This window comes from Ornithodoros turicata, chromosome 2, assembly GCF_037126465.1.
Source record: "Ornithodoros turicata isolate Travis chromosome 2, ASM3712646v1, whole genome shotgun sequence".
Taxonomy (NCBI): domain Eukaryota; kingdom Metazoa; phylum Arthropoda; class Arachnida; order Ixodida; family Argasidae; genus Ornithodoros; species Ornithodoros turicata.
In genome coordinates, this window is record NC_088202.1 from 106488899 (window position 1) to 106615394 (window position 126496).

Sequence of the window (126496 nt, forward strand, 5' to 3'; positions counted from 1 at the left end):
ACAGTCAGTTTGAGTAACTGAGCCCGATTTCTGCCCGAATTTAGCGAATTTTGTTGTTTATTCACCCGATTTTTACCTCCCGAATTTAGAAAAAAATACTTCCCAAAAAGTTCATGCTCTACATATGATTCATTGTATCTCAAACAAAATCATGCAGTGTAGAAGTATGTGAGTGCTGACTGCTTGAAGCATATACAGGGTGTCCCAGAAAACGTGTCATTGAATTATAATAAAAAAACTACGCCACCTAGAATCATGCGGTCAACGGCATTTGTTCTTGTTAGGTTTTTGCCACCTTGTAAAGGTAATGTCATGTACCCCAAGTTTAATTATGCAAATATTTGCGAACTGAACTCGGAAATTTGCCAAGGGGAGGTCACTTTTTTACCCCACCAATATGAAGATCGTGCCCAATTCACTCAAATTCATGATAATTGGCAGTGATATTCACGAGCTATCCCATCGGAAAAAATAGCCGAATATCATGCTTTTCGGAGCACCGGACCATAACGCGCGATGTCTTTCTGAGCGCAATCGCTCGCAGTGCGACGAAAGGAGGTTCCGAAGCCAGCCCACAGAGTGATAGTAGAAAAAGTAACTGTTCCTAAAATTGCGAGAGGGAAAGCATTATCCTAGCGAAAGTCGAACGTGATAAGCCATGCCTATTTTACCTCTTTCTGCGATGTCGGGGTGGGCTGGATTTCCAACCTCCTTTCGTCGGACTGACACAGATTGCGCTGAAAAATTCATCGTGCGCTATTCTGTGCGACCTCCGTAGAGCATGATGTTCGGCTATTTTTTCCGATGGGATAGCTCCTGAATATCCCTGTCAATTATTATTAATTTGAGTAAACTAGACACGCTCTTCACATTGGTGGAGTAAAAAAGTGACCTTTACTAGGCAAATTTCCGACTTAAGCTCGCAAAAATTTACATAATTAAACTTACGTCACACGACATTCACATGAGGAGGTGGCAAAAACCCAGTAAGAACAAATACCGTTGACCGCATGACTCTAGGTGGTGTAGTTTTTTTATTATAATTCAGTGACACGTTTTCTGGGACACCCTGTACATGGTGTCCCAGAAAACGTGTCATTGAATTATAATAAAAAATCTACGCCAACGAGAATCATGCGGTCAACGGCATTTCTTCTTACTAGGTTTTTGCCACCTCTTGATGTGGCTGTCATGTAACGTAAGTTTAATTATGTAAATATTTGCGAACTGAACGCGGAAATTTGCCAAGGAAATGTCACTTTTTTAGCCCACTAATATGAAGAGCTTGCCGAATGTACTCAAATTCATGATAATTTGCAGTGATATTCAGGAGCTATCCCATCGGAAAAAATAGCCGAACATCGTGGTTTTCGGAGCACCCGAGCATAACTTTTTGAGGGCAATCGCTGTCAGTCCGACCAAGGGACCGTGGTCCGACGAAAGGAGGTTGCAAACCCAGCCCACAGAGTGATAGAAAAAGGGTCATTCCATGCCAAACGTCCCAGGCATTGCGCTCAACCATCCCCGATTTCTTTCCAATAAATTGTGGTTGATTGTTCCCATGCAGCCAATGTGCTCTCGGCTTATTTTTGCCGCAAAAAAATTTTTCGCGCCATGGCCGCCTCTTGAAGATTGCGATTTGACATGTAACCTACCTGTCGAAAAAAAATTCTAGCAAAATAGCTTTTGCGCGAATTCCAACCAAATCTCTTCTGAGTGAAGGCAAAGCATAATACTTTCGTGCCCAGACCAGTTGAAGGTTGATGGACACTTTTTATCGAGAGTTTATGCCCCGAGAAAACTGAAAAATTTCGGGAACTTTTGGAATTTTTTACGGAACTCTGCAATGTTTTCAGAGCTATTTAAACTGTTTAGCTCTGCTGTGTAGGAGGCATAGAACGTGTTAAAAATATTTTGAGGCGCACAGACTTGGAAGCGCGGACTCTGCGAGTGACTTGGATGCGTAGGCAACGACCCGCATACTTTTGTCCTCTTGTCGCTGCATGAGGACTGCTCCAAGGCCATAACTTGAAGCATCGGTTGATAGTATTGTTTCTTTCGTTGGACAGTACAGTGCCAGGACTGGTGGTGACATGAGCCAGTTTTTTACTTCTTCAAATCCACGTTGCTGAGCACAGTCCCAAGTAAATGAGACATCCTTGCGAAGCAGTTACCGGGGCAGTCTTGGCTGCCAGGTTTGGTATGAAACGTGCGATGAAGTTAACCATTCCGAGGAACCTCTTGAGTTCAGTGACATTTGTAGGTGCTGGCATGTCCCCGATGGCAGCTATCCCAGTAAACCACAAACGTCAATTAGATATATCAGAAAGATCCAAACATCTAAGACATTTGGGATGTCTAGTAAACATCCGGATATGTCCAGCTAACGTGGAATGGACGTACTATGGATCGTCGGAAGCTCATCCATAACTGTATAAATGGATATCCTCTGGATGTAACAGCTGGACATTCGTCACATTCGGTGGACATGCCTGTGGGGCACTGCGACGTCTAATATACGTCCAGTCGATGTTCCTACCGGATTAACATACGATAATATAGACGTATGTTTACGAAACGTTGTTTCGACTATCAATTCAATAGTAATCTTTACGTATAGCGCTAGAAGAAAGCGAATCTATCTTGCGAGAACGTGAGAACTTGGAGAACGAGTAAAAGCAAGTTTTTCCATTTGTTCGCGTCCTGCTCTCTGCAAAGTATCTACGTAGCACTCTTCCAACAACACAGGAAATCTGTCGGTTTGACAGGTCCACTCAATAGGTAACCTCATCATAGACAATAGCCTGAATTCCAAAGACAATATTTGTTAGCAAGGAATATCAGAAATGTTAGCGGGCAGTTTGACTCATTGCAGACGTACAAATTAATTGCAGAAACACATCCTCGTCACCGTTACAAACGTTTTCGGTCCCACTACACTTAACAAACATCCCGCAACTATTGGTATTTTAGCATATGTTCCATCCAGTACGCCAACAGAGGCTACTGAGAAATGCCCAAGCCGTGTCGGATGGGGTACGACCACGCGGCTACGGCATTTGCGCTGTTCATGCACACAAAATAGCTGAAAAAGTAGATTTGCAATCTGGTCTATATATTGTCGTATGTTAATCCGGTAGGAACATCGATAGGACATATATTAGACGTCGCAATGCCTCACAAGCACGTACATTGGATGTGCAAATGTCCAGCTGTTACATCCAGAAGATATCCATCTATACAGTTATGGATGAGCTTCCGACGATCCATAGTACATCCATTCCACGTTAGCTGGACATATCCGTATGTCTACTAGGTATCCAAAATATCCACGGTGTACCATCCTCTAGATGTCCAGTAGACGTTCGTGGTTTACTGGGATCTTACTCTGGTCTGGTGTGACCCTGTCTCTGTTAATCACATGCCCCAAAAAAGTGATTGTTTCTTGTGCAAACATACATTCTTTGCGATTGAGTGTGAGCCCTTTCTCTTTTAGTCTCTTCAAGACTTCGTGTAGGTGATTATCATGTTCCTCCCTGGTTTTGCCCCAGACTAGAATATCGTCAATGTGCCATACAATGCTATCTAGTCCTCCTCTCAGCTGGTGAATCATTCTCTGGAAGTGCTCTGGAGCACAGGAGATACCAAAGGGCACTCTGTTGAACTTGAATCGGCCAAACGGGGTGATGAATGTGGTAAGAAGAGTTGACTCTGGATGCAGCCTGACTTGATAAAACCCTGAATATGAATCCAAGCGAGAAAAGTACTTGGCTTGTCCCAGTGTAGCGAGGAGTGGTTCCACTGCGCAGCTGTTGTAGCGGAAAAAAATTACGAATGAAGTCGGCCCAGGGTGAAAATGGCGAACGAAGTCGACCCAGGTGTGACGGCACCAACTGTTGGTGGGGTTGCCGGTGTGCATGTTCCTACTTGTATGCAAACCGACCACCGTGTAACTGTTGTAGCGGAAAAAATGTGAATGAATTCGGCCCAGGTGTTGTCAGTGTGCATGCCCCTACTTGCGTGTAAACCACCTACCGCACCGCCTGAAAAAAATTATGAAAGTAGTCGGCCCAGGCGGAAAAATTGGCAAAGAAGTCGGCCCAGGTGAAAAAAATGGAGAACGATAAGGGCACGCGCAGCCTTCCGGCTCGCTGGTATGCACTCGGACAGCTGCTCACCCGCGTGTACCTACTTGCATGTAAACCACTCACGCACCACCTGGAAAAATTGCGAACGAAGTCGGCCCAGGGTGAGGGTGAAAAATGTGAATGAATTCGGCCCAGGTGTTGTCAGTGTGCATGCGCCTACTTACATGTAAACCACTCACGCACCACCTGAAAAAAATTGCGAACGAAGTCGGCCCGGGCGGAAAAAGTTGCAGAGAAGTCAGCCCAGGGTGAAAAATACACAACGATAAGGGCACACTCAGCCCTTCGGACGGCTGGTAAGCTCCCGGACAGCCCCTCACCCGCGCACCACCCACCGCGCGCTGGAAAAAAAATCGTGGGAGAAGTCGGCCCAGGTTGAAAAGTACATGAAGCTAAACGATGGCCCTCCGCCAACTCTACCGATCACTTCATAAGAATCTGATTAATTGTGCCATATTGGAATATTAGCTGTTGTGCTTGAAGTTACGTACATCTATCAGGACTTTGTAAGTAAAACTCCACTATGGTGCTCATGTATAATAATGTGACTTTTTGTAATTAAACTTGTAATTTTGAATGTAACCATATTGATTAAAAATATTTTTTATTAAAATGTGCTATCCCTTCTGCTTAATTGAAAACTTGTGTGATTATCACTAATAAAAAATATTGTGTATGATATGTGATACCCCTTCAATGCTATCGCATCATACCTGTAATAAGTATAACCTTTGTTACGTGTACCGTATTGTGTTTCTTCTGCGTCAGGTTTTTTTTTAGCTGGGTTTTTTCTCCTTCACACAGAGTCATAACATAATTCTTGACACTTTTATTCTTTTTTTTTACTTTAGTGTTAGGACCGCGAAGCAACTGTGGCTATGAGCGGCGTACAGATGGAGACGAGGAAAGCAGGAAGGAGTGGGGTGACAGGGGGGTTAGTATGCTTAGTTAGTATGCTGAAGTCGGCCCAGGACGGCCGACTTCAGGGCGAACTGTGCCGACATTCGTCTGGAAAGTCTTCGGAAAACCTCAGACAGCACAGCCGGTAGGATTCGAACCCACCACCTCCCAGTCAGCACGACACTAACGAGCGAGACGCCTTAACCCACTCGGCCATGCCGCAGGTTTTTTTTTTTTTTTTTTTTTTCACCGTTTATTATGGTTCATGACGCTACGTACAAAAATGACATGAGTGAATGAATAACAATATTTACATTATGTACAACTCATTGAAAACTGCTGCACATTAACATAATACGGCAATACAAAAGCAAACTCCACAACTACCCAAACGTCGCGAAACGTTACAAACACAAAACCTCGCATGAACAAGGAAAGGTAAGCTTAGTATAATAAGGACACGTAGAAGAAGTAGGAGCATGAAGACATGAATGACTGACTGGTAAGAAAAAATTAGTAGTCTACGGGGCCCGTTCGTAAGAGATTAATGATGTTCAGCCAGGTGTGCGCAGTTTCGTCAGAGGATGTGAACACTAAAAAGTGCGCTAACGAAAACACCATGCGACGGAATATGGGCCAGGAGCCGACCGGTGGCTCATTTGCGTCATATATTCGTCGAGCTACCCACAGTGCGTACAACCCCAACAGGAGTAGGATGTCCAGAGGCAAATCGCATCCAGGCCTGACAGGAAGGAAGCGTATAGCACGGGAATTTAAGTAGATGTCCCTTTTGAATGCGCGCTGGAAAACGTCCCAAAAGAACCCAGTCAGAAAATTCTGTCCTACGGATCTCCATCGGATATACTTTCACGGAGATACGGATATCCGCAGAATAATGAAATTCCTCCAGTGGAGATACTACGGAGATCCACTTGGCCGGGCTTCGAACTTCCTACGGACGTGCACTTTGCGGACGTAACCAGGAGATACGGACAGAAACAGGAGCTCTCTGGGACGTAGCGTGTATCTCGGGCGCGTGTTACTTTATTTTTCAGAAGTCAGTATACGCTTTGTAGTAAAATATAAAGCGTGTTTCCACCATTTTTTTATCATCTGCCACCGTCGCCGCTGGTTTCACTTTCTGTTGCTCCGCTTTGCATCCCATGAGGGAAAATCAGCGCGGCGTTTCAAAAAAAAATAAAATAAAATAAATAAAAATAAAAAGAAAAGAAAGAAGAAACAGCAACAAGAGATTGGGCCACTCAGCCGAAATGCTTTGGAAATGAAGTTGCATTCACTTCCAAACAGGGAACAGACACTGTACATTGGTGTTCTCGCGAGCTTCTACACATTCGAGAGCCCTGTTCGCCCGTGAGTCGAAATGAAGGGTGAGCTGTTAAAGTTTAATTCGATTGCGTGCACAAACAACGGCGAAATGAGAAATTGTTTGGCGTATTAAGTCGGCGTAGAGGTAATGTCTCTGTTTCTTACTCATGTAGCTTGAGAAAGTGAGTTGGTTCATGGAAAGTCGAATTTCTGCAGTGCTACATCGTCCCGCGTTTCTCTCTCTCTTCAAATACATGATCCGTACAGCATCCCATCACGGAGCTGATTCGGACAATCCGTGAAACGGCCGCAACAGGACCTCCTGCGGATATACTGCTACGTATATACTTCGACAAATATCCGAGGAGAGTCCCACGGAGGTCAGTTTTCGGATATGGACATTGGGATCTATTTCGGACGTCCGTAGGAGATAGTGTTCTGTCTGGGAAGATGGCGTCTCGACAATAGAGAAAAGCGTGCTCAATGTTTTCCTCTTCCGGACAAAGGCGGCAATTGAAATTATTCCATGGCACCCAAAACCCTCTGTCGCGCAGCCACGCACGAAGCGGTAGCGTTCCAGTGTGTAACCGATAGAAGAAAGTCTTCACCTTTGGACGCACTGGCATGCGCCGTACACGCAAGAGAACATCACCACCAGGCTGGGGTGCAAACATCGTACGGTACATTGGAGGCGGAAGAAGCGAATCCAGAAGAGCGTGATAGAGGCGTTTCCGAGTCGTTTCAAAGATGAACTCTCTAGAGAACCTTGCCAGGAGGAATCTGAACGAGGCTGCTACCTCTTTGTAGAAGCCCCAAACAACCATAGGCGTGTCATATACTGTCGACAGTAACAGTTCCGGTAGCTCATCACGAAGGATGGCAGCAGTGCAGTGCTGGAGGAAAGGGTGTAGCTGGTCGCGTACAAAGCACACGCGCCAAACCAACTGACGAACGAAAAGGCAGGACAATCCCAACCCCCCGAGTTTGACGGGCCGGAACAGATTTCCACGTCTCATTGGTTCATACGACGAACCCCATATAAAGGTGCAAATGACCCGCTGGACTCGATTAATATGTGTTCTTGCGCACGGGAGTACTTGCAGGTAATAACTTATGCGAGAAGCAAAAAATGTATTTGCCACATATGCACGACCGAAAATGGAAAAGTCCAAAGGTTTCCAGGTTGCCACCAGGTAACGCAGGCGACTCAAGAAAGAAGTCCAAAAGGACCGTGAGCGTCTTGAACAGTTGAGGTCAATTCCCAAGTATTTGGGAGCTTGCGTAGACCATGACAAGCTTGCCATAAAGCTCGGCGTGGAATCCCACCGCCCTAGCCAGGATCCACTGCATTTAGGCCAGCTAATGCGAGCGCCACTAGCATCACAAAACCTTCGCACATGACATATCGCACGATGGATGCTGCCAACTGTTCCGCAGAACAACGTTACATCATCTGCATCTTTATTCCCGATACTAATGACTTTAATAAATATACTTTCACTTCTTGGTTGGTGGGTGTAAGTTGGTGGCTTGTACTTTTGTGTATGGCTATCCTTTGCATGTAAACTGCCTACTGCACACCTGTTGTAGCGGGGGGAAAAATACGATGGAAAAATGCACAAATGGAAAAATGAAGAAAGAAGTCGGCCCAGGCTGAAAAAATGTGCGAGGGTGAGCGCGCATGCAGCCCTCCGGCCACGCGCCCACCGGTAAGCACACGGACAACCCTTGCGCCGGGCGCGGGAAAAAATACGCGAACGAACCAGACACGACGGTGGCGCTGCCCTGGCGGGGGTGCCGGCGTTTCTCATTGCTTTTCCCTCCCAACCTAATTGTACTACTGTCGTCGCCTTCAATTTTACCGGGAGATATTCTAATGCGGGCATTGCAAAGCACCGTGTCGCAACCCTTGCTTCATTTCAGGACGTGACAGAGTTAAGGACCACTAAGGACACTGATTCCAGAAGTTGTTAAACATCTTCGAATTGTACTCACAATAGCTCTGTGTGACATCCTGCACGTCAGAAAGGTCTTCCTCATGCCTCCGACGAGTCAAAACTAACTTATGCAATGAAGCTGGCTATAGACTAAACCATACCGCCTTACGTCGTTGCCGCGAAGAATTTGCTCGCGAAGTGGATCTAAATGCTGTAGCTCATCAGCCGAACAACTTTCAACAACTCAATACGAGTTTCAGAGGCATAGCACCTCCATTTTCCCGGGGGGGGGGGGGGGGTGATAAGGCTGTAACGCATCCAAGGAGGACGTGTAACCGCACCATATGAAGAGTGAGACAGAGACTAAATAAATCAGTAGAGCTTGAGCGAATCGAAACATTTATTTCCGCATGGTTGGTGCACTTGTGGTTGGTACACACATGGTAAAGAAAGCAGATGCAAGCGATGCAAAGACAACTGTGCAGCTGAAGTGGCTATCTGTTCAAGACGGTGCCTGCTCGTCGCATTCTAGATCTACCCGAGGGAGTCGCTTCGCGATGTGCAGTACCAGAGTAGTGCTAGCGGAGATGAGAATACAGTAGTGAGTGGTAGTACCATATAAAGAACTGCATAGCATTCCTATGCAGTTCTTCCTATCGTACTACCCAGCAGCGGACTGGGAGAAGGGTGGACAAGACTTCTTTCCTCTTCCCGGGGGTGGAGAGGTTGTACCGGGGCGGCCCAAAGGGAACTTTTCCTGTACGGTCAGTACGCCGTCAGTACAGTCAGTCCCAGTTCGCCGGCCCCAGCATCGGCTAGATAATCACTTCCTAGCCGCGGAAGACCGCCACCACATGCCCGTGGTGCTCGCTGGCGATTTCAACCTTAACGTGTCCAGAAGCGGGGACGCTGCCTTCCTTGACTTCATGCGCGACACGTTAGGTTTGAGGCCCGTCTCGACAACAGCGCCTACGACACTGGGCGGGTCATGTACCCACATGGTCTTCGTAAAAGAATTGCCTGCTTGCGATACAGTCGCCACATATATGCACCCTATGCTTGCCGTGTATGATTCTATCGCATCTGTAGAGAGCCATGATTTATCGCCCGATAAATGATGATTGTGTACATAACCTCCTTTCATTTATCGCACGATCCATACCTAGTTCTGCGTAACGATAAGCGGCATAGTAAAGATATGCTCCTGTTTGTTTTTGTTTTGTTTTTTCCTTTGTTATCACGAACATGAACTGTGTAGCGTAAAAGGGGTTGTTGTACTGCCTTAAATAAAGTTGTTGCTGTTGTCATACTGCCCGAGTTCGACATCATGACTGAATAACCGTCATGGTAAAATCACAGAACTACATTCCATTGGCTATGTTTCCACATGACGATTCGTATATCAGTTTGCAGTTTGTATCCATGTCTGAAATGACTGCCTAATTGGATAATGTGGGCACTGGGCAGTGAGCGAACAAAGGTGTCGTGGTTATGATTCCCACAAAAAAAGCTGCGGGTGTGGCCATTATACCATCTGACATTTTGTACCCTCGCACATACTACACACTGTACTTCTGTTTCACTGCCGTTTAACCTGTCCGTTTAACTAGTAAGTACACATATACTCAACATCCTCAACGGTCAGAATTAGCACGCGTAGTTATTTCCCATCCCCGGTCAATATCTCTTGGTGGATCAAGACCAGAAAGTGTGAGGAAGAAGAAGTCCGGGGACAACAGTATGGCGGTGTGATGACGGAGGAGACATAGGGACGCCTAGCTTCTGCAATGAACTATCCACCTCTCTGACACCATGTAGAAGTGTAAGTTTTCCTTTCTGTTTTCTAAAATTATCCAGAAGACGGTGAAAATCAGAGCGTGAAAATCTGTTGTCAAGTGTCATAGCAATACACACATGGTAAAAAAGTACACATGAGCTACGCTTCTGCTGCATACTGAATGCTGCCCTTCTTTCTTTTGTATATTCATGCATCATTTCATACATCAACAAGTCCCGCCATGCAATTATAATAAACTCGGACAGGGAGGAAGAAATATGATAAATCGGAGGGCACTAGATTAGTTACGGACCCTGAAGCCCGATCACGCTGTTTACGACACAGCCATGTCTACAATGTAACCACGCAAACTACCTGTCTCATCACGTTCACATTGGTCTTTTTCCTTCGTAAATTACTTTCCACACGGAGATTCAGAAAAGGATACGAAACTGAACACTTGTCGTCACAGTAGCCGAGAACATTGTTTCATCCCTTGTTTCCCCATCGAGGAAGTGTCCATGGGAAACATTTGCTTGCGAATGAGGACTAGGACAACGGCACATTATGACTCAAGACCAGCACATCTTTGTGGTTAATCTCGGTTTGCTAGTTCTTAGCCGTTGTGTGAGCACTATAGCCCCATTCTCTGCCAAGTTCAGACCAGCTCGCTTGCGTTATCCTTCTTTCCACGTTACCGTATCCATGAAGTCCCACGCATAGAATGCCCGATGTAGGCGAGCTTGGCAGGCCGTGCTGAACGGACATATGAGGAAGCTGGCCCCCGGCAATGCTGCTTCCCTATACGGATTGACGTTGGACATCAAACAGTTGCCTTCGTCGCCTCCCCATCCCGTTTTAGTTCTTTTTGTTTGTTTTCTGAATTTTTTCATAAACTCATTGGAAGGCTGAATATAACAACAGAAAATGGGTTCAGTAGTCCACGCCAACTGGGTTTCAGGAAACGCTATTGCAGGTCATTTATTGTCCTTCTTTTGCCGCGCTTGTGAACTGATAAATGCAAGGGCGGAGTACACATTTACGCCCGGGTATCTTCTAGTTGCCTGGCTAGGGCTTTCTGTTTCAGATTATCGCAATGTGGATGTACCAGAATGGAGTGGCAGACACAGTCACTCTCCCCTGAAGTACAAGTGATGCACGAGATTTGCGGGAGAAAGAGCAAGTGCTCTGTGTCCTCAATGCTAATTGTCTCCGTTCTGTCTCGCGTAAAGTCAAGACCACACAAACAAAGGGGCACAGCACGAAGAGCCATTCACTCATCTCTCATGCACGTAACCCCCCGAAATTATCTTACAGAGGGGGCGTCGTGGAAGGGGAATATAGTGTACATATGTCTTTTTTTGTTGGCGCCAACAGGTCTCATGTGTACTGCATAACAGAGGCGGATGCAACTTCAGATGCCTTACAAACGATGAGCGACTCTAGCTCGTCGTCTACTGCATCTTTCGACGCCGGACTGGAGTCTATGACGACGACGACAACCACGACCTCGACGTCGTCCTCCGATGACTCCAATATGCCTGACGGCATACGGGTGCGACTAGGAGTCTTTCGACGAAGAGAACGAGAGCGGGCTAGGCGGACTTGGGCCGATTTTCCCGAGCCCACCATTGAGCTGCCTGACGACGAGACCATCAGGATGCCTGAAGTGGGTACCGAGAAATATAGATGACTTGGAAAACTTGCTAAGTACTAAGTAGGCAACTGGGCTTTGTAAGGCTTGTCTTATTGTGTTTGTCCTTCTATGTTTAATTGCCTTCATCCACTACAACGCTAAACATTGTAGCGCTATATATGTTGTGCATATTACGAAAGCCTGTGGTAATCATGGGAAATAAGTTTTTTTCGCGCATGATGCAAAGTGGTATCGTCCGTGAGTTCAACCCTTTCGTATACTTAAAATGGCAGATTGGGCCAGTTGGTACATGATTTAGGTTTGGAACTAGGAGCAAAATACAAGGGTTAAATAACATAAAACGATGGCGTATATATATATATATATATATATATATATATATGTTTATAAGTCCCAAACGTCGCCACACCAGCATTGGACAGCTGTTTCGGCCTTATTGGGCCTTCATCAGCAATGCGTAGGTGGGCGACGTTTGAGCGAGTGGCGTCGGAAGGTCACGTGGAACGTGATATATATATATATATATATATACAGATACTCATTGAACGATGCGACAGCACCAGAGGACACGTGTTTCGCCGTGTTTGCGGCTCGTCGGCCCTGGGTAGCTGCGCATCGTTCGGGATTGGCAAACCAGGGGTCACTCAGCGAGCGATATACACCTGGGAGGGTGACCGAGCACTCCTCAATGCCACATTGCAAGCCAGTGAATTATAAAGAGGGGGGAAAGCCATTAAAAAAATAGGTAAATGATGCTAGACGTGTTTGAAATTCAAACTTACAGTTCAAGTTCAAGCAACTGTAAGTTTGAATTTCAAACACGTCTAGCATCATTTACCTATTTTTTAATGGCTTTTTCCCCCTCTTTATATATATATACATATATACATATATATGTGTGTGTGTGTGTGTGTAGTGTAACTCTCGCGTGGTGATGGCTTGGTGTGGAAGGGGTGAGATGATGAGTGATTGGACGAGAGGGCACTACAGGTATATTTACATTACTACTTACAATTAACGGATATGTGCGCAATACAAAGTAGTAAACTGGTTGTGACGATGACTGAGACTGGACTGCCTGGGACAGTCGAAGCGTCCCTCCCAAACTGTTCGTGGAAGAAGTCCTCTCCCCCATTTCTTGGAACTGAGGGGTCGCCCCTTCGTGTGACACAGCTGTGGAGAGGATATGATGAGGTCTTGGGGATGGCTCCGTTACATATACAGGGTGTCCACGCTAACTGTGAACATATTTTAAAAAAATATATATAACATTTTTTCCAAGATGAAATCAATTGCAATATGGCATGTGCTGAAGGGCACTCCCTAGCAGGGCATTAGCAAAGTCCAAAGGCAATGTCTTAATTAACTTTCATTAATGAACTTGTTAGTTATAAAAGCGACAAAGTTGTCCCAATGAGAACATCTGTTCCTTTCGGTCACCTGATATCGTAGCCGTTTTCAGAACAAAAATCCGTTCGATAAATCGCCCGCAAAAAATTAGTGAAGGAACGCCATTTTTTTCTTTATTTTGTTCATTGCGCATCTTCGCAGACGCGTATTTCCTTCATCCCCAACGTGGGAGGGGAAAGGAGTACAGGGCCGCCTCATGCGTCGAAGATGAGCTTTAACTTGCGGAAACAAAACAAAAACAAATGTATCGGGTGACTCTATCGGAGCTGGCCTTATCTTGGGTTGCATTTTTTGTTTCCTTTTAATCTTTTTCCAGGACGCGAGAGGCGATAGTGTGCTCTTTCTTCCTCTCACATTGGGGGTGAAGGAAAGACGCGTCTTCTACGAAGCGCCAATGAACAAAATAAAGAAAAAATAGCCTTCCTTCACGAATTTTTTGCGGCGATCGATCGAACGGATTTTTGTTCTGAAAACGGCTACGATATCAGGTGACCGAAAGGAACAGATGTTCTCATTTGGACAACTTCGTAGCTTTTATCATTAAAAAGTTAATTAATGAAAGTTAATTGAGACATTGCCTTTGGACTTTGCTAATGCCCTCCTAGGGAGTGCCCTTCAGCATATGCTATATTGCAATTGATTTCATCTTGGAAAAAGTGTTATATATATTTATTAAAAATCTGTTCACACTTAGCGTGGACACCGTATATAAGAAAAAATAGCCGTAGCTCTTTGGCTGCGCGTATAACGTATGTTTGTAAGTGCTCAAACATCGCCATGCCAGGTACTGGACAGCTGTTTCGGCCTTATTGGGCCATCGTCACCAGTACGAAGGCAGGCAACGCAGGCAAGCGAACGTTGCCTGCCTGTGTACTGCTGACGATGGCCCAATAATGCCGCAACAGCTGTCCAGTACAGGCATGGCGATGTTTCAGCAGTTACAAATATATAAATATATACGCCATCGTTTTATGTTGTTTTTATTAGACTTGCCCTGTGGGACGAATTGTTGACGAATTGTGTCGAGTTGTTAGTGGAGCTGTGTGCTGTGCCGTTCTCCTGTCCTTGTGTTTTGCTCCTGTAGTTCCAAACCTAAATCTTTCGTATAATTGACGTTTGCGAATTAATAGAGAGTTTTAGTATATCGTACGCTATCAAATTTTTTGCGTACGTAAGGAGTAGCGTTGATGGTTCTGCGTACACCCATATCAGAAAGAGAGCTTCGCGCAGTGCGCAGAACCACCAACGCTATCTCTTACGTACGTTAAGGCGATAGCGTACGATATCTAAAACTTTCTAATTTCACATGCGAATTAATGTTTGGCGTAACGTGATAACAAATACGTTCTACGCGTTATTTCTTCTCTACACTATACCGCGTTCGCCAGAACTAAAAATGGCTTCGCGCATCATGGTTGTTGGCAATCGTCACCGTCACACAACAACGTGACGTGTTTTTCCTTTTGTCATATTGGGTACGCTGAATCGGGACAACGCGTTATCTGCTGTGGTAAGTCGAGACGTTATTTGCCGATAACGAGTCGTTTCGTACAGGCAAACGTGAAACCGCCCAAGCAGCACAATGTACTGCAAGTCCAGTGCAATGGGGGTTGACGGGTAGGTGGAAGGTCTTGAACGGACCCGTGAAACAAAAGCACATCGATAAGACACATACCGTCCACCCCCATTGCATTCGACTTTCAGTACATTGTGCCGCTTGGGCGAATTGTTGAGGTGTACGCGAGCTTGCCTTGTTCGGATGGCCTTATTTTTATTTTCTGGTGGGCGTTTCCGGATAGATCACGAATGACGCAACTCCCACTGTAGCCAACGCCACCTAGATACAGAAGGCCTGCTTCTTGCCTCCTCTCCCTCCTTCGCTACGTAGGCATATAAAGTCACAATTCCTCTGCTACTGCGAATCGCCGTTCTGCGAATTCAAGAACTCGCAAATGATTGCAGCTAAGTTGGCACTTGTAGACCCGAATCTGTAGACAAAAAGTGCAACACGCTTTCCAGAAAATCGGTCTTGAGATAGATATGGGACCGTTTTGCGCTTTATTTTAAAGGAGCATTAAAGTGGTATCTAACAGAGTTCGAGGTAACTCGTTACAAGTAACTCGTTACTGTAACTAAGTTCCTTTATTGGTAACTTGTAACTTAACTCGGTACTTTAGCGCCGTGGTAACTTTTAAAGGAACTCGTTCCTTTTTCAGGTAACTTTGCCAAAGTAAGTTAAGTTAAGTTCCAAGTTATTTTTAACTCGCTTTTCACTCACGCCCACATATTTTCTTGCTTTCTCTCCGGTTCCTTCATGGCATTTTTTGCCATAAAACGTGATATTCATTCTATTCATATTCTTCATTCTACTATTCATACTCTACCAACTTTGTGGCGCTGTCAAACACTATGACGTCATTTGTTTACAAACAGGAAGAGATCTATTGTTGGACATAAACGAAAACGATCTAAGCGTGTTGCACTCCTCCGCAGGCAACTCAAGGTCTAACTCAACTTCTCACGCGTGTTGCACGTGCGTAATGCTATTTTGTGTCCGAAGTAACTTGGAAGTAACTCGTTCTTTTTTTTTTTTTTCAGTAACTGCGAGTTACATTTCAGGCTGAAGAACTTCGTTATTAACGTAGTTACATTTTGCACACGGTAACTTAACTTGTAACGAGTTCTTTTTGACGGGTAACTTCTCAATCTATGGTATCTAACATGGCCAAAAACTGCTGTCATCTTGTAAAGCAGTATGTGAAAAGCATTCCCAGAAAATATTTCTGTCCAAAGTTGTTTCACCACGGTGCAATTAATTTGGAAAATCGCTGCCGCGGTGACAGGCCGGAGCGCTCCAACTGCAGACCACACCCACTCTACTGTGACGTTGGTGGTAGAGAGCCCCTCATTCGTTCGCAGGAAAAACCGTCTGCTACGAACATTGCGAGCTGTTTCTTTGGACTTCTATTCTTTATATGATTTATATCGCGTTTTCTAAAAAAAAAGCATATATGCAGCCTGAGAAAATAAGATTACAATCACAAGAGTAATATATCCGTGGCTTCTGTGCAATCTCAAAATTCACAGTAGCAGAAAGCAAGGGATGGCGGCGGTATTGTGGCGCCACCTGTTAGCCACTGAACCAACTGCGCGGTGAAAACTGTCGGACAGGCTGCATACTGTCGAGAAGCACGGGATTTTCGCTGTACAAGCGCAGTTAATTTCGGGCTGCACCACTCGTTCTTCCCGTGGTATCTGCGGTCCCAAAAAATCGTGGTTGTGTCGTGGACAGCCTTCAAACCCTCCATTTCGGACATCACGTAGCCGGAGAACGTATGGTGTCTCCGAAGCGGTAGCAGACGCTCCCGCCTGCGCGATGTTGCTCACCTCGATCATGTGATCCCTGGTCCAATGAGGAGCGTCCTCACCACTTGCGTCGCATGTGACGCGTGTGGTGGGGCTCATCACGTGCCTATCGTGAAGGCGAAGAAGGGTGTTTCGCGCACGGGAGGTTCAGGGAGCTATTTCAGGCGTGCCAATTTCGCTACGGTTGTACAAATTGTGGGAAAACTGTTTTCGGCCGCCTAACGTTCCATACTGACGAAAACCAGAAACAAAGTTGTGGGCCTCTAGACTGCTCCTTTAAGGTTTTCCCATTTAGTACGCAGGGACGTTCAATTACTACTCGCAGATGACGTTGGTTCGTCTCTATGGCCTCTGTGGCTACGACCGCTGAAAGCTCGTTCGTGATTGGCTACTGCCGTTGAAAACACGAAACTGATTGGATGACTGTTAGTCGTTACGTCACGTCGACAAGTAAGCAGGCTTTCTCTATCTAGGTGGTGTTGCTGTAGCGCTCGGTATCACGCTGGGTTTCCTGAGATTTACGTCCGTTGCGGTGGCTGTGATCTGTTTCACGGTAAGGTTTCCGAAAACATGATAAGCCAATCGCCTGATAGACCTCTCCCTGTTTTTAAACAAATGACGTCATAGTGTTCGACAGCGCGACATCTACCCGAGAAACGGCATCATGACGTTGGTAGACAGACTGATACCGAAACAAATCGAAAAAGGAGGGCTGGGTTCCACGAATGGCCACTTGTTCGGTGCCTCCTATTCAAAGAGAAGTAGGAGCGAAGGTCGCGTCCCTTTCAGGGACCATCGTAGTCCCCTCAAGACCGTGGCTTTCGGGTGCGACCTTGTTCGGCCCCAGCTTCGAGCGTAGTTCAACTCTACCAAATTGGATGCGCTGTCGAACACTATGATGTCATTTGTTTACAAACAGGGAGAGGTCTATTTGGTAGACTTGAACTGCGCTCGAAGCTAGGGGTGAACAAAGCCACGGTCTTGAGGGGATTATGATGGTCCCTGAAAGGGACGCGACCTTCGGTCCTACTTTTCTTTCAATAGACCGTTTACAGCAGCCAGTTGCTTCAGGCGCTTATAGATGGCGCCACACTAGCACCGGCATTGCTTGCCTTCTGCGAGTGCCTGTGTGCCTTCGCCTATGTGAGTGCTTCCGAGCTTTTTAGCCGCTGTGCTACAGTTCTGTGCAAAATGTGGAAAAACAGAGGGAAGACTTGTTCCGTGATTGAGTGTAGAAACTGTGACAGGAGATCTGGTCGGTGTGGGACGAAGCAGTTTGTCAAATTCACGAGCCGTCGCTACACAAAGACTGCCCGTGTTCGAGGCCTTTTGCAATGCACGGGTTCCCACAAGGAGAGAAAAACAAGCTGATCCGACAACGGTGGGTATCGAATCTTCAGAGGAAGGATTTCAAACCGGGAAAGTCAGCGAGGGTGAGTAATGCAGCCCTCAAAGTGGCGCAGCATTTCTGTGTGAGCCCCGAACTCTGCTGTAGGCGTTGACTGCTGCTTGTCAGAATAAACTTCCTCCATAGTAGCAGGGGTCACGTTCCTTGCAGCAGAACTTGCAGGGCCCGCTTGCACGAAACAAACTTAGTGTAATACTTAACGAGTTCCCCACTTAGTGTAGTGCCGGAGCCGTAAGTGGCTTGCACGAAACTTCTACAACACTAAAGTGGTGGCGCTCGCTCCGCGCAGTTTATATAGGACGCTAGCCAAGGGTCCTAGGAGCACCCTAAACTACCGCACTAGAGCTTAGGACTAACATGTCGGCCGCTATGAACCGTGTATCGAAGATTCGTCGTTGGCCCCAACTGTATCTCGCAATACAGTACGCATTTTCCTCGCAATACTATAACAACGTCTCATTTTTTTATGCCGTGGGTGCCGTACGTGTTGTGCTTTTCGTTAGCAACATCTCTCAAAATGATCGCCGCACGCGAAGTGCCTCTCACCGGCACTGCCGTTGGCGATAAGTTCCCAATCATCGAGCAATTCGAGACATACTTTGGGCCACATGCTTTATTTTATTTAACAAAAGCACGCAACAAGTGACCTAACTCGTTCTTGCAGCTACAATGATAGTACAATACCTTATTTTGGTTCTACAAACTGTTTACGTGCGACGGCAGAAGCAGACGACTTCCCAGCATCCAAACATGCCGTGACGCACGACTTCCTGGGATGAACTCCGGAAGTTCTCTTTCTACCAATGAGAGCCTCCGAAAACTGCTACTGCTCATAGCCACGATCCACTTTAGAATACTTGACTTAGGGCGGTCGTCGAAGTGTTCGTGCAAGCCACTTAACCGCAACCCTAAACTTAGTGCACTAACGCGTTAGTGCAACACTTGCCAAGTGTTACACTTAGGATTGTTTCGTGCAAGCGGGCCCAGGACTTTCTGTCTCCTGAGTGTACAAATGGCTCGCGCTACTTCTTTTTCGTAATTTTCACACGCGACAGGCCTCCGCGTTCACCACGTGGTTGTCCAAAGTTTGTGCAAAACAGAAGACACGTGCTGGACAAGATGACCCACAACGAGGTGAGCGCGCACATCGAACAGCGAATTGTCATGGAGTTTCTCGTGAATGAAGGCGTAAAGTCATCTGAAATTCACTGAAGCCTTCAGGCTCAGTATGGCCACGATACATTTAGCCGCTGCAAAGCGTTTGAGGGGTGCAAACGGTTCCGAGACGGCCGTACATCAGTGCAGGACGATCACGGCCGGGGCGTCTCAGAGCCCAGTGCAGGAGTTCCTGAGAACATCCAACTTGTGAAGCGCCTGATCCTCAAGGACCGACGGATAACATGTCTCGAACTGGCTCGAAATACGGACCTTTCTGTGGGAACGTTGAACACCATCATTCATGAACACCTCCAGTTTCGGAAAGTTAGTGCCCGTTGGGTCCCGAGGCAGCTCTCGGTGTTTGACCGGCAGAGAAGACCAATCTCCCAGAAGCTAAGGTACCGTTCGACACTGAAGGACAGCCGTTCATTGATCGGATCATCACGTGCGATGAAACGTGGGTGTACCATTTCACTCCTGAGTCTAAACGCGCACGCATCAAAACAGTGGAAGCATCCGGGCTCGCCAGCTCCCAAGAAGTTCCGAAGCACCCCGTCTGCGGGTAAGGTCATGGCCACAGTTTTCTGGGACAAGGCTGGCGTTGTTCCTGTTGATTTTCTGCCCAGTGGTACCACCATCAATAGTGCATATTACTGCCAGGTTCTCAGGGATGTGCATAAGGCGCTGAAGCAAAAGCGGCCGGGCCTCATCACCAAATGAGTCCTCCTCCTACAGGACAATGCACGCCCGCACACCGCGCATCTCACGACACGCACCTTACAGGAACTTGGCCGGGAGTTGCTGCCACATCCCCCTTACAGTCCAGACCTCGCCCCCAGCGATTTCCATCTCTTCGGGCCACTGAAGGCGTTCCTAAGAGGCCGCCACTTCAGCTGCGACGACGAGGTCAAGAATGCGGTCCGATCATGGCTGCTACGCGCCGGTAAGGATTTCTACGCTGCTGGCATCCAAGCCCTCGTGAAACGCTGGGACAAGTGCATTAGTGCAGCTGGAGATTACGTTGAAAAATAAAACTAATTTCTTGCCTGTAAGTTCATTTTACTTTTGCGAAAAATGAAAAGTCCCGGTTTGACTTGAACACCCCTCGTACGCGCCTTGTTAGTGCACGAAGCACTCGTGAGCCCCTTGTTTGTCGCTTCTACAACCTTGATGCGCAGTGCATATATATCACTGCACCTGCTGCTCAAACCCGCTTTACAGGTGCATGTTGCCGCCAAAGTGGGCCCGAAGCGAATCTCTGTACTATACGTTCTGCTCACTGTTTGTGTCGGCTTGATGTCAGCCTTTAAAGGTACTGTAAAGCAGTAGACAAGCATGATATGCCGGTGATGTGACTAGAGACTTTGTTGCTTCAAAATACCATATGCGGAACCATACGACCGACAACGCGCTATAAATATTTTTAATTTGCCGTGAAAGATGCGGCGTATTGGATCGGTGCGACGCCTGGTGTCAAACAACCCCCTGTACAGCAGGCAACACTGAAAATTGGTATTACACACTATTACATCGGAACTTCGTTATTTTAGTAACCATATTATTAGTTTTCCTGTTTACCTATGCATTCTGAAACCCCTGTTAACAGGTTAAACTTTTAACCCCTGTTTTTGCGAAGTAACCCAGTGCTGGCCGCTGTTCGATGGGGGCTCTCCCTACTTCTCTGCTGCGCCTGCGCGCTCCTTTTGTTCGCGGCCTCTTTCGAACGAACAAACTCTCTCTGTGAACCTCTGTGAACAAACAAGTCCCGACGCTGTCTGGCTTCTTGAACGTCTGACAGATTTTTTTCAACGGCTCAGCATTTCATTTCAGTTCGCTTATCCATTTATCCTCAGATGTGGATCGTTGTGTGGATTGCAGGGGCAGATTTTATGGTGGAGTGTGGTGGATCGTTATGTCGGGCCCAGTGTTATACGCATGCGATGTGGTTGCCGCCGTATGTGTCAGAAGTACGGATTCATTTCGAATACCTAGTACAGTGTTGCCCGTAATCTTTAATTGTAATTTTCTAATTAACTGCACCGTCGATTGGAATGAAACTTGCACAGTTTTCTTCCTGGTGGCTTGGACTATCGAATAGCCACACTAAATGACATCTGATCGGTGCTGCTTTACAGTACCTTTAAATTGTATACACCATCGTTGCACTGGCATAGTTCTGCACCGACATGGCCACTGGTTCGTTCCCTTTGCAAACCCTCTGTAGTTCAGCGCAGGCTTTCCGTCTCCCTCTATCTCGTTGATCATGTACTTGTATACAGCTCAAATCAACAATAAAAGTATGCTACTTCATAACGGAAACATAACAGCTCTCATACATGCATATCATCCTCAGGTAGTTGTACCACCAACTCTTGCGATATTAAGAAAGAAAAGTCACGATCTTACGATATTACATTATGAACGTATGCATAACGTAACGTATGCGCAACAAAAGAAAAAAAAAACAAAAAACCGTAATGTGTAGTAACTCTAGCATAGTGGGGTCGATCATGTAGGACGCACGAGGGCAGAAATATCACTCTACGGCCCGGTTTCACCAACGCTGGTTAACTTTGAACCGAGATTAAGGGTTGCTAAAACTTGAAGTTAACACTCAATTCTTTTTTACAAACGTTAGTTGGTGACGTGATGAATGTTTCAGTGACAGTAATTCCCGTTATTGAAGTAGAGTTAAGCGTTAAGTTCAAGTTAAGGGACCGCTAATCTTGGTTTAAATTTTAACAAGCGTTGGTGTAAGCGGGCCTACATCAAGCAAATACAACTTAAATTATATAAAAAAGCGCACTCACATTACCGTTTAAGCTTCGGCTAAAGCCTCGTGTCATCCTTCCATCCGGAATTCATTGCAAAAAGTTGAAAATCGGGGAAAGCGTCTCTAGGTTGCCGTACTGCGTGCGCCGTGCCAACAGGCGGACGAAAGGGAAGGCAAGCAATGGCGCGCAAGGTCACGTGCGCTAAGATGGCGGCGCCCAGATAACTCTGTTGTAAACGGTCTCATGAACAAGTGCCGACACCACCTAGATAGAGAAAGCCTGCTTACTCGTCGACGTGACGTAACAACTAAGAGTCAGCCAATCAGGATCGTGTTTTCAACGGCGGTAGCCAATCACGAACGTGCTTTCAGCGGTCGTGGCCATGAAAACGAACCACCGTCGTCTGCGAGTAGTGATTGAACAGCCCCGCGTACTAAATGGGAAAACTTGAAAATAAAGCGCAAAAAGGTCTCAATCTTTCTCAAAAAGAGTGTTGCACTTTTGTATACATATTCAGGCCTGCAGGATCGAAGTTAGTTGCAGTCATTTGAGAGTTCTTGAATTCGCAGAACGACGAATCGCAGTAGCAAACGAATCCTGACTTATATGTCCACGTAGCAAAGGAGGAGAAGAGGCAATAAGCAGGCCTTCTGTATCTAGGGGGCGTTGCAAGTGCCCATTCCTCGAACCCAGCCCTCCCCTTCCGATTTGTTTCGGTTTCAGTCTGTCTACCAACGTCATGATGACGTTTCTTGGGTAGAGGTATATTTCTTTGGAGTGGCTGACATCACGTTGCTGATATCTGATTGAATGACAGCGATACGGAGTTTAAATCGAAGGGCGCTTGCGATCTCCCCAAACTACTCTTTCGTCCACCATGCGTAGTCGAGTTTAACATTTTTATATACTTATTGGTTCTGCTTAAGATGCAGCAGGATTCGGGTGTTTTACAAAAACACGCTGGTCAACCGTTTGTCCCGTTCTTTGATACGCAGAAACGCTTTTGTGTGTATTATAATTACAAAATAGTTATTAAATGTGATCAGGTGGGGATTATACACCTTGCCCAGGGTGTGCCAGTGTCGCTCCGAAAGAGAGGGAGAAAAATAACATGTGCTGTAGCAACTCCTTCAGGGGGTCATGTATCTTGTCCCTAGGAACGCTCCCTTTAGAGTAAACTTTCCACCTTCCAAGAGGGAGTGCCACCTTGCTCCATTTTCCAGGAGTAACCATGACGTGAGCTACCATATAAGAGTGACGCTAGGAGCCGTGTTTGTTGTGTCTTTTGTCCTCGTCGTCGAGCTGCTTCACATGCATGCATGCGTACCGAGTACTCAGCTTCCGCACATTGAGCATCTTTCCATTTTTCCCCCTTCATAAGGGAGTTTATCTGACGGAGCAATGAGGCAACATTAAACGTGGCTCAATATCCTGTTCCATTCGTCAAGCTGTCCATAAGAAGTCACTAGACAAAATATTTTCCCTACGCGGTGTATTGTCACTGGGCAACCATATTTGCGAAAGCAATCTCAGAACGCAGCCACTGCCGGCAGGCACGATCCACTAGTGACGTCAGCAAAATCCATGGCGACGAGTAATCAGGCTTTCTCTATCTAAGTGGTGTTGGCTACACCCATCAACGTCACATGACCGCCCCTGCCCACTGCCCTGCCAGGGGGATAGTGACGTCATGACGTACCCTCCCCCTTTCCTCGTTCTCCGATACGCTCTTTCCAACAGTGGAAGACATTTTTGAAAGGTGTGAGGAACTGAGGCCTCTCGGGCGGGACGCAGGTAACCTGCGCGTTCGTCGTTCTTTCGAAAGCTCACTTTATTCGTTGCAGAGCAATCTGCAGCAACATGCGAACAAAAATAATTCGAGGTCACTTTAGCAGTGTTAGTTTAGTGTCCCAGTGAGGTGTATACAACACTCCTCTAATGTTTTAGGACTGTGCGAATAGTAACTGTAAAACCGAAGCGAATATAGCTACATTATCGATCCAAACACATATGCAGCATATGTGTACACTGATGTACACGGTATATACGTGATATATGCACACAGATTTTCATATGAAGCAGCACTGACTCTGTTTTATGCACTGTCGTCTATAGCGTTGGGTGGCTTACGAGTGCAGTTTCGGAGTTATATATTGCGTTTGGAAGGGACATGCATCGCTTCGATTCGAAGTTCGAATATAGTTTGTTTTGTTTAGTGGTGTGTGATGCAAGAAGCAGAGAAAAATTTCCATTTCGAATAGACATCCTCACGTCGTCTGCTTTCAGAGGAGCACAAAGCTGTAACGGCTTGCAAGAGACGAAAAGAAAAAAGAAAAAAAATTGAAAATAAAGAAAAGGAAACGTTACAAGCAGCAATTCCCGCATTTCTCGCGACGCAGCCTCGAACGGCGATCAGCAATATGACAATGAGACACGCGCGAAATTTGGTTCTCTAAATGCCTAGAAAATTCGTGCCTGTCGGAAATCGCGAGAAACAGATTTACGTGAGTATGAGAGACCAAGCAATTCTGTGTGAGAGAGGGGGGGGGGAGCTTTCTGAATACTATAGGACTTCGATCCTTATTGGGGGCTCATCATTCCCCGCATCACCACCAGCAATGGGGTAGAGTATCGCCCTTGGCGACGGAACTCCCCATCCATCATCTCCTAATAATGTTGTTGTTGTTGCGTATGAAAGGATCATGTGAGCAAGCTGGTGTAAGCATGTCGTAGGCAGCGTACCCCTGAGTGGGGTCTGGGGAGAAGCCGAGGGTACGAACAAAACAAACAGGGAGCACAAGAGAATAGTCATGTCGTGTGTTGTACGTTTGTTCGCTCCTTTGTCTTCACTCCATACTCAGGGATATGCCACTTACTTCAGACTTACGTGTTACCCCAATCAGATGTGTCTCTCTATATTGGACACAATGATGTGTGATGAATGTGGGGGGAAGGAACTCGAACCAACAAGCCTCTGCCATATGGTACGTGCTGACATCTTAGTGTCTGTGACACCACAATTATGTAGCACTGGCGTAGCACTGTGCCAACGCCTCCGGGTTTGAGTCAGACGCAAATGAGCGAGGTAAGAGCTCCTTCGTATGCTTCCATTGTGAGTCAATCACTTTCTCCGCAGGCAGTTGAGGAATCTGACGAGGAGGAGTTACTTCCAGGTGTTGTACGCGAGAAGTGCTGTATCTGCCTCCGCACATATAGAGAGAGCGACACACTTAGGTGGGTAAAGACTCCAGATATGTTCGGCATTCGGCAAACACGGCATTCGGTTTATTAGAAAGTGGTTATTCTTCCTGTATGTGAATAACAAAAGTGGACCACTTTAACTTTGGAATGTGCTTTGTGTCAGAGGGGTATAGTGATGGTACCGGCGAATATGTTTGCGCTCCCACCCCAAGCTAAAATAAACTTATTGAAAACAATGCATGTGGCGGGAGCATTGACTCCAAGCACTGTAAGACGTTTCGCTGGAGATCCTTGTGTTTTTGAATTACATGTATTTTGCCGGGAGAGCTTGCAGCGCGGGCGGATCCACAGGGAGGCGAAAAAACTAGAAAGGCTTCTGACGTTGCATGACGTTCACCCTGGGGCGGTCACGTGGGAACGAAGATGACAGCTGATGGGGTGCCGCGAGGCCGCTGCCGGGCTCTGGCCTGGCACGAGTGGGAACGCCCTCGTAACGTCGCAGTGCTGTGACTAGTGTTGGGATCCGGCGTATCCAGAGTCCCGGCTGTTTTTCACGTCCCAGAATCGCGGGATTTTTTCGAAGAAAATCCCGGGATTTCGGGATTTGCGGTAAATACTGCAAACCTATTGTTGACGTAGTCGCGACACAGGACAGCGTAACAATTACGAATTATTTAATTTCTAGCACGCATTTTGAGTGACAATCCTTTGTCCTTAGCTGCCTCCCAAGCAGTCCAAAAGCGTATCTTCTCGCATTCCCTACGGGGTGCCGGAAAGCAGGCTTCACTTTTGACGCTTGTGACAAACGGTAACTTCCGTTTCTGTGTCTCTGTTGCGTTCTTAAACGTGGTGCATACTAACAAACATGCTCTGCATCTCATTGCGTTCAGCGATTGAGTGTTTTTGTTTGTTTGTTTGCTCATTTCCTTTGCAAAGGGGGATCGAACTCTCGTCTAGGCAGGGCAGCGAGCATTGTTACAAGTAGAAAAAAATAAAAATGAAACGAGGTACACAGAAATATAACATAAATACAAAAAATCCACACAAACAAAAAAATCAGCACATTGTGCAAGACTGAATGCAAATACAAGATGGTGAAAGTAACCTCTACAGTGGGTTGCTACATAACAGTCGCTTTAATTCGCCCAGTGACATGCTGGTATCAATAAGGTTTTTGGAGATCGTTAAAAAAGATTGGGAATAAAAAGTTTTGGAAGTCGAATCCTTGTTTCCTATTCAGTGACCGTATGAAATAAATCGGTAGATGCTATGCGTGACAACTGCGAATAAAAACGAGCCTTGTATTTGAGGAGAACATAAAACAGGCGTTATGAATTTTTGGATAAAACGTGGTACATATTACAAACTAATGTTTTTATTAACACGCAGTGACAGCACGCAGACGAGGCAGACACGAAATGCGCACAGTAATCATACAACACAAAGGCTGTGTATGCGTGCTGTTTCTTCTTTTCATCAATACCGAAATCCCGTCCAGGGATTAGTCAGAAAAAAATTGTGGGACTGTAAAAGTGACCTGGGATTCCCTGACATGACGTCGCGCACACATCTTTATGCGCGGGAATTTCAAATATCTTGGATCCCAGTGCGCGCGATCCCGATACTAAATACCATACAACTTCAAGCAAAGTAATGCAGAACCTTGGTAAGGTACGAAGTGCACTACCCTTTCCGACACAAGTATATGATCCGGCAGGAGCGGACTATCCCTAAGTTACCTGCGGAAAGGGAACTTAACACAGATGAAAATGCAAACTCTGCAAAAATCTTCCCTATACACATGCCCATACACAACGGAAAACGACACCCTACTGTGTCTGGAGCCGCCTCTGTGCCCTCACCTTCAAACAGCCGTGATTGCCGTTTCAATTGCTTCAATCAACATTCACTACGTTCCCAAATTCGTCGGCGCTGTTTCTTCTGAGCGCTACAGAAGCTCACTGCAAAAGCAGAGGAGCTATGAACCTGTATTTGCATCACGATCCAGTGAGCATTCACCCTTTTTCCAATTTTGTCAGCGAGTCTAACTCGACCGACCGTCTTTACAGTGGCGTAGCCAAAGGGGGGCGGTTCGGAGGTTCACCACCACCCGAAGTCGTACCTTTGGTAGTGCATTTGGGAGAAGTAAAAAGATGCTAAACCCTCCCTCCCAAAGTTCCCGTAGAATGTAAAAACGACGATACCCTTGCACTTCCCGTAGAACCCCTCCCGAAACACTTTTCTGGCTACGCTACAGCCTCATTGACAGGTAAATGAACTACAAATGTGCTTTCGTCGCACATCAACACGCATCTACACTAATTTCAACTTTGTCAGCTGCGTCTGGTGTATTTTCGTCAGTGTCTGTTTCTAGCACGACCGACACCCATTGCCAAGAAGACGAACAGCGAATCCGCAGTCATCCTGGCTAGGGGCGGATCCAGGATCTTTCTGAATGGGAGGGAGGGGGTTCAGGCCTTGGACAGCAAGCTTCATGTGCTGCCCGGACACCCTGTTCCTGTCTCATACGAGCAATAGCAGTACCGTCGAGTTGCAGTCATGACTCATGAACCCGTTCAACCGCGGCCTGACTTGTTTTCTGGTCGTCACACTTTGATCAAAATCGTCGCAATTACTCGATGTCACTCACGTATCACTTCAATCTGAAAACCAGCTTCCAAAACATAGCAAAGCACTGCCTCATTCCTCACTTTGCTCGCGTGTAAACCAGAGGTATAGTCGTATAGTGTTAACATCCTATATGATGTGTTGCGGAAACAAATGCCGTGTAGCGCTTTGGGTCGGCAACATTGACACCGCACATGCGAGGTTGGTGGCGCCATCTAGTGTCAGATTTCGCAGCTAGGGCGGAATGCGCTGTGCGCATGCGCTACGCGCGCATTCCCTACGTCATGCACGTCATGCACAACCACGTGGTGACTTACGACGCGTGCATGCCGTGCAGTGAAAACAATTGATGAGAAGATGAGTCACGCCTAGTCCATTTTCGAATTCGAGATTTATGTTCTGAATTTTCAAACCAAAGAGAAATTTGGACGCAAGCTGTTTATTTCATGTTGGTAATCATGTCAAGAAAACCTAGTAGGAGAGGAATATATATTTATTGAAAACCTAGTAATCACCTCATTAACGCAAGCAACACCGTAAGATTGGTTTTTACCGTCATGTAAACTTCAAGAAATATTTGTTAGCCACTTGTACTTATTCTTCGACTCGTAAGTTGACATCATTTTTTGTTCTTCCTGTCATTCCTTCTGTGTCCTGAACAGTAGACAGTAGTAATAACCGTTACTGATAATAATTACTACTCGGCTTCGTGAGTTCTAGGTAAAACCGTGTGGAGTACCTTTGTGCGCTCGTCACTCATCAAACATGCGCAAATCGTTTCTAGCACTGCTGAATGTTTGTTAATGATTGCCGTTCCTTCGTAGGCAACTTCCCTGCGGCCATGTGTTTCACGACAGATGTGTATCGTACTGGTTGAGGAGACAACAAATTTGTCCTGTGTGTCGCATGGTTGTAATCATAGCAAGACGAAGCCATCCTCATCGCGGGACTCCATAGCTGCCACAACGTCGATTTGTGCACAAGAAAAATTAAATATTACGTGTATGAATCATTCGCGTTTTGTTTTTCTTTATTTTCTGTATTCAGCCAACACACGACAATATTTGAACACTGCGCACGACCAAGCGAGTGTGCTGAAAAGACAGCGTAGATACGATAAAAAAAAATTGACCGAAACGGGAACCTCAACCGCTAAACATGAAACACTGCTTTTCGCGCGCAAACAGAAGTACGCATAAAAAGGGATGAGAACACTTTAATTTCGGTTTCCTTCTTATTCAGGCAAGACGTGTTTTTCTCTTAAGTTATTCATTCATTCTTCGACGTAGGTACATCAACTATCCGACAGCAATCGGAAGTTATTGGTATGAGCAGGTCTTGAAACCGTGCTTTTGAACCCAACGGCTGCTACGCAATTGCGTGTGGCGCATCCTAGCGAAATGGCCGGAAGGGTGGGGAAACGTTTGAGGCGTAGTTCACAAAAGCCATGTATTACGCATTTTTATCACTCGGTCAAGTGTTCAAGATTTCTTTTTTTAGCAATGTAATGTGCTCAAGCTGCGCCCTTTCTTGTCACCGTTCAACATTTGAAGAAGCGGAAATAATACGAAGTCCAAATTAACAAACCGCGCAACCACGAGGCAACAACGCCATTCTCGCGCGCGTACTCTCACGCCTGTGCCTCGACAAATCGAAACGGTGTCAGATTTCTTTTTCGCAACAAATACTCATATAATTTATTTCTCTATCGAAGCAGAGCCTAATTTTAACGCCACTTTGCTGCAAACATTTTACGCGTTGGTCGACACAAATCGACGCACATTCGAGCTGGGAGGAACAGCAGCTAGTGGAACAGCGCTCGCTCAGCCAATCAGAAGAGCATTTCTGCAAGGAGGGGGTATGCGCATTGACGCCATCCGCCATGGAGAAATTTTTGTTGTCTGCAGCCTCGAGATGGAGGAAAATGTCCGCCATTACCAGTTTTCGTTAATGTTTGTGTTACGAAACTTCAAGTAAAAGTGCAACGCCTGTGCTGTGATACAGAAATAGTAAGGATGCGGTCTTACTCATTGTGGTGTTTGATGTAAGGTGCGGTCCACTTGAGGCGCTATCTGATGTGGTGTGCTTTGTGCTGTATGAAGTAGTTCGGATTCAGGGCTGGACGAAAACCTAACTGCGGTTAAAACGGACGTGTCTGTCACGTGGTTTGCCGCGTTTCTAGACTTTATTACACTAATTGGGGATTGGTCCAAGTTTGAATGCCTTCCTGGATATATGATTTCTCCGATGTGTGCTGAGGATTATGTGCGTCCGTTGGTCATAGAATGGAAGCGATCTGGAACGGGTGAGTCTCAAGAGGGGCAACCTCGCTGCTCAGGCGACGGCTTGCTGTGCCGGTGGAACAATATTGAAAGACAAACAAGGCGTCCTGCGATCACGTGGTGTTATTGTTAAACGCATCGCTTCACGGCCTTTGTTCTTTTCATTCAAAATTTGACCCGTTGGTCACGGGACGAACAAACGGGTTCGCGGGAAGTTTGGCTCCCTCCAAACCTCGGTCGGCGGCGCCAGGTTTCCCGAAATTGATCGCGCTGAGGTCGCAGATCCCCTGGTTGTGGCGCGCGTATCGATGGGATCGCGTGCATGTTGTCGCCGGTCTCCTTCAGGATATGTTGCATAGCAGCTATGGCCCCCGCGCTGACGGAAGCGGCTAGCCAGGCAGAAAGTTTCAGCTTGCCCCACTCCCCGGCGTCGTCGACCATCTGTAATAGCAACCCGACTTCGCCGCCCACTAACGAGCGTACCGTCTCCAACGGCAGCAGTAAGGACCTGACCCGTCGGTTTCGGGACAAGCACCGCATACTCTGGGACAGTGTAAACTTCGCGGCTCTCGCCAATGTGAAGCTCAAACAGCTCCGAGAGGGCTTTCACGACGCTGATGCTGTCCTCAAAGCCATGAACGCCAAAGACAACATGGGCCTCACTAATGGTAATGACTCGCTGCACAGTCCCCCTGCCACTCCGACCGTCGTGTCGTCACCTAGTCAACCATACAAGGAAACCGTTGTACAGTCGCCGGTGACGTTCCCGCCAGATCGGCCGCAGACACCCTGCACGGAAACCTATGAGGAACTCGTCGAACGTGCCCGAGCTCGTAAAAGCGTACTCGAGCGACGATCTGAGCGTCTGCATAGACGGATTCGGCGGCTGCAGCTCCGTCAGGCGATACAACACTGCAACACACAGTTGGGAGGCTTTTTGGAACACCAGCAGAAGTCTCTCGCGATACCATGTCTCATGCCGCAGGCCCAACGCTTATTACACCGGAAGCTACGAGACGGGGCCGACATAAAAGCAGAACTGCTGCTACAGAACGAGGATGTCAAGAACTTGTCTACAGCGGCACTCGTAAGCTTAGTGCGAAAATTAGAAGAGTCGTCGCAAGGTGCACCAAGTACACCTGCCAGATTGCCGGAGTTGGAACGGGAGGAGTGCGACCGTGTTTCCGGTACACTACGAACCACGCTGAGCCATCAAGAGCGGGTTGTTGATTCCGACGCCACGGCGAGTAGTTCGGGTGGTGAAAGTTGTGACGAAGCTGATGTGCGAGACACCGTGGATACCTTTGGAACACCTACTCCGACGACAGATTCAGCGCCGCGAAGCAAACCATCAATGTAAGTCGTTCTTTCTTTTTTTTCTCTATTTCTCTGTATGTGTCAGTTGGATGCTTGCAGTTGTAGGGAATCCCAGGCGCACACTTTCACTTGTGTTGTGTGGCACTCATCACATGACATCGTTATTTACATATCGCAGCCAGCCCACCAGTCATTATAGGCACCGAGCCAATCATTATCTTCGCCGAATTTACGATAAGATTGTGGTGCTTCTCTACTATCACATTTTTTGTTGTTCCCTTCTTTTTCCTGTATACCTTCAGTTCATGTTTGCTTCATTACGCACTTGTCTACTGATATTGCATCTTCAGTTTTTACTCTTTCAGCTTGTTGGAAGTTTTAAGGAGGAATCTGTTTCCATTAATTTGTTTCTGCAAAGGAGTTAACATTACTATTTTTACAACGGCATAGCTTTTGTCAAATTACATGAATGAGATAGCTACTGTTGTCACTGAGGTCTTTTGCAAGCAGTATGAGACATCTGCCTCCCTAGGGAGAATTTGACTGGAGGCAAAGAGCGTAAATATCGTATTGTATGAATAAATATGCCACAGAAAACAGCAGGGGTGCTGGAAGTTACTCGCTACAGAGGGGGTGAGATGAAGTTTGAACGACTGGCACACTAGGAACTTTCTCTGTACAGAAAGCTAGCATAATGAATTACACATACTATATGCAGTGTACAATGTTTTCACTTACAGAATGTCATTGATTAGGATATGCCTATTCAACAACAAATATAGACGTGTGCTTTCTGTTAGCAGGACGGTGACTGTAAAGGTGTATGTGTTCACACAAAGCAACACATTTCCTTGCTACCTAGAATGGGTTTCCTGCAGTAAGCAAAGTTTGTGCAGGATAATGTGGAAATTATGTAAAAATCTGCTTGCAAAAATACCAGACACCCTGACCGACCTCTGTGCAAGAATGCAGGGGGCAAGTTCCCCACGGAGCAGCCACCCCCATTTCCCCTACCTGCTGACACTTCTGGAAAGGAGCACGCAACAGCAAAGTTAGAGCAGCGGTGCTCTTTAGTGATTGGGTGACACCATTGCGAGACTGATGTCACAAAAGGGAATGGACCTAAAGACAATAATTGGTCTATCAGTCACCATCGCAATCAAGTTATTGTCTCTTAGTGGAAACCCACAAATAGCAAAGAAAAATGTCACATGAGTCACACATCGTCACAAATGTCAGGATGAACTGTGGATTTCAGACAAGTATATTGCAAGCAGTACATTGAGTTGTGCTTCTTTGCATTCAATGATTCTATAAAATTCTTCTAAAGTGATGTGGTGGAAGGTGTACATTTTGGTGTAAAGATTCACATAGTTGCTCACAACAAGGTGTTGTGGTGTGCAAATGTGATACATAATTTGTTTGGCAAACTTGTGCCCCTCACATTTCAACGTGTCATGGTTGGGTGACAAGAGCTTTCCATTTCATTGCTGTAGTTCCAGTGTTATAGTTTTCATGTAAATGCTGCACTTGGAAGTGTGACCCACCTTTGTTTGTTTATTTTTATCAGTGCACTACGTGACATAATGGAAAGACCGCTAATATAATTTTTTGTTTCCTTGGAGGCCTTGTTGTGGCTAGGAAACTGGGTGATCGTGAAATATTATTGTTTAATACGTTCGTTTTCTCTAGAGATGCGACGAATCCTGAATTTTTGGAATCTGAATTCGTGTCCAAAACTCAAAGAAGAGTTTAAAAAGCGAGGAAAAAAAACACTTATACTGAAAAGTGTTTTTAAGCAAAATTTGATATCTTTGTTCAATGAAAAACAAATTATATAATAGTTCACTTTCAAGAGAAAACATACCCATATGCTTCTTCTTAAATGTAATTTGTCTAACATGTTGTTCATCGACTACAGGAAATACCTAAACTGTCCAGTCTGAATTATTTCCATAAAACTAAGAAACAGTCAGAAGCAAAACTATGCTACTTTTAAACTTGTAATATGATGTTTCCTGCTTGAACTCTTTCAGTTCAGAGCCGTGTAAAAAAAAACAGCTGAAAGTTTTAAATGAATGTAGATTTTTGTTCAAAAACATCAGCATTCTCACTTGCTCAGGGTCCAGCCTACTGCATTTTTTTATCAGCCATGACACCCGATGTTTTGAAGAGTCTTTCTCACAGTACTGTCGATGGGGGTGTGGTCAGGAACTTTTTCGCCAGTTTCCTCAAATCAGGATATTTTTGGTGCCAATCAATTTGAAAGCCAATCAGGCTTTCGGCATACTCCGGAGGCACCAATCAAACATGGTTGGTACATCGAAATACAAACATCGAAAGCTTCGATTCGCCGATTTGAGCAGAGTTCGTTACTGTAACTAAGTTCTTTTTTTTGGTAACTTGTAACTCGCTACTTTTGTGCCGTGGTACTTTCAGGGGAACTCGTTCCTTTTTCAGGTGACTTAGCCAAAGTAACTTAAGTTACTTTTAACTCACTTTTCACTCACGTCCACATATTTTCTTGCTTTCACTCCGGTTCCTTCATGGCATTTTTTGCCATAAAACGTTATATTCAGTCAATGACAGTCTCTTATTCAGGAAGTGAGAACCGCTGCCATTGAAATGAAGCTGAACCATTGTGCGCCCACAGGGAGCAAGATGCGAAGCGTTCAAATAGACCTGTACCAGAGGAACGTCGTCATGACATTGGTAGACAGACTGAAACTGAAACAAATTGGAAAGAGAGGGCTGGGTTCCACGAATGGGCACACTTCCGCCGCCTCCCATTGCAAGGACAGCAGAACTGAGGGTTGCGTCCCTTTAGGGGACCATATCGTAATCCCCTCAAGACTGTGTCTTTCGGGCACGACCTTGTTCACCTCTAGCTTCGGGCGTAGTTCAGTTCTACCAAATTGTAGCGCTGTCGAACACTATGACGTCATTTGTTTACAAACAGGGAGAGCTCTATTGTTGGACATAAACGAAAACGATATAAGCACGTTGCGCTCCTCCGCAGGCAACTCAAGGTCTCACTCAACTGCTCACGCGCGCTGCACCTGCGTAATGCTGTTTTGTGTCCGAAGTAACTTGGCAGTAACTCGTTCTTTTTTTAAAGTAACTCAGTAACTGCGAGACACATTTCAGGCTGAAAAACTTCGTTATTAACTTAGTTACATTTTGCACACTGTACTTTACTTGTAACGAGTTCTTTTTGACTGGTAACTTCTCAATCTATGGTTTTGAGCACCGGGATTCGGATTCCCGAATCTCGAATCCCTGCCTGGGATTGGAGGATCTGCGGTTTCGGTTGGCCCATCCCTCAGAGTAAATGAATAGGGACCGTGCAGTAAAGTTTCGGAGTGGAGAAAGAAGGCGTAAGCGGTCGTGTAGTTTCCGTGAATGAGCGCTCACGAACGTGGGGCGGCCGTGCTTTGTTCGCAAGAATCGTCCACATTTCGTTTGCTTCCCTTTTCTGTTTTCTCTGAATGGCAGTGAAGTCGGTAGTGATGAAAAGGCAATGCAGGGAGCGACCGTGGAGTTAGAATTCTTCCAAACTGGTGCTGTCGCCACAGTGTTCGGTGCGCCACCTGGTGAAGCGCACGTCCCCAATAGGGTTTATTCACACGACGTCATCCGTAGGAGACCGCCACTGTCGCTAGCAGGCAGATGTGCTGCCATCGGCCGCCATATTGTAGGTTTCATCCAAGCTGTCACCCGTATCGCACTCACCGTGTATTTGGTGTTTCAAAGTTATTGTGCTGTGTGATTTGTAGCATATCCAAGTAATTTCCATGCTTTCCTGTCGTGCTATGTGGTGAAGTTTTGTTTTAAGAGTGCTCCTATCATGTCTGCAAGCAGCATGATGTCAGAACCGTAATGGCACATTCTGCTGGAACTATAGGATAGAGTGATATATGCGAGAGTGGTTCCAACTCTACCCACTTCATTGGTGCGGATGGCTTTGGGGACTCGGTGTGTTATCGATTAACCCGAAAGGCTGAGTGGAACGCTTGAACAAAACACGAGGACGCAACAAAGGTGTGATGGCGCACAGGGACTACTTGCCTTTGCTTTGTGTGTCCACTTGGTTTTGTTCCTGTCATGATGAATATCCATCCCAAAAGCAGTCCACCATATGTGCTGGTATTCTGACATCATTAATGCTGTTTTGAATGTGGTAGTGTGGGTCAGTGCTTGGATTGAGACTGTTACAAGCAAGCTGACCGCGAACAGAGTTGGACAGTCAACACAATTATCATGGAAGCGCGCACAAGGAATCGAGCTCCCTTGATTCCTTGCCAGAATCGATCAATCTTCACACATAGGATGCACACAAAACATTTAGATGGGCAGATACTAACTTAATGTGACCAGCCATCCCACTGTAGGCGGGACATTCCTGCTGCCCCACCAGCCTACTCGGGGATGGTGTTTTGTCCCGCTTTTGGCTGGAACGATGAATGGAAAAAAATGGGGCAAAGGAAGCATTTTTTCTTTCATCTCACTGGCTCTCGCAGCTCACATCTTTCCACGAATTAGCCAATGGAATATTATGATGCCTTCGTGAATAAGCCGTTCCTATGGCAGTACTTCTTTGCTCATTAACCTGCTACCGTGGGAGGCGAATGGTCTTGACATAGTGATCCCAGTCCGCTTGGCAGTCCGAAAATTGCAAACTGACGGTTAACCTCCACACCGCAAGCAGAATACAGGACAGAATGCAATCTGGCTCAAGAATACAGACTCGTGCCCGAGACTCGCATACAACCCATTACACCGGCCTCGTTAGTGCTGAGCTAGACACACTTGAAATGTTGCTACACAAACGATAAATAAACCAAACAAGGATACTCATTAGAATACAGGGAAGCATAAGGGCACTGGGAATTGGTGAAGTGAAATGTATTTGAATTGCTGACATGTCCCGCTTTGGGGTCGGAGGAATATGGTCACATTATACTAGCTACATGCGGGCATTAGGGTTCCCTTTTAGATGGTGTGTAGAGCAGCTCACTGACTTTGTAGGGTACAGCCTTCATTCGAAATTAATTTTTGGTCCCCGCTGCATATGTTCAAGGATGCATTTTGGGGAAGTTGTCGATAGTTCCTGTCACGACCTACTAGATTATAACGACCATGCCATAGGCACCCCTTCCCAGCGCCACATTTGGAAGCTTAGCGGTGGCGCTACTCATCGGCCCGGTTATTGCTTCCTCAATTTCTGCAGTACTTTGTACTTTAGCTTACCTGGGTATTTTTGTGCAAGCGGTGGATGTCCCAGAGGAAATGCTTCTTTCTAAAATTGATTATCATCAGCATTCTACACATTTTCATAGGAGCTGTTACTGTCGTCTGCTACGGTAGTCGTATGTCCGCTTCTGCGCGTTCAAAATTCAAATTTCCATTGTCCAGTCATGATGTAGATCTCGCAGGCCGATGAGTAGCGGAACGTGTGGGTGGGCTCCTCATAGGGTTTGCCGATTATGGTGTGGTCGTTATAACCTAGTAGGTCGTGGTTCCTGCACTAGGGGTGGTGGGCTCTATTTATTTGGCAGGAAATGTCAGCCAGGAAAAGATGACTTGATTTGATTTGATTTGGTTTTTATTGTGCCCATTAACAGCCCATTAAAGTGCCTTGTGATGGTACACATACAGGGAAAAAAGCAGAACACTGTTAGAGAAAAGCACTTTGAACAATATCATAAAAATTCATGTTCATGAACATATCAATCTCATTAGATACTATAGTATTAAATATTAATTTACTCCTAATCACGGGTGAAGACAATAACACACGAGCAACGTAAAACAAATTAGCATTCCTCCGTTGGCGAAAGGGTACGCAAAAAGATACAGATGAAAGTAAGTCTGGACAATCAATAGAACTGTTCAAAATTTTGTGTAAAGACTTGCTGTTCCGTAGTTCGCAATGAAGTTCCAAGGGCAGTCAAAGTCGGTCACCTAAAAAATGTGGGGTCACTGATCTTCCGCCGTCCCACCCACGATGTCAGGCTGCTACTACTGCACTGTTGACTAAGTGAAAACTTGGCGGAAGCTCCACTAACATTCTGCCAGAAACACTACGTCTATTGTAATGTGCCATTGGCTCTCACAGGCTGTCGTCTTTTCTTTTTTATTACCGTAAACGTGATGTCATTCCTCTGTCTTTGCGTCCTCGTCGAGACTGGTCCAAAAATGACAGGGGAAGCCATATTTTCATGCTCTTTAGGGTTCATGAACCTGGTAGCTTCAGGGTTGAGGATACTGGCCATGATGGCATCACTCATGATTATTGTCATTATATTATGTAAAGCCTGTCACACAAACTGTCATTGTTACCTGATACATATAGAAGAAAAAAAAAGAAAATCATGGCGTGTGACGTATACAAGAAGTGGTTGATTAATTGTCTGACAAGAATTGAATAAGGTGATACTGTTCACACACTTCGGACTAGGGGCTGAAGACATCAGCTATCGTAACAGCTTCTCTGAAAGGGGCCACTGGCATCAGTGATGGGTAATCCTGTTTGAACAACATTTCTGAGTACTTCTTCAAAGTGCATTTGAAATTGAGTAGTCTATACTGTACCTGTACTTGTTGAACTATTTTTGCTCAGTACTTTTTCATGAAGTACGCAAGTTACCAATTAGTAATTCAAAAAAGAAAAAAAAAAGATATTAGTAAATAACTTTTATGTCTGAATGACAAAGAAAATAGCATTTTTAATTACTTGAAATGTTGGTAAGTTGGAACAACTGCTACTTTTATGTCTTCCAGCGGTTCAAAGTCTGAAACACTAAAATATGCCTGCATGTTAAGCACTGCGAGAGGCAGCGGGATATTTTCTGTTTGAGTGTGTTCCATGTTCACAAGACCTGGTTTTATTGCTCGTTTACATTATCCCATTAAGTTTTCACTACAGTGATAATACTGTTTGACAGTTTGGGGAGAGACTAGAAGGCACGCATGCTTCATTTCATGTTTTCACATTTTAGGTTTTTTATATATTGACATGGATAATTTTGTCGTAGACAACAAACACACAAAACGTAGGAAGTTTTGCATTGCACTTCCTGTTCTTTTGTGGCTTTTCATATTTCTAGAAAGCCTGTGATATGTCACAAGGCAGTGTAAAGTGCAGGGAAATACGTAATCACGGCTTCATCCTTTTGTTTAAAGTGTGCCTTCTTGGTTCATATTATTCCCAGGTGTTAGCACACAGTGATGTGCACTGGGAACTTCAATAACTCTAGAAATAATACTTTGCATCAGCAGACCTGGTTGTCTATGGCCCGGTTTCACCAACGCCGATTAACATTTGGACCGAGATCAACAGTCCCTTAACTTGAATTTGATGCTAAACTGTGCTTCACTAAAGGGAGTTATTGTTACCAAAACATTCACCACGTCACCAACTAATGTTTGCCAATTGAGCATTGAGCAATGCTTGATCTCGGCTGAAAGTTAACCAGCGTTGGTCAAACCGGGCCTATGTGTATTTACATGCAAATTATTTAGTATGTTTTCTTTCCTAATCATAAGTAAGGAACGAGCTGAACATCCTTATGGCAAGCACCAGCTAAAAAAGCTTATGAAAAACATTTATTACCTTTTGTCACCAACAGTGAGATGTGGCAGGATAAAAACTACAATGAACTTCATGAGTACTTAAAGTACTTTACTTTAAATACATTTGAAACATTGTTCTTTGTAGCATATTGCATCAATGATACCAGGTACTTGATACTTTGAGGTACTTTGCCCATCACTGACTGCCATCTTGTCTATGCTCCGAGGTTTGCTTACGCTAATCGGACATGCAATCTTGTTTGCTCTGACTAATGATAAGGTGGGAGCTAAGTGTCCACCTGATCTGTGGCTATCTTGGCCATGTGCTGAGTCTGCATTTGATGCGAATCAGGTTACACGTATCATTTCGGTTCTGACCTAACCTAAAAAGTACCCAAAACAAATGTTGAACTTTACTAAAAGTAGAGTCGGAAGACATGAGAGAAGGGGTGAACTGGGGTAAGCTCTGTATTATCAGAAAACAATTGCTTAATTTTGAATAATTTGCCACTTATTGTAGGACTTTCCTACATAATCAGAATGGTATGCAGTGAATTAAAAATGGTAGTAAGAACATATCATCCTCTTCTTTGTTCTCCTTTTCTTTTGTGTAACCGTAATGAAATATTCACTGCCGCAGGCAATGCTTCATTGCTGCACAGCACCATTTTTTCTCTTTTCGATTCATCAGCAGCAAGGAAAAGTAGACGGTACCGCACTTGCTGTTTTTGCAGTGGTTATGCTCGTGCGGACAAATGCCCTCACCCTCAATTTTTGCCAACAAAGGTTTCTCCTCACTTCAATTCTTTTCCTTGTTTCTACAGGGGCATGTCCTACCCTGCACTCTTAAAAGAGGGCTTTACCGCATCACGCTCCTAGCCGAATGACATTGTTTTCTACCCTGATTTAATGCAAACCTTCTTTTGTGACAGTTATGCAGTTGGGTTTATTGTCACAAAAACGGTGTCATTCTGTGCAGGGGTTGACCTCTACCATGTTATCTGGCGAAGTTCTGTTTTTAAAGCGCATGTACCAATACGTGGGTGGTAAAAGGCTCAGACAAAAATATGCACAGTGAGCAATAAGCTACCATACTTTATAACGTCAGAGTGTCAGCCAACCTGGGAAAAGTTGCCGCGAGTAGTAGTTGGCCAATATGAGAAGCTCAGATGCAGAAGAGTTGGGCAGCCTCACAAATACTCAATAGACGGTCCGTTTTATGAAGAATCTGTATCAAAACGTAGCAACAGGCACGAAGTTCACTTTTGTTTTGGTCAGGGAATTCGCTTGCGATAGTCGGTGAAAACCTTGAAGCATAGCGAATTTGAAGGCTGCACTTTGGTAGACACCCTGAAGGTGCTTCGAGGGTAGCTTTCAGAGGGTAGAGGGCACATAACAGAAATAGCTGATGGTTCACATATTAACAAATATACATTAATGAAGCTTTGTAGCTCATGGAAAAAGTATGCTGTCTCAGACTCTGAGACTCAACGTCTGAGAAAACAGGAATGGCGTCTGTGTAAAAAAAATCCATCTAGTGCAAGAGAACTTGGGGATTTCAAAATAATTTTACATTTAAAAGTCAGCTTATTTGTATTAATTGAAAAGGTCGTATTTTTTATTAACAACTGTAGACATATTCATTTTGACCACTTAAGTTTTTTCCTCTTCTCAATCTTTTTCTGAAGAATTTCCTCACCTGAGAGTTCTTTCTGGAAATTTCTATTCACCACACGGACGTGAGGTGAGGACGTCCTTACCCTCATGAGGACCCGTGAGGATGCCCACCTGTACCCAGAATTTGTACCTTGACGTGCTTGGTGCCGTGTCCGTTAGTACTGTTTTGCTCCCCTGTGATGAAAATCGTTCGCGGAACCTTGTAGCTGCGTGGTTCCTACCAGGGGTCGGAACCGATATTTTTTTTTTCGGTCCGGTTCGGGTTCAGGCACATTGGTTCGGTTCGGGTTCAGCTCCGCTGAACCGAAATTATCAGCTTGAACCGGTTCAGGTATATCCGTTCGGTCCGGTTCGGCTCCGGGAGAACCCCCAACCCGCACACACACAGCAGAAAAAAAAGAAAAGAAAAATCGGTCAGCGGTCGGAACATTTACAGGGATTGGAACCGTTACTTTTTTCAGTCCTGGTTTAACCGGTTCATGGGCAGTAATTTTGCTACATGAAAACGAGCTTTCCCTCACCGTACACGGTTGTAAGAGAAAGGTGTGAGATAACCGTTTCTGGTGAAAAACCTTTCAGGAAAGCAGGTGTAAACACAAGACAAGTAGTAAACACATTTATTATTTAACTGATGTTTTACTGTATTGTACTCTCGTGGTCGTCTGCTGAAAACGAAAACCGAAGTGCTGGAATCTTTTTAGCAAAACCTGGTCAGCGCCCTATTTTGCTTCGGTAAAAAACTGGCGCTACAGTCACAAAATTTTACTCGCATCTGGCACCGTACAAAAAATAATAAAAAAAACAAACAAAGGTCAGTCAGTAGTAAAATTATTTCACCTCTGAACCGATTCCCGAACCGGTAACCGCGTATGAATTTTTTTTTGGTTCAGTTCCGGTTCAGGACAAGCAAAAAAAATTGTTCGGGATCATCAGAAAATAACGTTGTTTTTTTTTCGGTTCCGGTTCCCATCCCTGGTTCCTACGATAAGTGCTACAGGACGCGTACCATGAGCATCATGTATTTTGTATTCATTACTGCTAGGCAACAGCTACGTCACATTGTGACGTGCATGCTCGTAAGCTCCTCCCACTGGTGGTCACTTGCTAGCGGCATTGGAAGATGACAAACTGCGCTATTTTTCAATGCTGCAACCATAGTTTTCATAAACGAAAATGTGAGAATGACAATGACGAAGTGTGTTCGGGATAAAAGAAGGGTAAGGACGCCACTGGATTTCAAAACACTATTCAAGACTTCGTTTTCGAGCATATGCTAGATAACGTGGGCAGCTGCGCCGAAAAAGTGACCACCACCTGGCGGCCACGCGTTCGTTTTACGTCATCTGAAAACACTCTATGAGAGCCGTGTGTCTGGTCGCCGTATCTGTAGTCATGAAAAATGACACAGCAACAGAGGAACGAACAGACCGACAAGACAAATGTGTGTGTTCGTATGTTTCGTGATTTCATTTTTCATCATGTTAGCCTGCATTTGACTCGTCCACGTATCGGTAGTGATTACTGGTCTATTTCGTTGAATATCCGCCGTCTTGTCTTGTAATTGTTGGTGGCCTACTATTGGTGAGGATCATGCAGTCCGTGCAGTCACGAGCAGTGAAACCGAAGGGGGAAAGGACCTCTACCGCCTCCCTGCGTGTGGAAACGGACGATCTGGGGGCGAGGTAGCGATGGAGAGCGAAGTGACCTTGACTTCAGCGCTTGTAACGCTTGCGTCGCAGTTTTGTGTGTGGATGACCTTGAGCGCGCTTGAAGCTGCCTTTTGTGGGAAAACTGTTGGCGAAAATGCCATGCGGTCCTCTCGTTTCACTGGCATGACTGCATCCGTCGGGGCCCCCACCGGCAACAGATATCGAAGTGAAATATGTAGATTTAAGAGCGCACGTCACATCTGCATTTGTACTGCCTCTTGTGTGAGACTCTTCAAAGTCGAATACAATGAAGAGTCAAGTTCCTGACATTGATGGTTATGATTAGTGCCCAGGAATTTATGCACAAATATCTGACAGAAAAACGTACTACAAATGAAAATGCACATTCCTTATTGGCAGTTGGAAGGTATACGTTCAAAGCGTGCACACTCATGTATTCCTCATTAGTCATTGCAGTATGCCACCAGCCATTGGGTAATGAAGTGAATTTGAGTTTACGATCTCGGCAGTGTTACGACTCCTGGTGTGGTAGCAGGCCGAGGAGACTCAGCGAGGGAAGATAGAGACGTAGCAGTTTATTCACATGTCAGAGTAGAAATGAGAGAGATTGGCTGTAGTGCCCAATGCTATATAAAGTCTTTGGCGCCCTGTCGACGTGGTTCTCACGCACCGCACAGTTCGGTTCCATTCATCTTCAACTGGCGGCAAACAATTGATCTTTGACGGCGAAGGTACTGGTGGATCTCAAGTGGATCTCTGGTTTCGCTGCAGCGTGTTTTCGCGTATGCAGCTGATCTGATGTCGTCCGGTATGGCGCCAGTCGCCAAGTCATAACAGCAGTGCAAATATGCGTTTCTTTGCTTACAGGGCTGACGGCAGCGAGGGAGGGGGGGGGGGGGGGGGGCTCCACGTTTACTCTGCCCTGGGCGCAAACTCGCCTCGCGACGGCTCTGACTCCATGTCATGGTATGCGGTCGTAGTATTTGCTCCTCAAGTTCAAGGCACGGTGCAAAAATTAGAACACTTGGTGCTGCTATGTCCTTGACGAAACAGTGAATGCATACCTGAAGCAAAAGCAATTGGATCTCAATGTCACGCTGTGTCAGGCTTACATCATTCAAAACAAAGTGAAACATTCCAACAATCTCTGAACTTTCCTCGAATTTTGTCCATTCTAGTGCTTGAAATCCTTGAATTCTCGGTCAGCGTTTCTGTACGAACCCTGCAACTCGCTGAGTTCTCGTCGCAATTCGCTGAGTTCGTTCTGGGTGCTAGTGGTGCTAGCCGAGTCCACTGATTGTGTAGCAAGAAGCAACCCCAAACCAGCGTAGTAGCTTAGATGTGTAGCTGGAACATGATTTTTGGGCGGGTTACCTTACTTTCGAAATGACGTGAGCAGTGGCGAAACCAAGAAAACGGCAAACGTTAAAGATACGTGAAATATGACATAATCTGCAACCATATGGCTCGGAAATATGCCATAATGCGCAATTGTCGTATTATGTGACGTTGAGGAAGAAATATGCCAAAATATGCAATTATATGTCACACGAAACATTGTAGATTTATGTCGTTGTGATTCCTAATGTGTGGAGAGACGATAGAATATCCCTTAGAACGAATTATACAATATGCATTTTGCATGAACTTTCGGGCTCTAGTGATGATGATGATGATTGGGGTTGTGATGGTGCAGTGGACAACTAAAGTCGCAGTGCGCAAACAGAGTAGTGAAATCGCGACTGGTTAGAAATAAATATGGTAATTAGAAGACGCGACAAATAGCTAAAATCATAGCCCTATCACTGCTACTAGTACACTGAAACTACATTTGCTTCAGGTACCCCAGATCATTTAAAAAGCGATATGTACTTTTAAAGAGCACGAGGGGGTTACATTTATCTCCCAGCAACAAGGATGGGTGATAAATGGGGGGATATATTTATTATAAAAGAAAGGGTTGGGTGATCAATGTAAATGGTAAGAAATACTTATAAAACACAGAAAAATTCCGCGCCGAGGTGACGCTGATGTAATGGGCATGAAATAAGAATGTGAATGACAGTGAGTTGGGGGGGGGGGGGGCACCCGACAGTACTCACACTGAGGGGGCCACAAGACGTGCACTTTACAAGGGTTTAACTAGTTGTAGCTTATTTTGTGCTCGCGTCTCCCTGGACTCCTGACATTTTCGACTGATTGTTCTTATCAGTGATGATCTGAAGGACTGACAGGGAACGTCAAACGAAGTCGTTTCGTTACAGCAGCTATATCTGCCTGCTCATTGCGTATACAGACATGCAAAGCGTCACATCATACCGTCGCTGGCAACTGTAGCGGCTATGAACCGTGCACGTTGCACAAGGTGATCAATGGTTGCGGAGATGCCACACATCGCCTGTGCGCGGCTGAAGGAGTCTATAAATTATGGGGATACGAATGTGATTGTGAAGGATAAAATTTAGTGCTAAAACAACTGCATAAACTTTGGCGCTAAAAATTGACATTCCTTGACGTTCCTGACATTCAATAACACATTACTTTCTACACCGTCTAGGTTATGCATGGGAAGCTATGCTTACAGAGTAATATGGGGCATCTTTCCGCATGATCTTTCCGCCCTCTTCATATTGAAGAGGGCTCTGTCGACCTTTAATACGATTTGCCGACGTCCACTCGCCGTGATAGGACGAGAGAGTAAATGGAAGGAATGAAAATGTTTTCTTCCATGCAACGACATTTAGCTTTCGAGCGGGGACGCTGGAAGTTCATCGCTGCAGGAGGGGAGCTGAAATTTGAAGGTCTGATACTCTAAGAGCTTTCTGTGTGCAGAAATATAGCGAAAGAAAAAGAAAAGGAGAAACAGAATGAAAGACAATACACGGTACACGCAGTACAGAAGGACACCAAACATGTTTCCACCTGCAGCTAATTGGGAAATGGCTATTCCTTCTCGATGTGCATAACAGATACAGACATGTGCTTTGTGTCAGATTTATCAGTTAGTTTATGCGAAGTAGCAGATAATGTTTATACAGGTGAATATGCAAACCCTGTAAACATATCAGACACACTGCTCGTGCATGGAAGGGGGACAAGGCTCCCGCTGCCTGAGATCATTGAGGAGCAGCTGCCCCCTCACCCCCTTGCCCCACCTTCCGACGTCCCCTGCCACCGAGGAATACGCACAACCGAAGCCGACTACAATCGTCATGACCTCATGGAAGTTCACAATGTAGCTCCATAACGCTCGTAGCACGCAAAAGGGCGCCAGCTTGTCTCGCATTTTCACGTGGTTTACGTGTCGTTCAGCTGTGTTCTCTCTCTCTCTCTCTGAGTCGACGGCGTTGCAGCAGTGAGTGCAGCTCTCCATCTATATCTATCTCTCTCTTTGTTTTCATGTGACGCACCTGTTGATGTGGGATGTATACGCTGGAATGACGGTATGGAAGTCGGTCTCCTGTCAGCTTTGGCTAGCTTGGCTGTTCAGTGTCGCAACTGTTCGCTGAACCTCCGCGCCTATGCAGATGATAGTAAAGCATATACGAGACAGAGAGCTCGAGGGTCAACAGAGCAATTACGCAAACTGGTTGTCGGAATGATCATCAGCGTGCATCATGCACAACGTCACCTTTGCACGCTCTTAGGCGATCCGGGTGGAGAAGGGTAACCTGAACGGAGCTCGTTTTAGCAGAGATGCATCAGGGTGAATGAATCATTCGCTGGAAGCAAGGGTGGGGGGCGGGAATAAGAGAAAAAGCGGGAAGCAATTCGCACACACCATACTCGCTGAATATGGCCCACGGCGATTGCACCCCTCAAGGCACTTGCGAGACTTCTTGAGTTTAGATTGCTCGAGATTGACGGTGTTCCCCTGGGGGCCACAATCCGGCTACTCAACAGCCAAGAATTGAGCACCTCAGTGTGGTACCGTCTGCAGTAGTCGGCGTTTGTCGTGGTTATGAAGTGAATGGAATGTCGGGCTGATACTGGAGAAATAGCCACATTTGACGGGGACACGTCGCTCCTACGACGTAGGGTCCGCGGTGGAAAGTAACTGTTCCGATGCTGAAATAGACAAACACAACACAAGCCTCAACGTGTGTCGTATGTATGTGTGTGGGTGAGAGAGAGAAAGAAGAAATGTAGGAGAGAATGGGATGCGAATGAGGCCCTCTGATAAGTCGTCGGAGGGCAGATGCCAGCGTAGCGTAATTGGTTACCACACTCGACCAGAAGTTGAGAGATGCGTGTCGAGCAAATGCCGCCGCCGCTGTCTGGCTTATTTCGACGACTGCCATATGTCAATTGTTCGGGTAGGGTGTCTGGTATTTTTACAAGCAGGTCATTTCGAGGTTTGCGTGAGCCGCGGTCACGCAAACCTGGTTTGCATTGTTAAACAGTAAGTGAAATCTGCGCAAACCAGGTAACGTTTTTAAATAGTAAGTGAAATCTGTTGCTTCGCATTCTCTACTACCGCCACTACCCCTGTGATGCAAAACGTAATGTCCCTATTCGTTATACTCACATAGAACAGGCCTATGGGCATTTCTTCATGTACCGAATACCGGAAGTTCAAGCTGTTTCAAGTCATTCTGACTGCGTGTAGCATGTGTCGTTCTATTACGTCATCTTTCGATACACAGAAAGTTCTTAGTGTGCCAATACTTCGAAGTTCAGCAAGTGAACCGGGGCTCCTCCTCTCCCGTCCGCTCTGGATTTGGAAGGCATTAGCGAGTTTTAGTACATCGTATGCTGTCGCCTTTGCGTATGTACGGGATAGCGTTGGTGGTTCTGCGCAGTGCGCGAAGCTCTCTTTCTGTTATGGGCGTGCGTAGAGCCATCAGCGCTATCCATTACGTACGCAAAGGCGATGGCGTACGATGTACTAAAACTCTCTATCATAGTCCAGGAATTAATCAGTTATCATTGGTGTGCACCGCTGTGCGTGCCGGTGACATCACCCCCGATGCTATTCCTGAATGTTTATTTGATTACTTCGATGTCCTGCCTGCCCTCTGCTGGGGACCAAAGCGGGAGTCGACATACATGTCTTAGCGAAACACATTTCACGCATTCAACAATTTTAAATGCTGGTACTACGGGAATCTCTCAGGGATCTTCTGCCGTTCCTTATAGACGTTCTTCAAAGCACATGCTTGCGTCTCGCAGATTCTTTCTCAGACTGCGTAAAGTGACGCCGGAAGTAAAAATACCGTTTGTCAGCTTAACGGTGCGCGAAGCCTAGTCTGTGAACGTAAATATAGAAAGGTGATCGCTGATTTATAGCCCGTTAGCCTGTTCTGTTACTTTTCACTGGTGTACTTTGTGGGAGTGGGTGTGACGTTCCCCTCCTGTTTAAAGCTGATGCGGGCATGCCGCTCGAACCCCTACCCCCCGGATTGGATTAAAAATATGCGAAAATACATGGACCAGCTGCAGTGGGCTCACGGGTACAAAGTTTTCTCGGATGTGATGGATTTCGAGTACCCCAAAGTGAAGCGACTCGCGAAGTGCTGGTTGCGTTCAGCTTTTCGTGAAGTGTACACGCAACACCTTCGTGTCTCTTATAGGATTAAAATGCTTGCAGTGCAGGCCAACACAGGTGATCCTGCTTGACTTTGCTGAGTAGCATTTCATTCGATTTAGTCAAATATGCATTTATTTGAATTTGATTTATTGCCCTTTATCCGCGTTTTATTCGATAATAATTGTCTTGTTTCATTATGTACGATACCGCACACGCCTTGATTTGGAAATGTAGAGTGGTCTCAAGACTGCGTAACGTGTCACTCATTCTTGGAGACTTCAATCACTAACGAAGTAACGATGCAGGAGAGTGAGTAACGCCCACTAACTGGCTGTCCCATTTTGCCTGGTCCGACTGCGCGGGCGTCCCATTTCGCATAACGCCAGTCATTCTCCCCACCTCTTTAATTCGATAACTTTGATCAGGCGAAATGGGACGTACTCACGTGAAGCCCCGGGCACGTGCCTGCGATGGAGTATGGAAGAATGATGACCCCGAATCAGGGACCGGCTGTGTGCAGTGTCTGCAATTACCGAACGCGAATAGCTAATACGTGGCAGACGAATACTTGTTTTGCACCTATTATGCAAATACTTCCACTGACGTTAAACTGAGAAGCGTGTCTGCTGAATTATCGCGGTTGCAATTTTTGGCGTTGTGGCGCGCAGTCCAGGTGTGGGAGAGCTGCTTTTCACATCGAAGTTGTCTCGTGAGCCTGGGTGTGCCCGCGAAAGGAGTAGCGTATCAGCCTATTTGGACATGATGGGAATTGATGCTCTGAGGCTGGAACACATATAAAGGACAAATACATACAAAGCCTCAAGCGCCTAAGAAATTAATGATGAAAGATGGAAGTCGCTGAAAAGATCGCCCCGTCGTGTGAATGTGTGTGCGACTGAGAACACATATAAGAGTGAAAGTGGAGCCAGTGAGATGTGTGTTTGTCCCTTCAAATGACGCACTATTCGATGTCACTGGGGAGGCGTTGTTAGCTTAGCTCAGTTGGTAAGAGGGCTGGATCCAGGAGATGTGGGTTCGTGTCCTACAGCTGGCTAATCTTTTCAGTGGTTTCCTTCTTTCGTCAGCCACTCTTTTCCGATTTATCGATCTCATTTAGAGCAGTTCCTTTGTCCAGAGCATAGAGTGTACACGTTTTATTGAAACGGATGTGAGCTGAACATCGCCTTCCTACCGAGTGCCCTTACGCAACATTCTTTCTCGATTCCATCATAACGAAAGGAAACACCAGCCGTTGGGCCCCTGGGGAAACGTTGACAATGTCGCAACCTTGGGAAGTGAAAGCGCACATTGAAATTCACCTTGCAACATACGTATGGAAATGAGGGTGCGTTTTTATCCTTTCCTCGTGAAAGGGAGGGGGGATTCACGGAGGCTTTCCATTGTGTCGGCAAGTGGATATCGGGGTGTCGTTCTCGGGTCGGGTCATGCGCGCTGCCGTACTCGATGGGAGAGAGACAAGTGATGTCGTAGGGAGAGAGTGCGGCCCAGTGAGTGGTCGTCACGCGCTTTCGGAAATGTGGGGCACGGAGGCTGCGTGTACTCCGGGGTTGATGGCCTCTGAACCCGGCGGGGGTCGGCCACGCTCTCAGCGCTGTTCTGGGAGGCTAATCTATCCCATTTTATTTGTCTTTCACAACACTTTTGTTTTTGTATCCACACCTAATGATCGGGCGAATGTATCAATGCTGCATCTTTGGTTATGTGTTCGGTCTTGGTGTTTTGGGCGCCAAACGCTCGTTCCTTCCCGGGAGCACTATCGCCTTTTGTGCCGAAAGTGGGCTTGCCTTCTTCTTTGAGGTTCTGTTCCTCTACCGTGTATTTACACGTGCGACACCGACACGGAATGTTCTTATGGAAGAGGTAGCAAAAACTGCTTACGGGGCGGATGTTCCGCCGGAATACCGGAAGTGGCGTATACTACCAACGCCACCTATACATATGGCCTGCTTATTGTCTCCTCTCCCTCCTTGACTACCTGGACATATAAAGGCAGAATTCGTCCGCTACTGCGTGTCTCCATGTTACGAATTCAAGAACTCGCAAAAGATTGAAGCTAGCTTGGAACCTGTAGACCTGAATCTGGAGACAAGAAGTGCATGCTGCAAGAAGTGCAACACGCTTTCCAGAAAATCAGTCGTGAGAAAGATATGGGACTTTTTTGCGTTTTATTTTAAAGATTTCCCATTTAATACGTGGGGACGTTCAATCACTACTCGCAGACGACGGTGGCTTGTCTCCATGGCTATGACCGCTGACAGCACGTTCGTGATTGGCTACCGCCGTTGAAAACACGGTCCTGATTGGCTGACTCTTAGTTGTTATGTCACGTCGACGAGTAGCAGGCTTTCTCTATCTAGGTGGTGTTGATACCGGGCGCATAGCAGACGGCACCATCGACCTTGTCGTCTGCTACGGGATATCTCGTGTCTGAGCCGCAGGATATTTCCCATGGTTAGAAGAGCATGAAAAGACATAACTTGTAGGTGTTTTCGCTTACGTGTGCTTTGTACGTACGCTCGCTTTGCACATGTTCCGCTGAAGTTTTCTGGGGAACGTCCTCCGTACGAATACGCGGTCGCTGACATAAACCCTATAGAATCAGAACCTCACCGCATAACATGCTCTGCGCCAGCCATTGTCCCGAATAATGTAATTATGGTTTCTGATTTGCGGAGGGAGCTGGGCGTGCGCCATTTTGTAGTTGTTAACATGTGTACCAGTTGCAAATTACGTGTGCGAATTCACACAACAATCAACAAACCAAGGCCCCGGTGCTCTTCGCTCGCCATGCATGTTCAGCACACGGCCCCATCAAAGGGAACGATATCAATAGGGTACGGTCGATTCTGAGCGTGTTATGCTGTGCGACTTCGTGTTCTTTTTTTTTTTCTTTTTGTCATTGTATTGAACTTTCCTTTTTCGGAAGGATCAACAGTCTTATTTCCAGTTTCTGCATTCTTTTAAGCGTTACCTTATGTACGCGAACGTCACATTCATTTTTGCACGCATGAAAGTGTACTTCCGGAGGTCTATTACCCCTGCCCTAGGTGATACCTGACGGGGGGGGGGGGGGATCGTCGATTCCACGGCACGCTGTGTTGCCGTCAGTCAGCGTTAGTTGTAATAAAACGACAACGGTAGGGTTAAATGAACAAGGTAAATTCCAGGAACATGGGTTACCACTGGTTAGCCTATCCAACTGCGGCCACGTGGGATGTGTTGCGTGTATTTGCGCCATAGAGCTTAGCAGCACGACATCCTGTTTCCGTTCCAGTTAGTCAAACCATCGTGTAGTAGTAATTTCACTATCGACATGTTTGGAGTTGCGTTACCACATGATTTCCCAGGCTCAGTTTGTTCGTCGTGCGTCCTAGTGACGTTTAAACAAGAAGAAGAAAAAAAGAGGAGGGGAAATGGTCTGTGCGTGTTTCGAGGAATGATTTCGACATGCATCCGTTTAGGTCGGCTAAAAAGCGTAGTTCATTTATTCGAGCTGTTAACTGGGAATTTTCTGTAATGACTTCATCTTGTTTACACAACGTTTTCTTTTTTCTTCCTGTATCCCGCATCTCCGTAGAAATCCTTCAGGACGCGTCTTGTAGTTTATCGTAACTTGTATCGTAACTTTTCTTTCCTGCTGGTACAGCTCGAGCCTAAGGGAATGTGAAAGGTGAGGCCTAGATCGCAGATATTATTCGGGGCCAAACCGACAATCTTTGCCAGTGCTCCAACGGTAGCTCAAAACGTTTGGTGATGAGTGGAGAGCACGAAACAACGACATCAGTGGTTGTTGTTTAGTTCTACACACAAGGCTCTGCTCTTCTTTAACGTCCCACAGCTATCCTTCGCGGACGCAGCGGGAAGTTGACCTCGTGCTCTGTACATTGATTGGGACAGTATTGCTCACATTCCACCTATACGTGACTTGAATGAACACCATGTCAAGGCACAAAACACATTGTACCAAACCTGTAAAGTTATTAATCACAAGTATCCCATTTACCGTAATCAATTGCATTTTCAGTAATTAAGTTTTACGGATAATTTGTAGTTCCTTTTAGGATTACGTGCTTGCATGCGATTTGGGATTCATCTTCATCGTAAACGAGAGTGTTAACAAAAAAAGGTTTAGCAACTTTATATTAGACCGGGGCCTCATAAGAAAGTTCTGTCACGTATCCCAGATTCAAGACAGGCATACAAACGGTCCGCAATGGTGTATTTTTTAAACTGCAATGTGAGCTGTAGCTTTATAATGGAAGGCCAGGACAAGTCCTCTGATGAGGGACCTATTCGAAGGTTTTTGTCACACTGGAATGTGGAGAAAAAAAAAAAGTGCCACATAATGGGAACAAGAATTTGAGACCTACATTGTCACCCCTCACTTTTGATTCCTTAGAGTCTCTTGAGGTCCCATAATTCCTTGCATGCTAAACGGCTTCATGAAATGATGTTACCCAACAGTGCTTCAGTGAAACGACTTGCTTTCTTCTTTGGGGGGTATAATCATGGCCAGGAGGCGTGGCATTCTAGCAGATGAGAGACTTGACATTAAAGAGGCTCCTTGTCGTCCTTTTGCTGTTTAAGGCATCCCCGAAATTTCTTTTGTGGCCTCAAGGGGGGGGGGGGGATATATTTATTGAATGGAAAGGCCTCAGTTCAGACATGTTCTTGTGTTTATACTGAGCATAGATTTCTAGCCATCTTTCTCCGCTAATCATTTCATTTGTCCGTCCAAAAAATATTTCCATATCTGTGCGGCGTTTGTAAGAGACGGACAAAGTTATACCGCATTATTATATGTGGAAATAAAAGCAACTTTGTATTACTCTATATCTCTGTACATAGTAACTGTACTTGTAATTATGTTACAACTAGGATTCTGTCATTATTTAATTATTTCTACCAGCATGTAGTTGTCATTGCAGTTCAGTTACCTCAGAGGTTTGCATAGTGTAGCACACAATGGAATTGCTAGAAGGTGATGGCACTCCCGTACTTGTCTTAATTGACGAAGACAATATTGGAGCAATCCTCGAACGTAGTGTGAAATTCACCTTATATAATACGAATACATACGTGTAACTTGCCGCCAAGTGAGCTGCATGGAGTGGCGACAGCTTTTATAATGTCCGCGTTTCCAAGTATTGCTTCCCAAACTATCATTGAAAGGTATAAGATGTTAAAAAAACTGTGATGGTCGCAGCCACTTCGCCCCTGTTTTTCCTCCCGAGGCCCACGGAAGTGAATCCTGGAAGCGCCCATGATGAGTCGCTTGCAGGATATTTTTGTTCCCTCATATACTCACACATTCGTCGTGCGGTTAGGAAGCAGCGCCACGTATATGACAACGTAAGCTCACAGCAATAGGGCATGCAACACTTGCTTGGTTTCGTAGCGAACTCTTTCCCGTGTCGAACATAAGAGAACTGATGTTCTGAGGCTGGAACAACATAGAAAGGACAAATACATACAAAGCCTCAAATTGCCTAAGAAATTAACGATGAAAGATCCTACAGCTGGCTAACCTTTTCAGTGACTTTAATCTTTCCCGTGTCGCAGCGTGGAGCAGCCCTGTCGCAATGTCGATGTGTCCCAGTGGGTCGCTGGAATCGTGAATAATCCTCACACGTGTATCATATAGATATAGTGAACAAGTCGACATTGTCTGTGCACGCAGTGTATGTGACAGAGGCGGATCCAGTTTTTGTCGGAGGGGTAGGGGGGTCCTGCATTGGACAGCATGCTATTACACTACTAAGATCAATTGAAACTCTATGTAACGACAGAAATTGAGGGAAGGGTACGGGCATCCTGCCCCCCCCCCCCCCCCCCCCCCCCCCTTTGATCCGTCCCTTAGTGTGACCGCCATTCCACGAAGTATCAGTTTCTATGTTAATTAAATGAACGTGAGTGCGCTTTGGGCATTTTATCCACATTGCCATCCAAGCAGCTGGCTCACTGACGCTAAAAGTCGCTATAGTGTTTTGATATTAATTCGGGATGACTCCGGCTTGCTATTTCAGGCGTCGCAACAACGTATTGTTCAAGCCTTAGAGAGCCCCGCATCACACGATCTTTTGAAAAAAGTGGCCGTATTGCCAAAGTGCTTGTGATCTCACGCTTTATGAGACATGACGCGCTGTCGTAGAAATTCCCCGTAATAGCGCAAACGAGGGGCGTCGGCACGACTGATACGCGACTGTAGCTCAGTGGAGTCGGACGTTAGTCATATACTCGTGTATCCCAGAAGTTGTGATAGGACAGTTTTGGTCCACGCCTGTCACCACCTTCTCTGCAGATATCCGGAAATCTCTGTTTGTAGGCTGTTAGGTTATGCGCGCGCCGTGTTTGTTGCTCCATGCGTAGTCATACGGGTGACGTATGGTGATAGGATAAGATATGCGCAAAGGCACTACGCCTTGTTTCTCATACTTCTTTTTAGTGACGTTAGTTACCTGGACTGTTTCACCTTATCCGACCAATGACACATAGTATATGCTAGTCTGTGATAGCGGTCAAAACAAAAACAAAAATCCCAGGGTACCTTTTTGCAAGTTTTTAATCCAGTTTCCCGTTGGCAAATACTTCCAATGGTTCAATCGTAATCGGTCTTTGGCTATACCCCCCCGTACAAACAGAAAGGAGTCGCTGTAGTCGTGGGATTCGAGAAGCTCATTGAAAAATTGAAGGGGGCTCATTATTTATTCCTCACATCACCACCCGCAATGGGGTAGAGTATCGTCCCTGGCGATGAAACTTCCCATTCATCGTCTTAAAATAAACTTGTTTTTGTTGTTTCGGTTGAAGTATAATTTTTCTTCTGCTTCCCAACCTAATCATGGATGAAAACACGACGTGCACCTGACCGCATTGCTGCACACGCTTGTGCAGTTACCATTTGGTCCGTGTCTGCTACGCGCTCAGCAATCAATATGCCCAAGCTCGACCGCATGCTCGCACGAACGCCTCGTACACAATGCATATGCTTTTAATTGCACATTGATGCACGGTGCTGAATATTTGTAAAAACGGTGTTTGCAATAGGTAAAAGTTATTGGTGACTCCTCCTGTGTCGTGGCGATCTGTTAGAGGGAAATTGCGGGATAAATGTATGCTCTAATCGACCGACTACTTCAGGTAACCAGAAATTAGTGCGGATGGTATGGCGAAGTTGAAACATGAGACGTTCTTGTAAAAAGGGGGCTAACAAGAGTGGGGAAAAGTATTTCGCAATACTCCATTCTCTTTCATCATCCCAAGTGGTAGCCGTGACGAAGCAGATTTGCAATCCCAGTTGAGTGACAACTAATTATATACCATTTCGGTTCTCCGTATTCATCCCTACGTGCAGGAGCGCCGGAAGGGGGGCTGGGGGAGGCGTTACGCTGGTTACAGTAGACACCTTGAATTAGTGAAGGGGGTGAAGCGCCACAGTGTCATGCCACAATGAAATGCCATAAACGCTTTACCTGAGTCAATCAAATTGCAAGCATAGTCAAGACGTTGTCGATAGATGCGGTAGAACTAACGGTGGGGGATGAAAGGGGGCCGCAGTTGGGTTCTGCCCCCCCCCCCCCCCCGAGTTCATGTCGTTGCGCAGCCCCTGCTCCGTTATAAACCCATATCTGTATTTTTTCACTTGCACGGAATGTATAGGCGGCTGTGTAGCAGCTCTGTGGTATGTGTCTGTCAGTCTCAGCAGGGGAACGCAGCTTCCTCCCCCTATCGCCGCGAGCGCTGCTGCTTTGAAGCTCTTGGAACGTTGCCATGGGCTGCAGCCACTGTTACGCCATTACACTTCTAGGTTGAGGGAAGTTCTACCGCCGAGTGTTTCGCCGAGGAAGGACGGAAAGGGGTCGGCGGATAGAGTTCGCATTGCATCTCCCACCCCGGACTGTTGTGATGCGCACGTCGGCTTTCTCACAGTGGCTGACTTGGAATTTCACTGCAGATAAGATAGAAAATCCGGTGTTTCTGTCAGCGGATGTCTTCGAAATGTTCTGGAAACGACATGGCAGCGACAAACAGCTTTCTTGGGATTATGATGACTGGGGTGTTTCATGATATAACAGTGAGGGCAAAGCTGGGCAGCTCAATGTTTGTCCCTGGGCCATTCCAGCCGATACCTGCCAGAGGTGTAGCTCGACCCCATTAGATTTTGCTGAAAAAAATTGTGTGCACCTTGCAATTGTGTGTCCCTTAGTTGTGTATGTAGGATATAAACTTTTTTTTCTCGAGATTTTGTTTTCTTGAGCATTGGGAGAACCTCAAACTTTGCCCAAACTTTGAAAAGTGTTGTCCGTTCCGCGCGTCCTTCTGACACACACAGACGGCATTTCTGCGGTTTCGTTGCCTGGTGCTAGAGGGAAAGGGTCCATCTAGCTTCCCGAATAGAATATGGAACGACGACAAATGTGGTGACGTGGTGAGAGTTTAAAAACGGAGCGCGTTTTGGGCCAAGTTTACGATTAATTTTCGGCAAGTTAGCATTCTAGCAGGATCCTGAGATTATGTATGCTCATAAGCTACTGTATGGGCATTAGCTTCATTCAAAAATATGATCTATATTCATTGTTTAACTAAGCGACCGAGAATATCGACCGCTCGCAAAAAATTACAATTCCAGATAGTATTTTCACATTCCTGGGGTCGTGTAGGAAGTGAAACAAACCGTCTCCTCTAACATATTGAAAATCTACAGGTGTATTTTTCCTTAAAGCAGAAAAAATATTTTTTCCCTCACCATACTCCGCTGCAGATCATTCGTTAGTTGAGGTCGTCTAGGGAGTAAAAAGTGATGTCTTTGTGACCCTCTTCTCTGAAAAGAGACGCTTTCCTTTACCATTTTGAAAATCTACAGATGTATTTGTTTTTACGCGAGAAATAAAAAATGATTCGTCAGCGCACTTTCATCCCGTCTGTATGGTACCATTATCACATGTTGGACGAACTTAACACTGACAGTCGCTGCTTGGTAACAGATTCGTCGTCATTTATGATTGCTTCCACATACCTGAAGTCGTCTGGGAAGTGAAGAAATCACACCATTTCAGGAACAGAAAATCCCCTATAACATATTAAAAATATGCTGGCGTATTTATTCTTAAACGGGAAAAACTTCATCAACGCATTTGCATCTACTCTGTGAGGTACCATTATCATCAGTTTTCTTCCTGTGCTTGCTGTGGATCTTCCTGCACCAGCTGACCATAGCTATCGACTCTGAGCACGTCCGAACGCGATGTAACAGTCTTTGGAAACCATTTGTTATGGTCTCGTGCGCACTTTTTCCACAACAGAAAGTAAAAAGAAAAAAAATGTAGCTGTACGCGCACTGTCTTCGTTTCACTGGAAGTTGACGTTTTTGCTGCATATGCCTGAACAGAAGATATAGGCTCAAAGTAACAGTACCTCCTGGTGCCCTGGATGGAGCATGTCTCATTGTGATTCACGTTCAGTAGACGCAACGCATGCACTGTCTTCTAGCTTTTTTTCACCCATGCAGAGGAACAGCTGTGCTGGTGTAAGAATATCTGCATTCAATAGGGGCGCTGCAAGCTAGCCCTATAGCTGCCGACGTTAAACTGTGCTGCCAAGCCGTCACATTGCCCTTTACCACGGGATGAGGCAAAAAGTCATGCTTGTGCAGGCAAAGGTTAGCAACTCTATTTTCTGTTTTTATATTTCGACGCGCCATCAGAGAAGTAGTACAGTTATCGAACATTGTTCAGTAAACAAGTGACGAATGATGTGTACCGTAATATTGTCATGACTCAGTCAGTCAGTCAACCAGAAACGACGACGATGCTGCCTCGAAGAGGCGGCTGTGAGTACTCGCGGTAGAACTAACAGTAGGAGGCAAACTTCCTTCAAAGGGTGATATTGTACTTTACAGATGGGATATGACTGCGCTGACTTTCTGATTTTCGCTGATTTTCTGGGTTAAGAGAAAATACACATGTAGACTTTCAAAATGTTATGAGAGATGGTGTCTTCCACAAAAGGCACATTTATTTTACTTCCTAGAAGACCTCAACTAACGAATGAACTGCAGCGGAGTATGGTGACGAAATTATTTTTTCTGGTTTAAGGAAGAATACACCTGTAGGTTTTAATATGTTTTAGGAGTGGATCTGTCCTACAAATGGCACGACTTCTTTCACTTCCTAGACGACCTCAGGTATGTGAAAATACTATCTGAAAAGTGTCAGTTTTTAGGAATGGTCGATATTCTCGATTGCTTACTTAAGCAATGAACACAGGTCTCCTTCAAATGTTTAAGTGAAGCGCTTTTCCATATAGTAGTTTATGAATATAAATAATCTCGGCCTCCTGAGAGAATGCTAACTTGCAAAAAATTTGTCGTAAACTATTCTCGTTCCATATTCTCTTCGGGAAGCTAGATGGTCCCTTCTTCTCTAGCACCAGACAATGAAAGCGCAGAAATGCCGTCTGTGTGTGTCAGAAGGACGTGCGGAACGGACAACACGTTTTCATGTTTGCGAGAAGTTCGTGGTGCCACCAATGCTCAAGAAAACAAAATCTTGAGAAAAAAAAGTTTATATCTTACATACACACCCATAAGGGAATGCATGCTTTCTTTTTTTTTTTTAGCAAAATCTCGAGGGTCGAGCTACACCTCTGGCTGGTTTCGGCTGGAATGGCCTCACTGTGGCGCTGTTCAATTCTCGTGCTGAATTCTTTTTTTACGTGGTGCGTACACATGGTATGGCTACATTTTACGTGGGTGTTTACGTTTTTCTGACGTTTTTACCGCTAACCTTTGGAACATCGCACAGCAACTTTTCGCCCTTGTAAAGTAACACTTCATCAGTCAAACCAAGGTAGTCCACCGTTTAAGCGCTGTCAATAGTACAGCTATGTTCTAGTTCGACGCGGTTACCATTCAGTATTTGCAATACAACATTCGTGAGCACTTAGAATCATATAAAAAAAAAGAAAGCCAGGAGCAGGAAAAGAATGTTCGCAACTTGGCGTCACGCGACGTCTGACGCGTTCGACATGCTCGATAATGGTCCGCCGGACGTATCGCAAAAATAGGCAGAGCATAACTTGTGCAGCGTCGTTTATTCGCGGGAAGCGCAGATGAAAATGACTGCGAGATCGTTTTAATGGTAGCTTTGCATGAACCAAGGCTAGCCTTGGAAATTAAACGCCCACTTAGCAACGGAAGAATTGAGTGACCGTTCACTCAGTCGCTTTCTGACATGGCGAATGGAGCGGACGGAACACAGTTCCTTTGTTGTGGCTGGGCGCTATACATAATTCGATGTCATGGTTAAATACTGTAAGCCCGGAGGTGTGATTGCTGAGACATGGGAATGGATGGAACCCCGCAGGGCGTTGTATACTGGTGTGTTTTGCCCCAGTCGAGGCCGTTGCTGTATAGTCCGTGCATACGTAAAGGCCCTGTCATGCTCGTCTCAGTAAAAACGCCGCGATAATGATAATGTGTTGGTAGACCGTTGATAGTGTGCCCTTTGAAGTACCGTATCTGCCTTCCGGCCGCGAACGCCAGCAACTCGGTGGCAGGGTTGCATAGACACGAGCTCTTTCGCGTGGGAGGTTAAATATGGTGCGCCGTGTACTGAAATTTCGAGGTTCGTTGAAGGAACCTCAGGTGGGCAAAATTAATCAGCTGGCCGACCACTGCGGCGTCACACAGAGTTTTAGTATATCGTACGCTATCGCCTTTGTAAAAAAGGAAAAAGAAATAGCCAGAGCTCTTTGGCTGGACGCCTACGATATACTAAAACTCGCTATTGTCATAGTTATCGCGCGACGTAAAGCCACGAATTATCGTTATCTATCTATCTTATCGTTTATAGTTAATTATCGTATCTGCCGCACCCAGTCAACGAATATGACTCTGAGACACGCACGCTGCGATTGGTTCCTGTATGTGGGATGACATCACGATGAAGTTGCCAGTGATCTTTTAAAACAATCGACGACCTGAACCCCTACGTCATCGATTACGTTCCGCCGCCGCGCAAAGCGTGCTGGTGGGCATTATCAGCCTATCAGCCGACGCATTTTCTCCTCTTCTTGCAAACAAGAGCAAAATATAACCTCGAACCAGTCTTCTCGTGACGTCATATGTTTGTAAACAGAGGGTCGTCTATACTCCGTTTTCCAGCCAGCCTCGCCCAGCACACTCCAGCAAGGAGGAAAGCGATAGAGCCCTGCACGGGCCCCGGCCCCCGACCCGGCCCGCCGGCCGGGCCGGGGGATACAAATACGGGGCCGACAAATATGTTTCCGAGAGTCAGGCCCGTCCGGGCCACGCAGCTAATTCCACACAATGGAGATGCATTAGTTCATATCATCATGCGCTTGCGTCATTCCTGTGCATATTTTGCAAAGACAAGCAAAGGATACTGCATTATGCATATGATTCGACCCTCTAGAACATTCTCAAAGCCACTTTACATTGCTCCTCACTCCTCACGTATTTCACAATCACTTTGGCAAAGCTTGGTGAGAGGGGTAGGGACTGGGAGAAGGTGTTTGTCGACAGCATGCTCTACCTCCGCAAAATCTTAACAGTGTAACGATAACGCCCGCGTGCGTTCTGGATTTAATTTGGTCTCGTGCGGTTACGGTGTTAAACCGCCATCACTTGTATGTTTGTCTTCTCTCCTTATAAATTTACTTATAAATTTGTTTGATAATCGCCAGAAACGCGTACGTCGCGGCTGGAAATACTAGGCCGGGATCTACTCGCCGGGTTACCGGGCCGGGCCGGGCTCTAGTCACTGGGTCACAGGGCCGCATAAAAATATGAAGGCCCGGGTCGGGCCGGGCCATTTTTCGATGCGCCCGGGCCGGGTCGGGCCCGAAAAAGTCGGCCCGTGCAGGGCTCTAGAAACCGATACCAATGGAGGAAGCATAGAACACGTGTGCTTTCCTTCTCTCTGGCATGTGCGGTAAACAGTTTTCAACATGCTCCCCCGGCTAGACTGCGCTGTGCTTTCAATATGGCGGCGTCCATGGGAAAACGGTGTATAGACCAGAATTTTAGCTACGAACCAGCGCGAACCAGACACTCCCCGTACTCTCGACACAGCGCGCCACCTGCGAGCTCGTTCGGCGCGGGGACTGCGTATGAAGCTGTCGGAATGCAAGTTAACTGTAGGCGCGGTGTTGGTTTGTGGCATTTTCGTACAGCCTGGATTTTTCTAAATCAACAGCATATGTTTATCTGGATGACACTGTTCTGTGGCTGATTCTACGAAGAATCAACGCAAACAAAATGGACGGGATTTGTAATACGAATGGAGGCGAAAGGGCTATTGCATTGCATGTACACCAGCTGCACAGAGTCCTCACAGCGCTTGAAAGGCGTCGGGAATTCGAACCGCTGTCATGTTGATGCACATTGTTTTACGTAGTCACCCAAAAGGAAATTGTGGTGTATAACGCGTTCATTTTGCCCGCGTCCGGCAAACCGTTATTTTAAGTCCGAAGATCGTTTCGTTACACATTTCAATGCAAAATGTGTACACAGCAGCCAATGCCTTCACCAATTAAGCTTACCGTAATGGTTGTCGTTGTTTAAAGTTCAAGCAATTTTTTACTGAGTATCCACAGCGAACTTCCCAGTGTTCATCGCAAACTACAAAATTCCTAGTGGTGCACAGCATAAACAAGTTTGAGTAAGCAACCCGGAAACTGAAATTATGAAAATCTTGTTCATGCAACGTTACACAGTTAGCAAGCGTTTTAAATTCCATATTGCGGATTAGTAATAAGAAACGTTTTTCCTTTACCGCTGAGCGCTTTTGTCATGTAACTTTACCCTTTTATGCCAGTCGGTCTGTGGGCTGTTTTCCAGCGAAGAGCGTCATAAAAAATCGAAGTATGGGGCGTTATGAGCTAACGACCTGTTCTACCATGAACTATTAACGACGATCAGAAATAATGATGGCAGTTAATGTTACTGTTAGAGTGTGGGGTCCTTGCTTCACACGTGTACTTATTTAATTCTGTAAAGTCGATTGAATATTACCCGCAATGTTATAGTCTCTCGCGCCATACTGCAAAAACTTTGCGTTGAGACTGCACCACGTGTACATAGAAGAAACATACATATACAGAACATAACTATGTTCGATAGTTCAAGAAACTAGGAAATGCATGTAGCGCCTGCGCTATCGCTGAGGTTTACTAGATGCCACACTCTTTGCTGACTTTGGTTTTTGCTCTGTTTTATTTCTAAGCCTTATGAAACGCAACTCATATGCATAAAAATATACACTTATGCTTCTGTACGGGCAACGGGGGGCTCGAACAACGACCCATATCCCGAACGCACAGCTTCGCGAATGGACTGAACCGAAGCGCCCGCAGTCCCCGCAGGAAATACTCGCACGATGGCGCCACGGTCGCTACAAAATGGCCGAGCAGTGGAGACGGCGAAAATTCTGGTCTGTAGAGACTGTTGATAACGTCACCGTGAAGCCACCCTACATACCGGAACCAATGGCAGCGCCCATGACTCTTATGAATCTTATCTGTCGATTGGGTGCGGTAGGTACGGTACTTCGGAAGTCACGTTATCGACGGTCTACTAACACTCACTACTATATCCGGTATGTACTCATAGGTCCTGTGGTTTCGAAAGAACGCCGGTGACCCGCAGAGCGCGAGCGAGGCCCCTGTTCCGCACACCTTTCAAATATCCTCTACTCTTTGAAAGACCGTATTGAAGACTGAGGGAACGCCGTGACATAGCCTATTCCCATTGCATGTTACTCGTGACGTAGACAGGCGCAGCCCAAGCGGGTATAATAAGCAGTGCGTGAGCTGAGAAGGAAGAAACAAAGAAGAAAAGCGCGGGGTCACGCGAGGATCGTGCCGGTCGTCCGCGGCTGCTTTCTGCGGTTGTTTTTGTAAATTTGATTGCGCTGTGACCATACCCCATAGAGCGAAGATATTTTGCATGGTGACTCCTGATGGACAGCTTGACAGATGAGACAGGGTTTCGGGCCACCTTAACTGTCACCTCAGTGCTCCTTGCTGCTTATCTTCTGATTTAACAATTTATTAGGCAGCGGTGTCGGAAAGTGGGGGCCCTGATCTCAGACTTCATGCACAGGGATCGGGTAGGGTGTCTGATTTTTTTACGTGCAGAGTTTCACAGGGTTGGCACGTTCACCTGTGTTTTCTTTGGATGCTGCAGGTACAGTCTTCTGTTTGAGGAAAATCTGTTGCTTTCCAGAAGCGTAATCACTGGTTCTGTCACTACCCCTGATGGAAAACACACTCCAAACCTAAATATGTCGATTTCTGGTATTCACGTAGAGGAAGCCGAGGCATATCTTAATTAACCGATTGCCATAAGACGAAGCTGTTCAGCGTGCTGCGCCGCATGTAGCATGTGTTGTTCTATTACTGCACACAAAGTTCTTTGGGTGCCGATTCTGCGAACTTTATCCGTAACGTAGAAAGACTGTACTAGCGGTATACTAAAACTCACTTTCAGTGTCGCTGCTGGTTGTGGGCAAAACGCGGGTGTACCCGCACTGCGTCCGCATGTAGCGCGGGCATACCCGTATCACACTCCGCGGGTCGCAGGTGTGGGCACGAATTTACTTACCCGCGCTCACTTCCGGGACGACAAAGGAAACACTCACTGAAGAACAGGAGGTCAAACAGACAACATGTAAACGCGTAGCGAGATAAACATTGTAAGAGAGAGCAGCGAGAGCGATGTCTTGCTTCGTTGCGGGCCTATCGACAAAGACAAGGTGATAAAGGACGCGCGTCGTTGCATCAGCAGAGGGGAACTGCTTTGTCCTGATGATGATCCTGATACGTTAGTTGCTAGGTTTGCAAGTGGAAATTTAAACATAGTTTTTGAAACCCTTGAATACCCTGGAATTTGAAAATGCAATTTTTCAAGGTCTGGAGAACCTGGATATTTTTTACAGTAATTGAAAACCCTTCATTTTGAATCTTCCTTGTTCTCATGCAAATTTAGTACTCTTTGCAATAGGAACCAGCAGCAAGAAATGAACGGCACCCTCTATTCTATTAATACATTTTCTTTCTCCTTCTATGATCTTCAAAATTCACTAGTTCTCAGTCACATCTGTGAACTGATATTGTGCAGTCCCCATGTATTCTCTCATGTGATGCCTGTAGCTTATAAATGTTTCTGCGAAATATTGAAGCCCTGGTCATCAAGTGTGTTTTACACCCCAGACAAAATGACGTCTGAACCTTAAAACGTCATTGAAAAACCTCGAATTTTTGTTCCAAAATTCAGTGGGAACCATGTGTAAATGGTGCGGCTCCAAGTTGTTCGTTTAAAACCACGAGACACTTGCAACCAGTACACACAAAAAACATCATTGGGTAATAACAAATATTTATTTCTTTTTTTTATATCGTTTTCGGAATATTTTCTCCGGAGAATACTTAGAACACTTGCCTTGGTGAGTTCTTTCTGGAAGTAACTAGCTGCTGGAGTTGTACTCAACGTTACGAGCGACATCGTTATTTACGTATACTGCGTACATGCAACCATGCGTATTTTACTAAAATGCCGAGTGCTAGAGAGGAAATCCTTCGTCTACTTTATTCTGAGACACGTGTACATTATTTATAGTGTCTGTATGTACCGACTGCTGTTATAGAAAAGCTCAAATGACCGACGACACAGTGCATATTTTAACGCTTTGAACGTTTCTACACACACACACACGCACACACACACACACACACACACACACACACACACACACACACACACACACACACACACACACACACACACAAAGGGTGCAAATAAATAAAATTCCAAGATTTTTTCACGCGATTTCTTCCCAAAGAAGTTCTCAGCTATAACACCCGCTTGTTTGTACCCGCGGAGAGACATAAAGAATGAACGGGGCCAACGGGCACTCCTCTAAATATGTAAACCAATAATGCGGTTTCGTGATGCCTGGTAAGCTTGCGCTGCGGTCCCTATCATGTTCGAAATACCAGAGAGGAGGAAGGCGGGTAGAAATCCAGCGAACCGGTAAGGAAGTATGAAGGGAATTGCCTCAGGACGAGAGCCGCCGGTATTTCGAACAGACTGTTTGCAGAGACTGTTCTTCTTCTGGGCACCGTCCTGATCATTGGCATGTTATTTAAAGGGTTAGGTATGTCGTGTTAAAGGACGGGGTGTTGAAGATGAGGAAGTTACTCGACGAAAGGAACTCGTTACCAGTTAAGTTAGTGTGCAGAAAATGTGAAGTTAGTGAGGTTACAAGTAATGGAAATGAACTTGTTCAAGTTTCTCATTACCCAATATACACTTTTTAGTTATTGACCTTGATCTTGATGTCACAGTTGGCGGTACGAGTCGTTTTATAATAGCTTTGGTATGACGAAAGAAGCGTGCCTTTATGAAGTTCTTTAGGGAGGCATATGATGATTGTGATCTCGTAATAAGGTTCTTCAACGGCGCACAAAGCAGGCATTGAAAGTTTAGTTTCCATAATTTGTCATCTGCGCACATTTCGTAGAACCGCACCAGGGCACCGATTTTGAACTTTGACATAGCGATCGCTACCGTTGTACTTATAAGTCCGCGCGCTCCAAAGCCGCTTTGGTTGGCTCGCGCAAGAGCTCGTGGTGAATCACGAGCCGAAGTGATGCATTTAAGGATCGTTATGCGGTAATGACAAGTTGAAAATCGTTACCCCTGTTTTAATCTTCCTACACAGTGCCCTCTGTCATTATAAATACACTGCTCGTCGCTATGATGAACGACGCCCGAGCCTCCTAATGTACGGCCAAAACAGACTTTGTAGCGTTCACCGCGCAACAACAAAGGAGTGGAGTCAGATGCGCGGTGCACGTACAGGTTGGGACAAAAGTTTACGGAACACGCGAGCGGCGTACTTTTTCTTCGGTGCGACACCCTAGCGGCTGCAGGAAGCGGGTGAGTTCACTGTTTCGGAGGAGTGGAAGGGTACGCTGTTAGCGACACACAGCGGACTTCCCAAACACAACCAGGCGATACCGGAACTACCGCTGTGTCTCTGGCATCACACGCTTGCACCCCTCCGAAGCAGTGAACTCACCCGCTTCCGCCAGCCGCTAGGGTGTCGTACCGACGAAAAAAATACGCCGCTCGCGTGTTCCGTAAACTTTTGTCACAACCTGTACGACCAGCGCGCACGTGCTGTTTCTCCTCCATGTGCGGCGCGCACGTGGAGGACGCAGCTTGCAATGTTGGTAGAGCAGAATCGAACAAAGCGAACACGGAACTTACCCAAAGTAACTTTGAAAAAGTTAGCTGAAAAGGGAACGAGTACCAGCGGCATGGCCGAGCGGGTTAAGGCATCCCGATCGTAGGCGGTAGCCAAGGTCGTGCTCAAGACTGGGAGGTGGTGGGTTCGACTCCTACCACCGGCTGTGCTATCTGAGGTTTTCCCTGCGTTTTCCGAAGACTTTCCAGACAAATGTCGGCACAGTTCCCCCTGAAGTCGGCCCAGGACGCATACTAACCCCTCCACCCCCTGTCTCCCAATCCTTGCAGCTGTCCTCTCTCCATCTGTCCACATCTGTACGCCGCTCATAGCCACAGTTGCCTCGCGGCGCTAACACGGAATCAAAAAACAAAAAGGAACGAGTTCCTCAAGAAGTTACTGGAGTTGAAAAGCAACGAGTTGAGTTAAAAGTAGCCCCCAACACTGCAAAATAGTGTACCCACATACACCTAGCGTTGGCGGTAGAGCGCTCGATCTCCCGGATCACGAGACATTTGACTTGAGGCTTGTACGCAAAAATGGCAGGAACCCTATGTTCTGTGCATTGTTTGCCGCCTCAAATGACGCGGCGCTTTTCGCTGAGAGCGCTCTTGCCACTGTCCGCCAAGCACCATCTGGCAAAGACGGATGAATGTAGTTCTGTGTTCCAGTTTCGCCGCTTCATATGGGTGCGGTATATCACAACGGAGACATTTCCGAGCACTCCCCGGTGCCTTCACGCTACCAGACGCTTTGTCAAAACAAAACTTACTTAGTTGTGTGACTTTCTCATTCGCGATAAAGATTAGTCTGTAAAAAAGGTCGAACGTGTATAAAACAGGTCATTTTATCAAGTGCGAGGAGGGGACGATGGTCGTGACTGAGGGAAACAGCGGTAACAATTGAACCTCTGTATGCAATAACGGGATAAGTCAACTTATCCCCTTTTTACTATTTTTGCTGCGATGACATCTACATACCAGTAGATCGTTAATAATCTTATCTATCTGAACGTACAGTGCACCTGTGAATGAAAATTTAGGAACTTATTGTGATTTGCTGGCCTGCTACAGCATGGTGAAAAACGGGAAATGCATGTGTGTCAACGGGACGGACAATCAGATCAGGCCCCTTTTCTCGGTTTGTGATTTTTGGACTTATCCCCTTATTGCATACAGAGGTTCAATTGTATATAGACGGTGTGTTCTGGACAACGTTTTACTAACGAACCTGGGTTGCTGAAACTGCTCGTCAGTGACCGACATATATATCCCTTTTCCTGTTTCTGAACCGCATTCTCCGCGGCCGCGACAACTTTTTTGTCGTTTCAAACAAAAGCATATTCTTTCCACGTCCAGCGAAACGACACCATTGCATCGAAAGTAGCGTTGACAGAACAGATTACATCACGTCAGCGATTATGCAAAAACAACGACGACGCCTTATTTCGATCACCGTGTGGGTGTGTTCCTGCGGTTAGGGCGCTTTGCCTAGTTCAGTGCATCAATATCCACGAAATCGATCAGCAATGCCAGCTCTGGCTTTATTTTCGGCGCTGTTCTCTTTTTTGGACGTGAAGTGCTTCGCTGCAGGTTTCGAAACCGTACAAAAGAAACGGGAAGGGCGGTTTTATGGTTCACGGAAGAAATCACAACCATAGCGCGCTTTCGAAACGTTCCAGGGTGATTCTTAAATCTGTTTCTCCTTGAGGCCAACGGAGCTCTGGTTGGTTGCGGAAGGAAAGTTCCATCTGGTGCGCGAAATTAAAAGAAACGGAGGACTCGTTGTGATATCAGATTCCGAGAAAGGGAGTACCTCTTCGCAGCTCTCTCTGCATTCCTCTCTCCCAGCGGCAAATGGGAAGGCCTTTCCTTGTTCCAGCAAGACTCCGTCGTCTTAGGCAAACAATATCTGTGGCTCAAATCACTTTATAACTGCCTCAGAGTACGCCCCATATGAGATCACACTTTCGACGAAAGGAATGATACGTGGTACTGCTCAAAAACGGGACGCCAGTCGGTTGACATTTCTCCTTTTACATGCAGGTCGAAAGCAGGCGTCGTGGGAGAACTGGTAATCTCTAAGCACTAAACGGACATCAACTAAGCCGCTGGATTTGCTTGCTGATAACTGATAGCACATTCCATTGGTCACTGAAAAGCTCACACTGGCTTGAGTGTGCGTGTTACACCTGACCCGCACTGACGTGTGTAATTCAGTGCAGTTCTCACTACAACGAAAATATTGGCGGCGTAGACCGGAACACACCTGCTCATTTCACTGGCATTCCCAACGGTAAACAGAAAGTACTGTCGGGGAATTGCTCGATTCTATGACAGCGCATGACGAGGAATGGCAGTCATGTAGGCTTTTGATGAGTTTGGTAGGTTCCTGTAGGTAAATGATGGACAACGCTGGAATGATGAAAGTTGAGCTTCGAAATGGTTTCGTTTTTCTGTTTTCGTTCGGCGGGCGTTCAAGTTCGTGTGTTCATGTTTTATGTTTTCGCAAATCGGCGGCAAAATGGGATTTTTCTTTCAGGAGGATTCCGGACGGAAAAGTCTGTTTGCGGGTGTAGAAACAACAAAGAAACATTTCTCGCATGTCAGATGAACAAGACATGCCGAGCTACTGTGCTGAATGCACCGGGCTTAGCGTTTTCCAGTGCTCCGTGTTGGTGGGTGAATTCCTGCTTTGGCAAATTCGTTTACGGAGTTTTTCGGATTTTACCCCAAACGAGGATGACGCGATTCAGCAGGGTAGAAACGGGTTTTATCGGGTTTAATCATTAAAATAAGGCTCTAGTCCCACTTACGTCCTTGTTACCGACGCACATGTCATTCAAATCACAAAAAAGTGGGGGTCTGTTGGTAGTACTAGTCACTAAATAAAATTTGAAGCTTATTTAGTGACTCTAGGTGGTATTTCACGAGCGTGGTGTTTGCGCGCTTATCCTACGTATACACAAGTGCATAGAGATGACTGCAACGATCCCAGTATACCTGGCAGGCACTTTTAGTAACGGTGGCTGTGTTTTCTTTATTCCTGGTGGAAGAGCGAAGCTAAAAATAATGGCAAGGAGGCAGATGCGAAGAGAGACCAACGTGGCTTCTATGTTGGAGCTTTGAACGCCCGAATACATAGCAAATATTACGGTTCGTGCGCGATACTTCGTGTTCGAAGATCGCATTGATTTACGTCCATATAACGAAAAGTACTCTGTAAAGAAATATTGGGAATGACACTTCACGTACTGTGGATAGAAACATACGCGCCCACATCAGCGAAAGGTGTGTGACCTCTTCCAGCAGGGGGGGGGGGGGGGGGGGTTGAAGTTAGTGTGTCGCATATTACCCATTTACGTTCGACAGCTCTTTGGCTAGGTGCAAAGCTAGTCAGAATCAGAATTCCCATCTCAATCCCCGCAAATGCGCAAAAAAAAAGCATGGATGATGGGCATCATGACGGCCATCTTTTACGGAGTCTTTCGCTGTGCTCTGATGTAGTAGCCACCTGATACGTTACGTGCACTCTTAAAAATGAACTTCAACCCATAACACGCTCCTTGTCAATCACAAGGCAGCGAAGGGTGTATTCGCAGGCCGGCATGGGTCCACAGAAAAAAAGAAAGAAAAGAAACAATCACGTGCGTCTCACCTTGAAACATTTTCTCGTTTTTTTTCTCCAATCACGTTCAATGTTTTCTCCAATCAAGTCCCTCGACTAGCAACAGGGGAGAGGGGGGGAATGGGAAGCTGCGCAGACAGCTGGCCTACTCACGCAGGATATACTGTCGAGGGCGTGCCACAAACTGCGAAGTGTCTAGATGATCTGAGGATGGGACATCGAGACACCTGAACAAACTATCTATAAAAGGGTCTTCCAGTGACTATCCTCTTCTCTTCAGCTAACCCCTCTATGATATCTATCAGTCATGCGTCACAGTTCTTAATTATGTGCCCGCAGGAGCTCAGTGACTTCCTTCTTTACTTCGGAGAGATGTTCATTATGCACGTTCCGTTGAAAACGCCTACCGCGTAGGGAGTGCTAATATGTGCACGTGGTTGTTCGGACGGTTTCTTGTCTGGTCGCCTGCTTTGACGCTTGTGGCCGGCTTTTCTCTTGTTGCAGCCATTCATCACGCTTTTTAGTTTTGTTATGGAGTAGCAACCGATGTCGTACATTACAAACGGGACAACGTATACTACCATGGACATTTGCGCCCTCACTCTCTTCGTACGCGCATCGTATTTCGGAACCTCTTAGTCCCGTTGTATTATGCCTTTTTTCGATTGGTCTGTCTCGCATACTGATGCGTAATGTCCAACGATCAAGGGAGTTGTCTGGGAAAGTTGTGGGGAGTTGTCTTTTTATGAAATTGTAATTGAAATGAAGACTTACGTTTCGACTGTTATAGTTATTACTATTTTTATTTTCTCTTTGCCGCTGTCGTTCCCTCCGTGTGTGCTTTTCACTGCGTCTTCCTTACGCCTTGTTCACTGCTTTGTTCCCGCAGCCGGCAATCTGCAGCTTGGACTTGGGTTCTAGAACGTGCAGCAGTGGCATCACGCTGGACGTGGCTGCAAGCGCAAGTGGCGGACCTCGAATTCCGTATACGACAACAGAACGACATCTGCCGACAGCTGAGACACGCCAAAGGACGACTTCGACTCGAAGGGGAACCTCAGCTTCCCAATGATGTCCTGGCGACGACGAACAAACGACCGTTTGGTCCAGGTTCCCAAGAGAACATGACCACGACAAAAGTGACGACGCCCACAGCTAACGGCATGGTTCCCGGTGCTCAGGATCTACCGGGCTGCAGTCGGACAAGGCCCCTCGTGAATTTTCGCAAGAGAAAAGTGGTTAGCTCGACTGTGGCGTCGGCCGTGGCGTCAGTGTCGCCGCTCGGCAGGAAGACCGCTCGCCTGGGCGGAGCGTCGTCGACGACGGTACAGTGTGACTGCAGATCAGTGTCGTCGTGCCAGGCGTCGCCGTGCCCCCTGTGCGCAGGCAGATACAGTGTTCTGCGGCAGTTGGACCCTGATGCCATGCCTCAGCGGGAGCGGGCGGCTCTCCTGGACGCCGGCTTTCACCCCGTGCTCTCCTTCCGGAACGGTGAGTTCTTGCATTGTTTGCAAATGTTATCAGTGAGAGAATATCCTGTATGCAAATGTATACCTATGGGACGTCGTTAGCTGTTTGAAGTAGCTCTGTGCTTTGTGGGCGAACGAGTAACCACACTCGAAGGTTGTTCGGCGCTTTTGGACAGGTCTAAAAAGTTGTCATTTGCATCAGAGTCATTCCAGGGGGCACAGCTGCCCCGGGCATCTTTCCTAGAAGGGGCGCCGAACGGCAGGTGGAACGGAACGTCATGAGGTTGGGCAAAGAAGCGAGAGCGTAGGGGATTTTCACTGTGAAATTCCGGATAGGATTTGTCTGATCCTCTTTGCACCGTTTCACTTCCTTTGGTTATAATTTTTCTGTAGAGCTTTGAAATGGGGGCAGCGCATTTATGCAGCACGATAGATTCTGCGATATCCACGCAGCTAAAAACTACAAATGTAAATTCAACACCTGGATCTTTTATTTTTTTTATTGTGCAGTCTTTAGACAGTGCTTCTATGGGCATGGAGAAAGCATGGGGGTGAGCGGGCTAGATGGTCGTCCGCCTCAGGACGGCTCTGATCCGCATCAGTACGAGCACGTAATTCAAGTTTTGTGGCTAATCGTGTAATAGACGTACAGCTCGCATCAGAGTTAACTTGAACACCATCCCGGCCTACGAACCCTGGCGGAACTAACGGCGGATGGTGTCTTGGTCATCTGTTTACAGTTGCAGGGGTGACCTTCGTTATGGTGGCGTTGGTTTGTGCTAGGGCTCTCTTCCCGCTTCGCAGGCTGGAGCGATGTTCAAGGTAACTTTGACGCGAGCTGTACATGAAACCGGCACCGCGAATGACCAAACGTGTGGACATTACGGTTATGAACAAAACTGCGCATTCGGAGACGTCACGTGCTCTTGAGAACCAAGAGTGGTCGAAGCTCCGCCGATGTCAATGCTCGCAGCGGCAGTATGTTCAAGAATCGGTGTTTCCTCCACTATCACATAGGACAATTATTATTCAAATGCGTACGTGATGTAATTAAACTCCAGTGTTAATAGGTCGCAACTCTTTTAACACAGAGTAATCCGCGCTTTCCCTATTTTTCCGGCTGTTGAAACGCCCATTAATGGAAATGTCATTGACACTCTGAGAAAACCGGTCACATTGCAAAAACGCGGCACAACAAAATGCTCAACACTCCTAATACCGCATGAACGGTAATAAGCCACCTAAGGCAGATAGGGTGTCCCGTGAAGTCTGAGAGAATGCGCGCCTTCCAGTGGTTTATCCAGAATCGCGAGAACGGAGGGGTGTTGGAAAAAATGGGTGGGGGTCATTACTATAGTTACGTCATTACAGCTTAACATATCATTACCCACATGTGTCTAAAGCTGAAATCGCAAGGGCACCCCTTGTATGGGGTACATAGGTGAAAAAGTTAGGGTGTGTCACTGAACATATGGGGGGTGTAGGGGGGTGGGAGGGGTCTGGTTCCCAAGTTTCTTGCCATTAACGGAGCCGGCCCCGTCCTGCTAGCTGCAGTTGATCCTTCCACCACCTTACTTTCCAACATCGTTCTTGTGCGTCACGCTGTATTTGACGAGCGTCACGGTCCAGCGCATGCCACTGAGACCACTGTGCAAGAGAAAGCCGAGAGGCGTTTACGCGGACTCCCGGACACATGTTTCACGGGTGATTATCTCGTTCTCAATTGGAGGTCACGCACTCTGCAAGGAAACATACTAGGACTAGGAAGAGCGTGCTCGATCAGCAGGTACCATTCACGGGTTTCAATGAAAGAGAACAGAACGACGACCAAGGAGAACTCATGGAGAACGACGACGACAGAACAGAGACGACGACGACAGAGAGAACGAGAACAGAATGACGAGTTTCACCACCCATGTTGCAGGGGTGGTGAAACTCGTCATTCCATTGTGTGCGCAGCTATTTTTTCTCTTCGTCAATGTCTCCGTTTCCGTTTTACGTTTAGGCTTTGAATACGTTGAGGTAGGACCCACATGTGCACTGCTGAACTTCAAGCCTTGGTTTTCTGCTCGGGGGCCAACCGTTTCCCAAGAGTGAAACAAATAGTAATGTGCATCCGGCAGTACTCGTTCTAGGCGCACGACATACTATCCTACGTAGACCAGCCGCGACGCAATCGCTTTCGGAGCAACGATGATGATATGCTACCGGAATGTTTACGAAATCTATGCGAACGAAGGAAAGCAGTCTAACCCCTTTACCTACAGGCCGGGACCGGCGCTGTGGCCTAATTTCTGCCGCTTCCTCTCATAATTTCAACTTCCTCATTACGATGGTCACTAGAGAGATTATTATCATGCGTGCGGTTATTTCATTCGTTTATCCAACTTGCTCCACCAACTTGCGCGATCGATATGCATCCAAAGGGGCGGTGGGAACTAATACGCCGCGCGACCAACAACATCCTCAGTGGTCGTATAGGCCTCATGCAGGTACGTACGAATCACATGCGACGGTTGATAGACGCCACGAATTGATTAAAGGAAAGTGTTTTACGCAATGCTCACGCTCGAAATGACAACTCGAGTCGTCAGTAATATTTGTTATAATTTGTAATGTATAGAATGTTTAAATAAAGCTCTTATCTATCTTATCTTATCAGAAACGGTCACGGTGGTGGGCTTCCGAAAGAGATCGCCGTTGTCGGCCCCACGGAGGTGGGCAACGTAACGACTCACGCTCTGGGGGAATGTGCATCATGGGCCGACTTCTAAGGGAACTGTGCCGACATATGTCTTACAGGTTATAGCGTCTAAGGAAGACCCAGGGAAAACTCCAGAACCGGCACCGCGTATCGAACCCGGGTACCTCCCAGTCTCGACATGGCCAACATGACGAGCTGGTGAAACGGGCACGGAGCGAAAACCTGTCAGGTTCGCCAAAGTCCCCGCCGTCAGGCCAATCAATGACGAGAGCACGTGACACCTCTCTTCCCTTTCCACTTCCCGCTGCTTCGGAGGGGCAACCTTCATGAAGCTGTTCGCAGATGTGGATACAAAGCAAATTTTGCAGCGAAATGTGATATTTTAAACGAAATTTCCACCCCTTGAAAAAGAAAAAAAAAAATAGAAAATGGCACACGGTGTTATGTGGCGGAGGAACATCTCAAACACCTTTTTTTTTTTTTTTGAGCTGTTTCTTTCTTGATCGGAGACACCCCAGTGGTTGCCGTGAAGTGAGAAGTCCGCTCTCCCTTTTACGGTTCACGGTTAAACTGGACTTGGATCGTGCAAGCTAAATGGGCACAAAGCGCTTCGGTCTTCCTGCGACTCGTGTATTCCCCTTGCTCCCGCCTCTCCTAATGGCAGAAGAGCGCTTCCATTATTGAGCCATAGCGCAGTGTCTGTGCCACTACAGCATCTCAATTCGGGGCACTGTGGCGTGTGTGTGCGTGGGAAGTAAAACGGGCTATCGTTGTTTGCTGGTGTAGCAGCGCTGCGGCGGCGTGGTAGGAGGTGAACTGGAGGAGTATTGTTTTCGCGAAAGTGCGTTTCCAACGGGTCCAGTGCTATCGTTCGCAGGCGTTCGCTGTTGACGTCGTGAGCCGGATGTGACCGGACGTAGGACGTTCCACTCGGTGAAGATCTTGCTGGCTTTGTGCGATTGTGTCGTGTGTCTGTAGTTGCTCTGTCCCGCTCGAGTTGTATGAGGGTGAGCGAGAAGCGCTGGGAAAGAGTAGTTATAGGGGCGGAACTGCGCTGCGTCGATCGTTTTCATCTGACGTATATCGTTCGTTACCATTGTTTAATAACCGAAAGTGGCGAGTAGTCGAGTTGTTTGTTTTGCGATAGTGCTTTGTGGCATGTGGCCTCGGAGGGATTATCCAAGCCGAATCAAGGTCGAGTGGAATGCATGCGGAAAGAGTGGTGCGATCAAAAGTACTGAAAAGCAATTCACAGCAAAGTTATTTCCCAGTTTGTAGCTATGGTATCTCTCTCTATGTACGTACATATGTTTCTTTGCTTCCGCCTTCGTGCTTGAGTAGTTGGCGCCACTTTACACTGATCTATAAATATAATAAAATGTAGCATCTTACTGTTTGTTGAAGAGGACAGATTTCCTCTTACGGACAGCGGCAGCTATTATCTCCTGGAGGAATAGCGTAACGTGTTATCAGAAGCGTCTCGCTGGTTGCGGGGCTCCACGAGGAGAAGACGACGAGGCCAACTACGCGAGGAGCAAGATGGCGGTTCGGACTTGCCTAGCTTTTTTTTATGCTGCTCAAGGTGATTGCGAGTAACCCGTTCGTGGATGCAACGAAATGGATTGCAGTAGCAGAACTCCTCAACAGCGTAACATCGAAAGGTTAAACGGTTCGGGACTTGCCATGCGGGAGCGCTACGACGTTAACTAGCCGTACCCTCTCCTTCCACGGTCTACTAAAACGTCAGCAGCGTCAGTCTCGCGTATCGTGATAGTGTTTCGCATTAGCGTACCGTGTACCGTAATGGGACGTTGCAAAGTGGTTTACTAAAACTCGATATTCTTTCCTTTGCGTACGTACCGGGTGGGGCTATCTGTTGCGACTTAATACGGCTGAAGAACGGTGGATATCGAAAGATGATTCTTATTGCTTTACTGATCTCAACCACAACTAGCGGACTGGACACCTTCCATGTTGGACTTTTCAGCCTAGTTTATTGACAGAAGTAGCGTAACAGCCAGATTTTAAATGTTACTTGGCTTCGAGTCACCGGGCACACAAAAACGCCCATTGAATTACAGGGCCGGCCGAGGACGCCAGCAACGTGGTGGCAGAGCCCAATGTGCTTGGACACACGGTCTTCCGCGAGTGACATTTCTTTACGCTCTGCCGTGTGTTGAGACTTGGGCGCACGGCAAAGGACTTTTCGGATGGGCAAAATCTATCCACCGACGGACCATGATCATAGTCATCTCGCGACGTAACGCCACGAGTTATCGTCATCGTCGAATCTATAGGGTGGCCCTCGACGGTCCAACGCAGAGTGCTCATATCCCACTGTAGAGGTGCACCGATGCTGCATCAGTGCAGCTGCCTACCGCGTCCCGCTCGTTGTTGATAACCAAGGTCGTGCTGAAGACTGGGTGATGGTGGGTTCGAATCCTACCACCGGTTGTGCTGTCTGAGGTTTTCCCTGGGTTTTCCGAAGACTTTCCAGACGAATATCGGCACAGTTCCCCCTGAAGTCGGCCCAGGACTCATACTAACCCCCCTGTCTCCTACTCCTCCCTGCTGACCTCTCATCATCTGTCCACATTTGTACGCCGCTCATAGCCACAGTTGCTTCGCGGCGCTAACACGGAATAAAAAAAGCTGCCTACAAAAAAACGAAAGAGGAAGCCCAAAAGATGACGATTACGTTACTCATTCTCGGGGAGCAGTCTGACCAATGATCATTATGATGCGTATATAGCGCTGCCTTTACTTTTCTCCATTTTGCTCGGTATCAGACGTCTGCCACGCTCGGTGGAGCTGCACTAATGACCTTAGCTCTTCCGAGACTGTGATCAGGGGATCCTCTTCGATTATACGGAGGAAATGCCTGTAGCCAAATGTCGTCGTCCTGGTCATTTTTCCGACTACAGCGGTGCAATCCATCGTCGGCTTTTCGTTTAAAATGCGTCACGTGCTGCACTTGGATTGTGCTCGCGTGATCTGACGTAGCTCTTGGTGCAAATGGTCGCCGTAATTAGATAACGAGTCGCTGGTGCCTAAAATGAACGAAAGAAAAAACAAATATTCATGAGGAGAGGAGCCTGGTAGCAGCGGTGAAATGTGGCTTTCTTCGTGGAACGCGTGACCTGGGGACGGGTAGTGCTCCAGTTTCCACACACGTGACGTAACTCACTGGGGTGTTGTGCGGAAGCAGCGTAATTTCATTCAGGCGATATTTTCATATTGCCACTTGTATGAACCACGTTTACTAGAAAACACAAACTGATTGCCTAATAGCGTTTCCTCCCTGTTAATTGTTTCTTCAAGTCGTTTGTTCGGACGGTATCCGAAAGTCGCGTCTGTGGTCTACCTGATTGAGAAACGGGGAACTTTGAGATGTATCAGTCAGCCATCAGTTCCTTAGCAGCTAAAGAGATCTCGGAGCATGTGTTGATTTGTGGCTCTCTGCTTCCCATGTAGGCAAAAGAAAAGTAGGCCGCCTTGTTTGACGCTCAGTGATGACGTCTAGAGGTGAGCGCGGATAACCTTGACAGTATCTGCGCTAGTGGAAATAAGTGTTCCGCATCCGCACGGTACTGCGTTTCCGCACATCAGCGGTTATTGCACTGGAATAAATAAATAAAATCCCCATGATGAAAATGTTACGGTACAAACGTTTTTACGTTACTTTGGTACCAAAGCTATGTTACTGAAATCTTCTTGTCACACTTTGCATTCCTATGAAATATTTTGGCTCTACGTGACGCGAAAGTTAGAGAAATTTTTTTTTTTTTAATATTTGAGAAGTGTGACGTCACGTTATGCTCTGACGGGGAGCGCCCGGCTCTCACCTGGCAACGGTGTCGTCTTTCGCATTTTTCGAGGGGGTTCACTTTTTGCTCTCCGTTCGCGGAGCCCCACGTTACTCGTCTCTGTCACGTTACGTAACCGACCTTCGAGAAAACACGAGGGGGAAGGCATCTATCCCATTTCCCCCCATCTTCCAACCAGCGTCACGTGACTTCTCCACCGCGTGACCCTCCCCTGACGCCGGCGTCGTTGCAGGGAGACGAGCCCTCTCCCCAGATCATGACATCACTGCAATTTTTGAGCAACACATGACGTCACCTGCACCCCGCGTCATCGAAACTCACGGAAACTCACGGATCTTCAAAAATTGATAGAAATGCACAGCGTTCCCAAAACCGCATTGAAATTTCGCGTATAGAATCCTTGAGTGAGGTACCCTCTTTTCACAGACTAAATAAAATAAACGCAGTTTTCAGAGTCCGGAGTGGCAAGGAGTACGGAGGGTCATCCAAAATATTTTCATTTTGAGACATCTGACGAAATTATATGCGTCAATTTGCCGAACAGCACGAAAGGTTTTGGCGCATACATGCAATTTAAAGGAGAGAGAGAGAGAGAAAAAAAAATGAAAACGTAAACAACACAGCCGTGCTCGTTCACTCTCGACTCGTCCCGCAGGGCGTAACGAGGAGGAGAAGGACGACCGATGACGCTATAACGTCAGCGCCGGCCTTTTTCTTTTTGTGTTTGAGGGCTTTCTCCTTTTGTAGTTGGTAAACCTGTTCCCTTGGCGGTGGGGGGGGGGGGATTGAAAGGGCCATCATGTGCATGGTGGATTTCATTGTCACGCCGGTGTTTCCCTATGTGCAATGCTTCCTCAGAGCCTTGAACAGCTGAGTAGCAGCCGCCATTTCTCTGAACCAATCAGCGAGCGCGGATGGTATGTCGTCAGCGCAAAGTCGCAGGCTGGCACTCCTCTCTACCATCGTAGCGCACGGTCACTTTCTGCGGCGTACTTTGACTTCAGTTTCTGCGATAATGATGACCCTGTGACGTGAATTACTTCTCAGGGTGCATTTTACCGACCTGCTTAACAGTTTTACAGAAAGACAACATGGTGTTAAAAATGACTTCTGTGCTATACAGCAGTGCAGCGATGGCATACTTCGACGCCATTTTGGATTTAGTTTGTGCTGTCTATTAGGGCTCACCTCTGGAGACGTCGGCAGTGGTATTTATCAGGATGTCTACCAATCTGGAAAGGAAGGAACAAACAGGGCGTTGTCATGGGTCTGGAAAAGTCAGGGGATAGACCTCTACCCGAGAAACGTCATCATGACGTTGGTAGACAGACCGAAACCGACACAAATCGGAAGGGGAGGACTGGGTTCCACGAATGGGCACTTGTTCGCTGCCACCTATTGAAACAAAAGTACGACCGAAGGTCGCGTCCCTTTCGGGGACCTTCGTACCCCTCAAGACCGTAGTTTTCGCGCGCGGCCTTGTTCGATCCCCCCCCCGCCCCCCAAGCTTCGAGCGTAGTTCAACCCTTCCAATTTGGTGGCGCGGTCGAACTCTGTAACGTCAGTCGTTTACAAACAGGGAGAGATCAATTGCCAGGGATTTGCCAAAAAGCAGCTGAAGTCAGGGAAAATCGCAGACAAGTGCCATGACGATTCGCGAGCTCCGTTCAGTGGTTGAGTGGCAACGCCACAGCAACGTTGCCGCTAGTAGCAGTTCGCCAAAACGACAAGCGTGGAGGCAGAAAAGTAGGGCAGCCTCGCTAATACTCAATAAACAATCTGTTTTATGTGGGATCTGTATCAAACAAATCGTAGCAACAGGCACCAAGTTCCCTTTTGTTTTGGTCAGGGAATTCTCTGGAAATAATCAATGAAAACCTGGAAAAGTGAGGTAAGTTGAAGGCTGCAATTTGGTAGACACCCTGATTGATGCTTATTCGCGGATAATACTCTCATATCCACGGACGCAGCTGAGACGCGCAGTTTTAACCTCGCGCGGATTTCAAGACGTTATATTTCTAGCCGCAAACGAGATGCCGCGCGAATATAACCACACTCGCGCGCACATCTAATGATGTCGATGCTTGAGAATGGATACCGGTTGCTTTCGGGCAGTAAAATGTGTTGATGTGGAGCACGTGCGTTATATCAGTTCCTGTCCTGCGCGCGCGGGGCACCTTGTTCGATAATGAGGCTTGTGCCGTAACGTCAGGTTTGGTCACGTGACATTGGAAAACGTACTGCCCCACTGGAGTCACACTAGGAGGGCATGCCGTGAGTTGTTGCGGTATGCGTGCAATTGCGAGAGTAAATTGCAAACACATGCTGCTGCCTCATTCGGCCCGCAGTATGGCGCCTGTGACGCATCCCCATGTTTTCCCATGTCACGTGGCTCAAAGGCGCTCAAAAGCTGCGTGGAACGTCATGTGCATGTGTCTCGTTAATAGCGTTTTTTTTTCTCTCTTTTTGTATAGCGGCTAGACGCCTGCATACGGTATGCGTTAGCAGTCCCGCTGCACGTTCGTGGAGCACGCACAGTTTTAGTACGGCGCAGTGCGCGCTGCCGTTAACCACAGTGGCACCACCTGTCGTATAAAGTGCAGTGTGTGTGCAGGTAAGGTATACTCACGTCTTCGCACTGCATACCGGAAGAACTTTCGGTGACGCACGGCGGCGCGTTTGGGATCAAAAAGAACAGAAAAAAAAAAAAGTCTTACTAACCACACTGCCTAACAAAATAATAGCCACGCCAACTTTGCTCTCCGTGCATTTCAAATGGGCTATACCTATGTCAGCATGGCGATTTCCGGAGTTGCGTACCGGTACCGCTGGTAAGAAACCGAAATTACAGAAATGAGTATACGTGTGGGCCCTCATTTCAGTTTCTGCACCGGTGGCACCCCTAGCGGTAGTTGGATGCAACTGTGAGGAGTCCGCCGTGCCCCCATTCGAAAATCGACATGCACGGAAAGCGAGGTTTGCGTGGCTGTATTTTTTGTTGCGCAGAATTTGGTTACCACGATTTTTCTGTTGGCTTTGCATAAATGCGTCGTCATGCGCCACCGAAAGATCTCTGGTAAACAGACAGCGCTTTGCGTGCGTAAATGTGGGTGTACTTTACCTGCACCAACCCTGTATAAGCTACGCAATGTCTACTTTGAAGAACGAAGCAAGCCAAGTTTAGCAAAGGCAGTCCACCCAACGCCATTTGTGTCGCGTTTTTCTTTGCCGCTACTGCACTAGAGACTTAGGGCCCGATCACTTCGCCACGGCGATTCGCCACGAGCTTTTGCGCGAGCGTACCACAGCGGCTTTCGAGCGCGGGAACTTTTAACTATGGCGATAACAATCGCTATGTGAAAGATCGAGGCCCTGGACGTAGGGTGGTCGCCTACGAGAGAGCCGGGCCGAGGGATATTTACTCTAGTGGCCGCTAGAGGCGCCATTTAGCATTATTGGGGAGAAGAAATGTGCATTATCATCATCATTGCCACTGTCGTTCGTCTGCTACATGCCTATCTGCTTGCTATGCACGCTCTTGTTCCTTGTAAACACGCCTACGGTCCACCATACATCCTCGCAGTTCGGCAAATAACGTGATCACGGCGGTTGCAAACTGCAGGTGTCCATCTGCTTCCCATGCCATGAGCGCGGAATGCAAACGACCCGGGTACGCATGGTAAATCCGAAAAATAGCGCGAGTACACTCAGTGTTAAAATGTGTTTGTATGCGCAGTCACCGGCGCCATTTTCTTGTGTTCGCAACGTTGTTGCATATGCTTTCACACTCACTGCTAAAATTCCATAATGTCGGGTCTGAGACCTCTCCACTCTGTTCCCAAAAGCAGCTTGCAGGAAAACGAGCTTACGATTAAATATGATAACGTTAGACGGCTAAGCGTGAATGACACATGCATACACAACAGCCAACTGTTCGTCGCACACGCTCGAGCTCAGGTGTTACCCGCTCACCGATTGTTCGCAAAGACGAAGCCTACTGCATTGTCTCAACTACACTGTCGCGCGAGAATTAGTGGGGTCCTATTCTTCCAATTACTTTGCTTTTGGTTTGTGGCGGCCGATGAAAAAAAAAGAAAATATATATATATATATATATATATCGTTATGCACTTCATTGTGTTTTCGAACTGCTTTTGGAGGGGTCTCGACGAGATAAACGATTCCGTACGTAAGGGATAGCGTGGCGGTTCTGCGCATTGCGCGAAGCTCGCTTTATATTTTGGCGACAGCGTACGGTGCACTAAAACTCAATATTCAAAAGGATAGGACGCGCGGGGGATTTCGCCACATCGCAACAGTACTGCATTGATTGATTGACTCACGTTGATTGGCGAGACGACCCGCGTTTCCAGAATATTTCACTCTTTGTTTGGCTGTGCAACATCAACAAACAATAATAAAGGGGCGTCAATATAATGTCTGTTTCAACCCGTTAATCACGTACATTACTTACAAGTTCACTTCTATGCAACACACTCCTCGCGTAATGGAGTGCTCGGTATATGCGATTGATTAAATGTTATGCCGTGATTAATTTTATGCTCTTTTATATTGATCTTGGCTGGCGAAAGGCCGTGCGTGCGGTGATCACATGAGCCGGTGCAGCGTGTTGTGTACCATTCCGTACCACGACGCGGGGAAACGTCAGTGTGATTGTGAGCGTGAATATGTCACATCCGCCATCCCTCCTGATTTTTTTTTTCGCGTAGCAGTGAACTTTAACGCCACCGAAGCAGCTGCTGTTCCACTGTCGAGTGCGCGTGTGTTGTGCCGCTGGCGATCGGAGATACGCCAGCCGCCGCAGAGACTGAAATGAGATGGTCACCGCTAATGGCCTTTTTCGTTCCACAACGTAAGGTTAACCTTACTATTATGATTTTGTTATTTGGTAGTGCTGCTTATCATTAAGCACTATATAGCAACTACTGTCCACTGGAGCGGTCACTTCGTCCTGGCAACCTGACTCGAATTCCTTTGCCAAGAAAGACGCGGTCGTTTACTTTATCTTTGACTCAATGTCGTTTATTCGGGCTCGGAACAACCAGTTCTTCGCTATAAACGTTACCCTTGGTATCCTGTTGTGCTAACTTTTCATTGCTCAAGTTCTCTCAATTTAAGTGTGTTAGGGAACGGAAACGAAAAAACTAACAACGTTACCGCTCAGAGCTCTTGCTCTTTGTACGCGAGCAGATGAAATTAACGAACGCAAACGAGTCTTCCGATGTACCGATATCTGAAGCAACACAGTGCTTTGTAATAGCGCTGTGTAGCACATGTTTGCCAACAAAGCGGGCACTTGAAAGACTTTCACTTCCGTCAGGCGACAAAAATCGTCGCTCCCTCGCGTCAGACCACTTTTCGCTTGTTTTTTTTTCTTTTCAGAGCGAGTATTTGAATCCATACTACAACGTTCTGTTGTGGGAACAGCTTACGCCAAATTTTTGACAATAATTTCAGGTATTCAAATTGTGCCCGTACTTTCCATGCATTATCTGTGATACACCTTATATATTCCATACATTTATTATTAATTTCTGTGTGTATCTGCTTCAGTAAACGGAAGGAGGATTTGCGCGTTGATGTACCGTGGATGATGTTTCGATCTGCACAAGGACACAGCCCACCGTCCATAATGGGAGACGATCGAGACGATAACGTGTTTAAATAAACGCCATCATAACGGAGAAGTCCGTTCACCGCCGCGCGGCGCTTGCCACCTAGCGTCGGGCACAGGAATCACCTCCGAGAGAGAGTGGTCGTTGAACTTCGGGGGTTCCTCTCACGCTTCTTTTCCTCCGTGGCAGTGCGGCCGCGCTGCAGATACGATGCAGAAGTGCACTGCCAGCCAACTCTGCCGTCTACAGACGGTACCCCTGTCCGAAAATCCATATCGCCAACGATAAACATTTCCACTTACTCGGGGACATTCCGTGCCGCCCTCGTTCATTTAATATCGCGTCCGTTTCAGGTTCTGCGTCGAGTGAAAGCACGGCCACAGTCGTCTTTTTATATTCCTTCCCCCCTTTCTCTTTCGGTCCGTGGATGTGGGCAGCACCATGTGTTTCATATTGTTCCGTTTTTCCTTTTCGTAAAGTGCGCTTCGTTCAGCTCATCTATTTTGAGCTCTGACGTTCACCAAAGTGGAATCGATTCACTCTTGCATGCGTTGGTATTTGCATGTGTTGGAGTTGGTTCAACATGTGGAATGCGGACTTCGTCGAGGGATCATCACGCTCATTTATTGATGCGCAGACGTAGATTGAGCTTAAAATTGCTTATTTTCGTGAGTAGAAAGTGCGGGAATGATCCTAAGCGTTCATGTTTCGAATTAAGCCTCTCTTAATTTGGGTACTCGTGGGCGGCCGTGTTTCCGGCTGATGTGCTCCTCGCCCAGCAGATCTGCTTTATTCTTCTTGTGTTTGAGGTTGACCATATAAGGACCATTGGTACGACCTGCTGAACGATGTGACGACACGATGGACGGTAATATATGAAGGCTTTGAAGATAATACTATCCAGGATTTTTCGGACGGAGAGTGGGGGAGGGGGTGCGGCCCAGGGCGACGTGCTACATACTGCACAGCCTAGTATTAATGGAAGCACGCGGCGGCGACAGAAATTGAGGGGGGTTAGGACATCCGGGGACACAGAGAGACAGACAGACAGAGAGAGAGATCCCGCCACTTGTACTAGGTTTACTTTCATTACTACTTATACTGTTTCTCGGTCAGGTAAATCGGTCGGCTCTGAGTAAATCCGTGCTCGTAGCCCCCCTGGTGGGAGAGGGGCGGATGATTTTTCTGAGCTCATGATTCAGTTCATTTAGCGGTCGCTCCTTTTTTCTCTAAGCTCAATTCTCATTCCATCAAGCATTGTTTCTATGTTCTTTTTTTATTTCACCGAGACCGCCCATTCCCAGCAAGAAGAATGATTCGCGGGGTGTTACTCAACCTGACACCCATGCTGGATGCGTCGCATTGTGCAGGTCGACTGGCCTGTTCATGCAGACGTGCATGTTTTGTTTGCTGGTTTACGTAACGCAATATCTCAGCGCACGTCACTTACACAACGGCAGCTTCAGAAAGTAATGGTACAGTGAACTAGAAGTGATGGGCCGCATTCTGCACCCGTTGGCGACAGGGTGACGCTACCGAGGTCGGCAGCAGCCCTCGGGATCTCTCCGCGCGATTCCTGTGGCTTTTACGGCAGTCACTGTCTCGAGCCGTCAACCGAATTATTTGAGTTGTATTGCGCTGTGAGTTACGTGCAGATACCACGGGCAAAGTTTCATCCAGCTGAGCGTTGTAGTTTTTGAGATAAATTAGAAAAAAAAAAATTAACAACATGTTCACATCGTGTGACGTTAAAATGTGTGCTACAGCACCTCGGCGGACGTCACAGCTGTGTGCGACCGAGATAAAGCTGATCGAGGAGTGTTCCCAGATATGATAATTCGCAAGCAGCAAGTTTTGTCACGAACCCGAGGATCGATTGCATGACAGAAGAGAAACCGGGAGCTACAAACGGTGACGTCACTGCCACGCAAGACCAGCTCGCATGGCATACTGGTTAGGTGGCCGCCTTCCACGCCAAGACTGGGAGGTGACGCGGGTTCAAATCCCGGCACCGGGTACGCTGTCCGGCAGACCTTCCGGATGAATGTCGCCACAGTTGCCCCTGAAGACTGCCCAGGACGCATACTAACCCCCGTTGTCACCCACTCCTTCCTGTCGTCCTCTCTCCATCTGTACGCCGCTCATAACCGCAGTTGTTTCGCGGCGGTAGCACTCAATTAAAAAAATAAAAAAAAAACGGCAACGAAAGCGCTCGCTATAAAGTTCATGTGGACAACACTTGGATTGAAATATTTTCCACGGTGACTGTGTGTATTGTAGGAGTGCATGCTGGCTGCTCGCCATCTAGCGGACCCCAGCAGAAGCACTCAATGAATGATAGCACGTGATGATAGTAACAGCACAAGAAATGTATATTTCGCGCTGACCCGACACTGCCGCAACTTCCCTTCATGTGCGATGGAGTTTCCCCGCTTACGGAGCTCAAACAGCAACAGCACTGCTCAATTCCGCAGTGCAAAACTGCTGCGGAGAAGAATATTCAATGCCGAGAAGGAGAAGAGGAAAAATATACTATCGCAGGAGCGGCGTGAACGAAGACAGCAGGAAACCCCCAAGCAGCACAACATCTTGGTCCACTATTGGACAAATATTGGCAATACTGGCCCAATATTGGGCCAGTATTGGGTCAAGATGTTGTGCTGCTTGAGCACGCACGAGTAATGTTATTTGTACAATTTTTGAAGCGTGCATGTCTCGTGGAAGAAGGCATGAAGCAGAGCGATTTATTCATCTGCAATCATTCTTTTCTCCGCCATCTTCAGGACGACGCGAGCGCCTCTATAGGTAGTTGGAGAGGCGAATATCAGCCAGCTTTTGAACATCTTTCGAGGGTTTACCGACGGCGATCTCGTGCTTTTAGCAGCTTCAGCTTAGTTTGAATATGGGAGTGTCACTGTAAAGCTACCGAAAAAAAAAAAGAGCATTCTTCTGATACCACAGCTCTGCAACATCGTAGAAAACCGCAACTAAACTATCGGCAGCGCATAAGTATTCGTGTTTCTCACCTTATCCCTGAGGCAATTTGCGGAACGAGAAAGAACTAAGTAATCCGGACGGTCCAGGATATTGTATTTGTGCATCCTGTTGAATCGGTACTAAATTATTAAGCCATAACGAGATCATAAAGTGATCTGAAGCAATCTAACTTCCACTATAAAATGATGAGTTTACTTTCGGTTGTCAATTCCGGGAGATTGTTAAGCGTATACATTTGCGAGTAGAATTTACTAGTGATATCAACGTCACGGGCACTCATATCACCAATGATCAACTTGGTAACATCATTAGCAGCAAAGGCGAACTTTCACGCGTGCCTAATACGCTTCATGAACGATGTTCAGGAGCAGTACTTCGATCTGCGCCAAAAAAAAAGTTCATTTCTGGTGGACGACTACGTCCTGTTCCCAGTAGCGCTGACTCGGCGTTTTGTGGGTGCGGAGCTGCGGAGCTACAGCGGGGCTTACGCAATTTTGGCGCGAAGGAGAAACGTGAACCAGCCGCGTGGCGTTGCCTATCGGTATGAGCACGAAACGGCGCGGTTCCTGGCTGCGCTGCAACGAGCAACGCCTTCCGCTCTTCCCTCTTGTGTGTTGTCCCCCCTCTCGTTTTCGCGTGCTGCAGTTACCCCGAGCGTACCCTTCCCTCCTTCCCGCGAAGCTGCTTGCACGCAGGCTTTTCGCGCTTTTGTGGAGTCACGTTGCTGTTGGCAACTGGAACGTGGAGGAGATGTCCATCTGCGTCGGATGTTTTGGCCCACTTCTTGTTTTTTCCATTTCTTGTTTTTTCCATTTCGTTGGTTTGAACTCCAAGGTGTAAATGAATGCGAGCACGTACATGGTACAAGTAGTGCACAATGCGACTTTGCGCACTTCGTGAACATTGGCTGTGCTGTATATAATTCAACGTCTGTATGCAATGAGGGGTATAAATTGAAAAATCCCAAACAGAGAAAACTTCACGTGAATATGTGGTATGGCAATCGCAGCTAGGTTTTCTCGAATAATGCAAATGCAAAATGTGTAACATGTGTGTGTGTCTACTCAACATGCATGTCCTGTTGCATCGGTTTTTGGTGTCTGACTTAACAGAAATTGAACAAGGTCCGGGAACATGACATATCCCCTTTTTTTTTTCAATTAACACCGCATGCACAGGGTTATCGCAGAAAAAAATAAAATGTAAAGGAAAAAAAAAGCAGTTTTCACAAGTGATTGATAATGGTGATGCCGGGTAGGGTGAAATCATCTGTGTGTAGGGGAGCAGCCTGAATCGTACTGTCATGTCATTGCAACAAAAATACTTAAAAGGGGATAAGTCAACTTTATCCCCTTATTGCACACAGATGTTCAATTTTGGCCACATTGTTTCTGAGTGCAGTTAATTGTATTAACGAACCTGGAAGATTCAATCTTACTGGGCCTCTTTCCCAGTTGTCCACCACCTGGCAACCAAAGAGCAAAATATTTTCGATGTGTCCAATAAACACTCTCCATGTTCCGCTCTGAAATGTGTCTTGAGGGCTTATGTGAACGTGATGTTCCCTTTCTTGGGGCCTCCATCCTGTACACTTATTTGTGCCTACCCCATGCACCGGTTTGCAACACTGAGAGCTGCATGCAATGGGCATTGTGCCCTGCTGCCTTCTTCAAATGCCCGGCTTCATTTCTTCAGTTCACATGATAGATTGCACTAGTGGCAAGATTTTTTGGGGCGCAAATTATCAACAGAGAGAACAAAAAGTTTGAAATAAATGCAGTGAAACTGTTTATCACTTGAAAAAAAATCTGAATTTTTAAACATTGGGCATCGTTGGAACGATCTTCTGGGCACCTCAAAGACGGAGGTGATTGAAGTTAGGTCTAATATACCATGCCGGTGTAAAATGGCACCCTGTGTGCTTCAGCAGTAGACTGTGCACGTTGAGACAGCAACGCATATTCTCAAAGTAAAGCAACCGAAGCACAAATTCCATGAAGCGCTTTCTACTGGATAGGGGTGCTATATATGCATTCTTGTTTGGGGATGCAATTCTGATGCATTCCTGTTGTGTGTCTCGTTTTGGGGTGCGATACTCGTTTCACCCGGGGTACAGGGAAGGTCATTTGAACCACCATCTGACAGCAGAAATTGAGGGCGGTTGGGTCATCTAGAAACCCCCCAGAGCCTAGTTGCACACGTACGTTATAGAGGCTACATGTGTCAGTTACATGTTCAGGATAGGGATTTGTTTTGCATTACCCAAAGAAAACACTTAAAGGTTAAAAGAGTTTTTCTCGTGCTTTTCAGACATGCCATTAAACCTGCATTTTGAAATGCTGCTGCGAACGGGAGAGCTACAGAAGTTGGCTTTGAAGGCATCAGCGTCACTGAGGAAGTGAGTATCCCTGCGCATCTTTCACACATGTGTCTCTGCCTTCTACTACATCGTTTTACGTGCACTCATATTGTTTGGGCTGACAAGCAGTGCAGGTGTGAATAGAAAAACTAATCTGCGCAGGAAATCGAGGCTGGCACAGGTGTCTGGTTTGGCCATTGACCAGGCGCGGAAGAAGAGCAGAAAGTTGGCCCACAATGCAGCCCAATCACTGTTGTCTTCTGCCAGTAAGGGCTTACTTTTAATGGTCCCATCCTCATTGTCAGTGTGAACATGTGATAGAAAGTCTTAACGCAACTTCAACAAAATTCTGCAGAAATGCGAAGACATCACAGTGAAAAGAAACGAGCATATCGAAGACACGTGGACAGAGAGGTGCTAGATGATGACAGCTCTGACAGCCGTTTTAGGCGTTCGGACACCTATTCTCTCGGTAGGTTTGTTTGCTACTATGCTGTTCCGTGGCTGTGCAGATATACGGTAGTAGAGCATTCACGATAAATTTCTCGCATGAGGTCGTGGGATGTAAACCAACGCCACCTAGGTACAGAAGGCCTGCTCATTGCCTCTTCTCCCTTCTCCGCTACGTCGGCATATGAAGTCAGAATTCGTCTGCTACCGCAATTCGCCGTTCTGCGAAACTTGCAAATGATTCCAGCTAACTTCGCAAATTTGGACCTGCAGTCTAAAATTGCACCACGCTTTAATCAGTCTCGAGAAAAATATGGGACCATGTTGCGCTTTATTTTGTTTTCCCATTTAGTACGGGTGACGTTTACTCGCAGACGACAGTTGCTGCCCATGAAGCCGGCGGCGGATCGCCTTTGTGGTTACAACCGCTGAGAGCACGTTCATGATTGGCTATGGCTGTTGAAAACGCGATCCTAATTGACTGACTCTTAGTGTTTACGTCACGTCGACGAGTAAGCAGGCTTTCTGTATCTAGGTGGTGTTGCATAAACTGGATTTAACTTTGTAGTCGATGAGGCAATTAAACGGAGGAGGGCAAACACAACACAAGCCTCACAACACCCAGTTGCATACTGCAATTGAACGAGGGCAGTTGAAGAAAAGGCATCAACAGTGGGATTCTCTGACCGGCAGTCAGAGTGTGCGGGTTCAAATCCCACAGCTGGTGCCTTTTCTTCAGCTGCCATCATTCCATAAATTGGATTGTCCAGGAAAATGCATCACCCAAAGATCTAATGAGAGAGCGTACATGAAAGAGATGGACAGCGGTTCGTAACAAGTCATAATGTGTAAGGAAAGAAGGAAATCTTCATGTGTAGTGCCTCTTTTTCAAGTATTTCCACTGCCTGCTGTAATTTAAGGAAATACGTTAGTGCCACCGCAACCTGTGTCATCGCTATCTATGTCATCTACATCAACAGTTACATGTGTGTCGACCGATCGCTTTCCGTGTATTTATTCCCATGTTATCCGTTATAGTAGAAATTGTAGAAAAGTAGAGTCTTTGAAGACATGTGCAGTAGAGGCCACGTTTGCACGGCTGGGCATATAGTGAATTTTTGTGTTCGAAATGATTGCTTTTCGAACAGTGTGATAGCCTGCATAGAACACTGTAGTGCTGCAATGGTTATACCCCTATCAGCGTAGTTGAGCTCTCAGAAGGTACATCTATTTCTTTCTTTATTATGGGTACCCTGCAGCGTCACAAAGTGGCATTGTGTACTGTAGAGAGGGAATACATAGGAGGATACATAGCTGTTACACTAGAGCAACTTGAAAAAGGACGAAAAGAAAAGTGGCATAAAAACATTGTTCCCATTAGGGCGTTGCAATGTTTCCACTTAACAAGATGCACACAGGTTTTGCACTTGGTTATCCAACAATGCGTCAAGAATGTTCTCGCTTGCTGGGAGCTACCTTGAATGACTTTGCTTGTTCTTGTTAACTAAACTATAATCGACATGTCCTTGGAGGAAAGGCCCGTACCTTGAACTTCCGTCAACTGCTCTCCGCTATCAGGTCCCCCTTTTGCAATCATCCATCACAAATCCCAACAAAGAAATGGCACTCTCAAGAAATAGGTTTTGTAACCGTGTGAAATTGTATTCTCAAATGAGTTCATTAAAATATGCAGGCCAATGTTAGAACTCATGTGGCCACTAAAAAATCCCTCATTAGGCAAAAGTAGCTTCGGTTGGTAATCCTGCACAGCTGACAGTTACATGACACGTTAATTCAAATAAATAAATAAATTCGACGGATAATGCAAATACCACTTCGAAAACGTATTTCAATCCGAGGCATAAGTCTGAAAGAGAATTTCAGAGAACAGCTGGACAGCGCTTGAACGGGAAGTGTTGCAAGAGGGAAATACTTTCTTGGTTTCACTTTGTAGTGTCTATGAAACATCGGGAGCGCCAGCGTAGCCTTTCTACGGCATCCAGTGGCAGCTCTAAGGCCGCATCGCCTGTGCCATCTCCTGCACCCTGTTCAGGGGAGGGCACAATAGGTAAGGAACAGAGTAACAGTAGAGGGTTCTTTTCAGCGAGGCTGCGTGAAAAATTCTATGTGTCTGGTATATAGTTAGTGAGTGACTTTTTCTGGTTAAACCCGATTTCTCCCCATATTCCAGTCACTATGAAATCCTCAATGTGACGTTTCCACTGAAGACGAACAAAGGTCGCCACGTGTAACACATGTAAGAATGGGAATCCCAGCAACACACCCATGTGTGTCAACACCGTCTATGCTTTCAGGGATTACCGCTGGAAGGTCACGATCCTGCAGAAAAGAAAACAAAAAGAAGGATAAAAAGAGAGATTAGGAAAGGACTTAATAGACAATAGGAGATACGAAAACACCCGATAATACCCGAAGGCACAATTATCGCCCGATTTCTCCCTGAATTACAGATTTAAAAATAGCGCCTGATTTTTACCCCCCAAATCCGTGAAAAGCATTTAACCCGAAAAAGTCACTCCCTATATATAGTCTGTGGACGGCTTTAATACTCTTGCTCAAGTGATCTGTACCCAGCTGCAGATAGATAAAAGTATGTGGTGCGGTACTTTTTCCCCATACTTGTCAAGCACTTTGTAGGAATTGTGTCACTGATGACATCTCCTGATAGCTACTGGTGCACTGTTGGTGTAGCAGTGCTCACAAGATTACAGTGCCACTATGGACTAAATCACATGTCTTCAGAATCCTACCAAAGCTATGTTACTGAAATCTTGTGTCTCACTTTACATTCCTGTAAAATATTTTGGCTCTACGTAATGCGGTAGCTACAGTAAATTAATTTTTATTTTCGAGAACTGTGACGTCATGTTCGGCTCCGACAGAGCGCCCAGCTGCCATCTCGCAACGTTATTGCCCTCCGTGTCTTCCGGGTCGCTCCCTTTTTGCACTCCTTTAGCGGAGCCCCACGTGACACACCCAACCAACCGCTCCGACCTTCCAGAAAACACAAGGAGGGAGAAGAAATCTCTCTCATTTTCTCTTCTCTCGATCAGCATCACGTGACTTCTCCACCACGTGACTCTCCCCGGACGCCGGCGTCGTTTCTAGGAGACGAGTGCCCTCTCCAGAACATGACATCATTGCAATTTGTGGGCTTATGATTACGTCCACCCGCTCCTTGCGTCATCGAACTTGTGGAAGCTAAGCAGATCTTCAAAAATTGACAGAAATGCACAGCGTTCCTAAACAGGATTGAGATTTCGTGTATAGAATCCTTGAAGCACCTAGTCCGGAGTGGCACTTTAAGCAGTCTACTAAGATTACTAAGACCAGCTAAGATTAAGCACTTCAGTGGGTAAGCTGTGTTAGTGCAGGGAGCATACACTTAGGCACTTATATGCATTTTTCACTATCTGTTTGAAAATTACTGCTGCTTGCTTTGATGAAAAAAAAAAAAAAGATTAAAAAGCTCTCAGAATGTTGCACAATAAGAACGAACACTATTTGTGTGAATGTTACTAGAATAAATCATCATGTGTAACAAATGACATAGTACTGTTGTGTTTCAGAAATGTTAGCCATAGCAAGTGTAAATTGACAGTGTAAAGAAACTTTTTTACTTAACAGATATTGTGTTCGAAATATTCCAGATATGTGCTGCTTATACGCAGATCCTTGCTGCTTACTCTACTGCCAATTACCTCTTTGCAGGTCAGCGGTCGATACTACAGGATGTGCTTCGAAGGCGACGAGGGGAGAATGCATTTGACATCAACAATATTGTTATCCCCTACAGCCTGGCGTCTGCCACTCGCGTAGAACGCCTTCCTTACAAAGAAATCCTTACACCAAAGTGAGTGTGCGCATTAATGAACAGCAAACACATAATTTCTGGCATTTAACCCAAAACAGTGAATCGTGTTAGGTCAGGTGCAGTAATTCCATGCACAAAGCTTTGTACACGTACCACGAAATTTTTGAAGAATTATCTCTATATTTTTTGCAAGAAGGTTTCTTCCTCAAAACTTAGCACAACTGTAAAACTGAGCAGGACTCGACCAATCTGCGGCAAGAGCAATCCCTGCTTCAATTTTTTGCGCTGCATTTGACTTTTGTTTGGTGCTTCACGATTCGCTATTAAGCCATGGGAGTCATTTTCAGAACTATGTGAACATGTGCCTAGAGCCAAAGCGTGGAGAGACAGCAAACACGAGCACTTGTGTTTGTCATCTTAGGCTGTGCCTAGAGCTGTACCTAGAAATGATTGGAGCCTAATTATTTTCGGGAGCTTCCACATTTTTCTAATCAGGACTGATAGAGGGCTGTGATTCCACTTTAACATGGGGAGGTAGACAAGACTGCTCAAAATTAAGCTTCCGTTGGTGTATGCACTTAGGCCTACACTGTGTATTCTCATGACAGATTACAAAGTCGTAAACAAAGTTGAATTGACATTTGCATTTTGCATGTGGTATGTGGGCTGCTATAGTGTGCCTGAACATGCTTCAGTGTCAGCATAATGGCGACCTCTTGATGTGCAAATGGGATTTCTTGATGTTAGCATTGCCTTGAGTTGGAGAGAAAACACAGGACGAGATGAACACATGACAGAACTCAAACTCAAGGCAATGCAGTAAAATCTCATTAACTCAAACACCCACCATCCAGACCAGTTAGTTTGACTTAAGCGGTATTTTGACTTATCAAACAACTGCCAAATTCTGATAAAAATTGGCCCGTAAACTGCTGGCACTTAACAAAATCTTCGACTTCTTCGCCAGAATTGTGGATAATGTGCTGTTTGGTACCCGGAAGTCCGCGGCAATCTCTCCTTTCGATTTTGTGCCGGCTTCAACCGCTGCTATCAGCTCGCGCTTTTTGCAAGCGTGTGAGTCTTCAACCTGCGTTGCCTCAGCGTCGAGTATGACATGTCGCACAAAACTTAACAGCGCACGCACAGTACACACAGTTCTTGACTTTCACATCACCGCGTCCTCATCTAGCGTCTTCGGCCCCGAACAGCCTAGCCCGAGCACAGCGTCTTGCGCTAGTTTTGGAATCACGCAAGCCTCGATCCCGTCGACTTTCGATTGCGGACTTGGATTGGATTGTGTTGGCTGGCTTGAAGAACTTGGCCGATCATGGCGATCCATAGTCGAGAAAGGTGGTGTTTACTGATCCGAAGTGAAATTCGACTTAAACAGATGAAAAATGTCGCCTGGGACGAAACATTTGTTCGGCTTCGCCGTGATTTCGACTTAAACGATTCCGACTAAAGCAGGTATTATTTACATTATAGGAATAGAGGCAGTGCATGGGACATCGTGGGCGTTCGACTTAAGCCTAATTTTGTTCTTAACCGGCATTTGACTTAATGAGATTTTACTGTATTAACATCAAGTGACACCAGCTAGCTTGCCTAGCGTGTTAAGTTAATGGGAAAATTTCTGGATGAGGGTGTGGGCTGAAGGGTAAAAAGATGTTTCACATATTTTCATGCTTGGAGTGGTGAACGAGCATGTTGAGCAGCACTACCTTTGTTTCCTCTTGATACTAAAATTTGTGGTTGAGAAATGGAAGGCTTCTGGCACACTGGTCAAAACCACCACATTTCTTTGTGCGGGAGCATCTTCAGGACTTTGGAACAGCATCTTTTCCCCATTCTTTTTCCCCAATTTTTAACCCTGAGTCTTAAGACATTAAACCCGAAAACACAAGGGCGTACTTATTCTCAACTTCATGTTCTTCACATTCATTCAGGTGGAGGGAGTTGACTGAAGAGGAATTGAATGGCACCCTCCAGGTGGATCCTCTTGAATCAAAAGAAGAGGTGAGTTGCCCATGTAATTCTTCAGGGACCTTTGATTTGTGAATGAAAGTCATAGTAATGGGTATTGCTCTCACTGACAACACACGGCAGGCTTTCATTGAAGCAACACTACTCGATCAACTTGATGTGGAAGAGTTGCTTGAGTATGCTTACTAACTTTTTACAGGCTCCTGCGCACGAAAAGATTCCGCTCATTTGCAAAGTGCGATGCAATCCTATTCGTTTGAAATCTCTTAATTCGAACTTCCAGATAATTCTAGCTGAGATTGCCCAGTAGTGCCCAACTCCGCACCCGCTCAGAAGCGCTCGGCCACGCGCTGCTAGCATGTCGTGGACTTATTAAGCGTTCAGCTCAATAAAGGTGATCCTTGTGCCAGAGGAAAGAGGAGGAAGGAATGAATCAGCATAATGGGTGTGCGCAAACGAGACTGACACAGAACAGTGTCGCTTACTTGTGGTCGGCAAAAGTAAGAGTCTTGACCCCCCGTTTTAAGAGGGGAGTCAAGACCCTTCCTGTTGACTACAGAACCAACAATAAGGCTTGGATGACTGCCGATGTTTTCTTGAATTTCCTTGGAGATACTCATAACCTCAGGGTTCGTGATTGGGTTGGGTTCGAGGTTGCAAACAGTGTTGACAGAATTGTGGCTGAAGAAGCGAAGACAAGCACGTACATGAGATTATTGTCTGCTCTCATATGTTTTTGCACTTGCCTGTAAATAAATAAAGTCGCCGACCTTTAATTCGGACCCCAATAATTCGGACTTTCCAAAATTGCGGACAAAAACATTGGATTCATCAAAGTCCCCATAGAGCCAGTCCATTTTCACTTCCAATAATTAGGACCATTTCTGGGAGTCAGTACTCTATAATTCTTACGGATTTTGTCCCGACCTCGCATACTTCTTTGTGCAAATCTATGTTTCGAACTCCAACATCGGGAGATCAAACTTCTGAGCCTGCCTGTCAGTCCGCCGACTCTCCCAGCGTGCCGCGTCCGGGGAGGCGAAGCACACACGTGTGCAAAGTTGTGTCTCACGTGACCTGCAGCACGAGAAGCGAAAGTGATAAAATGGCGGCATCCAGTGACTACATGTGATCCAGTGACCAGTGATCCAGTACATCCAGTGACTGTGATGGAACCAGCACAAACATTATGTGTATAGATGACGAAGAAGACCGTTCATCGTCTGAGGCTCCCAGGAGTGTAGAGCAGACTGCCTTGGACAGTGGAAGTGACAATGACTACAATAGTTCAGTGGACAGCCTGACTGTTGGTTTATGACCTCTACGGCACGGGAACGGTGATTTCAGCTGGCGTAACATTCGACACTTACGACGACGTTGACTGATGCACCGAACCTTGGGGTGAATTTGCAGATGACGAGATCGTCGCCCAGGTTCTTAACTTGCCCACGGACGGATGGGATGACGATGACGGTGGCAGTGTCGCTGACGTTGGGGATCCTCCGTCAATCGCGGCCATCGACGCGCTCTGAACTGTGTATTCCGACACCGCGACCTTAGCAGAAATGCGATGCGACATTCTTTCCCATGCGCGTGCTGCTAAACAGACGGGCATTGACAGTTTTCTCGATCCAATTTGAATGTCTGTAATAAAGGCCATTGTTGGAAGCGGATTTTCGTCATTGGCTACTAATTCAGGCGGCTCGATAATTTGGACAAATTTTGTGGCTTCTACAAGCCCGAATTAACGGTCAGCGAATGTATTTTGGAATATGAATAAGCATCTTATATTTGTGACGTTTTGCAGCAGGGCCTAGCAAGCGATAAAGCATCTCCGATGCAGTTATAGTACGCACTGGCAGTGCATCACTGAGCCCTCATTCAAAGTGATTCCCTTTGGCTCGAACTCCTCTTTATCCTAACAAATTTTCGGTCCCAGGATTGTACTCTGTTGTGATCTACCTGTGTCTCATCCCAATAAAAAGGCAGCAGACGCTCACATGGAATTTCTGCACTTGTACATCATAGTCGAACTATTTCCTAGGCTTTGGGAAACATTTAATTTTCATATACAGTCAACCCTCGGTTCCCCGAAAAATCCATAAATCGAGGGATTCATAAATCGAAAATTCCGTTAACTGAGTACTATCGAGCAAATGGAACAGTATTTCCGAGTTGGGATTGTGTTTATAATGTCATATACTGTGTAATTTTGCTTTTGACCATGCCTTCTGCTGTATCAGTCTCACAAAGAACAGACGTTAGCGCATTCACACTCTGTTTATTATGCAATACTAAATTGTTTAATTTTGCTTTGGACCATGCCTTCCGCTTGGTCGCACCATGTGCGACCCCGGAAAACCCGTTTGTTGTTCGGATTTCGAGGGGTTAAGGACCGAGGGTGCAATACCTGGAAAACGTTTTGTCCGTTCAGGCGTCATTCATGAGACCACGGAATTATCCCTTTGAAGGTTTCTGTTGACCTCTGAACTATCCGTTCATAAATTGAGGGCAAAAACGCTGGGCATCTCCTAGTTGGTTCCCAGAAATTCCGTTCATTATTCGAATATCGAGGTTCATAAAACGAGGGAAAAATGAATGGAAAAAGTTTGGTTCCCCGTGCTCGTGTTCATAAAACGAGGGAATTCATAAATCGACGGTTCATAAATCGAGGGTTGACTGTATAATATATATATATAGCGCATGTTGAGATAAATGGAAGACAGGAGCTTATTAAAACTTAAAAGTTATAAAAGTTAGGGGCGACGTCTACGTTACGGCGGAAGCTCCGCCTTGGTCGGGACGAAATAGCTAAGTGTGGCCACAAGACTGATAAGAGGTTGAACAACTTACAATCTTCTGTCTCCCATTTATCTCAACTATAATTACGTAGCCGTCCGACCGCAACTTCAACATACACAACCCTTTTAGCATTCCAAGTATCTTAAATGTAAACAAATTATCCCCCTTTTTCTTACTTCCCGTACCTTCGTAGTCTGTGTTTCATTTTTCATTTCAGCTATTTAAGTTCGCGGTCATCCTAACCCCTTTCATCTAGTATATATACAGGGTGTCTTTTTTTTAGGCGATAGATTTTTCATAAAAAACAAATGGCTATAGTCATACTGTTTTCACTTCTATAATCTCTGGGCCGGCGGACGTTCTGGGCCATATGTTGCTCGACCATCAAATGACTAATTACCTAAAAATCGTTAACTTTTTAATTATAAAAGCTACGAAGTTGTTGCAGTGAGAACATCTGTTCCTTTCGATGACCTGATATCGTAGCCATTTTCAGAACAAAAATCCGTTCGGTAGATCGTCCGCAAAAAAATCGTGAAGGAACACAATTTTTTTCTTTATTTTGTTCATTGCGTTATTCCTTCACCCCCAATGTGAGATGGTGAAGGAGCCTCATGCGTCGAAGATTAGCTTTACCTTGCGGAAACAAAACAAAACCACATGTATCGGGTGACGCTATCGGGACTGCCCTTATCTTGGGTTGCATTTTCTTTTTTCTCTTAATCTTATTCCAGGATGCCAGAGGCGACAGTGTGCTCTTTTGCCCTCTAGCATTGGGGACAAGGGAAAGACGGGTCTCTGAACATGCGCAATGAACAAAATAAAGAAAAAAGTGTGTTCCTTCACGAATTTTTTGCGGACAATCTACCGAACGAATTTTTGTTCTGAAAACGGCTACGATATCAGGTCGCCGAAAGGAACAGATGTTCTCATTGGGACAACTTCATAGCTTTTATAATTAAAAAGTTAATTAACGATTTTTAGGTAATTAGTCATTTGATGGTCTAGCAACATATGGCCCAGAACGTCCGCCGGCCCAGAGATGATAGACGTGAAAACAGTATGTCTATAGCCCTTATAGTTTTTTTAATGAAAAATCTGTATCGCCTAAAAAGAAGACACCCTGTATATATATATATATATATATATATCCATTGAGCCCTTCTAACTGAATCCCTCCTACTCACCCAGGTGGAAGACCTGTCGGACGAAGCTTTTACTGTTCGCCATAACGTGTGCGAGGAAGAAGAACGCCACAGGTTTGCGGGACTTCTCTCCAAATCAAATGCTGTGTCACAGCTCCCACATCCCAACTCTCAACTCTCCCACCCACCACGTGGAGGGCGCTCTCGGCTGCGTACCCAAGACAGCTGCTCCGAAGTCGTGGACATTATGGAATCTCCAGTCATGTCACCAGCTGAAGAGGACTGGTACGAGGTAGCCCCCTATGAGCTGCGCACTTTCCCGCTCTGCGACGAAGATGTCAGCAGCATGCTCGAATCATCTCCACACCTAAGGCCACCCACACCACCCTCGGAACGGCCTTCGACTCCACCGCCCGGTTCCCCGTCTCCCGCGTCGCCGACTTCGAGTTACCCCCCTCCAGATTCTCTGTCACAGAGCCTCGCATCACCAGGTTCCCCACCGCCAGTCACACTGGCCGCTTCGGCGTCACTTCAGTTGACCTCTCAACTTCCATCCTCTCCGGCGTCCTCTCTGTCGAGTCTCCCTCCAGGAGAAGATCCAAATGATCCAGAGTGGACTGTCGTCAATTCTGAGAAGAAGCAGAACCTTGTCTTGAAGCTGGCCAAGAGATAGCCAGTGATCTGTCGTTTCGAGAACCCTCCCGCGGTGAGGCAACGTTGAGACAACGTTGAAGAAGCACGTAGTGGGGCATTGTTTTGTGTGAGACAACTTGCAGAGCTGAGGGCATTTGGTTCAACATGATACAGTACCTGTCACCATGTCTGCTTCTTTGGTGTTGATCGTAGCGGCCGATCCTCTTTCGTTTGTTTGTTACAAGCACTGTGATGCCATTGGTGTGCAAAGGACATACAGTAGACTGAGCCTTGCATTTGACAGTGATGGACACCTACTCTGACCAGAGTTCTGTGCTGCAATCTGAACTGACCCGTATAGGTAGCAGTTGCAGCTGTGCTGCTTCCATTAACTGGGAGCTGTTGGTAGTGTTGGCAAGATTTTCTTTGCTTGTTTATTTGTTGTATTTTCTTTTTCATTGTGTGTGTATGTAATGTACATATATAATATATATACACACATACACGTATGTATCATAGTCTCCCAGTACTTTCTGCCTAGGAACACATTGGTTTCTGCCCCATCATACCCATTATCAAAAGCTTGGTTGTGTTACAGAGGAGTGTGACACCAAAGCAATCAGAGCATTGGCAAAGCTTGGTAGGGATGGAAGATCTTCTGTTATTTTTTCCTTTTTTTCTTCTTCTTTTTTTTCCGGAAGTACATGTACCATAGTCATTCTGTCACACGTGTTGTGCATCGGTTAAACAAGTTGGTCTCTGATGTAGCCTGTTCCTTTCCAAAAGTTGGCAGCATTTTATGGGTCGGAGTGGACCAAGCACACACACACATTAGCAGTTCCCCCCCCCCCTCATTTCTTTTTCCTTCAGTGTTTACATTTTTAGGAATAAATAATTCACACAAAGTATGAAAATTAAGATGAATGTTTCTTATTGGAGCCTTTTCTTCTTTTCCTTTTCACTTGTGGGTCTGAATGTTTTCGTGCAAAATTGGAGGCGTCCAGTAACCTTGCAGGGTTCGTAATAATCTAAAACATAGTGTGAGTGACTTCCTAAGCAGCAGTTTTGCAGCTGGACATTACATCACATTTCCAAAAAAAGCGTGCTGGTGCTCCAGCTTACACAGATTGCCCAACCCAGATGTCAGTGGTTCGCTCGGTACACAAATTTATTCTGGGTGGCTTAGTAACTTGTTTTAGTGAGAACTTTGGACCTGCAGTTGCAGCATAATCAGTTTTGTTATCCTTTTGTAGTACAGAAAGGCTATTCCACAGTATATATTTGTTTTTTTTTACGTTGCAAATACAAAATAACAAAAATGCTTATGGCTGCTGACAGTCCTAGCTTTAGTTCATTCAGTAGCTCCATACATTTTTTTTTTTTGCAAAGCAGGCAGTGTCCATTAATGGATTGACAACACTCATCTCACTTTAAGGAACTTTATTTTGCAGTCCTTGTGTTGAAGAACAGGATGTATTGGACAGAATTGAGTCTTGCGTGACTTTGTGTTCTTGTAAGACTATGAGCTTGCCATGTGACAACTAGTAAACTGGGAAATGGAGAGATTTCTGATAATTTTAGTAATTTATTGAAGCAAGGCTTACAGCTGTAAACCAAATGCGTTAGCAGCATAGTCCCTCCCGTGTTAGCATAAAGGTACTGAATGGCTACAATAACTTATATTTTAGTATCTAAGTAAATATTTATTTTTTCTCTTGACTTTATTTGAGAGGTAGTAACCTTTTCTGTAGTTCAACTATGCTACAGGCTTAAATGTCTATAATGCCTCTAGCTCCTTTATATAGTGTGTGGCACTTTGGCGTGCCTTTTGAAATCATGTAAAAGCAATGCCTAAAAGTTCAACTCACAAGTACAAACGTGATGTGGAGTGGGATAGAGGGTGTGCAGAGGGTTCACAAAGAGGCAGCTGCAGAGCACTGAGGATTCCTCAGTTTTGGAGATTCACTATCTACATGACTGTTTGATGTGAAATCCACAGTTAATTCCAAATAAAAGATAATTAGAGTGCTATGCTACCGTTGAAGGGGGCCCATCACTGTGACTGTTCCACGGAAGGTAAACTGTGCTTCTACGTGTGCAATTATCCAGGATGCAGCTTGTGCTGACCTCTATTTTTAAATACATAGTGTAGGCGCAGAATTGGCATTGTTTTGGCGTTGCCGTATTACTGACAACCGTGTCACCCGCTTTAGAACAAGTTGATCTTCAGAAGGAACATGGAAGTTGCAGAGTAGCTACTAGTTACAGCTAGGTACTAGCTAGTAGTAGTAGTACTAGGACAGGCCAAAATGCGCAGTTACAAAGAAGGGTTGTGACACCTTTATTGTTGCATTGTGCTCTAAAGCAGGGTGATGAGTAAAAACATTTTGACCATTTAGCATATACAATATGCTTTTATGTGTTCGACACAATGCCTGAGGAGCCTTGATCGTTGGCATTGGCTCTCGAACGCACGTAGTGTGCCTGAAAACTACTGCTGCTCATAGGACACCAACAGCTTTACGGGCAGAGCGATGCTGTATATCGTGTTTAGGCAACATCAAAATTGTTCTCAAAATGCTAGACAACGTGCAGTACATTTAAGGGGACAAAATAGTAGAAGGGTAGAAAATTCAGCAAACCATTTTGTAACCTTTGTTAAGGGCAGTGCCTCGGGACGAGAGCTGCCGATATTGTATTTCAGTATACGTATTTGATTGCAAAACTTTTAATGCTGAGGACAGCACAACAACTCGCTACCAATAGAAGCATTATTGACTACTTTCTTGAAGTTGCGTACAGGATTATCTCCTCTCCCACTTCCACCCTTTCACCTACTGGGCAACAGCACAGTTACCCCAACACGCTTCTAGTAACGCATGGTCTTCTCCAGCTGATAGCTTCGTTTGCCAAGCTAAATTCTTCGTCGGATCACGTGTGCTTCTTGCCACATATATAAGCACTGCTTCCACCTCCTTCCTATGTAGAGTGTTGGCTGATGTGTAGAGGTATGTTCTCGTTATTAAAAGAAAGCAAAGTGGTCTATGGGCCAGCAAGCGCTCTACATAGGGAAGTGGTGGAAATGCTGTTGATCCACCGAGCAGGAAGCGTATGTATAAGTCGGGAATGTTTGTCATTACCTGACAAAGGATTTAGCTTGGCAAACGAAGCTGTCAGATGGAGAACACCATGCATTACTAGAAGCATGTCTGGATAGCTGTGCCATATACACCCCGATAGGTGTGAGGGTGGACGGGGTAAAGGAAATAATCCTCGAGAACATTGCCAATAATAATGCTGTTGGCAGCGAGTACTTGTGCTGATCTACTCGTTCTTGGTCCATGTTAAAATTCCTGCACTCCAATCTACTCAAATTATGTGTCATAATGGTAGTCTTCATTCATACAGCATTCTCATTATGACCCATTTTCCTCTGATGGTAAGCGCTAGTGAGCACAAAGTAGTGGTTAGGAACCTTTGCTGTAGTTTATTGCTATAGTTCCTGATGTATGGACCATGGTTGGGGGTTCCAGGTCAGGCACTTGCTTTCTGCTGGCAAACTTTCTCCCGAACGTTGCTATCAATTTGGTTGTACAGACGGCACTGGCATGCCATTCTTCACAGCAGAGTTCCACAGTTGTCATTGTACATCACTTGTAAAAGGCATTAGGTGTGTTTGCTAAAACATTTGGGCAGGAGCTGCTTACTTTAATGGGTGGGTGGCAGGTTACAGTACAATACACGGTGTCCCAGAAAACGTGTCATTGAATTCTAATAAAACTACTGCACCCAGAATAATGAGGTCAACGGAATTTGTTCTTACTAGGTTTTTGCCACTTCCTGATGTGCGTGCCATGTAACCTAAGTTTAATTATGTAATTTTTTGCGAAGTGAACTCGGAAATTTGCCTAGTAAAGGTCACTTTTTCACACCACCAATGTGAAGAGCGTGCCGAACTTGCTCGAATTAATGATAATTGACAGTGATATTCAAGATCTATCCTATCGGGAAAAATAGCCGAACATCATGCTTCTCGGAGCACTTGAGTATAACGCGCGATGACTTCTTGAGCGCAATCGCTGTCAGTCCGACGAAAGGAGGTTGGAAACCGAGCCCACAGAGCGCTATTAGAAAAAGTGACAGTTCCTGAAATTGGGAGAGGGAAGGTATGGTCCCAGCCGAAGCCGGACGCGATAAGCTATGTCTGTGTTATCTCTTTCTACCATGCCGGTGTGGGCTGGGTTTCCAACCTCCTTTCGTTGGACTGACAATGATTGCGCTCGAAAATTCGTCGCGTGCTGTCCTCTGGGAGCTGCAGGATTTTTTTCCCGATACGATCGCTCCTCAATGTTCCTGTCAATTATCATTAATTTGAGTAAATTCGGCACGCTGTTCACATTGGTAGGGTGAAAAAGGGATCTTTATTTGGCAAATTTCCGAGTTCAGTTCGCAAAAATTTACATAATTAAACTTAGGCTTTATGACACGCACATCAGGTGGTGGCAAAAACCTAGTAAGAACAAATGCCGTTGACCGCGTGATTTTATGTGGCGTACTTTTTGAATCAGAATTCAATGACACGTTGGAATTAGATGATTTCCCAACGTGTTCAACATGAAGCCTGCGCAGGGCTGCAATCTGGCGAATTCCTGTATTCACAGTACAATGGAACACTCTTGTCCAAGCATTTCACGGTTAGAAGGTAACAATTGTTGAAACATGTCAAACGGCATCGTCCCTCTCCCGCAGACGTGCTTTGTGCGTTTCATGCCTGGGCACGCGCGAAATTTCACTCTGTTTTGGTTTTGTGCTCTGCGCGTGATGCTGCCTCGCCTTTTGGGATTGCCAGTTTGTCACGGCATCGAAAACGCGGTCTCCGTTATTATTATTATTATTTTTTTTACACTGTTATTATAAAAAGGGGGCATTTCTTGCAAAAGTTTCTCACAGAATGAAAGATGCAGTTACCTTCAAAAGGAACGAGATTCTTCCTTCCTCTCTTCTATCCTTCGACACGATGGTGCGGATAGGGTGTCCAATCATCGTACGAAATCGCCTTCGGAGACCAATGGGAGGCTGCCCCGCGCTCCTTGGGAAGGAGAAAATAGTGAGAGAGCGAATGCCAGCTCCTTGGAAACACGCAACGGACCCAAGTGGAAATTGCCGACTGCCAACCATCAGCCAGTGGTCGGTTTTTGGTCGGCAAGTGACTTAGTCGGCCACTGCGCCTTGGACCAACGTCGGTCTGACATCGCTCACTATGGTGGTACGAATGACGTTGGGCGGAGAACGTTGTGCGATGTGTTGCGGGGGTGCTATTGAGTGTTTGGCATAATAAAGGCGGACCAATGTCGGCCCTACACTGCAAACAAACCCGAAAACAATGCAGCTGCTACTCGAAACAAAAAAGAAAGAAAGAAGAGACGCTTTGACGGTTGGCAAAAAGTCGGATGACAGTTGGCCAACGACTCTTTCGGCCAGCCAACGTTGGCGCAATGTTGCATAGTGATAGGCAGAGCGAGGTTTGGCAAGCCGTCGGCCAGCAGGCAGATCTGTACCAAGAAACGAGCTCGTTGGCCAAGCACGGCTAGGTTGGCCAGCCAAGCTCTTGCCAAGCTTAGTCCAATCCGGTACGTTGCCTTGTGGAGAGGGAAACGCGGAATGGTACGTGTAGCACTGCATAAGTTCAACTTTCGATTGGCCAAGTGATTGTCTCAAACCAAAAGCTGTAAGAAACAGAGACGTTATCTTCATGGTGAGCTAATACGACAAGCAATTCCTCATTTCAGTGTTGTTTATGTACGCGTCGAATTAAAGTTAGACACCTCACCCCAGTGGGAATTTGCCGATTACCGATGATCGGCCGGCCATCGGCAGTCGGTCGGCAAACGACTTCCTCGGCCAAGAATGATTGAAACAAGCATGGGCCAATGTCACTAATAGAGTATGTTGGTTAACGGACGCTGGCCCCACAGCACGCCCTGACAACTTGTTGAGGTGTCGTTAAAGCCTTGGCATGCATCGTCTGGCCAACATTGGATGATTCACCGCAAAGAACGCACAGTCGCTCTTTCTTCGGCAATACATATCGCGAGATTTAAACCATACCATGTTCTCTATCCCAAGTGGAAAGTGCCGACTGCCAACAATCGGCCAGTGGTCGGTTTTTGGTCGGTAAGCGACTTAGCCGGCCACTACACCTTGGACCAACGTCAGTATGATGTCGCTCACAGTTATTGGCGAGCGACGTTGTGCGGCGATTTGCGGGCGTGCTAAGAGTTTTGCACAATATAGGCGGGCCAATGTCGGTCCTACACTGCAAACAAACCCTAAAACAATGCAGCTGCTACTAAAAAAAAGACAAGACGCTTTGACGGTTGTCAAAAAGTCGGATGACAGTTGGCCAACGACTCTTGGGCCAGCCAACGTTAAGCAGAGCGAGGTTTGGCAAGCCGTCGGCAAGGGAGCAGACCTATACCAAAAACCAGCTCGTTGGCCAAGCACTTGCCAAGCACGGCTAGGTTTGCCAGCCAAACTTTTACCAAGCTTGGTCCAATCTCGGTATCTTTCCTTGGGGAGAGGGTGTGTGTGTGTACCCCAACAGAGAAACGTCCTGCGATCGTCCCCAGGATGTCAACCACGGACGACGATGACATCCTCAGGAAGTTATCAACTGGTCCTCCCAGTGTTACCTCCCAGACAGAACAAATTGATCCCACGGAGGTCCCACGGATGTCTTAAACGGGATCTCACGACATCCTGCGGAACGGGTCTAGCGGGACAAAAGACGTCCCACGGACACCGTTTTGTCAGCTCCTCGAACATCCCAGTTACTTCCCACGGCGGTCCCATTTGAAAATGCGGGATGCGTCACGGACGACGGATGGAAGTACTCTTTCATGTTGAAATTTAAATGTTTTGTTGATTTTTAATCATTATATTAATTAAAATATGGAAATCACTATAAAGGACAGAAGTGATTTATTTTTACGCATGATACACGTACAGTAAGGCATTTGTATTGCAATGACGCTTACACCCCACAGCAGTACCGTCATCAGAACATGTGCTGCAATATACACGCGAAGGTTGTTGAAAAGTTATGTCCAGTCTCATGCGGCACACAAAATGAATTTGTCCAATGTCTGTACAGCACAAAGAAGTAATGTTATGAATATAGCCGAAACTAAGCCTGAAACGTTTCAGGGAAATATGTCGTGCAATGACAACACGACAGAGTGATCGGTGGCGTAAGTCGAGAGGTCTGCCTTTGAGTGTCGCGGGATGTTCCTGGACAGACTTTACAAGTAATTAATATATTTTTCCTCGAGCACTTGTGCAACCATGATATAAAAACATGCAAATTCTCATGCGGGCACCCATACGCTCCATTTATGCACGAGTTGTAAATTTGACTAAAAAATTTCCATTTTACAAAAATCATGAGGACAGTTACTCACAAAGCTGAGTAACTGTCTCATGATTTTTGTTAAGCTCCTGTTATAGAGCATAAGGTATAGGTACCCGTATAAACGCCAATAAACGCCAAATTTGGACAAATTCCACAGAATATCGAACAATTAATCATAAAAAGACAATGTTTGAATGGGCCTTTTCTCAGAGCGTGGGAACTCTCAGACAGGTAACAGAACAACATACAGCAGCTGAACTATATTCCCAGAGCACATATGTCACATATTTTTGCGGTCCCACACACAGACATATGCGTAGAATGTTCAGTAAAGAAGAAAATCATAATCAACTGCAAATACTACCTCAACGTATCCCAAATTGAATCTGTGCAAAGTATAATGTGGCTGACTCAGAACGAATGAAAAAATTGTAGCACTTCCAAATGATATCTTGATATTATGCTAGGTCATGAACAAGCTCTTGGATCTTTTGGAATGAAACGAAAACAGTTTGTGGAAAATGAAATGCTTAATGTATACTAAACCCTAAGCATCAATTCCCTAATTACACCCAAATTATCAGAGCGAAAGTATGTTCTAAATTCGCCAGAAGTAAATAATTTACGAGCGATTTGAAGGATGTGTGGATGGGGCAAAACGATTGGAGTAATCAACACGCAACGCAAATGTTCCTCTGTACACACACACTCACAGACACATGAATAAGTTTTGCAACAGGAAAAACGCGCAGCTGGTGCTTCCTTGCAGGCAACTCATCAAATCTTTCGCGACAAGTGTTCTGATGCATCCTGTAAACCACGACTTGATTGCTTCTTCGTTGCGTTGTACTCTGTGCAGGAATCTTGTCGTCATGCCAGGTGAAGCAACCTAAACATCAAAGGAAAGTAGACTGCGCTTGAGATTGTACATTTATTGTTGGCACATTGAGCTTCAAGGAACATGCATGCCATACACATTGTCAAATCTGAAGCACATGCACTTATGTTCCTCCAAAGTTGTAGATTGGGACATAATTAACTTAATCAGTGTGCCAAAATCTCACTTTTTCTGACGTTGCTTCAGATCGGAAGAGTGAGGAGACGCTGTTTGCCATGAGCACTAAAATCATACTGCAGTACCCTTAAATCATGCGCCATGTGAGCCGTGGAGTATGATCTTCCTATAGACGAAATACAAGGAAAATCAAAGCAAATCAAAAATCAAAGCAAATAAAAGATGACACCACCATGAAGTTCGGCATAACTGACATTAAAAACAGCAACTGATGGTGTAAGGCAGGCAACTAAGGCAGGCGTTCAGAATAAACTTGACCACCACAAAACATTACACCAAACTGACCTACCCCAAAGAACACACGCGGTCCTCAGGACGTCCCCACAGTGCCATCGTGTCCTCGTCCTTCGAGGTTATCCCCAGGACGTCCTATGGATAACACTCTCGGACTGTCCGTGAAGAGTCATTCAAGTACGTCCTGTGCCCGTCCCTGTGGGTAGCTAGCGGGACGAGAAATCTTACTTACTTTGTTTAGTTTACCTGTTCAGACTTTCTAAACACATTTGTTTTCTTTTTGGGCCGATCCTGGGACCTGATTGACATTTTTCTGAAATAAATGGTGGTCCAGGGTAAAATTCTCTGTATCTAAAAAGGATGACTGTCTATGATAAATGGAGCGCATTACTCTGGAATGGCGAGAAACGCGCGATTCTGTCTCACTGCTTTTGACTTTCAAAGCTCCTACCTGAACGTCTCAAACCAAAAGGAGTAAGAAACATAGACTTTGCATTGATGTGGATCTAATACTTCAATCAATTCCTCACGTTGAGTATTCTTTCTTTGCGTAATCGAAAGAAACATGGATAGTAACACCCTTCATTTTGTGTCACAGGCGAGCAGGACTCTCGAATGTACGGAGGATCGCGTTACCAGCAATAAACAGTGTCTGTTTTGGCTTCGGAAGAGAATTCTAGTACCTTTCGGAGTGGGCTTTTCGGACTTCGTGCCTCTGAAAAGATTTTTTTTTTGTCTTTTATATTTCTCTCTGCTTTCTCTTTAAACCGCTGCGCTCGTTGTCCGTTATGAATTGTACTAGAAACAAACAGTGAGATTGTATCGCAGAAGTTAATCAAAATGTATGGAAAAAGAGAAGTTATCAGGACTGCGTCTGGTTTCGTATAAATTATACGCAGAAACATGAGGTACAGGTGGTTGCAGGTGAAGTCATCCTCACAAGGTCCTGCGACTGTTCCAGGTTGGCACCCTGAGGATGTGCAGGTGATATGACCGGGAGTCCCACTTTAACACGGAGGTAACACTGGGAGGACCAGTTGATAACTTCCTGAGGATGTCATCGTCGTCCAGGGTTGACATCCTGGGGACGGTCGCAGGACGTTTCTGTGTTGTTGGGGACCTTAGCGGTTTTGAAGTAGGTTCTTTTCTTTGTGGTGTAAGCTTCGCAACACAGACAGATGACCTGACAAGGAATCGAGAGTCGCTCGTGTGGCATGAAATCAGTCAAACGGCACATGGATGCTAGCGAGAAAAAAACTCACCTGAATTGCAAGACTGAAAAGCGGATTCCGAAATACATCGGTTCAATTACATCCAAATCAGGTCGTCCAATCCTCATTTCCACGGCAGACGTAGAGACCGCTTCATCATCGCACCTCAAACCCATTCAAACCGCACGAGCGGTTAGTCTGCGTTTAGCGGAACATAGCAAGCACAAGTTTCGTACTCACGATATTTGAAAATGCGAAACGTGTGCGCAGACACATAGTAATAATATCTATTCGTATTCCAGCATGGTGTATTGCAAAATAAGCTAAAAAACGCCAAAAAACTGAATCCAGCCTTCTACCACTACAATTGCAATTCCGAAACTACACGCAGATTAGGCCCTGCGGCATCGTTGCGATTGCACAATGATTGCACTTCACAGTGGAACGTGCAACGACCGGGCGACGCGGCGCAGGTGCGTCCGTTTCCAGTCCTGGACGGATCACCGCCGGACAGCTTGAACACGGCCTTTCAAGGGGAAATATTCCTTCCCTGGGACATCTGCCCAGGATGCGGACATGGATGATCGATTTGGGAATATTATGGGACAGTGTTCTGTCTGGGCTCCGTGTTAAAGTGGGACTCCCGGTCATATCACCTGCACATCCTAGGATGTCTTACCAGACGTCCTAATGATGTCTTACTGGACGTCCTAGGGATGTCTTACCGCATGTCCTATCGGACGTCCTAGGGATGTCCTTCCGGATGCTCTATCGGACGTCCTAAGGATGTCTTACCGAATGTCCTATCGGACGTCTTAGGGATGTCCTACCGGATGTCTTATCGGACGTCCTAAGAATGTCTTACCGCATGTCCTATTGGACGTCCTAGGGATGTCTTATTGCATGTCCTATCGGACGTCCTAAGGATGTCTTACCGAATGTCCTATCGGACGTCCTAAGGATATCCTATCGGACGTGTCCTGTCTGCGCAAGATGGACCGCGACCCCAGGACCACGCTGACATCCCTCACTTATCCTGAGGATGTCATTGCGGGACAGCAGTGATATCCCCACATGATCCTCAATTTGTTAGAAAATGTTTTGAATGAGACTCCAGAGATGGTCCTAGGGACAACACCTGGGGACAAGACTAGGATACTCTCAGGAGCACTATAGGATCATGTAAAATCCTCCAGTAAATCTGCTTTCATTTCTCACTTCTAGAAGTGTGCCGACGTTTATAGTGGAAACGCACTGTCTCTTGCAGTTTCCAACCTCGGCCACCAGCTTGTCATTTTCCGTCTCTCATTTTTGATTGTTTTTCGACGACGGACAATGAGTGCCGTGGTATAAAAAGCAAAAAATATAAAAGGCCACATGCCACTAAGTGTAAGACTAACCCCAAGAACACAATGACCTCCTAGGTATGTCCGAGGAAAGTCATCAGCGGACAGGGATAACATCCCCAGGACTTCCCTACCAGGTCCTCAATTTGTTAGAAATGTGACAAAGTGAGACTCCCCGTCATATCCTCAGGACCTCCTATGGGAGCTACCAATTGACGCGGCTAGTACAGTTCTGGGAGCAAGCAGATACCTTAGTGAATTATTTATTTTGGGAAGTGAGGGCACATTTGCAGCACCCAGTCAGCGTGTGTGTGTTTTTTATATATTTTCAACCTCGGTCACCAGCTACCATTCGTGGTTTCTCATCTGTATTTCGTTCAGCGTTTTTCTCATCACAAACAATGAGTGTCACAGTTTAAAAGGCAAAAAAAAAGAGATATATATAAGAGGCCCCAAGGTCACTAAAACCTGCGAAACCACTTAGAAAGGCATATGATGCAGCAGCATTTCCTTTCCAAGACAGAACAGATACAAGTTATTGCTTGTCTTCCGAACTTCAGCAGATTCGGGAGTCCTCTTCGCATCTCAGTCAAAACAAAGGGTGAGGTATCTAAGTTTAACTTGATTTCGCACGTAGCCAACAATGAAGTGAGAAATTCCTTGGAGTATTAAATCGCTAGCAAGGTAGTGTCCGTGTTTCTTACTGCTTTGGTTTGATGCATGCATAGTAAGTGAAGCTTGAGCAGTGAAACGCTATTATTTTTTGTCTCTTCGGAAATAAAAGGCTCCGCGCAACCTCCTGCCAGGGACCCTTTGCGGACACTCATGGAACAAGACCACAGTGAAAGGTCTAGCAAACTCTATTTTAGTGCACGTCAAACGCTGCACATGGACGGATTCCTTTAAAATCCGACGATCAGTATTTGCGCCCCTATATCTCTTTTTATTTTATATTTTTGTTCGTTTTTTTTAAATTGATGCATGAGCACTCCTTCTTTGATTGTATTGGGTAATGAGAAATAAATCGGGAAGTTGATTACTGGCTAGCAGGTATTAAAATGCACAACGCAGTATTAAAATAATTTACTTCTCCTGTGCTTGTCCTCCGGTTGACGACCGCAGGATGTACGCAAATGACAATCACTGGAAGCTCCTATGATGACAGCCTGTGGACCTCCTCCGTTCATCCCATCACGGACAAGGACGTGATGACACTTTGAGGACATCCTGAGGACCGCGTGTGTTCTTGGGGAATACCCTAGTCAGACAGCATTTCAAATGTCAATTGCGAGAAATGGCCTTCGGACTCTCAAATGACCTTTGTTCGGGGGCGCCTGCCAGACAGGCGGGAAAGGAGTGCTCCTCAACTGACTGCCCTCACCGGCTCCCTTTTTCGATTTCGTTTTCCCTGTCTGCTGTGGAAATTTGAAATTGGTCTGTGCGCCACAAATCAAGATGCAGAAGCCATATGCACTTCTCTAAATAGGATCTAAATACGTTTATACAGTTTCACTCCATTATCCGCATTTTATAGGTTTTCCTACATTCAGCTGCGAAGGTAGCGAGGGTACAACGGCATAACACTGTTGTCGAGATTGCTCCTTTCTGCTCCTCAAATGTCGTTGGGGGCCTCCTTTCGCGTTGATGGTCATTTCTTAGAAAGGTCCTTCGAGCTGCCGTCTGACACGGCTGTCAGAGGTCATTTTTTGCAAATGACAATTCCCCGAAGTCCTTCGAGCATGCCGTCTGACTGGGGTATAAGACAGTCAACTTTGAAAGGAATATCCAACAGTGGCATTTCCTTTCGCAGATAAAACATAAACTATATATTGTACAAACTCCCGCATGTGTGAGAGTCCCCCTAGCATCGCAGTCAAAACCAAGGGTGAGGTACCTAAGTTTAATTCAATTTCATGTGTAAGCAACGCACCAGTGACGAATTCCTTGGATGATGAGGATACAACCAAGGTAACGTCCGTGTTTCCTACTTAGATGATTTAAAACATCCACCGAAAGTCAAGCACGCGCTGTAATATGCCATCACTTTTCTGTATCTTCCACGGAACTGCTCCGTGCAGCATCCCATCAGGGACGTTGCACGGATGTTCATGGCAGCAAGACCACAATGAGAGGTCTAGCAAGCTATATTTTGTCGCACATCGAACTCAGTGCATGCAGTATCCGTTGAAATAATTCAATTTGTATTTGTACCACTGTATTTTTTATATTTTCGCTTCGTAGTATTTTTGTAGTTTATAAATGATCACTGCTGATTTGGTTGAACTTGGTTATGACAAACAAACCGAAACACTAATTAATGGGTGCAGGCATAGAAATGCACATCGCAATATTAAACTAATTTACTTCTCCTATATATGTCCTCCGGCTGGCGGCTGCAAGATGTACGCAAGTGACTATCAATGGAAGATCCCATGATGACTCTCTCCGGATCTCCTCTGGACATCCCATCACGGACGAGGACGCGATGACACTTTGAGGACCTCCTGAGGATCGCGAGTGTTCTTGGGGTTATAGCTATAAATTGACTTTTTGTGACAATTACTGCTCTACGCACTACAATAAGATGGTATAGGACTAACTGCATGGTTTATGACCTGTTTTGACTGTTTCCTTCCTTAGGCCTATAATTTGACTTTTATGACTAGGACTACTCTATCCATTATTGTGGGATGATATGGGACTACCTGCATCATATATGACATGCTATGACTATTTCCTTGTTTACCCCTATAAATGGACCTTTTAAGACTATGTCTCAGTGGCGTCGGAACTATTTTTGCACTGGGGGAGCGAAAAAAATGCTATCATCATCATCATCATCATCATTTATTTTCTTTGAGGGCTCATGCAGGCAATACAGAGGTGGTACACACAGGCTTCTCGACAAGATGCACAAAAGGGATCTCTGCTCCTCACAATCAAAATCGCCACACAGGCTACCCGACAAATTGCACAAAAGTGATCTCTGCTTCTTAAAATCACAATCGCCGGGCTACCCAACAAGGTGCACAAATCCTTAAACTCAAAATTAGCGCACAGGCTACATAACTAAACAACTTTTACGTCAGTCTCGTCAACTTCACTTAGCTAGGGGTGGGAAGTCCGAAGATTCCTCGAAGAGGCCTGAGACGTCTTCTTGTCGGCGGGGTGTTTTCTGGCATTTTCCTCGACGTCACACCGTGGCAAACAACACTTGCACACGTCACAAAAATAATCTAACTGCACGGTGCAGCAACCTGCAGTTGACACTTCAGACCGATCGTCGGGCCATACCGCTATTACTGCCGCCGCCACTATTCCCAAACTTCCCTGCGGGAATACTGCTACTATATCCCCCTCGCGTTTACATTCTTCCGTCTTCCAGACCAACCACGGGACGAGTCTCTCAAGCTCATCCAACAATCCCTTATAAAACCTCCTTATAAACTCCACGGAACATCCCTCTTTTCTTGGGCGGGAAAGAGTCACGACGCCACTGTCACAAAACCCCACTATGGCCGCTTTACGTAAAAAAACAAACAAAAAAACAATAATTTACTTCCTTTCCAAATGTCAGGGCGCAAAGACAATTCCCAGGTCTGGGGGCCAAAAGATTCTGGGCGAAAACACGTGGCATCGGCTTACCGTGGACGGTCCGAACGACCCGAAAATACCATGCCTGGTCTCGCCATATAGGAGGTCGAGAACTACCCGGAGGACGCACACCCGGACTGTCCCTCCAACGCGTCTGACAAAACATCTGGAAGCAATAACTTTGGGGATCCCGAAGCTGTCATGGCCAACTGAACCAGTTCCTGTTGCAACAACTCTTCTCTAACGTAACTCGCAACTAAACGAAAATTCGCACAAGAACTTGTCGCCCTGTGGTAGTGTCCTTTGACTGGGGGAGCCGTGCTACCTCATCTGTAAATGAGGGGGAGCCGTCGCTCCCCCTGTTCCGGCGCCCCTGCTATGACTACTACATGCACTACTATGGGATGGTATGGGACTACTGGCGTGATTTATGACCTGTTTTGACTATCTCCTTGTTTACAGCCTTAAATTGACTTTTTGTGACTATGCCTACTCTATGCATTACTACGGGATGGTATGGGACTATATTGGATCTGCAATGACAGACGGCCGTACAGTGCGGGCGCAACAGGTTTACTGAGAATGAGAAAACGTGGGCGGGTGCGCATGCATAGATGCGCACGTTCCAAAATGATGTTGTCGTTTGTTCCCCAACACCCCCCCCCCCTCGACGACTAGCCATCAACGAGGCCTGAACGGCCCCTGAGGTTCTGAAGTCTTGCTCGCGACAGTGGCTTCGTAAAAATGTCCATGTGTAAGTGACCATCTCGCTATAGTTTGGCCGTACTGGAGGTCGATGACTCTGTGGTGAACTAGGTCGCGCAGATGATGATGACGAACGTCGATGTGCTTCGTCCTCGCGCTAATGCCCTCGTTAACCGACAGCTTGATGCAACCCTGGTTGTCTTCGAGCAAACACATCGGCTCGTCCATGCTGCGGCCGAAGTCGGTGAGCAACTGTCGCAGCCACAGCACTTTCTGTAAGGCATGCATGCACCTCTGAGACGTATTCAGCCTCTGTCGATGAAAGCGCCACGGACGTCTGCTTCCTGCTGGACCACGAAACAGGGCTTCCTCTTAGACTAATGAAGTAGCCGCTTGTTGATCTACGGTCCCTGATGTCACCTGCCCAGTCTGCGTCTGCGTAGCATACCAACCTTGCACCTCGCTCCCCAGACTATAGGAGAAGCGATTTTACGATAAATGATGCAGTCGTCTGCAAAGAGTCGGACGGTTGATGTTAGACAACTAGGTAAGTCATTGATATAGATGAGGAACAGCAGAGGTCCAAGAACAGAGCCTTGCGGTATGCCGGATGTTACTGGGATTTCGGGAGAGTGGAAATTGTTACATGTTCCGCCCGTACGTACCTGTATGGGTGCCACTTCCCAGTAATCCAGGCAATATGTATGTGATATCTCATTCTGGATATTTGGATGTCTGCTGGAGATTCGTGAGGATCCAACTTACATCTACAGGACGTCCGTGAGATATGCATTTTAACCCTCCTTTGTCATCCCAGATATGTCCCCGCAAGGTATTTTAGTGGATAACTGGACACAGATTGGATGTCACAAATAGTTCTGACTTAAAATTTAACATTTACTTGTGCTTACTTACTTTTAGTTTAATACACATCTGAGATGACGACGCCACGCTGCTATAAACGGAAAGTACATATTATTACCAAACATATTATGTATATGTTAATTATTACATGTTTGTCATCATGTGCGTGCTTGTTGAAATAAACGCCTCGAACAACAACAGGAAAAAAAATTCCAGGAGCTGTAGTGTGCCCCGCCAGCGTTCGGCAAGACTCCGACACACGGTCCACCAAGGCAGACCAGGTTAACAAAGGTGCTCTCACCTTAAGAAGAAGAGCAGACTCCCTTTTTGTCCCCTCCACCGCGTACGCGGATTTAAAGGGAGACCAGAGCATTCACAATAGTCTCTGTTGACAAAATGGCCAGAGCATATACTGAAATAAAAGTTGTTGGTGCACATTCGTTAAGTGTACTGCGCCGTGATACATTTGTAACGGTGAGTGGGTGCTTCTTGGCAATTAACCCGTGCATCTGCAGAGTCATGGTATAACCAGTACCGTTTCTGACATTCCTTCTTGTCAACTACTGTGTTTTTAATTCAAGCGACTGGGCGTTTATTTTTTTAATTTTTATGTTTTTAATTCAAGCGACAAGTGTCTATAATGTCGTTAGCTGCTGAGTGGAGCTGTAAAAATGATCGAATTCCACTGTTGCTTGGCGAGCGTTATGCAGAGATAAATACTTTCACGGCTAGAAGCACGCGAACGATAAAAATATACAGTCGACCCCCGTTTATCCGGACTTCATTTATCCGGATCCCGCGGTATCCGGACAAAAGGCACAGGAACGGATTTTCCTCCATGTATTTTGTTCTCGTTTATCCGGACTTCAGCTTCCGGACTCGGACAAGAATTCCAGGGAACGAGAGTCGAAAATTGTTGTAATCCAGCTTGAGTTATCCGGACTACCGTGAGTACGAGGAGACGCTGACCCCGCTTCGTCACCCTTTTCGCTGTGTTGGGGTTATTCCCGTCACACGTCAGGGACCTACATTCCTCCATCGGGGAGACAACCGTGGACGATGACCCCCTTTTCTATTTGTGTGCGTTGGGTCACGTTGACCAGTCGAGTCATTTGGAAATATCTCGAGCAACTGTCCGGTTCCAACCCGAGGGCCTGCTGCTTATGGCTCGTTGGCCGATGAAGACATTCCCCTAGCTGAGCTGCGATCCCTGATGCAGAGGCTCACTGCGACTGCCGTAGATGACGCTGCGGTTTCTGACTGCGTTGACGTTGATAAGGATGATGACGCGTGTGCAGCCATGACTGATGACTGTGTGATTGCTGCTGTTGCCTCCGATGATGTGCAGCAAGACGGTGCCGATGACGCCAGTGAGAAACAAGGCTCCGATATTGACACTTTGCGTCCGCACTGACATTCTTCGAGCAGCGCAACAGCGTGGCTCAACTCTATGCAATTAGCAAAAGTTTGCAGGAATCGAGTGCCTACACTACTATGTAACAGCTGTCATTGACGAGATTTCTGTGTTTTAATAAAACCTTGCTCTGTAGGACGTTTCCATTCGGTCGTTTCATTTATCCGGATGCCCCGGTATCCGGACGATTTCGCCGGGAACGGCACCGTCCGGATAAACGGAGGTCGACTGTATAACGATTTTACCTGTTCCCTAATATCCCCTTAGCGTTTACAGAAGTTTTTGCTTGCTTTCAGCACAACAAAAATGTGGCTGTCGGAACAAGATGTCATAAACTTCACATTTATCCGTATATCTCCAGGCGACATCCTGGCGATGTTCCTGTGACGTTCAACCAGTGCCCAGTGGATCTTCCATTGATATCCCAGGGATCTCCAGGCTGCTTCCTCCAGTCAAATATCCGAAGCGCGATATCCTGCAGATGTACCTAGGACATGTTATATACTGGGTAAAACTGAAACGCGAATGTCGTTCTGAGACATCCAGTAGATATCGCATGGTTCTCCAGATATTCAGGACGTTCGCGACCTTATAGGGATGTCCTATGGATATGAATGGTTTACTGGGTATAGTTACGGGTCCGTTAATGGTGCCGACACCAGCACCCCCCACCCCCCACAACTCTCGCAAAATGTTTCAAAATATGCTTTGAAGATGATAAAAGCAACTTGAAGCTCCCATTAAACATCCGTGCGGCGTCTCGATCTCAAAGCTGTCAATATCCCACGGACGTCTACTGTACGTTTGTGGGATGTTCGTGGAATGTGCAACAGGGGAAGATTTTTTTTGTCCCCTGGACGTAGAGATGATGTCTATGGGATTTGTGGCATACTCCCTGCGACGTTCAAACCTCCGAGTCAGGATATCACATGGGTGTTCAGGGGACATCTCTGGTTTGCTGGGTACTTAGAAGTATAGTACGGGAGGTTTGGAAATCAGTGGTGGTGCCAGGCCTGACTTACGCAAATGCAGTGGTATGCTTGTCAAGTACAACACGGGAGTTTCTGGAAAGGAAGCAACGCGAGGTGGGCAGAATGGCTTTAAAGGTGCACAGGGCCACACCCAACGAGGCCATCACGGGGGATATTGGCTGGTCAAGCTTTGAGGCCCGGGAAGCCGCAAGCAAAGTCTGCTTCGAGACACGGCTATGCAACATGGAAGAGGGGAGATGGCGGGAAGTCTACAAATCCTTGCACCTTAACGGTATTTCAACGAAGTGGACATTACGAACAAGACGACTTGGTTGGAAGTATGCCCTGCCTACCCCGTGATATATCCAAGTGCTGCCTCCCACACCGTGGAGGAACTGAGAGAAAAAGTAGCAAAAGCGGAACTTTCTGAATGGAAAAGGAAAGCTTGCTCTTCACCTTTACATCCGATACAAACAGGAGATCCGGGCAGAACACCACCTCTATGATAACGACCGTGGAAGTGCGCTGCTATTCGAAGCACGGAGCGGAGTACTGCGCACACGCTGCTTCCCCAACAACACAAACGTCCTGCGATCGTCCCCAGGATGTCAACCCCGGACGACGATGACTTCCTCAGGAAGTGATCAACTGGTCCTCCCAGTGTTATCTCCGTGTTAAAGTGGGACTCCCGGTCATATCACCTGCACATCCTCAGGGTGCCAACCTGGAACAGTCGCAGGACCTTGTGAGGACGACTTCACCTGCACCCACCTGTACCTCATTTTTCTGCGTATAATTTATACGAAACCAGACGCAGTCCTGATAACTTCTCTTTTTCCATACATCTTAATTAACTTCCGCAATACAATCTCGCTGTTTGTTTCTAGTACAATTCATAACGGACAACCAGTGCAGCGGTTTAAAGAGAAAGCAGAGAGAAATATAAAAGACGCAAAAAAATCTTGTCAGGGGCACGAAGTCCGAGCAACCCACTCCGAAAGGTTCTAGAATTTTCTTCCGAAGCCAAAACAGACACGTATTGCTTATAACGCGATCCTCCGTACATTCGAGAATCCTGCTCGCCTGTAATACAAAACGAAGGGCGAGCTATCCATGTTTCTTTCGATGATGCAAGGAAAGAATACTCAAAGTGAGGAATTCATTGAAGTATTAGGTCCACACCAATGCAAAGTCTATGTTTCTTACTCCTTTTGGTTTGAGACGTTCAGGTAGGAGCTTTGAAAGTCAAAAGGAGTGTGACAGAATCTCGCGTTTCTCTGCATTCCACAAGTAATGCGCTCCATTTATCATAGACAGTCATCCTTTTTAGATGCAGAGAATTTTACCCTGGACCACCCTTTATTTCAGAAAAATGTCAATCAGGTCCCAGAATCGGCCCAAGAAGACAACAAATGTGTTTAGAAAGTCTGAACAGGTAAACTAAACAAAGTAATATTTCTCGTCCCGCTAGCTACCCACAGGTACGGGCACAGGACGTACCGGAATGACTCTTAAAAGACAGTCCGAGAGTGTTATCCTCAGGACGTCCTGAGGATAACCTCGAAGGACGAGGACACGATGACACTGTGGGGACCTCCTGAGGACCGCGTGTGTTCTTTGGGTAATTGAAGGTTTGATGGCGCAAGGGCAGCTTGGGCCAAAGAGCGCCAAATCAACCTTGGGGAGAGGGAAACGTGGAATGGTGTAGCACTTCATAAGTACGACTTTCGTTTGGCCAGGAGATTGTCTCGAACCAAAATCAGTAAGAAACAGAGACATTATCTTCACGGTGAGCTAATACGACCAGCAATTCCTCATTTCAGTGTTGTTTGTGTACACGTCGAATTAAACTTAGACACCTCACCCTTGATTTTGACTCACACGCGAACAGGACTCCCGAATTTGTGGAAGCTCGCTGGACAACCTATGTATTGTATCTGTTCTTCCTCAGGAAAGAAATGCTTACGCTTGTCCCATCCTAGAGTTGGCAATACGATAAATGCAATTGCTTTTCTTTGTGAGCTGTTTGATTCTGGTGGTCTCTGGCATATTGTGAGTTTTTATGATTCTCCCTCTCCCTATTTTGTCGCATTTTGAAACGCTGTTCCATTGTGGGAAATTTCTGTGCTTGAAAACGGCGTGCTCACTGTCCGTTGTGGGAAATACGAGCAACAAACAAAGGATGATAAATCGTTACCCTATGCCACGAGACAGTTGAGTATGAATACGTCCATCCAACGTCGGGCCAGGGGCGGATCCAGGCCCCCCCCCCCCGAGACATACCTCTACCCCCCATTCCGGCAGATTTTCCTGCCGCACGCTCCGTTTTCCCGCCAATCCCGTGTGCGCCTTTCGCCTGAGCTTCGCAGCATGTAGATCATAAATAAAGTTCTGGTGTGAAATGAAAGCGCAGCAGCTCGCCGTCTTACATGGCGACCCCCCCCCCCGTCTTCTCTCTTTTTTTTTCGGTGCCCCCCCCCCCCCCCCCGAGGGTCTTCCCTGGATCCGCCCCTGCGTCTGGCCTACTGCTCTATGACTGTGGGGCCTTGGTCGGCCCATCAATAAAAATAGATTGCTGGCTAGGGTGAAGCCAGGGAGACCCCAAGCTGCAACTAATCTCGGTTTTATGCTGGCACTAGCCCTATGTCGTTTAGGTCGGCCATATACGTTGGCCCAACCTCCAGCAGATTAAGTCAGGCTGCGTTAGGCCAATGTCAATCCCCAACCTTGGCCCGGCCATTTTTACATAGGTCGGGCCGACAGCTTTTAGTGTGACACTGTACATTGGGCCGACTTTGTGCCGACATTGTTTTTCCCGTTGGGACCCTTCATTTTGACTCACACGCGAACAGGACTCTCGAATTTGTGGAAGCTCGCGAGACAAACCTATGTATAGCATCTGTTCTTCCTCAGGAAAGAAATGCAATTTCTTTTGTTCCCAATTGAAATTGGCCGACGGCCGACTCTCGGCAGAAAGTCGGGGACCAGTTGGCAGCCAACTAAGTCGGCCAGCCAGTCATGTTCTACCATCTGGCCAACGTTAACTGGTGGTGGTGGTGGTGGTGGTGGTGGTGATAGGGCTTGCCGTTGTCGGCCTCACGTATGTGGGCAACGTCACGACTGACGCCCTGGGGGAATGTGCGTCCTGGGCCGACTTCTAAGGGAACTGTGCCGACATATGTCTGAAAGCGTCTGAGGGAAACCCAGGAAAAACCCCAGACAGCACAGCCGGCACCGGGATTCGAACCCGGGTACCTCGGGTAACGTTAACTGCCAACTACGTCGGCGAGGACCTGGCCAATGACGTTGGGCCAACAGCCCGTGCCGACGGGACGCCACCGTACCTTGCCGTCAGTCGGTTACCAAACTCATCTTCACGTAGTACCAAGTGCACGGACGAGGGCCACTACAATGAACATCGTATGCACTACGCCACAAGCGTCGCCAGCAAAGGGACAGACACAACTTTTCGGACCCAAGTCGACTCTGAGCACCACAGGGGTTTGTCTGTCCTGACTCAAATTCCAGTTGATACTGTACGTGTGGACCCAATAGATTACATGCACCTCGCTTGCTTAGGGGTTGTGAAAAAGAGGCTACTCCTTTGGGTGTCCGGGCCCTTGTCAGTAAGATTTGGACTTGTGAGCAGAAGTCGTCTAACACAGAACAGTGTTGCACTCCAGCAGAGTATTCCACTGGAATTTGTACGCAAGCCAAGAGGCGTAGATGAAGTGGAATGCTGGAAGGCAAGCGAGTTCAGATTGTTCCTTCTGTACACAGGGCCTATCATATTGGAAAATATCCTTCCACAGCCCCTTTTCGTGAATTTCTTAACGAACGTGACTTAACGCGAACTTCTTAACGTGAACTTCTTAACGCTTCACTGTGCCATCTCAATCCTCACTGACAAAGACCTCTGCCAAACAGAATATGAGCATGCATCATTGTTATTGGATCATTTTGTGTCCTACAACGTGCACGGGCTGCTACACCTAGCAGATGGTGTAAAGGACAGTGGACCGTTGGATTCCTTCAGTGCCTTTCCGTTTGACAACAATATGAAGGGACTCAAAATGCAGCTGAAGAAACCTGGGGCCACACTTGCACAGTTGTACAATCGCTATTACGAATACATCTGTGCAGACACAGGGAAAAATCCACGACAGGCAAATGATTCTGGCGTAGGAGGTCCCATTGTCTCGGACCGCTTCGTCCATCGTGTATGGCAGCAGACTACACCAGGTTTCAGGCTGCAGATTTCACGTTAATGACCAAAGGGCCTCGTTTTTGCGTCATTGATGGGCACGTAGTTAATGTGCGAAACATTGCTACAATGCGGTCTTCGGGACAGCCATGTGTTCATGGTCATGCCTTGACACCAGAACATGATCTCTTTGTGAAACCATTTCCGTCTTCTATGATTGGTGTCACTGTGGTGACTCAGGAAAGGGAATTAAGAGAATGGCCGATTAATTATGTGCGCAAGGTTGTTTGTTTGCCCTATCAGCAAAAGTGGGTCGCCATGCCACAAACACACTCGCAGTACTGAAGTGCATATACTGCAAGTGCTGATTTTCTCAAACAAGTGCATAGATGAAACTTCGTTAAGACTGCGAAGAAATATTATACTCTCTAATGCTTGACCATACATATGTCTTTATACACTAATTTAGAGTTTGTTCTACTTCACTATTTTTCTCATCCTTCGTTAGGATACAAATATGTGTTCTCACATAGCAGTGACGAAAGACGCAAAATTACAAGGCTCGAAAACAAAAGCTGAAAAATTCTGGAAGAGGATAGAATGAATTTTTAACTTTTTTGTTATTCCATTAGATATTTGAAAAGTGCTATGGGGTTTCGACTTATGCTTCACGCACTTAGTACCTAAATTACGCATGATTCCTAATCAGTTCCAGTGCACAATATCACTGGGGATGTACATCCACGTCGGAACTACATTTTACCTTAGTTAGCTTTCAACTAAGAAAAGGTTTACGAAAAGTACCTTGTTTTGGACCCATGAAACTGTGTGAGAAAGAAAAAAAAAACATTATTAACCGAAATAACCACTTTCTCTTTTTCCTAGCCATTTTCATCACTAAACACCACGAACTGAGGCAGGCGTAATTTAGCATTAATGGTGATTGACACAACATTAGGTGTATTTGTATATAATGTTTTGTCTCAAGTCAACTACAGACCTTTCAAATGCCTTACACCATCGCCCATTTCACGGAACGCAATGAGGTCGAAGTAGTCCCATGTTCCTGGATTTCTGGAAATAAATGTGCATGGTCAAGGCTGCCAAAAAGTAAGGTGCAAAAGATGATTCAACGAGGCACTTCACCTGACAACGATTCCGATACCTACGAAATCACCTGTAAAGGGATATTTTGTAAGCGTCTTGCACACAGAAAAAGTTGTGTTGTGATATTTTCCGTCCCTTTCAATGTAGCATGCTCAAAAGAGGCGCGGGAGCAACTAAGCGTTTCAGAGTATACGTCTGACCTAAACCCCGACAACGAAGGTAAGTGGCCAATGATGTCTCTTTATGACGATTTCAATCAGGGGGTGCACATATTATCTAAGATTGAGACAGTCACGTAGACTCTGTTGTAGTCGTTGAAACTGTCACAGAAGAGCCATATACGCCATATGAAAAAAGAGAAAGTGTCCTCTAACATCCTCTATATGTTGCATTGTAATAGGCAGAGCGAGGTTTGGCAAGCCGTCGGCCAGGACAGATCTGTAGCAAGAAACGAGCTCGTTGGCCAAGCATGGCTCGGTTGGCCAGCGAAGCTCTTGCCAACCTTGGTTCAATCTCGGTATCTTGCCTCGGGGAGAGTGAACGCGGAATGGTGTAGCACTGCATAAGTTCAGCTTTCGATTGGCCAAGTGATTGTCTCAAACCAAAAGCAGTAAGAAACAGAGACATTATCTTCATGGTGAGCTAATACTACAAGCAATTCCTCATTTCAGTGTTGTATGTGTGCGCATCAAATTAAACTTAGACACCTCACCCTTCATTTTGACTCGCACGCGAACAGGACTCTCGAATTTGTGGAAGCTCGCAAGACAAACCTATGTATAGTATCTGCTGTTCTTCCTCAGGAAAGAAATGCAATTTCTTTTCTTTATACTGACCTGTTTGATTCTAGTGATCTCGGGCATATTGCGAGCTTTTACGATTCTCCCCCTACGCCGTTACCCTACCCCGCGAGAGAATTGAGTGAGTTGGGTCATGCATTTTTTTGCAACGGGCCGTGGTTGGACCATGCACAGGTGTTGTTTCATGGGCCATTCTAGGGCCCACGTTTACCCAATCAGTACCCAAGCTTGGTTCCTTATTGGCCAGACATCGGCCCTACATCTGTCAGGTCGGCGCTGTACATTGGCAGAGCTTGTGCCGGCTAAATCGGCCCGATTGAGGCCATTGTCAATCCCCAACCTTGGCCCAAGCTTTTTTTGCAAGCTGGGCCCGACAACTTTTAGGTTGGGAGCAGACGTCGGCCCAGTGTTTCGCCAATATTGCTTTTCCCGCTGGGAAGTAGCGTTGTCATGCAAAATTTCTCACTGGGCCGTGATACGGCCATATATGGGTCAGCGTTGGCCAGGTTGGCCAGTAAGGTTGGCCCTATGTTGGTGGCCAATGGATGGCCAGTCTCAGGCCATTGTCAATCCCCAAGCTCGGCCCAACCATGTTGTCTTAGCTTGGGCCAAGGTTGGCTTAGTTGGCCAACTCCTCTCAGCCGAACTTGGGCCAAGCACGTTTTTTCGCTTGGGTTTGTGAGCTGTTTGATTCTATAGTGATCTCGGGCATATTGCAAGCTTTTATGATACTCCCCCTACGCCGTTACCCTATTCGCCGCGAAACAATTGAATACGAATACGAGCGAAGCCACAGGACTGCTTTTGGCCTAATTTGGCACAATGCAGGCTGGCCAATGCTTGGCAAGTCATTGGCCAGGGTACAGATCCGTATCAAGAAACAAGCTTGTTGGCCGATAATGCACCAACCAAGGCCGGGTAGGCCAGCCTAGCCATTTCCAAGCTTGGCCCAACCTTTGTTTGTTGCTTGGGCATAGTTGGCCCATCGTTGCTGTCAAGGGCAGTGCCTCAGGACGAGAGCTGCCGATATTGTATTGCAGTACTATACGTATTTGATTGCAAAACTTTTAGCACTGAGGACAGCACAACAACTCGCTACCAATAGAAGTATTATTGACGACTTTCTTGAAGTGGCGTACAGGATTATCTCCTCTCCCACTTGCACCCTATCACCTACTGGGCAACAGCACAGTTACCCCAACCGTTACCCCAACCAGCACAGTTAGTCGGTGGGCCGCCATCTAGCCGACAAAGAGCCGGCTATTGTCTAGACTTGGTTCTACACTGACCCTGTGTTGGCCCCATGTCTTCTAGGTCGGTCTGCTACATTGGCCCAGGGTTGGCAGTATTAAGCCAAGCCGAGTAAGGCCAATGTCAATCCCCAAGCTTGGCCCAACCCTTTTTTGCAAGTACGGCCCAACGAGTTTTAGGTCGGAAGTACACGTGGGCCAGGCATTTGCCGACGTTTTTTTCTCCTCGGGGATGCATCCCGTTCCTTTTTTATTGCTGTCAACGTAGCGATACCTTTCACTTTAGTGCCCCTTTAAGAATTCAAACTCACAAAAAAACGAACGGAGCGTGGCGTTATTTTGGCACTCTGGTCCGACAAAGTGGTGACAAGAAGCGAAAGATCGGTTCTGATTTGTTGTGTAAGGAGCGCCTGATACGTATGCCACAAGGAGAAGGATGGAGTCAAATCCTTCGAAAAGTGAGTTTTTTTTAATAAACCTCTACCCGACAAAAGTCATCATGACGTTGGTACACAGATCGAAACCAAAACAGATCGAAAGGGGAGAGCTGGGTTCCACGAACGGGCAATTGTTCAATGAAAGAAAAGTAGGACCGGAGGTCGCGTCCCTTTCAGAGCCCATCGTAATCCCCTCAGGACCGTGGCTTTCGGACGCGACCTTGTTCGCCACCAGCTTTGAACGTAGTTCAACTCGTGGCGCTTGCAAACTCGTGGCGCTGTCGAACATTATGACGTCATTTGTTTACAAACAGATAGAGGTCTATTGGTGTGTGAAGTTATTCCACAGTGAAAGGCGTAGCACGTAAAAAA

General features: G+C 46.3%; 2 protein-coding genes across 2 annotated transcripts; both read left to right on the forward strand.

Moving 5' to 3' along the window:
* The first annotated feature begins 10026 nt into the window (after positions 1-10026).
* Positions 10027-28700, forward strand: LOC135383934 (uncharacterized). Its single transcript, XM_064613219.1, has 4 exons — positions 10027-10133; positions 11466-11757; positions 24998-25095; positions 28515-28700. Exons 2-4 carry the CDS (start codon positions 11521-11523, stop codon positions 28645-28647), a joined length of 468 nt encoding a protein of 155 aa, XP_064469289.1. The 5' UTR covers positions 10027-10133; positions 11466-11520; the 3' UTR covers positions 28648-28700.
* An 847-nt stretch (positions 28701-29547) lies between these two features.
* Positions 29548-100006, forward strand: LOC135385926 (KAT8 regulatory NSL complex subunit 1-like). The gene is made up of 9 exons (XM_064615555.1): positions 29548-31328; positions 70551-71152; positions 88605-88692; positions 88816-88919; positions 89009-89125; positions 91058-91171; positions 92836-92977; positions 94885-94954; positions 98915-100006. Exons 1-9 carry the CDS (start codon positions 30295-30297, stop codon positions 99539-99541), a joined length of 2898 nt encoding a protein of 965 aa, XP_064471625.1. The 5' UTR covers positions 29548-30294; the 3' UTR covers positions 99542-100006.
* Positions 100007-126496: the final 26490 nt, after the last annotated feature.

Excerpts from the sequence above, each read along its gene's own strand:
- LOC135383934 (XM_064613219.1), top strand. The coding sequence starts at position 11,521 with ATGAGCGACTCTAGCTCGTCGTCTACTGCATCTTTCGACGCCGGACTG. Across the intron at positions 11,758-24,997 it reads AGACCATCAGGATGCCTGAA|GCAGTTGAGGAATCTGACGA; the intron begins GTGGGTACCGAG and ends CTTTCTCCGCAG. Across the intron at positions 25,096-28,514 it reads AGAGAGAGCGACACACTTAG|GCAACTTCCCTGCGGCCATG; the intron begins GTGGGTAAAGAC and ends GTTCCTTCGTAG.
- LOC135385926 (XM_064615555.1), top strand. The coding sequence starts at position 30,295 with ATGTTGTCGCCGGTCTCCTTCAGGATATGTTGCATAGCAGCTATGGCC. Across the intron at positions 89,126-91,057 it reads TTCGGACACCTATTCTCTCG|TGTCTATGAAACATCGGGAG; the intron begins GTAGGTTTGTTT and ends TTCACTTTGTAG. Across the intron at positions 91,172-92,835 it reads TTCAGGGGAGGGCACAATAG|GTCAGCGGTCGATACTACAG; the intron begins GTAAGGAACAGA and ends ACCTCTTTGCAG.